Here is a 144,179-nt window from a genome sequence, read left to right as displayed (position 1 = left end):
CTAAACTGAATATTTTCATAAAGATGTTCACATTTTGTCTCTTATACCTCTCTCTTCGTTTGCTTTTTGTGTCCATTTTGAAAAATGTTTAAATCTATGTTAACGTATTCTTAACATAGTTAGGAAATGCAAAGAGATTAAATAGATAAAAAAGTGGAAGCGATATGTTTATTTTAGGCATAGATATTTGGACTTAGACTGATAGAAGATGCTGAAATTGTTACCAAAGAAGTCTTTGTAATCTGCAATGCATTAGTGTAAGAATTGTAAGCAAAGCACATAAATTTTTTAGAAATTTCTTTGCTGAAATAAAATCTTGCCCAAGGTGTTGAAAAACATTAGAAATGGGTTGAAATTTTCAGAATTACTGGATTGGTGGAATTTAGAAGCCTATTGACTGTAATCTTTGAGTTGATTTAAATACTTTCAAAATACTAGTGATAAACTCTATTTTATGCTTTATAACTGTACTATGTATTTCTGTTTTTCCTAGCAGACTTTTGATGAACTTAGAGGTTTGGGTTTACAAAGCTTGGCTTTTGTATTTATTTTAATAAATTTTTGGTCTATACATTTTGCAAATTAAATGTCTGGGGTTTGGGTTTTACTCCTCCTGAAAGTAAATATATATGTTTTTTGTATATACTCTAGACTTCATAATGTTCACATTCAGCTCAGTTAAGCTATTTATTAATTCTTCCTTTTGAGAATGTTCTTACCTTTACAGCCAAAATTCTAATCTTTAGCATTTCCCTTTGCTACGCCTTTCTTTGTCATAACATATATTCTGACTATTTTATCATTCTTCAGTGCTTTTTGCTTCTAGCACTGTAGCAAGAGAAGGAGGTTAGTCCATGAATCCATCAGCTAAGCAGAACAGCCAGTCAGAATTCCCATATACACCCTGAATGGTCATTTGTGCTACTGCAGCTTCTACAAAAAGTTTTGTAGGCCAAAATTCTCTTATCTGATGATTGCATATGTGTTCCACTTTTATGTAAGGTTTGAGAAAAAAAAATCAAAGAATGAATTTGGCTCATTTAATGTAATATTTAGAACACTTCAGATGAAAATTAGCTACTGAATATGCAGCAAACTTTGCAAAGTTTACTATCTCATCCATATTGTGTATTGCTTTGCTGCCAAATCTTGATCTTTAGCTAGAATATGAAACTATCAAAGAACCATCTGTAGATCTAAATATTTGGATACTTCTCAAACACATTCTGGATTCAGTGTTGCTAATGGCAGCGATGGTTTTGACAAAGTTGGCACTTAGCTAATAGGAGCAGTGGAACTGGAGCACAATCCCACATACATAAACCAATAGAGCTACAGCCCGTTTTCACAAATTTTCTGAAACCACATTTCACTACAGGTGTCAAGATTTTAACCATTTTACTCTTTAAGACAGCATATTATGAAATAATCTCAGCACATAGAAGTGACAAATGTTGTAAATTCAAGCTTTGGCTCAGTAAATAGACTCTTTCTTATCATATACTTCTCTACTTTGTGTAACCTGCTTTACAGACCTTTCTGAATGACATAATTTCATAAGGCATGATTATCACACTTATATCTATTGGAGACAATATAACTTTTCCCACTGGATTTCCATTAGACAAGAAGTCTATACAGTAATTTTTTTTTTCTCACCAGTTATATCTCAATGTTTTGCTGATTAGTCTTAAGAGAAAAAAAAATTTCGTACTATCTGGAAATAATGTAGCATTAAATATTGAAAGGCATGAGCCAAGGAAATAATTGTGTGATATCTCAGGGACAAGGAGGTGATTGCAAGCCATCAGCATGGATTATGAAGGAAAATCAAGCAATCTCATTGCCTTCTCTGAAGATATGACTGGCTTGGCAGATGAAGGAAGAGCAGTGGATTTTTTTTACCTTGACTTTACTAATGTTTGTGACCTGGCTCCCATAACTTCCTCCTCATTTCAACTTGATACTGGGCAATAAATATTGTGTCTGGTATAAACTGTACTAGTCTCTGAGGCACCATAGATGGTGAGGTGAATTGAAAGCCAGTCAAATTGAACATAAGAAAAATCTTTTTGTGGTGAGGTGGACCAGACCCTGGAACAGGCTGCCCAGAGAGGTCATGAAGTCTCCCTTTTGGAGACATCTAAAACCTGACTGGATGCAGCTCTGAGCAGCCTGTTCTACTTGCTCTTGCTTTCACAGAATTGGAATAGATCATCTCAGGTGTCCCTTCCAAACTCAGCTATCCTGTCATTCTGGGACTGTGTAAAGGACTTTTTTATCCATTGGTTTCTTACCTAATCTTGAATATAGACATCCATATAGTAATATTTATCTTCTAAGTTTTGCTGAACCTGCTGTTTTCTTGTCAGTAGTCATACTTAAAGCATGAGTGTTTGCTCTACTGCCTGATTGAAGTGCTTCCAAAGGCTGTGCAGGAGAGACTGGTGGAGGTTTCCATCAGAACATCATTACAGAGCAAAAAGACAGCCAAGTAGATACAACAGTGTTTTCCACATTTGTCTGGGATTAGAAGGAAATCCCTGATCCTGTGACTTTATATCACTGTCATGTAAGATATATTATGTGATAATGCTTCTGTTTCCTCATTGTTCGAGTACACAAATTATTCCAGCACAAATATTTTACAGTTTTCAAATTGCTTTCCCAAACATCCAGAGATCTGGAAATTGCTTTCTTACAACTGTTGAGCTGGTAAATCTGATCACAAGGCTCCTCAAGAAAAGTATATGCAAAAGTTTGTGAGTATATCTGAAATGCATTAACTTTGAGTGAATTTTGGCAATTAATCTGTGAATCATCCAGTATAGTCAAAACCTAAAGTTTTTGATAAAGAGCATTTTGAACAAAACTATCAGATTTACTGACAATTCATTGTCCTGGAATTTGGATGGCCAGCTGATGATTTTGAAACATCTACCCAATGAAAATCAACCATTTCATTTTCAAATATACCAAAGCTAGGCAGCGTCCAATTATGTCCTCAAATAAGTGTTACTCAGTGTACAAAACTTCTGCAATTTTGAGAACTACAAAATGGGTTGTGCTTCTCTTAATTTTCCTTATGAAAGGTGAAATGATGCTACATTGTACAGGTTTTTTTAATTTTTTTTTTTTTTTTTGTCAATTGCATAAGATTTATCATCTCAGCATGTAGTCAGAATCTGTAGAGTAAAGCAGTCTCATAGGAGAATAATAAGGAATATTATGAGGATAATGAAGACTCCAAAGAGGATAAACTTAAAGTTGGGAGGCTGCACCTTGTTTAGACTTCCAGAGTTATATTTACCAGATTCTTCATTTATTTCTGGATATTAACTCCAATTTCTAGACAGTTTGCTTGCTGAAAGAAACCCAGCTGACCCCCCTTCTATGCAAACTGTTTGTTTTCTTTCAGAGAAATAATTTAATTTAAAAGTTAATTTTCATATATGTTATATGAATCTCCTGATCATTATGAAGAGGAAAAGAGACAGGTATTTATTGTGTGAAAGCATACAAAAATACTCTATGGAAAGAATGGGCTCATTTAGTACCTTTTAAAAAAATTAATTCAGTGATGGAGTGATAAATATTAATTTTATCCTTTCCCAATGACATCAAAATGCAAATGACCTAGTTATGGTCTTATAAATGCAGCTATTAATCCGTTTTGTTGCCACATGTTCTTTATACCCATATTTATGCAAATATTCAGGTTTGTTTCCCAGATGGGTTTCATCCAGTTACAACAATCATACAAAGTGGACTAAGTACTGATCTGTGCTATCTTAAGCATATACAAATAAACAAACAACCCAGCAGGAAAAAAAAAGCAAACAAGCAAAGTAAACAGATGCATGCACATGAGTGTGTAGATACATACCACATATATGGTATAGACCAGGCAGACCAATAATGCTCTAGGACATTTTGATATTCTATTTGTTCCTTTTCTTCTATTTTGTTTCTTTAAGGAAAACTTAAGGTTTTTCAGTAAATTTCATTTTTGTGGGGGAGGCAGTATCTCTAGACACCATCACAATTGTTTCACTTTATTCTTCACAGACTACTTAGATTAGAATCCATGTACTCAGATAATATTTTAAAACATTGTTCTTTATTAAAATAATGCACTTCTGCCAGGCAATCAAGGAAATGCTCTACGTTAGTGAATTAAGGTATATTCAACATATCTCCAAATGCACCTAACATAATTTATACCCATGAAATTAAAGCATCTTAAACTTTTAAATTTCAAAATTTTCCTTCAGCTGTATCGAAGCAAGCCTGCTGACTATTGTATTATAACACAAGATTAAGGGTAAAACTTGGTCTGACATTTATATCATTTATTCTATTCTGAAAAGGTACTTGTGAATGCACTCCTTTTATATATTTCACTGCTTCCTTGACTCCAACCAATATAAAACTACCTACTGGAATTTGGCTCATTACACTCCAAAGCTATTTTAAAAAGTTCAACCACTGTGGTAGGTCAGAGACAGTTACTACCTCCTCTGGTAAGCTTCAGTAACAAGCTTTCAAGTTATTACCTCCTATAGGCTCCTGATTTCTATAGAATTATAGAACCAGCTGTCCACAGCATAAGGTTAGCACTGTCTTGAAACTCTCTGCATAAAGATGGCAATCTGTCAAAAGTTTTGCATTATTGTGATGATTGAAATCTCACTTAGAAAGAAATACTTTGAAGTTATTCAGTGCCTGCAGTCTTAAAGACCTTGCACTATACAACTATTTTAGGTGTTCAGTTCTTGTGCTTAACATAGCTGAAATGATTTGTAAAAAAAAAAAAAAAAGAAAGAAAAAGAAAAAAGAGTTCATAATTAGCTAAAGATAAAATAAGTATGGGTTCACTATCAGGAAAAAAATGACCATGGTATACTTGATGTCTTCTGCAAGCAAGAGACTTTCTGACAGAGTCAGTCATTCTATCAGTAACTATAAAAGAATTGATGGATATTTTGGCAAATGGTTCTTTAAATTTGCTTAGCCTCAAGGAATTATTTTTGTATTTAAAGTTTGTAGGAAATTGGACTCTAACCACGTACTTGAAGTGCTAAAAAAAGCATTTAAAATCCAATAGCTGACAAGGGATGACTAAGAACTTGTTGCCAGCTCTTGGTGCACAAAATATTTTTGCACAAGAGAAGAAATAAGTCAAAGGTTAGGAAAACGTATTACACTTCATAGAAACCCAACAGGTTTTTTACAACTTTTAATCAAAACTATAATAGTGGACCAGATATGAGTACAATGGAGCTGCTGTGACTATAGAAAGATCTGGTGAGTAATTTCTGCTGGGACTACATTCCTTAGGATGAATCTCAGCTACACTGGAATTCATAGTTAAGTATTGAAATTAATAATAGACTTTTTTTCTTCTTCTTTTAAGGAAAAGAAAAGAAAGAAAAGAAAAGAAAAGAAAAGAAAAGAAAAGAAAAGAAAAGAAAAGAAAAGAAAAGAAAAGAAAAGAAAAGAAAAGAAAAGAAAAGAAAAGAAGAGAAGAGAAGAGAAGAGAAGAGAAGAGAAGAGAAGAGAAGAGAAGAGAAGAGAAGAGAAGAGAAGAGAAGAGAAGAGAAGAGAAGAGAAGAGAAGAGAAGAGAAGAGAAAAGAAAAGAAGAGAAAAGAAAAAAAAGAAAAGAAAAGAAAAGAAAAGAAAAGAAAAGAAAAGAAAAGAAAAGAAAAGAAAAGAAAAGAAAAGAAAAGAAAAGAAAAGAAAAGAAAAGAAAAGAAAAGAAAAGAAAAGAAAAGAAAAGAAAAGAAAAGAAAAGAAAAGAAAAGACTTTCTGAAACACTTGGAAGCTAGTTCTGAGCAACGTAATGAAGAATTAAATGAGTTGAGGTTAGAATTTTGTCCAAGCCAAACCTTTCAGTAGTTGGCTACCTCAAATGGAATTTCAGACTTAACTCACAGTGACACCTCTGGAGCTGTGTCCAGATTTCTATTATGTCCTGCAGCCTGCTGCCCTGTGCACCCACTGGAATTTCTCAGTAACTTGTTCTTATTTCCCAGGAGATAACTGCACACATTTCTTGCACATTCAGGTTGTATGGTGGAAGGACCCACCTCTCACTCTGTGCCTGCATGTGCTGGTCCCTGTTCCTTTGGCACAGCCCATGCAGAAGGCAAGGCTCTGCACTTCAGTGAGAGATGTTCTTGCTCATAGGCACCCAGTTACCTGTGCCTGAATGTGGGGCTCACTCCCCTTGTTCTTTATCACTGGTATTTGTTGCCATTTAACTCATGCAATGAGAAAAATGAAGCTGGCAAAGCCTGTGGTTGGGCACATGTTGCCTTTGGCTGTTGGAGTCGATGCAAGGAATCAAGTATTCAAAGAGTTATGAGATTGTTAAGAAATGGCCTCAAGAGACAGTTGCTTTTTTCTTTTCTATTCTTTTTTCTTCTTAATAATAACTAAGCAGGGCTAGAACTGTAGAAGTAACCAAAAAGACAAAATATACTAATTTATACCTCCTTTGGCCTGCTCCATCTCTCAGGGAACCCAATGGGAACTTGAATATTTTAGAGCTGTAAGAAAACATCACTTCCTAGAAATGACCAGTTAGATTTGGACTTAGAAAAGAGCTTGAAGTGCAACTCCCATTTTTAATTTCTTAACCTTAAATTTCCAATATTTTCTATTTTAATGCAATCTTTTTTTTTTCCTCACATGCCATTTTTTATTATTGCAACAGAGCTGTTTTGAAACTCTTCATTTATCATCAACTGTAACATTAGTTCCATTTCCTAAGAAATTGTTGACATCTATTTAAACAGATACTTTTCCATATACATAGATATTTAACTCACGTTTGTTTTTGTCTCAGATGTACTAAGTCTTGAAATGATACTCATTTTAAAGGCTACATTATAACTTTTTAGACACTGATGTATTAGCATGAGATTGAAGCATTGGTCTCCATACCATTTCCACAGAGGAAGTAGGGCTGAAGTTCATTGAAACTGCCACAAAACCAGATGAGACTAACTAAAAGTCACAAGGTGCCCACCACCTCAAAGAAGGAATACATGGACTGAGTAGACTGAATGCTTCATTTTATCTGTAAATCAGTTAATTTTTTGTGGGGGGGACATTGCTGGAGACCTGCAATTATGAGACTGCGCTCATAATAGCTAATATGAATTAATATTATTATTTTAATGGATTTTTGATTAAGTATTAGGACAGCCAAAATATTAAAAATCCCAAAGGTAGCCTTTGACAAAGGAAAATGTTGTTTACCCCATGTTTTAGGCACTGTCTTCAGGCAGTAAGAAATGCCTAAGGCTATTTTAGGAATTACAAAGGTAGTGTATTTAAATGTGTCACCTTTTCTTACCTTCTCATGCTGTATTATTTAGAAGACAGAAAAAAGATAATAATTGTCAAACAAATAATGTGTTGTGAAAGCTGACAGTAAAAATGAACTTTATATATTTAATTTATTTTTTCTGACAAGACTTGAATAGGCTTCTTTTATATTCTGATATTTGCAGTTTCTGCTTATGTTTACATGAAATTACTGTATTTCTAAATTTTTAAAAAAAGAAGAAAAATACTGTTATTTTTTTTTGTAGAACTTCTCATTAACATTTCATATCGTACAAATGTGTTTGTTTGTGATCTGATAAAAAAGGAAAAATCAGAACAAAGTTTTACACACATGCTAAGTGAAGAATACACTAGTTTTAGGCTTCCTAACTAACCATAAATGAAGTTGTTGCCATACAAGTTAGACATTGTAATTAATGGTGTAAGCAGTACTTTGTACTAAACCAGAAGGTAATTAGAGTTTTACTCTGAAGACTGTTCCTTTAGTCAGAATTAAAACTCATAGGATGGATCTGTTGTAGGAGGCACCACTTTGGTTGCTACTGCTGGTCATGAAGGATCTATTTGGTCAGATAAAATTATTATCTCCATACCTAAGTAAGACCTGATGACTGAATCTTGAAAAGGTTTCAGTTTCTCTGTGTGAAATTAACTATCGTGTCAGCCAGAGGTCAGAGAACTTTTGCCCAAAGTTCTTTTTCATCATTGCTCTGTCCAAAATTGTGTTTTCATAACTCTTAGTGGCCTGAAATTACTACTACTGTGTTTATATTCAGTCTCAACATTGCTAAATTTCTTTTTCCTTACCAGAGAAGTGGAGTTACAGTGGTAGCAGCATTCCAGGTAATAAACTAGCTGGTGTCTGTGACCCTCCTCAGCATTTATGATTGGACTCTCCATTCAGTGTTCAAACATCATAATGTATCTGCTCTCTGTAAAATTAAATCTTGTCTGCCTCTGGTACATCCAGAAACATCTTCTACTGCTTTGGTACCTTAAGGAAGTCAGGTCTTATTTACTAAGCACAAGGCTACATATACCTAAAGGACATAACAATAAAGAAAAGAAATTTGACCAGTGGAATTTGACTAGAATTATTACTAAGATAATTAACTTTTAAATCTATGTCAAAAGTTTTCTTATCAGTAGTAATTTTTGGAAAGAAGACATAAGAAAAAGCTTTTCTTTCTGTTGTTGCTTTCTTGGAAACCACATATTCTTCTACATACTGTTTTGTTAATGTTTCTTTTATATTAACTACCACTCCTTCCTAAAAATCCTGTTGTTTGATATTATTTGGTGATTTAGTCTCCCTGGATTTCAAACCTGCTAGCCATCTTACTCTACTTGTAATGCTGAAATGACAATGTCTAGAAAAGAGGTTTCCCTCATCCTTTCCAGCATTTCTATTACAGAAGAGAGAAATAGCGCCAAATAAATTTATTTTAAAATTTTCAATAATTTTTACATTTGGATTAAAACATTACTAGGAATACTATTAATTGCCAACACACAGGCAAATGGGAAGAAAGCTTGCTTTTATTTTTTTTAAGGTTTGATGACATTTACACATCAATGCATTATTAGTATCTGGTCTGTAATTTTACTTTTTTCCCCACAACTTTCCAAAAGTTCTGAGTACAAACATAGCAATATAAATAATAAAATTCTTAAGTAACCAACATAATTTGGTGTATTTCTGTACAACTGTGGTTAGATGAGAGCTTTAACTCCCCAAGCTCTTTGGATATAAAACAGGCTTGGATAAAAACTTTACAGCTCTGTTATCACAAAGCCAAGCATTAATCAAAATCCCTACTACTGAGCCCTGAAATTAAAGATAAAGTACATAAAGTATAGTGCTATGTTAAAGCAGCTATCTGGGAAGAGATTAGTTTTATCTGTACATGTATGTAGTCAGTCAGATGCTCAGTAATGGTAAAGGATACAAGTTCAGAGCATTAATCTTTAAATTCTCAAATAATGTGCAGCTTCCACCTACAGATGGGTTTATGTTTTTCATCCAACTGCTGAGCAGTGTTAGATTTTGATTCCAGGATTAGGAAATTTACCTTAGAAACTATATAACACAGTTTGTTTTATGCAAAATGGTGAGGAAACATTTCATTGCAGAATAAAAAGAACTCTTAATTTTGGGAACTGGATGTATTTCTGTTCTTGCAGTATCTCAATTATAATAGCATTGCTTTAAAAGTTTTTTTTTTCTTTGATTATCTACAAAATACAATTAATGCACTGATAAAAAGCATAGTGCATTTTTATACTTCAGTGGCAGAATATTCTCATGGTAAAATTTACTCCAAAATCTTGCTATTTTCCTGGTTGCATTCTGCTTTAAATCACAGAAAATTGCCCACATTACTTGAAAGCACAGATGGACAGGAAATGATCAGTCTCCAGGCATAATAAGAAACTATGAAGAAAAAATCTATTTCCTTTGATTACTTTAATTCAAATGGTTTGACTATGTGGGCAAGAATTGTGAATCCATACCAAACAGATAGTTTACTTAGCAGCAATCATCCTTTCTAGCAGATTTCCCTCAAGTAAATGCTTTAAGTAAATGCTTTAAGTCTGATACAGAGCAATAGAAGACACCAGGTGCAAGAATTTCTGCAATTAGACCCAGATATCTTTGGATCAGTTTCTAATAGAGTTTCTTGGAAAACCAAAATATCTTCCAAGTAACTGCAAGTTCAACTTGTGAGATACCAAGAAAAACATCCATGCAAAAAAAAACCCAGATTCATGAAACCAATCTTCTTACAATTTACACCTCTACCAAAGATTCCCAGTTGCTTATGGGATGGCATTTCTAATGGTAAAAAATTTCTGTTATAAAGTCATCTTCACATGATAGATTTTTAATAGTTACAAGGTTATAAAATGGCTATTTCATTCTTTTCAGGAGTCCCTGAACAACAAAATGTCCAAACAACATTGTTTCCCAAACCCTTTACTTGTAGTACTACTAATCTACAGTGTAAAATTTAAGTAAGCATATCCTTATTTTCTCTTTTTTTCTTTTTTTTTATTTTTTTATTTTTTTTGTTTGGTTTTGGTTTTTTTTTATTTAATTATTTGTTTGGGGTTTTTTTTTTTGTTTGTTTGTTTGTTTTTTGTTTTTTAAAGAGAACAGCCTTGGCATTTTTGTTTAATGCATTTAGAGAAGATAAGAACACAATTCCCTTATTCATACATATGGAAAGAAAAGACAGAAAAGCATCAAATATAACTGCTTACTTCCTCATGAGCCAAATATAAGAACCTACATCTTCCAAGAACTGTCTTGGTTCAACTCTGTTCAGTTTATGAAATTTGAGAGAGCACAGCAGGTGTTAATTGCATCCCATTCTGGGATGTTTACTTTGCAATTACTATATGGAGTAAATGGAAGAAACATAACCATGCTAGAAATTTCCAGTCCAGCAAGCCAGAATTTCAGATCATTTACCTGAAGTTCTGTGGCTTCACAGCATATTTCAAGTCCTCTCTGAGATTAAATTTACATATAAAATTCTCATCTTTTATAAGGCATCGTAGCTGGTGTAAGAAAATTTAATGCTGTGAGATTTTTTGGTGAAATATCCTTCATATTCCTAAATTATAAACTATGACACTTCTTGTTTTTTCATTCTGTGATTCTAATATTTTCAAGACAATTTTATTGTATTGTATTCTGAGATAGTAATATCTTAAATGTGTTACATGCTGTCATTTGTTATTGGTGTCATATCCCATCACAGGAAAAATAAACAGAAATTTTGGTTTTATAGGAGATTTATCATTCCACTTCCATTAACTAGAAGCTCTTTGTTTTCATTTTAATTTAATTTATGATTTCCTATATTTTAGCAAAGTTTAATATTGTCTTTTTCCTTAGAAATAATAAAGTAGACATTAGATGTTCTCACATGTGCTTAATAGTACTCAAGGTTATACTGTCTGCCCAGAAAACTCAAAATTAAATTTAGCATGGAAATAAGAAATAACATAGCAATTTGAGATTTGTGCCTTTAAAGAGAGGACATACAGACCCTAAAGAATTTCAGAAGTATTTGAATATTTCCACAGTCCCTCTTCCTCTCCTGGGAACATGTGCTGCAAAGACTTTTCCATAAGGAATTCCTTACAGACCAGCTCTGTTAAACACACTCCAGAGGAGACACTGAAAGACAGGATGACTGTTTTCTATATTCCCCAATAAGGTTTGTCATTTAATTACTAAGCAATTCCTCTTCCCTTGCAGTGCTTTTATTCATGTCTTTAGTGCCCCACAAAAACAGAAGTTCGGAAGTGATGCAGCTTTGCCCTGTGGCCTTCCCAGATATACCAGACATTACTGCTGATAAAGTGCTCCACAACACAGATTAGCAAACTGTTTGGCTTAAAATCATCTTTTCTTTTTGCTGTCAGTGAACTTAAGGACTCAGTTCCTGAAAGATGTCCAGCAAATGCAGCTCCTGTGAAGTAAGAAATCTACATTTTTTTATAAGATGTACCAGTGGACAGTGGCTTCTTTTGCATGAACCTAACCTTGGTAACCAGAAAAAGCCTCACACATTGTGCTTAATTGCAAGGTGGATTATATTCTGGTTGTCTTACTTTGAGCTTCCTGTGTCATTTTTTCCATTTTACAACTAGAGTAATTTAACCTGGAAGCTCAGAAGATAAGGGGTGAGCAACATATTTCTGAATAAAATCTTATTATGGTAACCTTATGTTGCCTCCATATTTTTTGTATAAAATGTGAGCCTTTCAATTGCTAGTATTGTAGTCAGAATATGTATGTTTCAAGAGTGTGGAAAAAGCTCCCAGAAACACAGAAAAATTGAGACACAATTTCAGGAAGAGTAGACCTGTGGTTTTCTTACACTGGTGCTATCTATCCTAGATGTTTGTGTTAGCCCTTCAGAAATTTCCTCTGTCTGGAGTAAGGAAAACTTCTAAAACTTTGAGTCTAACCTGTCAGGAAGTCTGGATTTCCTGTACTTCTTAACACACAGCTTCACATTATTCTAAGGATACCTACTTGATGAAATGTGCTCCTAGGAAAGATAAAGGCATGTGTCTTGATTTGATCTCAGAGCCAGCAGGCTGTATCAGGCAAGAAAGAACAGCAGGAAGCTTCTCTTCCCAAAGCTGAAAGCAAATGGATTTGGTTGCTTAACAAAGCATCTGGGGTCCATTTGGAATGCCCTTGGAATTGTGCTTTTTTTCCCTCGTCAAGGAGACTGATGCTGCTGAAAAAGTTGTGCTGGTCCAAGGAAAAACACATCTTCCAATGACAAAATTTTACATGTTTCTTTTTGTTTTTTGAGCATCTAGAGTTTTATCTGTATTTCATACAACCAAGAATGATGTTGTACTTCAGTACCAACAGTATTTTAGAGTTTCAGTGATCTCCTTCCAGACAGTAATTTAGCAGAACAATATTTAAAGGCAAAGGTAACTTTAGCCTGTCTGTAAAGTACTGCATTTTACAGCCTCTCATATGAAGAGAATGATCTTTTTTCAAACAATATACATGTTTGAAAGGATATTTACAAAACACAAGGAACTAATTTACTCTTCAAGTAACTACAAGGGTTACATAAAGAGAAGAAAGGAGATTTTTAAGTTATCCTTATAAAGAGGTTTATTGAGTTTTAATTACATAATATCTCTTATCTGCTACCATGCGTTGTTCAAAAACATCTTAGAGATTCTAGCCCTACCCCAATTTTGCTTCTTTTTTCTTTGAATGGATAGTAAAATAACTAACAATTCAGAAATAAATGAAATTTTAAACATTATAATAGTTTTCTAATATACATCTTAAGACATTAAAATTAGTTTGTGGGGAAGGTCTAGAAAGATTTCAACCATGTCGCCTGAACTAAAATTTGACCCTTGTTCATCTCTTTTGATGAACATACATGATGATGCAAATTCCTCAAGTGCAGGCTATACAAAGAATAGAAGTTTAATAAGGCTTAAACTAATACAATATCTTTAAATTAAATAGTTCACTGGATAGATAGTGGTAAGATTTTTATGTGGAGATAGAAATGTTGTAGCAACTATATTGTTTGCTGTTTTGCAGAGACACTGAATGAAGATCCCTTTACTGGCAGAGGCTTTTATACAGATTTCTCAGATGACACTCATAACTTTTGTTCTGGAGATCAGGAAATAATTGTAGACAAAGTCTACCACTTCTTGCTCCTATCAGTTCACTAGGTTTAACCTTACATTACTTTTAATTTGCATTCACAATGTAAAGCAACATAAGTTATAAAAAAGCTCAATGACTTATAGAAATTAAAATAGGGGGAAAATCCAGGATGCTGCATGTGAGAGCATTTGTGTGGGTCCAATTAACATTCCTGAACATAAAAACAAAGTTAAAACATTAGGCAACATCAATACCTCCAATACTTCTTCCATATGCTCTTTCAGCTTTTAAACCTTGGATGTGACAATCTGTTCAGACACAGCATACGGTTCAGTGTAAACACAGCTCTTAAGGCAAAGCTTTAAACTCAAGATTTCTCTTTGAAGTGAACAATGTGTTCATAAGTGAATGAGATGCTTACATATTCTGTGTGAGTTTCTGAGCAGCCCTCCATGTTTAGATCCAAAGACAACATTCCCACAGGGCTTTCCTTGAGAGCATTCCACCCAGGAGGGAAACCATGTGCATTTCAGACATTCTGGGATCAAACCTCTGAATGAGCCTATCTGGATGGCACCTCAGAAGCATCTTAGACTGACTCTGCTAAAGTTAATGTGAAACTCAGAATGATGGCAATGCAGAATGGGCTTAACTGTAAATTTTGTAAAGACTTATTTGCTGAATTTTATACCCTGAAATTAAAGAGCTGTATTCATTCCTCCCCAGAAACATACTCCTCAGGGTCCTCCTGAGAGTGCACTATAGATAAACAAACAAATAAATACTTTGCTGCATTAACAATAGTGTATAATTATGTTTAAAAAGAAATAAACCAAAACAGGACAAAACAGAAAAAGCAGAAAAATACGCCTCTGCATTCTACTCTTTTCTTTGGTTTAATTTTAAAGAAGGAGGCCTTTGGGAAGGAGTTTTTTACTCATTCTCTTTACCACATCTAATATTATATTGCCCATGCATGTCTCCCATCAGAGATTCTTGAAATGAAACTAATAATAAATAAATTGCTAAAAATCTCTGGATATTAAAAGAAAAAGAGAAGTAATACATACTAAAAAAAAGGCAGCCTTTTTATTTTCTTTTTTTTAATGCACCAATAAAACCATGAATTGTTCAGGATTCTATATTTTTCTTTACTTTTTTCCACCATGGAAGGATAAAGTGTCCAGGATACAGATTAGTACTCATGTGGAAGCACTGAAATATAATTTATTTTTAAGGCAACTACCTTAGTTTTTGTAATTCACTTAGGAATCAGTGTAAAGGTTTTGCATGCATTAAATTATTTTTTCACATTTTATTCAACCCACAGAGGGACAATCAGCTTCAGGTTTCAGCTATGATTCAGTCTTGATCACAGCACGTTATTATACCCACACAACCATCATTTGCTTTTCTTTCTCCAGCTATAGATGATTGGGTTTCTTGCAGCTTTCTTAATTAAAAATCTGCTTATTTTTACTGGACTTAGGTTAAGAAGATTAAAGGATGTGATGAATACACAATTTGTGACTGAAATGGAAAGTTATCTGGGAAGTTAAATGGAAGTGATGTATAAGAATACATTCTGCAAATGTAGCTTTGTACAGAACAGGTCACATTTCCAATGGAAACTTTATTGCTGACTTTAGACATCTACCTTTGTGTTTGTACAACACGTTGACCAATCCAAGGTATTATATGTGCACATAGCCCAGAAAACAGCAGAGATACCAAGAGACTGATTGTACAATTCAGCAGCAGGTTTTGAAAAGCAGGGCCTGTATTCAACCTAGTTACAGAGTCAGCCCAACTTGATTTTCCCAGCAACTTACATTTTACAATTTCATCCTTCTGCTTTAATAAGAATTTAGTTGAGGTAGAAGGGGATTAAAACACAAATATTTGTTCCATTATGCCAGTTGAATGTGGTCAAGACAGCATACCTAATACGTAAAAAGAGGGAATACACTGTTGGTAATTAAAAAAAATAATTAAAAAAAAAAAGCAAAATAATGTAGGTAATGTATGGTTGTATCCATAAGAACAGAGGAAAAACTATAGCAAGTCACTAATAAGATTCTGAGTCCATAAATGCATGGGGCAGTGAGTATTGGTCCTCTCAAGCCACATGGAAAGACTGAATGAAGACAATGAAGAGATTAAGTCACAAATGAAGAGATTAAGTCACACTTCTCCTTGTTAAGTACTTGTGCTTTATGTGTGGGACATGTGAATGCATACCTCTCTTCTGGCAGAAAATATTGAATCTAGTGAGAGCACTCAACAAAACTTATCAATGTCCTGGAGCAACCCATTGTCTGCCCTTTCTGCTGGCAATGTTGTAGTTTATTTGAACCCTTAAATATTTCCTACAGAGAAAAACAGTTTTGGTCATTTTATTGTTTTCAACTCTATTCTCAGCTATAGCTAGGAATATCAGTTGGATTGAGGACAAAAAACTACTAAATGTCAAGATAGTAAAGATACCTGAAAGGAAGAAATGCCTCTACTTTATATGGGAAGTTACTTGCTGGTTTTCTTTTTTCCTGGGAATAAAAGCTAGGATAAGATATAAATATGTCATCAGATCTTTTTCATGCAGATATAAAATTTTTAAAGGGTTGGATAATTTTATATCACAAACAGATACCACCTTGATTAAATTGGGAAGACAGACAATTATGAGATAGGCATTTCAAATTTTGCTCTATTTATATAAAATAAATGGTGACTTAGACAAAAAGAGTGAATGGGCATTTGAAAAAAGATACTACATTTGATCAGAGGTTTTGGATAAGCAACAGATGTGAATCAGTTGTTTATTTAAACTGTTGGTAAAAAAGCTTCTGATCAGCAGGAAGAGGATGATCTTTTCAGCAGCAGATGCTCCTTCTTAGAATTCCATCACTGACTGCTGTTATGAAAACAGCTGCTAAAGTATGAGAAATAGGGACAACTGGGGAGGACTGGTTTCTTTTAGTGAAAAGAAACACTTTATTTCTGAATTTTATATGTCTTCTTCTTCTCCTGCCTCCCCTTGAATCTGAGTTATGATCCTGATAGAATTGTGCCATGAATCACTAGTGGGATTGCATTGACCTACATCTACAGCATTAAACAGAAAGTGCTAGAAATACTTGAAGATTCAAGCACACTTGATGTGCTGTAAAGACAGTGACATTATTAAAGAAAACTGCCAGGAACTAAGAGGAAAACCATGTATATTTAACTGAAATAAAGACATGCAAATGTAATGCTGAAACCTCTAAGCTAAATCTGCATAGTAAACAGAAATGTGTAGAAAGAGTTCAGTTGCAGAAAATAGGTCACTCGAGGTGGTTTCTTCTTCTTTCAATTTATTCATAGCACAGTTTTGTATTTATTTATGTTTTTTATTTTGGTCTCTGCTTACAGCAAATATTCATTATGCTGTGAAGACCCAGAGTATTCTCCCACAGAGAATTTTGCTGGCAACAACAGAAACATGCTGCAAGGCAGTTCAGATTTATACAATTTATACTTTTAAACTTTCATAAAAATCACGTGATCCCATTCTTCATACATACAGAGCAGCTTACTGCTGCTTCTTCACAGCTTCCTTGCTTATGCTAGAAAAGCTTTCACCACCTCTGGAAGGTGAATTAACTTGTGTTTAAAATGCCCTACAATGCCTGCAGTTCTTAGGAGCAGCACTGCAGCTTTGGTTGTTAAACTGCTGTAACAAGACTGATAAGACAACATCAGAGTCCATATGTGACACAACTCAAACCAGCACTCTAGGAATGTTTCCAAATGCCAGAATAACTTTTGTGGAGACCTGTGGGCTTCAACTCTCCCTAATCTTGGGTTGCAAGAAGGTTGGTATAGCTGATGTTCAGTTGTTTACTGTTGGCAGATTATTTTGACCTTTGGGATTATGTAGCTACTAAATGCTCCAGATAACTACATCAGTCAGCAACATTCTTCTTCTCATATTGGAGTTTTACTTAATTAAGGATCTCCCACGTGAGGAAATGCAATATTATCCATGGAAAATGAAACTACAATACGTTTAGCAGAAGAGCCTCCAGGACAAATAATTTGCAAATATCTTCTGATTTTTGTGGATTTTAGCCAGTAAAAGGATTGTGCTAGGTTGTACTCTGAACTAAATATGTTACAATTATGATGAATTTAAGTGTACCTCAGCATCACGCTTAATATTTTTAAAAATGTCAATATGAAGACTTGTAAGTTTGCTACTCTGAGGCTGGTGATAAATGAACTTGTGTAACACTGCTGGAAATGGTTCATCTCAGCTGTGGATGCAGGTATATAATGACATCTGGCTAACCCATCACTGTCGTACATGCAGAATATTAATCTAAGTGGAAGTTGCTTCTGAAAATTTTAAAAGCAAACAAATTGATTTTTTTACTTTATGAAGGACTAAAATAGTGAATGCTAATTTTTTACAAATATTTTAAAAACTCTAATTCCCGTCAGAGGGAAATCTAAATTTTAATTCTAATATTTTTCAGAGAATCACAGAATCACAGAAGCACAGAATTGGTTGGAAGGGTCCACAGTGGACCATCTGGCCCAACCTCCCTGCTCAAGCAAGGTCTTTGATATCTATCTTCCCAAAACTTAATAAGGGAAGACAATTTTTTTCACCAAAATTTCAGACTCCATATTAAAATTTAAATCCAAAGGATCTTCTCTAAAAATCTCTTAAAGCCACTACTGATAGGAGAGTGGCTTTATATCTATTCAGTTATTGAAAACCTGCTGTGGATCAGAACTGTAAATATTATGGTACTTTAAAAACTATTAAAAACTTAAAGCAATGTATTTCAAATTGTTTGCATCTAGCTGTCTTAATGAAACTCTGTTATGAAGTGAAGACTAATGTTGCAATTTTCACAATTGTTAAGGGACCTACAAAATTAAATTCCCGCAATTTAATTTTTTTTTTCCTGTGGATTTCACAGAACTGCAGTAAAAAGAATAGAAAATATATGGAGATTACAAGATGAGCTCAATTGGTGAGATTTTTTAAAAAAGTACCTAAACTACTGAGACATTTCATGTTTTCTTCAACTTTGGCTACCTAAGGGCCTCTCCATATCCCTTAGGCAGCTTTTAACATTTAATTCTCCACTTTCCATTTCACATTACAATTCCATCTTTTAAGAAATAGAAAATATGGAAAGCAATACTAACCCTTAAAAAAAATAAAAAAATTATCCTCCTAAAAGCCTTTGGAAAACTCTCCCCATAATTCAGACTAAACACAGCAATTTATATAATTCCTGTACTCACAACTTCATATATCCATATTATCAAACTTCTACCTCAGATTCAACTTCTATTTTGAAAATTTTTGTAATAAACTTAGTTCCTATGGAAATTAACAAGATTGGAATTATAGCTAGTATCTTCAATGTAATAGTTGAAATAATTTCTTTATTAATTTATAGACATATCTCAAAAAAATACTGCTGGTTATTTTGAATATATTTTAGGAATTATTATTATTATTATTATGACCAAAAAAAAAAAAAAGAAGAAAAAAAAAAAAATTTGAATGTATACCAGAAGTCAAATTACAGGTTATAGATCAAAAATACATAGATAAAGATGTTTTTGAAAGGGCTGTCCTACACAATTAAGAAATAATGTGTTATGTTTACTAGAAGCATATGTTTCTGTTTTCTTCTAGCACTTTAAGGAAAGGTTGGGAAATTCTGGTTACTGCTCTTTCTTTTCTTCAAATGTATGGTTGAATAACAATTTGATGTTCTGTTCCTTCTATGCCTGCTCACTCAGAAAATTTTACTGCTTGCAACAATATATGAGTAAGAGGTATTTTGTGGCTGATTGCCACAAATTCCTCTACTTTATCATAATATTAGCATGGGCAAAATTAATGGTCCTTTGTTTCATGCTCCAAGACAAACAACCTTGCAATGACAATTATTTAAATAAAAAAAATGATAGATTATACTTCTATTTGAATTCTTTGAAGGGTGTTAAAACTTTTTGTCAACTGCCTATAACCACTTATTCCTACAATATCACAAACTTCAATTTCATGGAAAAATGCTGTGCAAAGGATACTTATTTCACTGATCAATCTTTAATTTCTCTGGAAGTTTTACTGTGCTTAATATGGCTTTGATTGCATTGTAAAATATAAGATATTCTGTATCTATTGATAAAAAATAGCCATTGTTAATCACAGTAAAATATTTAGCCAACTTTTCATCTTTACTTGGTTACTTTGTGTTTTATTTATGCACTTGTTTTATGGGTGTTCTGGTATCAGGATAGAAGCTGCTGATGGAAGTAACACCTTAAACCACTGCAATTACCACAAAGTTAGTTGACAAGATGATTATAAGAAATACAAAGCTTACCAGGCTTCTGAGTAATAATGCTGGATATTCTTTTTCAGGTGGAATATCAGTCACACTGATGACACCTTTTTTTTTTTCCAGAATGCTAAATCCTTTTGATATGTATGGAACTTGGTTTCTCCTTTTTTTCCCTAAACAAACTTTGCATTATTTTTAAAAAATAAATCTCTTGTATTTATTATTGCTGAGATTCATTTTATGTAATTTTAAATATCTCAAAAATGTAATCAGAGTGTTGAGCTATTTTCTAGGTTGCTTTAGACCAGGAGGAGATAATAGGCACTCTGAAAGTGCTGTATCTGAGTCATAGAAAACTATCTGGATAGATATGACTTGCACATATGGGTGATAAATGTGTTTGTGGGAGGCACTTGAAAACTGTCAGATATCCAAGTTTATCTCAAATGACATTAGTCAAATATCTGGGTTGAAATATTTGAGTCCAGACTCCCTAGCTTAATGATTATGCAAGATCAAGAAAATTCTCCAGTTTTTGTTATCTCACTGTTTCACATTAATATTGTTAAAAAATCCATACGAAACCAACCAAACAAAAGAAAGCCAAAATAGATTAAACTAAATTTGCATAATGGTGTTCAAGGACAGTAAAAAGTTAAGTCTGGATCCAACAGCAGCTTGTTAACAGAACACAATACTTTTTCAGATAGAACCTAAGATATGATTTCTGTGTAGCTTTATGTGGGTAGATAGGCAGATAGACAGACAGACAGACATATGTATGCCTGCTTGTATATTTAGGTGAATTTTTGCAAAGAAACACCATTTATCTTGCCTGGCTCTGAGTACAATAGCTCCAAAATTATTGTATTGAGGAGAACTCTGAGCTTCCATGAAAAATTCTTCCTTTTTCAAAGATACATATTTTCTAATCCTTTTTATAATATATTTTGCCTAGTTATTGTCAGAAGCAAAGAATGAGCTAAAGCTCAAGTTAACAGGAAGAACAAGTTCTGCCTTGGCCTTGTACAGTTACTATATCCCCGTAGCAAATGAGTAATTATTCTTAGAAATTTATGCATTCAGATATTTCTTCAGGATAGTTTAGTGTATTCCTTATTTATAATACTTATCAAATATTTGTTGACAAATATTTTCACAATTTTTAGAGGAAAAATCACATTACATTGATTGTAGAAAAGAATAAAAAAAGTATAGAGATGTTGCAGTCACTTCTATTCATATGATTGCTATTATGAAGAAAATCTGTGAGGGTTTATACACTGCTAAAAACAAATAAGAAAATCCACCCTAACTCAAACATGCCCTTACAAATTTTAATTTTGTGGTTTTACTCTGTGAATACAGGAAAGATAATGTAAATGCAGAGGGGAACTGAAACTTTCTTGGAAGAGGAAACCAGTAGAAAAAGTATACAAGTGCACTAAGTTTGATTACATTTTACTTTTCCATTCAAAAAAACTTTTCCACTGCAAACTTAATTCTGTTTTTGTTTTATTTACCTAGTTTCTTGATAGATACTTACATTTTGCTAGGCCTAAAATATCCCTAATTTGATGTACTTTAATGCATGAAAATGAGATAATTTGTCAAATAGAAGTTTTTGCCAGAGCTGGCTGCTAGATGAAGTTGGGTTTTCACTTCTGTAAGTCTTGATGCAGAATATTCTTTCTTTTAACAGTAATATGGATATCCATCCCTCATAATAGGCAAGCTACAGGGTTTACATTCTTCCAGGTTTTATCCTCTTTGGTATCTTTATGATTCTGACAAACACTGTTTTTTGGCCTTCTCTTGTAGTTGCATTCTCAGGCTACCTGGTCTGGTCACAGAGTAGGTTTAAAATACAAGATAACAACAACATCTGATTTCTGGCATGATAGTCTGACCCTGCCAAAGTCAGTGAGGATTGTGCTGTGAGTGGAATAAAGAACTTCAAGGCTGATCTCTCACTCCTAGCCTAATTTTCAGGGACTCATACAAAATCACGATTAGCTTCAGAAGAGAATGACAACTTATCTGTAAAAACATCTGAAACTGAAGATTACTGCCTTTGAATTTGTTCAAATGCATCAGAGGATATTAAAGTAAGCTGGTAAGATGGATAAGTGTCCAAACACCTTCTCATTGACCACTGATGATGCTTTGCTTCCCCTTTTGTGAGTTATCCAGCTAAACTTTTGAGGATAGTCACTTATCCATCCCAGAATAGCAGGATGCACTTATGGTGTCTCTCTAGGAATGAGCTTGCAGTTTTCCCTTCCCTGAAAATATGAATGTAGGAAAAAAAGAAGCAAAGATCTATTTAAAATGCTTTTGCAAAGATAGTTGAGCTTTCAAGAGTCTGTTTTCCTCCCTCCTTTTTCTTTTAAATGATGGAAAAAAGCTTTAGGCTTTTTTCAGTTCAAAGTGGTATTTTCAAATGTTAGACTTTCACTGGGTACCTTCTTTGACACTATTATATTTTTATAATGAACTTTTTTCATTAGAGATGCAATTTTTCAATTATTTATTTAGGCATCTGCAGTTTAATTTGTTTTACATTTTATCCTGGCATGATTGCTTGTTTACTTACTATTATTCATCTATGTGTCTATATATACAAAGAAAGAACACTCATTTTTATAGAATTGAAAAGCAGCTTGCATTTATAAAATAACCATACAAAAACCCCTTGAAGTGTCATAGGTTTGCTGATGATTTCAGGTATTTTTAGGTATATGATTTAGGTAGGTTTTTCCTCAAGCCTAAGCTTACTGATTTGCACTTTATTTTTTAACTGAATAAGGAGAATCATATATGAAAAATATGAAGAGAGTGGATTATAATTTTTATGGAATATGTGTTTTATTAATGTGATCAAAAAACATGAGAGGAAATTAGAGTAAATTCCACTTGATGTATATTTAGGTCACTAGCACAGACAGAATGAACCCTTCTTTTCTACTTCATCAATCATTATTCATGTATCCCAGCCCCATTTTCTACATCTCAGATAGGAACAACTTACATAGGACTAGATGTCTCTGTACAGGGTACAAATCATGTCCCAGACATCTACAGCCTCAACTATTAATGAAAACTTTTCTGCTTGAGCAATCTGCTGAGCCTGACACTAAAAGAATGCTGCTTGTGTGGCTTCTATGAAACACTGTAGAACAATCCTTTACCATCTCTTACTGATGCCTGAGTTCTAGGTGTCAGAGAAATAAATAAAATAAATAAAACCTTACACAAGTTCATGCAGCTTAGTGCTCACCAGCTGGCAGGTTGTGATACCCTTGTTTTTGTCCATATTTCATAAGGTTTTTTCAGGCAGTTTCCAGATCTGCTTAGCTTCCAAGGTCAGACAAGAACAGTTGCATCATAGTAGTTTGAATTGGATTGAACAGATCAAAAGATATAGTGAATTTCTTGGCAAAACCAGTTTTGTTTTTCTGCTAGTTGTTCAAACTTCTCATGGGTAATATTTGTGTAGCTTGAGGCTTCAGTGCAAACTTTTTCCAGAGTACCATCAAAACTAACTTACTAAGAACCAAAAGGGTCAGTAATTCAGTTACAGAAAAAAAGGAGTTGCTTCAGAACAAGAATGTTTCTTTTCTTCTCTTTCTTTTTTCGCTTTTAACTTTTAATAATTATTAATTTGTTCCCAAATTCAAATCCTCCCTGGATTTTTCTTTGTTCGTATGCCTATGCATACACTTCTGTGCAAGAAAGGCATACACATTCCAAAAACTGAACTGGAAATGAAGAGATGGACTGCATGGAGAGTCTGCATTAATTACCCAATGTGTGGGCAGACAAGGAGACGACAGCGGGTTAGAGCCAACAACTTTAAAAGTACCTTATGGACTTAATTACCAAAGTTCAAAAAGTCTTCAAAAGCCAATTAGAACTGTTATTTGTAATAGCTAAAGCAATTAATATGGAAATATAACAAGAATGAGCCCTTTAGTTTGAGAACCCTGAGGAATACTTTGTTACAGGTCTTTCAAATCACTTTCAGAAATTTGGACAGAAAATTGAATGGGGATTTCCTGCTGTTGTGTAAGATAAACAGAACATTTTTCTGCATGAGTAACACTCTGTACTAGCAACACTGTAGTGAAATCTCATATCTGAGTGAAACAAAAAGTTACAGAAAAGGTATAACTGAAGACCACTAAGCTAATGGCACATTTGAGAATCATTTACACTGGGAGATTATTATTGTCTTCTAATAACATTATTAAGACTCTATCAGACAGACAAGGGCTCTGAAAGCGGGGAGAATAAAATTTTAATTTCATCTACTAGATTTAGTGGAGGTAATGATGGAAGGATATGTTTTTGCTGTATCTAAGCAGTAATGCAAAGCATTTATTACCTTTTCTACAGCATGATAATTTAAAAAAAAAGTCTTAGAAAGAATCTTATTACTGTCTTCATAGTTTTGAGTGTTTTCCAGACCATGTCTGTTACCCTGTTGGGTACAGCGGAAATAGAACTCTATTTACAGAAATGTATAAAAGTTAATTTTAGAAAAGGGCAGAGGTCTCTCCATACCTATTTCCAACAGGGATTTTTTCAAACTAAATTTATTAATTTCTTTAAAGAAGTCTGAGAAAGACCTTCCAGCATTCTAATGCAAAATGAAGGCATGGAACAGCATGCATTTTTCCAGGTATTTCCTTCAGTCAATCCATTAGAAGCATTGTCTCAATAAAATACATCAGATTCTGTCTTATCTATGAGAGGTCAGGTAAACTGTAGCTGTTTCTATGGTCAGCTAATATTTTCCAGTATGATCCATAGGTTTTATCATCTGCTGTCTGTGCATGAGACAATGGCACATGTGTGTATCTGAAGGAGCACTTATAAGAAAACATGGGAACAGAATTAAAGGCCATCCTTGCTGACAAAATTCAAGATAAAATACAGTTAATTTTATTTATTACATACCCTGGATTTCTGTTAAAAGAGTTCATTTGTGCAAAGGTCTCTGTTTTATCTAACTTAGCAAAATACTCTAGGATTTAAATGGTCCACATCATGATAATATTTTTAGGTGCTTATTGTACCTTGGAAAATCACATCTTTTAAACTTTCAGTATATTATTGGTTTTAAAGATGTACTTTTTACTTTAGACATTTGGACTATATTGAAAGTTTTCTGCCTTTGATCGATTTTCAATGTTAGTAGGTGACTAGCACCAAAACAGGGAAGACTGCCACTATACAGCACTAAAAAGCATGTACAAATATGCTTGTAAAATAAATAATAAATTATTTTCTATAAATATGTATCTGTACATGTTTTCATGGTGTCAGATCATGTTTGAGAACTAAAAAATAGTATTTGGATCCTAAAACAAATTTCCTTGGAAACTCTGTGTATTACAAATGCAGACAAAGCTTATATTTAGTATTTTCTCTTTTTTTTGGTGTACAGCCTGATGTACTCTTTGCCTTTTTTTCCTAAATAGACCAAGAAAATATGGCTGAAATATGTCTTGAGGCAGATCTGAGCTGGCCAATATAGCTACTATCCCAGGGTTTATATCAGCTGAATACTTGGCCTATTCTTCTGCATAGTGCTGTGTTTCATTGATTGCTTCAGCAATGTTCCCTTGTACTCTACTGACCACCTCTGTGTAACCATCACGATTTAAAATATACAGATGGCAATATATAACTCCTTTAACAACAACAACCTGAAAATTTTTTGCTTCATACGTACACCTAGGATAAGAATCCTCATTATGGTGCTTTTTTTTTTTTTCAACCTATGCTAAATACAGGGATTAAAAGTTCCAATAAATCGCATTCTGGAGAGGATGCTGTTTTCATTGGAGATGTGCATTTGAATGGCTCAAACCTGAGGAAGTAAACCCATAGGAGAAAATGATTAAGCATTAAATTGTGAGGTAAAAACAAGGAACATCATATTTCATTTAGAAATTTCCTGTGAAGGGAAAGAACTTACTCCCTCCTCAGTTCTTAAAGGAGTGAGCTTAGAAGCTTAATGAAAAGGGTTCAGTAGATTTTATGCTATATGAATAGAAGCTTCAAATTAGGTACTGAGATCTTTCATATCCCTCTCTCAGCATTTTTATTGGTTTCCTTGAGATATTTACCCAGAATACTGGAACTAATATATTTCATTAATTTCAGTTTAACTCTCTTCATCTACTATATGGTTAGTTTAGCTGTCTTTGCAAGGGTTATGAATTCATCCAACTATTCATGTCAGTCTGTTTTCAATATGGATCCCATGTTTACTTTTCTAATACTGATGGGAGCAGGAAAAAATCTCAGGATGTTTAAAGGTATAGAGATTTCTGACAGTGAAAAATGTTCATTTCTCAGTTTTTCTGTGCTATCTCTGTATTAACATTCAATGGTCGTACACATCTGTTACAAATATAAACCAGCTGCTGAACTGATTCAGATTAAAGACAAATCTCAGAAAAGGATTATTTTTTTAGTAGAATTATTCCATTTGAACTAAAACTCCATGAAATGCTATAGTGGTGTGTAAGTGATGGCAAAATACAGTCCAAAATAAGAATGAAAAACCAAGGGGAAGGAAAGAGGTGGGAACATTTCACCTGGAATTGCAGCCAAAGTAAATTATTTGACAGAAATTTGGCATCATTTTTTTTTTTCCTGCAATGGGTGGGTGTTAAAGAAAAATGTCCATCTAAAAGAAATTCAGTCTAGAATCCTTGTCCTTCTCTAGTGATGATTTAATACACATCTGCAGAAGATCTTAATGTAGTTAAGTCTCCTAATTGTCCTGTGGTGCACCAAGTCCAATTCCTTTTTGGATGAATTGGCACTTCTTTTGTAAACATTTCAGATATATAGTGTAGCCCTTTCTGTCATCCCTGAGGATATACATGATTCAGCTGGTAGCATATGTAAATAAAAGATTGAGCAGTGGAGGACATTTTTAATGACTTTTCCAATGACTTTTATAAACATGAAATCTTGTAATTCTGGCTAAATTCCATGAGATGCTCGGGTAGTTTTCAAAACTGAAACATTTCTTTTTTTCCTCAAAATTACATAACTCATTGTATTGTCCCAAACTGGTGCAGCAAATAGTTTTCTGAATCATTGCACACACATAATTAAACATGAAAAATAAGCAAAAAAGGTTTTTGAAGCTTTGTATGTTCTGAAATTGTTATGTCTAAAGGAGCATCAATAACAAGCCATAAAATCCAAACAGGATGCAAATCCTCTCAACAGAGATCTCAAATGGGCATTTTGAGAGGCAATGATCTGCCTACAGTTAAAGGGAAAGACTACCCTGAAGTTCTATATTATACTGCTCTCAGTAAAAGAACATCTGCATCATCCCACCTTGTATCCTATCATTGTAGGGTTTATTTGTCCTGTATTTGACTCAACATTGATTCCTGGCACTTCTGTTCTTGATTATGCTATAAAGTTTGTTTTCATAATGTGGTAAGACCTTACAAGAAAAGTTGCACTTGGGGTTTGAAGAAAGCTCAGTAGTGGGTATTGTAACATAGTTTTATGTTTATAAGCTGTAACTCAATCTAATGTTTCTAGATGAGAAAAACTAGAATATGACAAATTTTATTGAAGGAATGGAAACAGTTTAAACTGATTGCTTTCCAGACCAATGTCACATTACAGATTTTCTCAACATATTTGTTTATCTTCTTTGCCAAATTAACCCTGCCTTCTTTGAACCATCTCTAATTCTCTGAAGGCCATGTCCTTCACTGATGAGATGATGGATGGGTTTACCCATAATGACCCTGTGGAAGAATATAGCAAAAAACTCATTTTGGTAGCATGTAAACATTTTCACATTTTGAAGCCAATGTGAAAAATCTGCATCTGGCACACCTCACAGTAAATGGCATTCTGAAGAAAGAAGTTTCTGCCTGTATTTATTGCACAATTTGAAAAGCAAAAGCTTAATCAAGCTGCCAGAATCTATATGCAGCAGAGGGATAAGCCAATTTTTTGAAAATTTATTGTTCCAATTTTACAGTGATTTTGTGCTGTGATATTAAAACTAAAATTCCATGTTTCATTCATAGCCTTAGACTGATGAATAAGACCAAGTTCCCCAAAGCCCCATACAGCCTGGCCTTGAGCTTCTACAGGGATGGGCATCCAATCCTTCTGTGGATAACCTGCTCCAGTAGCTCACTACTCCTACAGTCACAAAGTGTTCCACATACCTAATCTGCTCTTTCCACTTAAGAGAATTCTCCCTTGTTCTATCACCATCTACCTGTGTGAAAAGTCACACTCCCTATTTATATAATTTATAACTTTTACACTATCCATATTTTCTGTAAAAAAAATATTTATAACAAATTATAAATTCATACTACCCAGTTCTATTGCATTTTGAAAATTTATTAATTTATAATTTTAATAGGTCATATCCTGATCATAGCTTTTTAAGTAATATGGAAATACTTGATCCAACTGGTTTTTTCAACAATGTTGTGAACATTTACAAATTTTTTCAAAGTTCTGGTAACTGTGTCTTCCCTCATTTAAAAATATCTGTTTTGTTAATTGTCTTCTGGAAGAGAAGATAGCACTAACTGTGGATTTAAAAAAATATCAGACAAGAAGATAAGTTCTAATAAGGTATTGTTCAGTCTCCATGACAAAAAAGAGATCTGTATGTGATTTGATAAAGTCATTCATCAATGCAATAAACTCCCAACCTGCAATCTTTAGATGAGGATATGTGTAATTGAAAACCAAAACAAAGCATGTGGACTACTGAGGTGGCTTTCTTTTATATTGTTTCTGTGACTTAGTGACCACTACATTGTATTTTGAAATAAATCAATTGTTCTCTTTCAGAGAGCACTTAAATAAATTTGGAGTACTGTGAAATGAGAAGATGGATTAGTCTCTAACTCTCATGAGCAATCAGCTTAAACCCTGAAGCCTGAAATGTGATTACTCACATCATTGTCTAAGCTTGCATAGCAACAAATTTTAATAATGATTGTAAAACTATCCATTCATTTGTTAAATCTAGCATCCTAGATGACCTTCCATGGAAAATTTTCTCCACATGTTGATTATACTCTGGGTTAGGAAAAGTCTCATTTTTTTCATATTAAATTTGCAGTTTAATTTTGTTACATGTCCCCTTCTTTCATAGGATACACTCAAATTTGCTCTCATTAAGCTAACTGAAACCTTTGCCTCTGACAGTTCCCTTTTTTAAGTATTATGCATCTATTTTCCTCTGCTTATTCTGAAATCACATATAAACCTGTCTAGCACAAAGAAAACTCATTTCTCTGAGTTTGAGCCACAGACTATTGAAATTATTCATTTCAGTGGAGTCTGAATTATATTCTTTTTCAGGGAATAATCAACAAAATTTCACATAAACATACTTAGCTATCCTTTTCCTATCTCAGCTAAGAAGATATTATGTGGAGTTACACATTTAAAACTGACTGACAAAGAGCAGTTTCAAAATTCAGGTACTCAGATACAGCAAAAATATGCTTTTTTGTTCTGAAAACAGTCCAAAATAAAGAAAATATGGAAAAGTTGCTGAATTAGTTCATGGATGTGATGGAGATAAAAAAGTCAAAGATGATTGTGAGGTCATTTGATGTCGCAGCTCTTTTCTTCCCAGAATAAATTGTAATATTTTATCCTTCTTATTATGCTCAGTAACTTCAACCATGTGAACTCTATTTCTGCTTTACTTGAGGGAAACAGTCAGATCCTATTAGTCACCCAACTAACACCAGGCTGAGCATGGCTCTGTGTCTCCACACTGCACCAGAGAATGATGTGAGCATAGTCAAATCATTGATATACTCTTTATGTCTTAATGAATAACACTTATCTCAATGACATGGGGAATAAAATATTTTTTCTGGTTAAAAAAGGGCTGACATGAACTTGAATCAAAATCTAGACAGACTGCAGGATAGAGAGTAGAGCCATGAATGAGAATTCCCATCAAATTTGGTAGGGTCCTGCCGGTGTAAATGAAGTACAATTTACAGAATAAGACTTTTGTGTTGGCCATTGGTTGATTTTTCATGGAGATTTGCAGAAATATTGTTGAAGTGAGAGCTTTATTCCTAACAGTTCCATCACTGTCTAGAATGACTGTACCAATGCATAAGCTGAATTGCAATGTTTAACTCTCTTTCACTAAAGAAAACTATTTTCTATTATCTTGAACCTGCTGACTTCTAGGCTGTAAAGTCCTAGCAGCATGTAGTTGCATTCTTTTTCTCTTCCTTTTTTTTTTTTTTTTTTTTTTTTTTTTTTTTTTTTTTTTTTTGTATCAGCACATTTATTTATCTAGCTTATTTAAATATGGCTACACCTGGACTGAGCAGTGGGTGACTGATGCAGTTGACAGTATCTTGGGCTTTTGGTTGAGAGATGAGGTCCCTCTGAAACTTCCTCTGTGATAATTCAATGGACTGCAAGACAATCTCCTCCTGCTGGACACATCTGAGACACATGCCTCAATTAATGAACTTGAAATTAAGAAACTCATTTATTATATCAGTTTACTTAAGAAGACTTCAACTATCTAGACATAAAGTAATGATAACATAATGTGTGAATATTACCTACATATGTTTGAAATGCTTAATATAATATTAAAATGACAACATTTTATTATTTAAAATACCCTAATTGGCTTTAAGGCTAATGTTACTTTAGTAGGAAAACCTTGATAATTTAAAGACTATTTCTTGGTACAGAATTCAGATTGTGGAGGCACAGAGTATCTGTTGCTTGTTTATATGAAGAGCTGGCCCACTATGGGGTACTAAAAATGTGCAAATGTCCTAAATGATTATGAAAATGAAACTATTACCTGTGAAATAGTTTGTGAAGGTGATTTTTACCTTCCATGCAACAAATTAGTACTATAGTTTACTGCACCCATACACATTCCTGAATTTTTTTATAACCAGGCTAGGGAGACTAGGGAATTCTGAGATGTGTAGTAAAGAAACCTAGTTGTTTCCACCCAATGGTCCAGCACTCTGTGGATTTAATCCATGTCCTCTGTAGACACTGGGAACTGACATTATCTGAGTATGACCCTTAGGATGATCAAAGGTCCAATACATTATTTTCTATGTTATTAAATGTATTTATGTATTATATATTATTTGGTCTTTAAGTTAAGATTGTACCTTTCAGGAAGAACTTAATATATTTTCTGTATTTTAAGTTGTCTGTTTATTTCTATTGAAAATTGTAATACTAATGCTATACAATATATAATCATTAAGTATAAAACTGGAAGATTGGATAAATGCAGTTATTTAAAAAATATCATCCATATTCTTGCTTTGAATAATCAGATAATTTTTCTTTCATATTATTGGCAACCTATCATAATGTGAGGCAATAGAGTCTGTGAGTAGTTGAAGAAATTGTTGTTGAAAAAATTGCTCTTGAAAATTATTCACTTCTGGGAAGTCATGAGTGCTCAAATACCATAACATTAGTTTTAGCTAGCCCAAATTCAATATTGAGCACCCATTTGTTTTCCAGTATATTTGACTGAATCCTTTATATATCTTTTAAACTAAGGTCTGCATGTTTTTTTTACCTATTCCAAGGGCTTAAAACCCTGAGGGACTGCTTGAAAAAATAGTATTCTACTGATATCTGACTAAATAGATCAAGCTGTCTACCACCCTCCTGAGTCTGGAAGCACACTTTATACTTCCATAACCTCATGAGTCCACAGTTCAATAAAAGCTGGATATATGATACTGTGGCACACACATTAGTCAGGGAAGCCTGAGCAGGACATAAATTGAGAAGGGTAAAGAAGTACATTCATAGGCAGGCAGTGCACATTCACAGACAACAGCTAGTACATTCATAAACACTGAAGTGCTATTTGACCCCTAAGAGTCCATGTAAGCAGCTTCATGGGGTTACATGCTTACTGCCTCTGAATGATTTCCAGATTTTTATTAATATGGTGTAGATGGAATATAAAGTCCTGCTACATTCAGTTTTGTTTTACCTTGGATGCTTCTAGAATTCTGCATAGCAATATGATACACTTAAATTCTAGCTGAGAGATTTATAATCTGTAAGAATTTATGTTTACAGCAGGAGATAGATGACTGATAAGAATAATGGTCACAAGTTTAATATTTAAGTTTAAAAAGAATGGAAAAACACTGCTTCTTGAATTGAAATTTTGTTCAGAAAAAAGCAAATCTGCAAAGACTAGAGCCAGTGTTGAAATTTTATTAGAATGAATTGTTGCAATTTTTCCACAGAAAACACCAACCACACTGAAAAATCAATTTTATTGTATTTTGTTAAGCATCATATAGTGCTAGGAAGCTTATCAATCTATTGTTAAACATCTTGTGAACATACTCTATGATTTTCAGGGGAAATCCCTCTCCCTCGCCCCCAATATCTTGAATGAATTAAACTGCTTAACTCTAACCTAGGCTGCAAACTGATTGATTAATCAAATGATAATGTGATAAATTCCACCCTTTTAATTATTCATATTGGACTGACATAAGCCCTTGTAATTTTATTTCATATCAGGAAAAGGAGTTTTGTTTTCCAGTACAAAGAGTTTAAATTCTGAGGCAGAATGGATAGGTCAGAGCACAGTAATTATCCTTACAACATTCAATCTACCTAAAGAATACCCAATACAGGAATATCGACATGCTCTAATACTTGATCCTGTTGAGATCCTTGAAAGACCATATCTTAGTAATATATCTATATATTTGAAGCAAGGAAAATGACAGGCAACCTCTTGACAGCAAACTTTGGCCTCAAAAAAGATTACCCTTTCAAAAATGATATTCCCAGGCTTGAAATACATTCCTTACAAACAGGCTGGTAAGTAATGGATTGTTATTCATGAAAAGGAGCATACAAAATCTGCACCTTGGGAGGAAAACCACCAGATACTGGTACATTAAAGAGCAAATTGACAGAAAAGGACCTGAGACTCTTGGTAAATGCTAAGCTGAACATGAACCAGAAATGTGCCTTGTGGCAAAAAAAAACAAATGGGCTAACAGGGTGCCAAACTGCACTAGACTAAAAATGGCCAGCAGATCAAGGGCAGATGATTCACCTCTTCTGAGCACTGGGGAGGCCACCACTGGAGCACTGTGCCCAGCTCTGGGCTCCCCAGAACAAGGAAGATACAGACATAGAGGATGGGGTCCAGCAAAGGGTCACAGAGGTGGAATATTTCTCCTATGAAGAAAGGCTGAGACAGATAGGAAGTGTTTCTTCATCTAGAGGGGGCCCAGAATGGATCTTATCAATGTGTACAAATAGCTGTTGGAGGGCTAGAAGAAGTTGGAGTCAGGCTTTTTGCAAGACATCTCCCAGCCTGATGCACAGACTTTCCACTGCCCTGTCTATAATTACTGCCAGTTTGGAAAAATAGATAATACTTTTTTTTTTAAACACCTAGCTGGAGCAAAGAAAGAATTATTTGCTTAAGCAAGATGTGAAAATAATGGCTGAATTACTTCCAGGTTGTCACATTTGGAAACCACAAAGGTAAAAACTCATTCTGTTATAAATATATAAACCCTAAATATTAAGCAGCAGAAGAAATGCTTACAATAACCAAAATTTGGGTTATGTTCTGGCTTTTCCAAAATTCCAGATATAGAGTATCTTTTTTTTTCCTCATATTATGTTCAAATGGATTTGAAGTTCCTTTTTTTCCCTCTCTCCTTATATTGTCCACTTTCAGTCTGTGAAACATTGCTATATATTTAAAATGCAGTAACTATTCTTGGCTTTAAGCCGGGATTTTTAATACCTAGTAGCTGGCAAAGAGCTGCTCTTAAGACTAAATTGTTTGAGACTGTGCTGTTCAAACCCTTTCTGTATATGATGGAAATCTGTCTTTTTAATTATACCTATTTACTTTCAGGATAGTTCTGTACATTTCCTATCATTAAGTCCTTCCGATTTCACACTTTTTTTATTTACAAAGGAAGCTGGAATAACATAAAACCATAAAATTCTAGGGATGATAGCATTTAGACATGGATCTTTTTGTCTTGATTTTATTTTTCTGCTTCCCTCACCATCAATTTATTCAATGCATCTTTTAGTTGAATCCACTGACTGCCACCAGCTAATTAACGAGTGTATTTCATTATTCCATATATGAAAATTGACATTATATACTTTGCAAAGATTGCAGCCACACCTGCTCCATTTGACTAGAAATAAAATCTTCATCTTCTAAATGGACTGAAAAATGTCTTTATTACCATTAATACACAGTTTTGCCTCTGTCAAAATAAAATGTTAATGTTAATGCCCCATTTCTTTGTGATGTTCCCTATCTTTCCATTTCAGAAGATCCATGAATCCATATTGTATTTATTGTATCTACCCCCAAAAGGAAAGCCTCCTTTAAAATCAAGAAGAAGGGTAACTCTCTTTTTACTTTAAAAAGAAATTTAGATCCTGATGAGCACAAAGTAATTTCCTGAAAGATTATGATTCCATATTTACTGAATGTGAAATGTCCTTGTTTTGGTTTTTGAGGTAATTTCTGTAGGATTTATCTACCAATTAAATATGCTGATGCATATGTGCTTCTCTTATCATATAATACAGTTTTTATCACACAATTTTTTATATTTAGCTAATTGAATAAGATTTTGGAGGTCTGAAGTGTTAATAATGGTTTTTTTATTCATAGAGCAGTCTCACACATTTTGGAAGTTTTTGCATGTTTGATCACTGTCAGGCTAGAGGAAGATGGAATTCTGACATATAGATCTGAATTAAGCAGAGGTTTTTTCATATAAGGAGGGGAAATTTTCTTATAGATCTGTGCCAAGTGACTCAGAAAACAAAACTTGGACTTAGAATTTGCAGCATTATTTAAAGGTATTTAATTTTCCACATGGTAGGTGTGTAGATGCTCTTTGCCATGTGCAGAAGCAAAGAGGAAGAGTCAAGATTTTATAGGAATCTACTGGGACTCTGAAAATATACTCTACTGAAATCTAAAGTCCCAAGTGTTACACCCAGTAACACCACAGGTTAATTGAATAAGCACAGTGACTCATATCATTTAAGGACATGACCTGTGCAATGAAATGCTTGCATTTGGATTAAGACATTTATTGAATTGCACAAGGACCACAGACCTGAAAAAACCCCATGAATATTGGCACATATGTTGGAGAGAAACAGAAATATTATACCTGCACATGGAATTGTCTTGAGTATTCACTGTTCTTATAAATGAAACCTGTGTGCTAGATATCTGTTGTGTAAGACCCAAAAATGAGCAGGTTTGTAACCATATTTGAGCTAACACAAATCACATTGTATTCTCATATTTGTGCCTGAGGTGCGAAGCATAACCTGTTTAAGAAGCTGAAATTCCTTCTTCTTTAATTAGGTTTTTGTTTATTTTGTCTTCCTGTGTATTGCATACCAGTTTTTTGCTTGTTACTTTTTTATTTAAACCATCCATACCTCTTTCATTCTAGAATTCTTCTAGAATTAAGATGTTTTATTTGTCATTCTTATCTTCACACCAAGATGTGTCTAAAGTTTTCATAGAATACCTCTCTTCTTATAAATTCAGTTGCTCTATGATGTTGAGAGTTTAAAATTAATATTGACATATTTTCCTTTTTTATAGAAAGTCAATGCAATGTATAGAGACATATTTCTTGCTTTCTTAATTTTCTCCTGTATTTACTTAACTGGAGATTGCAATGATCTGGTTTTCAGTTTAAGCCATTTTGTCTCATAATTGGAGTAAGAAGTTTTCCTATCTAGATATACACTAGGATTAGATTTCCTCTGACTAGGTAGAGTAAACAAATTTACCTCAATACTTTAAAAACAATGCACATTTTCTAGTCTTTTAATCAATCTCATGCTTCTGCTTTGAACTGTCTCAAACTGATCAACATCTTTCTAGACCTCTAAAAAGGGCATAAAGCTCTTTAATTGCAATTGTGTGATTGCCAGATTCAAAGGGAATGTATCCTTCCTAATTGATAGTCAGTCCTCTGTTTAAACTTCCAAGGTTCTCCTTAGACCTTTCAGCTGTAGATCTGTAGTGAGAGCTCATGTTTGGCTTCTTATCTGCCATGACTTTTCTAATCCCTGACAGAACCCTTGCCTCCCTGGACAGATTTCTTACTTTACAGCTCATTATATAAAGACAGAAGTTGTATATTTATATCTGCTTTATCAAGCTATTCAGATTAGTCTGGTTTAGGGGGTTGTTTCCCCTCCCCTTTACTCGTGTTTCCAGTCATCTATTTTTCATCTACTAACTTTAGCAGCAAGTATATATCAGATCTTCCTGATATAATTTAAAAGAATTAACCAAAAGGGTATATAAATGGATCCACAGGAAGTGCACCTGTTTCAGGGTTATTCCTTATTAACAATTAATTTTGGAAACATATCAGCCAGTTTTATAATGTTTTTAATGTACACCATGTTTGTTTTGTATCAAATGACATAGTTATGGGAAAGCACATGACATGAGTGCTATAGGAAGAAGAATGAGATTTTTTTTCTTTTTTGCCACACAGAGCATTTGTTACTCTTTTTCAATTAGTAAAAGAAGCACCTGGGAAAAATTACCAAAAGTCACACCATATGTGGCGGACAGATTTCTGCTTCTAGTTCATTTGTGGCTTAAAGATTTGTGATAGCAGTTTTACATGACCCAGGGTGAACCTCCATTAACTGATTTCCTGGAGGAGTAATTAAAAGGAAATGATTTGCTTTTCTGGTCTCTGCTTGGAGTTTACCTTAAGTCTCAAAGGTGAAATGAATAAAAGTGGAGGAAAAATACACAAAGCTAAAAATAACACAGAATCACACATTTTCTTTAGTATTTGATGTGTGTGTAATTTTATAGGATGGAATTAGGCAGTACTATAATTAAACTCATTCAAACCCCATTGGAATATTTGGCAAAGAGAACAAAACAGTTTCTAAGCCTAGTACTATTTTTTTTTTTGTGATCTCGACCTTCCAACTTAACAAGAGGAGTGCCTTAGTTTCAAAGTAAAATACTATTATGACTTTAAAGATTGCCTCTCTTAACAGCCACTACACTCTTACTCCAGAAACAGTACAACTACGTTTGTGCTCTGTAGACTGTTTACTAGATCCTGAAAAATTATCTTTATTTTTTTTTTTTTTTTAACCAGTGCACCTCACTTGCTCTGTATGCCCCTGTGTGAGAGCAGTACTCTGAGTGTATGTGGTGATGCACGTGTGTGTTTCCCTTCTCCCACCTTCTGAGCTCTGACTGTGCTCTATTAGCTGGAGGGAAACTTTAGAAGCTGTATCATAGTTCAGGAAGCAGGAACTGGCTTTTGATAAAAGGCTTCCTTTTTCTCCTCCACAATACATTTGGGGCCCTTCACAGTTGATTACTGGAATATCAGCTTAATGCAGCATTGACATACAACTGAGAACTTTAACGTTTTAACACTGGAAAGAAAAATTTGCTAACGGCAGGGATATTAATCAGAAAAAGGTGGCCTGCTTTGGTTAATCACTAGTCCTAAAGTTCCCTAAGCTTGTCACCCTCTTTCGACTTTTTTTTGGGAGGTTTGCTTAGAAAATGGTTTAAAAGTCAACGAAGCAGCTTGACATGTCTTTCATGCTGCTGTGGCTGCTGCTGTGGCTGCTGCAGAACAGTTTCTGCCTGAAACTTCAGATGGATCATATGGGCACAAATTCCGCCAGACTGAAGAGTTCTTTCATACTTATTTTTCTGCACAGACATTAATATATTTAAAAGTGAAGGTTCAAGCTGCTGATTTTAGTTACTTGATTTCAGCAAGAATATTTTTCATTCACATAGATATAGTTCCTTAATGTAAATTAAGACTGGGAAAGTATGATGTCTAGAAAAGAGGAAAAAAAAAAAAGCAACTTTTGCCTTAAGTTCTCACAATGTTTTTGCACTTTCCTGTTTTCCTATAGAGCTATAAATATACTTGAAGTATAATACTCTAGTAGTTTTTTTATTTAATAGGCATCCTTATCTATTTTGGCAAAATAACAGAAAGTGTTCCTATTACTAATAAAACAAAATTTATGTTTAAAATATTATGAAATGGATATAATACAATTTGGGATCAAGTAATCAGCCTTCCTCTTGCTTTCTAAAACATCTGCAAAATGTGGAGATTTGGTGCATCACCCTCAAGCAGGATTAACAATTTTATTCTGAGTCATGCAATTCAGTTACAAGTCCCTGAGATTAGGAACTAATATGTTTGATTTTTTTCCTTAATTGGATATTTTAGCATAAGTATGTTTTGAAAGCTGGGAAAGAGAAAAAAATCACTGAATTAATCACCAAATAAATGTATCTATGTAAGTTTTGCTACATAATAAATAAAGAGTTAGTTGATGTTAGAACTAATTTGCAGTATATAAAATCAAGTGTTAGCAAAAGGAAAAAGGGCTTGATTCTATAATGCAGTAATCCCAGGCATAGTACCAGAAATATTACTTAGTATGTAGAAATGGTCTGGAGAATCAGACAAAGAAAAATTCTTCTGTTAGAAAATATACATTGTAAAATATTGAGCTGGCTTCATATTGGAGAATTAGATGTATCAAATTAAACTCCATGCCTACTTGTGTATTCAAGAGTATATTGAAGTGCTTTGTGGAATCAGGTCAGAGTGCTCAGTCCATGCAGGCTTACATCTTGCCTCATTAAAAAGGACATGACTTGATAATTTGTAAAGAGCTACTGGATGTCGACAGGGAGAATATCATTCTGCCATGGCTGCACCTCTAGAATGGACAGGGAATAGAGGAAGAGCTTTCTAATTCCCTAGAATAGCCAGAGAGATTAATTAATAATGATATTATCTTGCATCTTGCTGTTTAGGCAGAATTTCTGAACTGGTGAAGTTTGTTGGAAAATCAGGCTTTCTGCTTCAAAAAATAAATACACATATTCAAAATTTTACTATATCATAAGTTAACTCAAATATATTGGAACTCCTTTTAAACTAGAATTTCTGTTTTAAAAACAAAAAATACTTTGAAAACTGCAATTACTTAATTGCAGCCTGAATTATGCATTCAAGTTGATTTTGCATTCTTTTCTGTTGGCAGAGCTGTATCTGACAAGAGCCTGCATTGCTTCCAGAGCTCATATCAATGGATCAAGGAAGAGCTTTAACACAGTGTGCTGGTTTCAGCTGGGGTAAGAGTTAATTTTTATATCAGTGGCTGGTATGGAGCTGTGTTTTGGGTTTGTGCTGAACACAATATTGATAACACAGAGATATTTTTGTTTTTACTGAGCAGTGCTTACACAGAGCCAAGGCTTTTTCTGCTTTTTGTACTGACATGTTGGCAAGAAAGTTTAGGGTGCATGGGAGGTTGGGAGGAGACACAGGTGATCCCAGTTGACCAAAGGGATATTCCATCCAGTATGACACAATGGTCAGTATATAAAGCTGGGATGAGGAAGGAAGAAGAGGGAGGTTTGGAGTGATGATCTTTGTCTCCAAGCCACTGCTACGTGTGATGGGGCCCTGCTCTCCTGGAGATGGCTGAAAACATCTGTCTGCTCATGGGAAATAGTGACTGAATTCTTTGTTTTGCTTTCCTTTTGTGTGTGGCTTTTGCTTTCCCTACGGAACTGTCTTTATCTCAACCCTGGAGTTTTCCAGCTTTTATCCTTCCCATGCTCTCCCCAGTCTGTCTGGTGGGAGCACGAGTGAGCAGCTGTGTGCAGCTTGGCTGCTGGCAGGGGTTAAACCACAACACACAAATTGCCTCAATTTTTCTGAAACAGCTCTCTGTCTCGTGTACTCACAGACACACCAGTAAAAAGAAAATGTCACTATAAACTCCAAAGTCTTGTGTGTTGCACAAAAACATGGATGTATTGGTGCTGTAGTGCCTAGATTCATTGCTAGGGCAAAAACTTTTGCATGACTGTGCAGAAAATTGTTAGGAATTTTAAAAATAAGCTGAGATTCCCTGCAAACTGTTGATATTTCTTTCAAAATTTTTATCTTGGATAATTAAATGGAAAAGCTCATGTCACAACTTTATCCTGTCACAACTTTATAAACACTTGCATTTTATAATATATTTAACCATGAAAAATATAGCCTTTATTAGTGTCAGGATGAAATACTAAAAGATCAGTCAGACTTGTAAGCTGTGGATCATACATTTACTCTGTACTATATTTTTTGGTTTATTGCAGGATTACCACTGGTTGATAAAAGCATATGAAAGCAGACTGATTTTCTTCCTTATTTTAGATTATGTGTCAGGTCTTACTGGGTGCAGGATTCCTATTTCTTTAAGGTCTTTCTTCTAGTGTGTTATAACCAGTTTGTGCAGCTGAATGTGAAAATTTGATTTTCAGATATTTGGGAACATATGCAATAACATGCTTCATGTACTTCAGCTTCTCTTTCTCCCTTTGTAAAAATCAATAGAGAGTTATACCTGCTACAGAAAGAAAGGCTGGATGTATTAAGGAAAGGGACAGTTAAGCTGTTTGTTGGAAATTTCTTTGTCTGTCTAAGGAAAACAAGTATGTAACACACTAGGAAGGTCTTTCATGCTAGGTTTGTAAACTCTGAGTCTTGTTTCCTGGCTTCTTTTACAGTATAATCTTCAAGTTTCTTTTGAATGTCATGGTTGTGTCTTATGCCAAGAAACTAATCACTCAAAGAAAGGAACTTAATAAACATGAAAAGAAATTTCACAAAAGTTACACGAACTTTAAAAATGCAAGAATTATATTTCTTCCTCCAAGTCTTGTTGCCTAAGTGTATAAAATTTAAAGTTTTTCTTATCTCAGACTTTGGTTGGTATCACTGAGGCACAATTTTTGGTTTACAGTCAGTCTCTAAAGAATTTTATTTCACATCTGTGGTTGAGAAAAAAACAGAATTTAGCTAAACTGCTAGTGATAGAGAAAGTGATCATTCTATATTAGGTCAAGATTGTTGGAGGGTTATTCATTAAGTTCTCAGATGAGCAAAAATTTAAGCACAAATATCTGTGCATCACTGTTCTGCAAGGAACTCACTGTGGCATTTACACCTATGTCTAAAGTTGAGAAGCTTAAGGACTTTGCTGAATATGGTGTACCTGCTAAATTTATGGCTCTGTTGTCTGAAATGGTTTCCACATCAAATACTTTTGAAAGGTAATGCCAACCATTCTAGTTTGTTATCCAACAATTTTGTGGATAACAAAATCTCTAAAATTACTAATGCAGCAATCTTTATTCTCTAAAAAGCCTCTTTCTTCCTTCACCAACTGGAAAATAAAAATACTGCCAGACTTTAGAACCTCTGACTTGTTCTTCTTTTTATCTTAAATGAAATTCTGATTTTATTTCTATGTATCTCTCAGAGTTACTAAACTGGTATGAAATCCTGAAATTGAAGGATATCATTAAATCCCTTAGGATTTAATATAGGCTGCTTCTCCAATACATAAATAAATATAGCACAGGTCTGCAAAGATACATTTCTGATCTTTCTGACAGAAAAACAAGGCTATCACTTAAAATGAATCACAAAGAATTTTTGTGATAACTTTTCTCCACTTTTAAAAAAATTATACTTGAACAAGCCACCCAATTATTGCAAATTGCTATAATTCATGAAGGCAGCTTCATCAGACCCCTTATATTGTTAAGTAATATGTTAGCTAAGTTAAAAGAATGTGAAAGTCTTGAAATTTGAGGTCCATGATTTGTAAGGGTTCATGTGAGAAAAAATTTTCTTCAAGCTTTTCTATTATTTTCTTGAAGTAGCAGTCACAGAACACTGTCTTTAAATTTTATGTCCTTTCATGAATTGTTTTTGGTCATATTTTAAGGATATTGATCCATAAAAAATTGTTATATCATGTTTCTCTGATTTATCTGTCAAGTTTTTTATATAGAAGTCAAACAACGTAGGAAGATTAGTAACCTAACTAAAGTTTATCTGGTAGAAAGGTTATATGTGATCCATGTGTTTGCATATGAGATAAATAAATTGATAGGAATTCAGTGTTAATGCAGGCTTTGCACATAATGGGAAAAAGTCAATGGAGTGGCTCCTTTAATAGCAGTCTAAACTTGGCACAAGAACATTACTTTCAGTAAGTCATATCTGAATAAAAGCCTTGGAGGAGAAGAATATCCCAAATCTGCTGTATGTATCTTCCTTTCCATAGTATTCTCCTTTTCCCATATGACTTAATGACTATAGCAACCATGTCCAGGCACTGCCCTTCTTCACACTTACCAGTGAAAAGACTCTCATGTTCAGCATCAGGTTCAACATGAGGGAGTTTATCAGATAGAGGTGCTTACAGTATTTGTAGAACTGTAAAACATTGTACATGCATTATATCTGTATCATCTGAAATATTTTGAACTTAAGCCAAATTCATGAAACTGGGTGAATTTTACCTAAAATAAATGAAATTGTTTTCTTGGGGTATTTTCTAAATTATTTATCTATATCTATAATTGTTTTGGAAACACACACTTCTGTTTCCACATATTCACCTATCAGCATGATGAATTATTCTGAATTTCAAGAAGCATTTCATTAGGCCTGAAATGTACATTGGGAAAGGAGCATGCTTCTTCCTCTCCTGGAAAACACAATCCCTGATGCTAAACATAAGAGCATAACAAAGTCCTACACAGTATATTCTGAAACACAACTACTGTCTGGATGTTTCTCCTATCATTAATTTATTATTAACCATTACATTTCATGCTCTGATTACTCAGAGTTAATATTAAATTCAGTGGAATATATTTATCCTTTTAATGGCTTTGTCTTGGCATCAGAAGGACAAAAAAATCTCCATCTGAAGTACAGTTTTACAGATGTAATCATTCTTTAATACAACCATCATAACCAATTATATTTATATTGAATCACACAATTAGCAATAAAACATAAGATTTAAAGCAAAGTATTTAAAATTGATGACAACTGAAATTGCTTAATAACTGCAAAGACCTAATTATGCTGACAAAACAATTACAATCAGGTACCAATCCTAATATCTGCACCAGATGCTCTTAAGCCTTGATTTTCCTTTGGGAATGAAATTGAACCAGGCAAACATTTGAAAACCAAAGACCACTCTCTGCTGAAATAGAGCTTCCTAGACACAAAATTTATTTTAAAGAATAACATTACTCAAAATATAATAGATATAAAAATTAATAATGAAAAGGTTATGAAAAAACATAATCATGACAGAATAAACTAAGTGGACAATTTGTAGCACTAAGTGAAAACCAGATGTGATAGATGGCATCTTTCTGTATGTATAATTTTCTCATTTTTTTCTAATTACCTCCTTTAACTATATTTCTTTTTCTGTTAGAAGTTTGGGCATAGTAGACAGAAATGTGTTGCACAGAAACAGCATGTGTTTTTTATGAGGAGACTCATCCCAATGTGGGATGAGTATTTGGGTCTTACCTACAAAGCTATCCTACAGACTGTAGGTGACTCCTATAGAAATTTTTAAATATGCAATGTTTTGGGTGTGTTCACAATAGAGATTTTCTGAAATTGATCAGAGACCTTCAAATGGGACAAAACCCTCTGAAACTTCAGAGTTAGATTTGACTTTCTGTTCCTTCACATTGTATCAAGTAAATAACCTCAAATAATCAGCCTTATGTTGTAAGAGTAGACAGTGATATTGCTTGCATTTAATGGAAGATTTAATAATTATTATTTCTTAGGCACTGAGATATAAATAATGTGATTAGTGCACTTGCTGGCTGACATTCTGAATTTTTGGCTGGAAGCACATAATAAAGATGGTTTTACTAACGGATATCACCAAGTTTTATTTTTAAATCTACCTATCTGCTTGACACTTATTGTGACTTCTTTGACTTTTTCATTTGTCTTTATTCTTTCCATGGAAAAAAAGAGAAGCAGCTAAAATATGCTGTGAAGTAATTTCCCTAAACATCACAATGTGATTTAGCCATTAAACCACCTTCTTTTTCTATATATACTTCTTTTCACTAACAGTCCAAGGCATTTGAAAACCTGTGTGAAATCCTGGAAAGAATCCAAGTAATTTCTTCATTCAGGCTGCTGGCCAATGTTCTCCTTGAGTTCAGCAAAAACAGAAAAAGTGAAAGTTTGCTCCACAAATTTTCTTTTCTTAGGTCACATGTGTACTCCTTAAAAAGAAAGAATGCATTTGTGACAAAGAAATTAATAGGTCAGATTTTTTTCTTGCTCTGGTAGTGGCTTTCCTTAAGGCACCAGTTAAATTACTTAAGGTGAGATTAAAAAAAAACAAACCACTGAACTCATAAAACAAAATACCAGTGTATTTTCCTAGCAGGGAAACCCAGATATTTTTTCTTGCCCTCTTAGACAATTTAAGTATGGCAAGCACCTAGAGCTAACTTCAGTGTCAGAAGTTGTTCAATGAGCAATGAGCATTCCAGAAGTATTGCCACCAGTCTTGTACCAGCTGTGTAATGAGATAATATAGAGTTAAACAGGAATAAAAACATTCCCTTTTCCATTTTCTGATTAGACCCCTGTTAGTATCACTGTATGGTTGGTATGACTGAAAAGCAAAAAAGATGCAGACACAGCAGGTGAAATGACTGGTCAAATGCAGAACCCCACAGTGCATTGCTAGACACCATAACAGGGAATATAAAACTTCTTTCTCCTTCTAGTATAGTGATTCTGAAATTGTTTGTTCTTGGTTTGGCAGCCCAATAAAACGCTATATTTTACTTTGTTAAGTATTAAGTACTTTATTATTTTTGAGAGTATTTGCAAGTAAATGAAAGGCTCATATATCAGTTTTATACAGCAAATCTGTCTACAGGAGTGTCTGCACTAGGCAAAAACCATTACAGGCAGAAAGCACAAAGAAATGTTCCAGTACAAACTCTTCTGTTCAAGTCAATTCAAATAATTTTGTCAGTTAACTTTATATTAGAAAGCTTTACTCTGGGTCAAGTGCAACTTGACAGGCCACTCTATACAAGGTTATTTGCTGTCCTCCCACAGACAGCAAAAACACCAGTGCAAGCTCTCTAGTAAGTACTGTGACTAACAGCAGACTTGTCATCTTGTGCTTTACTCCTTATCAGGTTGTCTCTACGTGGTTCCTATTACATTGAATAGTATAATGTGGGCTCATAAAATCTCCCAGTCTAGTTTAAAGAAATACAGTCTCTGCATTCCCGGGTTTCTTTACAATGCAAACCCAGAATTCAGGGGCCTGAAGAGCTAAGAAACCCATGAGTTATCAGGATACTTCAGATGAAGGATGCTGCTTCTTGTTGTGCCAAACTGTTGTGCAGTATGAAGACTATTTTTTTACTCTGACAAACTTACATGAACCCATGCTTTTATAGACCCTTCAAAGGCACAGGAACATATTTAAACCAGTTACTCTTGTGAGCATCTGGAGAATTTCCAGATTCTTATTTTTTTTTTTTTAGACTTACATTGGCTTATTTGAGAGAACATTTCTGCCTTTTATTCCTTGCCTGAGGGAACCTGTAATCAAATTCACACAAATATGTTTGATGAGGCAAAGAAAGAAAGGCAGGAGAAGAGGAAGGTTTCTCTAGCTGATCTTCATTGAAGTTCTATGTATTCTATGTCTATGGATTTGAAATTAGCATTTTACTAGACAAAGAAGAAGAAAACTGCTCCAAAAATATGTAGATATGACCATGCATTCATAATCATATAATTAGTTGTAATGTATTGGACTCAGCTGTTGGTTTCTTGGGTTTTTTTCATTCCTTTTGATGAAAAGACAAAATGAAAGAGAAGCAAAGTTTGAAGAAAGAAGTTTCTCTTGTTGATAATGCATGATGGACTAGTAAGCATGTTCACTGTGTACCAAAGGTAATGTTCAAATTTCTGTACCTGTTTGGCTACTACCTTTGGATATGATCCTAATTGTTGGTATTTTGTCTTCAGCAATAACTGAATTGGTTATCTTCCTTGCCAGATAAGTTGACTCTGACTAAAATCTCAAATACAGCTAGAAAGAAAAATGCAAGTGACCAGCAGGACAATATTCGCAAATGTCTGTCCTTAAAAAAAAACAAAGAAAAATTAATGTATCTAAATGAAGAAGTTACAGTTGTCTAAAAATTTATTTCAAGTGTCATTACCTTTTGGGCAAGAAGACAGGATTCCTCCCTTTTTCTAGGTAATGGAAAAAATGGATAAAAGATAAAACTGCAATAAAATGTAGGGAAAGATGAAAACAAATTATGATAACATAGAGCCTAAATTAACCATAAATATTTCACAAGAGCAGTATCTGTCCTTCACCCCTTTAAGAATGGAAAGCACAGGGTTTTCAGCATGAATTCTTTTTACACTGGAGTTTAAGAGTACAGTGTGACCCATCCTCACATAAAACATGTGTTTAGGTCTATGCTGGAATACTTCTGGTAAGTAGGCTGTAGGGAAGGGTTTGTACAAGTGCTTAAAAAGGGAACACAGAGCTTGCTTTGGAACTTTGAAGAAATAAATCATCATAATTATATATTTATATAAGCAGACACCAAATCTTAATTCTGAAACAAAATCTATGGAGCACAAACACCCTTTATATTGAAATTTTAATATGGAACAGGAAGAAAGAAATTATTTCACATCCAATTTGCATCAAAGATTATGTTATGGAAGCACATTGGACTTGATTATGATATTATTACATTGTCTGAAAAAATCAGTACATAATAATCTGCTCTTGATAAACCAGTAGCATTTTATTTTTACTAACATCATCAATGCAAATACCATCATGTTGCAAAGACTACATGTTTATGCATGGATTTGTTATGTCACAGGCAGATTTGACATCAGAATAATAATCTGTTGTCTTTAAATTTCTGAGAACCATACTCAAAGTTGGCACAGGGAAAACCTGCCTGTGTATCTAGGACATTTTTTTGTATTATGAGTCCCATGACTGTTACTGTTTACAATTGTTTCAGCTGTCCTTGCATGATAATATTTTTTAGAAAAAAACCCAAATTTTCACCTTCTTAGATATTTCTGCTATAGCCTGCTGAAATCATCTACCTACTTTGAACATGACCTTGGCAAATACTTCTAAAAAGTCAGGTAGAGAGTGCCTAATATTAGCATTATTGTAACAGGTGTACAGTAGATACCACTTTTGAACTCTATTTTTGGTTCTATCACTGACTTTTTGAGTGAAGATGAGCAAGCTCTACATCCTCTGATTGAATAAGTAGTATGTGATGCACTCATTTCCCTTTCTCTTTTAATTCCCATCTGTATCCCCTTTTTAATTGATATCTACCAAGGGTTGTTTATCTACTTCTATAGCAACATTGTAAGAAATGATGATGAATTCACAGTAATTCTACAGCTACAGTAAAGAATATTCAATTATTGTGGTATCAGTATCACCAAACCTGTGAAACTATATAAATTATTCAATATATTGTAAATTAATCAGAATTATAATATTTTCTGAAATCCATAGTCATTTAAAAATATCAGTGAATATTATGCAAAATTATCAGATATGTTCTTAAAATTTCTTTTGTTCTGTGACTCTGTGCTATGAGTTTTGTCTTTACTATTACAACAGTGCCAAACTTTCTCACCAAATTTTCATTCTAGACACCAGATTAGCAGATTACAAAATCTTTCTCTGATTTTCAACTGCTCTCCCAAACCAACTAATTTCCTTAAAATTCTATTTAACAGCTTACTTTGAGTTTTCAAAGCAAAACAAGAGAAAGGGTTACAGGAAGATGTCTGGATGCTTTCACTAATTTTTTTTCTTCCATAGGAATGGAGTGAGATTGTAACTGAAGTTTCAGCCTCAGAGTTAGATTTTGCATTCGAAATTCACTTTTAAAACATTCATGAATTCCTTGTTTTTAAATATCCCTATAGCTTCACAGAGATTCATGATGCTCCACATGGTGATGGTCAGTTATGAATTGTTGAAGAAACTTGAGAGCTTAATCTACCTGCCCATTTGTTCTTGATTCCTAATTCTTTGCAGAACTGCTGTAAACTCACATGCTAAAAAATTAAAATCACTGTATTCAGTACCCCAGCAGTTTCCCAGGTCCTTGAAACTAAAAGCCAAGCCCAGACAACTGGTGCCCCAAATGAGCCAAAGAAGCATTTATGTCTAGTTTGTGACTGAGCACTCAACCTAAGGCTGAGTGTTCAGGCTGAATTTCCTGTGTTAGGACCACAAAGGACAGGACTAGAAGGTGGATGTAGTGGAGAACACAGGTTTTTTTTATGGACACATAGTGCATTTAATGAGTGAATCAGGTAACACTGTCCCAACAGACAGCATTTCCTGAAACAGGAGGGAGATTGCAGTGCTGCTCACCAGACTGTCCTCAAGAGTAGTGCTGTGGCACTTTGCAATAGCATTCCCTCTTCACATGAACATTTCTAAACAACCTGTACTGTGTTCTGACATTATACCTGAAAACCTTCAATATAAAATCAGCATGTTCCAGTTTAAGCTATTAATTACCTAGAATCTGCTTCTTTTAGTCTCATGACTCTGGGTTTTGTTTAATTATGGAAATCCAAGCAGAGCTTTCCCAAAACTGATTTCATTTGATTCCCAAATCCATTTAAAAGTCCATTAAAATATATATTCTGAAGTTCAGAGATTATGTGTTGTTCCTGCAAGATGGTGAAAATTAAAACTAAAACTAAAACTAATCTTAGTTCACTAAAACACCTAAGCTTGAATGCCATAACACAACACAAAACATTAAGCATGAATAATAACTTTGAAGATCTTGATAAATTAGATATGTATTTAGGGGGTTTATTGGGTCATGTGCACAATACTCAATCTAGACTTAAGCTTCATACTATATGTATATACACACATGCAAACATAAGAATATACATTGAGCATTTTAAAAAGTCAGTACTGAAATTTGGTTTCTATTTACTGGTAAGACATCCTTGGTATGATTGCACTGAGTGCAAAAATTACTGTTCTGCTTACACTAGTGTAGGTGTACACATAACAAAGTCCAGAAATGGTTGAAAGAGTTTGCCAGCAGTCATTCACTTTTCATGCAATAACTCCAGCTGAATTTAAACAAAATGAATACTACACTTGAGAGTCTGAATTCAATAAATTTTCCATTTCTGGGACTAGGAAATGAAGTGAAATGACGTTTCTATCAAATGAAGACAATGTGTTGTATAAAGCTATCCTGAGAAACAAGTGAAACCAACTGTAAGAGTTTGTACATTATGCTGGCATCATACTAGGCTGCAGTTTACATTTGGCAATGGCACACTGAGGTTTTGCAAGTACATCAAACAATATATTGCAATATTTTTCTAAATCATTTTAGCTATGCATGTTTTCTACTTCCTGCAATCCCAGCCTCGCAGCTCAGATGCAATATTTTTCAGTTTTTAAAACATCCCTTATGCCCTTCATCACTGCCTTTTGCTTACATGCTTTACTTGGCAAATGTGATTTATTTAAGAAAAAAAACAAGTGAAAGAAATTGTCGTATTCCAAGGAGTTTTGACATCTAATTTTATTCAACTAATTTTCTATTTCTAACAGTGTTCTCTTCAGCTTACAAAATCTTTCTGTTGATGATTTATCATAATTTATTAATTATCCATATTGAATCATATTTTTAGAAATCTACACACTCTCTTCAAAAAAATATGAGCCCATCTGACATTTGACAGTAGTTTGATCTTTCTCATATTGCAATTTAAACATTTTCAGAGATAGCAGATGGAGATTGTATGTGAGATTTACACGATTTTCAGTTAACCGAATTTGTTGTCAAAATTTTTTGTCAAATTATCCCACAAATTTAACCTGCTGTCTTCTGAATTATTCATGACCCAATCATAATTTCTGTAAACACTACATATTTTTAATCAAATTATTACTACAAATAAATTTTAGCCTTCTTGTTATTTAAGTAATTTTGCAAACCTACTTTCATCTTAGTCAAGTGTCTGTCTCTGGAGACAGGGACAGAGTTGGTCCCTGAGAATGGCACCTGGTGATGGCACAGTGCCACTTGTTGGAGGTTCCTCTGGTCCTGAGGCATGGCACTGGAAGTTCAGGTGGTCTCAGAGCATAGAATGCACTGTTAGGGGTTTAGGCAGAAAAACAGGCACCCCAGATTGCATCCATTTCAACACAGCAAAGCTCACTGCTCATGTGGACTGCCCTCTTTTAGAAATGTCTTGCTTTTCTCCAGTGTGTAAACAGAGAATTAGGATTACATAGAGATCAGGAAGCATGAACAAGTAATTTCACTCCCCACGTAAAAGAAAGCTGACAAGGATAAATTTTTGCTTTTCAAAAATGGGCTGGATATCTATCCATTCAGATTCTATGTCTAAAACTCTTGTTTTAGTGTTGCATTTTTAGAGAGCCCCAAAAGAAAATATTTTTATTTTCCTTAGTACTTAAAATGCAGTCAGAAATCAAACTGAGTTTTTGTTAAAAACATGAATTTAGGGAGACAGAATAATGAAATGAAATTACACCAGGAACCTTTTAAATAATACCATCCTTCTATTTTAGATAACCCCTTAGGATTTAGTTAACAATCTGAAGAAATTACTAATTTGGCAGATATTTCAGTGTATCTAAAAATGGAATTGAACTTTTGCCTAAATACAAGAACTTCAATACTGCTTCACATCTTTAGAAACAGCAGTAAATTGAGTGCTTTATAAATAATTTTATAATTTTGTTTTTCATTTACTTTTAAGAGCCCTTTAAGATGTTTGATTAGTTTTGTTTATTTGTTGGGGCAGTGGGCCTTTCTTTCAAATGCCACTTTAGAGAGCTTTCCACTATAAAAAAACTTCATGGATGGCAGCTAACAAAGCTGATAACTTAGTCTAACACATGGTTCTGCTTCCATTTAGCTTAGTGGAATTTTTTCTCTAGCCTTAAATTCCTCAGTAACAAGACCTCAAATATTAGGCAGGGTTTAGTTTTAAGGTGATTTCTGTGATATGATAAGTTACATCACTACTGATCCTAATTATTCCAGAGGCTACAAATGTCTTTAATTTGATGCCTTGCCATGGTACACCAGAGTATCTGAAATCCATGAGTTTTTCTGACTTAAATTTTGAAAATCTTGTGAATCAGAGTTAAAAGCAACTGCTCAACACAGTTTCTATTTTTTTCACTATTCCTAAGGAAGAACTTTATGAAAATACTTGTCATAATTTAGAGTTCCTGATATCAATTTACTGCTTTAACAGTATACTTAGGTTTTTTGAGTGTGACTCTGAATAAAACTAATCCTTGTACTTCTAGGGAACTCTTCTTTGTAAATTGTTTTTTCATTCTGAAATGTGAAAAGAAAGAGAAAGAGTTAATTTTAGAACTTTTCAGACTACAAAAGAGTGGGAGAATTTTTGAGGGAAAGTTCCTTTTCATTTACAGTGTATTACATCCAGGCATAAGAACTAAAATGGATCCATTTTCTTGTTTGCTTGGTTGGTTTTCTGTTTGATTTTTTTTTCACCTAGATATATAAAAAGAAAAAAAATACCATCTGAAACTGTTGCCTCAGAATGGAAAATCATCTGGAGAAAATGATTTAGTTTCTTCTAAGTGCAGGCATATTAGAGCACAATTATCCTATAAAACTGTGTGTGTTGATGAGATTAAATAGTTTTGAGCTTAGTCACCATTGATTTGGAAAAATTTCTGGGGTTGAAGAAGACTTATAAACACTTTTCAAGCAAGCAAGCAGCGAAGAACAAATTTTTTTTTTTTGAGGTAAGGTGAAGGAGTTCATGGGTGTAGAGTAGCAAGGAGAGTACTGGACTACTTCATTTTTGACCCCACACTTTTATGCAGGGTAACACTGAAATTCTCTTCTATGGACCTGTTTTCTTTGAAGCCCTTTGCCTGCTTAGAGTAGCAAGAATGAAAACAGCATAATTTTAATATATACCGTATAGTTGACATCATCTCCATCAGAAAAAGTGGTAATTTCACCTTTCTACCCATAAATTAAAAGGAGAACCAAACTTAACTTCATATATTACATGCTCAGCTTATGGCCTCTTAATGTGGTGAATTCTGCCCTGAAAGGGTATTTTACTGAGGTCAGAGCTGTACATTCTGAAGACAGAATTTCCAAGTGGACAGAGGTGGATTTAGCTCCCAGAAAAACCAGGTTTTCTGCTGAAGTTGCAATTGAGACACACCAGGTTCAATTCCCCATTATTCAGCTTAGGGGCAGCCAAGATATACAGGCTCTGCAAAGAACATTCACATGCATTTCTGATATGTGGGCCTCTGATCCTATCTGATCTTTGGGATCCACTGAAGCTATTAAACTACCTGGGTTTTTTTTCTTCCTTATAAGAGTGAGGAAGACAGGGACAATATCTGCATGGAGCAAAAGACTTTGGAAGAAATAGAGAGTGGACACAATTCTAAACTGTGATTGGATATTAGGAAAATGGTTTTTATGGAAAGAGTGACAAAGTACTAGAGTGGTCTGCCTGGGGAGTTGGTGGAGTCACCATCCCTGGAGGTGTTTAAAAAACAGGTTGGATGTGACACTTGGTGCCATGGTTTAGTTGAGGTGTTAGAGCATGGGTTGGACTCGATGATCTTAAAGGTCTCTTCCAATCTAGTGCTTCTGTGATAATACAATTAAAAGGGATAAGTCAGGAAGAGTGAAAGTGAAAAAGGGATCAAATATGGAAGGGAAAAATTACAGCAGAAACAAAGAGAAAGATGATTGCTCTGAAAAATCTGCTGAATAAATAGAAATGGTAATACAAAATACATGACTAACCTACAGAGCTGGGACTAAACTATTCACACAAATTAAAGTTCAGTATGATGCAGATATTCACATTCCCCAGAGGGGTTCTCAACAGTCCTATCTAAGCCTGGAAAAAGAAATTCAGCTGAAATAATAATTATACAACAAGTTTTGGAATAAATATATCAGACCATATTGAATGACCTCTCTTTCCCTGAGAAGGATCCCCTTGGGAAAACATGTAGTACTATAACCTTGAAAATGCTTACTTCATCTTTTCACGATTTCACTGACTGTCCAAAGGATATTGTGCAGTGCACTTGCACCTGCCAGCACAGCCCTGGGTGTGGCAAGGTGGACTGTCAGATGCCCTGTTCTGCACAGCTTCACAGAGCAGGAAACAAGGTTTAACTTCCTCAAAATGGTGTGGTGATCTTTCCTTTACTGACTGACCTTTGCCTCTTTTACCTTATTGTTCCTAAATATCCTATGCTCCTCAGGGATTGGTGATGCTGAGATGGTTCTTGTTAGCTGACTTCCCTGTCTCAAAACTTTCAAAGTTCTACCCTGGAACAGTTTTACAAGCTGAGTTCATTGCCACATACAATGAATGACATATATTGGAAAACATTTTTAATTAAAATCTAGTTTAATGTTTCCATTTAATTTAAGCAGCAGCTGGCATTATTTTTTACATTGACAGTGTGAGAGAATGACGTCAGGAAAAGAAAAATGGTTGCTATTCCTTCTTCTTAATTTGCCAGTTGAAATATTGACAGCATGAACATTTTAAATCTCCTTCTCCAGCTTTTATGAACAAGGTAAAGAAACATCCTGTGAATAGTGGTTTTCACCACTGACATGGGCATTTATGCCAATATCACAAGACAAGCTTCTAATTAAAATGGTGGTAACAAAACTATAGATTCTCTGTGCTGAGATGTACTTATTTGGAAGAAGATTTCATAGCATTCTTTATGACTGCTGCTTGAGAGAAGTGACTGTAGTTTCCACTGGCATCTCTCTCAATTTCTATTCAACATATAAAAAACTATGAATACTGCTGAGCACAGCATGACTTCATCTAGATACAGTCCTTGATCTGGTTGCCTTACTACAATTTAAAAATAACCTTGGCATTCAGAAAAAAAATATTCAAACTCTGTTTGAATTCCTCTTATATACGTAAATGCCTGCTTCTATTATTGTTTCCACATCATCCTCTTAAAAGAGCTAAGCACATGGGAAGTGGATTCATCTCATTTAGTTGAAAGCATCTATATCATGTACAGCTACACCTGGGATAAAACTCTCTTTGTAATTAGCAGAAAGAGAGAGATACCTTTGAAAGCTGCTCATCTGCCCTGCTTTCATGGGAGCATTAAGAATTGAGTACACTGTGCAGTGGCAGAGAGGACAAGGCAAAAAGTGTGATGAGTCTTGGTATAGGTTATGGGCTGACAAGGAACAGGAGGAAAATAGCTGAAACTGCTGAAAAGCTGTGTCATGTTATCCTTTGGGCTGATTTCATTGGCACCTCTCCCAGCACCTTCAGGGGTGAAGCATAGTTGTATGGATATCCTACATCAAGCACCATCTGCAAAAAGAACCCAAGGTTAATTTTAAAAACAAGAATTAGACATTCTGAAAGATCTAGCATCTGAAAGAAATATTATTATGAAAATTCCTGAAATGGGTTCATGCATCAGTCAGACTCCTGGGGCCACTCTCAGGGGTGTGTGCTTGTGAGATGCCTGAAGAGCAGCAAGAACCCCCACAGGGAAAGAAGTGGTATCAGAAACACTAAAAAATACAACATGATTGACCTCTGATTCCACTGAAAATGTGAGGTAGGCAAGGATGCAGATAAGGGGGAAAAGGAGTGGCACTGTGTAGTTACAGCTTGGGTTACACTGCCATTTTACCATACTTACATAAATGAAGTGATTGAAGAAATTCAGTTTTCATTGGGATTTCTTTATATTTTGCAACATGAAAGCAGTAATTTGGGATACTAAGATTAACTGAAATGCTTTTTTGTTGTATAACGTGTATTTCAGTCATTGTCTATTTAAGTAAATAATTCAGAATTATATTGAATTGCCTTTTAGGAGAAGATCAGCCATGCCAAGCTGCTTGAAGTTTAAATCCAAACTCCACTTAGATCAGAGGATATAATTTGGATTGCATTACAGTTTTCATAGTAGCTGAAAAGATTGTAAAGAAATCATCAATGAGGATGCTAATTGCAATAAAAGTAAATGAGTGAATTGGTTAAAATTAGGTTGCAGAACCCTGGGAGAATGCATGCTCTTATACATCCTGCTGGGGAAAGGCTTCATTTCTGTGTATCAGACAAACACTTTTTGTACATTTTCATTATGATTAATAGTGTGAAATTTACAGTGACCCAGGCATGGACTAAAGAAGAAAAAAATAGGTCTTTCCAGTTGTTAAGGCTGTAGTTTAACCTAAGAATAAGTTATAAAATAAGTTATGCAAAATCATGTGTATGTGGATTCTGAAATATATATATATATATATATATATAACCCATTTTACCAGTACTGGAAAAAATGAAAAAACAATTTTCTTTTTTCTTGAATAGATTTATGAAGTAAGAAGGAATTTTAAATACAGCCTTGGTGCTGTCATGCAAATAAGCACTTCAAATAATTATTCTCAATTTGTATTGAAAGCCAGAACTGTGGAATTAATTAGTATGTTCTTCATGGTAGATTTTTCTATAAAAACATTGAATGTTCTTATAAGGAAGGTTTTTCTTTTTTAATTTACTCTTTTATTAAATTTTCATAGACATCCAAGTGAACATTATACTAAATTAAATGAATGAATGCAAAGGAAGCTTAACTCAAACCAAAATTGAAAACTGTTTCTGGGCAGTTTTAGAGGAAAACAGATGTATATCCAACAAGATTTCAGTAAATGTTAAAAACAAGAAAAAAAATCTTAAGTGTGGACCCCAAATAAAAAATCTTCATCCTTTTAGATTTTTTTCCAAAATTTGGGGAACACTTTGGGGAACACGTGTAAAAGTTTGTTACATGTAACAAACTTCAGATAATTTTTAATATATTTAGAATCATAAGACATTTATAAATGACATTAATAAACACATCATGTAAATTATAGACCACATACAAAGATCTGTTAAGAATCTACAGAGCATGATGGCAACAGGTAACATTTATATTGACAAGATAAATTTATCTCTTTTTTTCAAACTTAACCAAGACATTTTTAGTAAGTTGAAACATCAGCCACAGGAGGCTCTTCTTTTCTCAGTCCAAGTCTACATTTGCAATAGGCAGATATTTGATTTTCTTATAAACATCTTATGAAATTAAATTCTTCTTTAGTACCCCTGCTATTAATTTTGCAATTTAAATGAACAGTGAACATTAGATATTTTTCATAATTCAATCTCCTCTTTAAAAATTTATTTACAGTATTTATTTACAGAGTTTCCATAAAATGTTTTCAAAACTGTTGCTTGGGGTAAGCATGAACTTGTAACCTCTCACAAGTTTCATGGAGTTATTTTTTATCTTAAAAAAAAATAAATTAATATTACACAGGTCTGAAAAGAGGTAAAGAAAAGAAATTGAAAAAAGACAAATTTCTACTCATATGTAGTTCTGCAGAACGAGGAATCAGATTATATTCCTAGTAGTTCAAAAGTAATTTTTTACTGTGATCTGTCACATCACATAAGCATTATGCTGAAATACTTTTTAAGCAAAATTTATCTATTAATTGCAAATGCTGGCTTATTTATACAATTTTTTTTCTTTAAAAACATTGATTTTTCAGAATTGGTCATTAAAGAAATAAGAACAAGAATCCATTTCAGAGAGAGAAAAGCAAAAAAAAACTTAGTATTAATAATTACATAAACTTTGTAGAAAGACATGAGAAATGATTGGAGAAACAGGAATTTGTTCCATCAACATTGAATGTCTCCTTAGTTTTATGACAATCTCCTAAAAGTCTATTCTTCATGGAAATCTTATTTTTGTCATATACAGAGCTGAGGTAGAAAAAGAAATTATAAATTATCCTTTATATTTGAGAAATAAATTCCCAGATATATCTCCAAAAGACTTAATTTCTCACAAGTCTCCATAGCTGGGATGGCAGAAGAGGTTCCCTTTATGTTTTTAGCTACCAGGACAAGAAGGTGGAACCCAACCAGGTACTTACACATCTCTCTATGTATTCATTTATCATCACCTTACAATGAGACTACAAATAATTTGGGGACAGGTAATAAATTTTCTTCTGTTTTTTTAATGACTATTTCAATAATATTCTTGCCTCTAAGTTGCCATATTCCATTAAAAAAAAAACCAAAAATCAACAAATCAGAACAATAGTAAGGGATGTTTTTTAATGATGTTAAATACAAAAGGAATTTTGGGATAGTGGTGTGTCACTAGATCCCACCACAGCTTCCAGCTCCCCTCTATTTGTATTTTTATATTCTCTGTAGGGTTGCATGGAGACTCAGTTATTCAGAATCTGAAGCACTCTGCTTTTGATGGTTTAAAGAAGGAGGTTGTGTTTTTGTGAGATCCCCCAAAAAGATGTATTTCCATGTATTTTCTGGGATACACTAAGATGGGTGGTTGGTTTCACACCCACATCCTCTAAGCTCTGCCCATGATTTTTGTCCTATTTGTTATTCAGATTACCATTAAGCACAGATTTGAAAAGCATTTCTGCACATGAAGCTGTGATTGGTGAAAAGGATCTAGGTGTGTTAACAAATGTGGAAGTGTCTACACTTACCTCTGAGAAAAAGCCTGAACTCTAATTCTAAGGGATCACTGAAGTCTCCACAAATTCTGAGAAACAACAGAGAATGGCAGTTTTGTCCTGTGTCCTGCACATTTTTATTGTGTTATTGTGCATTTATATGTAAAGGTAAGGCACTGAAACATGGGATAGACAACTACTTTAAATACATTTCAATAAATCAGTATAACACTAAATTTTTCTTTGCTTATTGCTGTTTTCCAAAATCTCTTAGGAAAAATTGTTCTATTGGGAGACTAACCAAAGTAAAAGAAATTAAATAGAATAGTTCAAGAAAATTGATTTAATCTCTCAAAAATCCCTTTGGAGACTATTGGACTGTAATGATTTATGAAAAACTCTGTCCATATACATATGCCACACCCTAGATATGATGACATATTTAAAAGAATAGTATGATATTCTTGATTACAGAGGCTTGCCAGCTCTCTGTGTGTGTTACAGTTATGGATCTGGTTTGACCATTATTCAGCAAATACTAACATCTGGAAACTTGGAGTTCAAAGGTTATTTTTCTCATAAAACAGAACCAGTATGATTCATAAAAATGTGATATTGACTTTCAGTTTAACAAATTCGCACTGTTAATACTGCGTTATAAAACATGGAGTGTCCCTTTCCTTGACTTGGTTTCATTTTGATTTTCCTGAACTTTTTAATTGATTACCATAGAAAGAGGCATTGCAAAATAACCTGTCCTTGAGGTTATAATGCAGAAATTTGAATAGATGGATTTGTAATGTTTAATATATTTGTATATGTTAACTTTTATCATAAAAAAGCAAAATCTGTTATGATTGCCTATGAAACTCCTGATTTGTTAGATAACTCCTCCAAATTTATTTTTTCTCTCTGTTGTTACTGTTGTTTTTATCATTTTCATATTCCTCTTCCCACTATACTACAGTTCCATTCCTCCTGGGTTTATAGTGCCTGAAGGAAGACACTATTAAAAAGTACATTAACACAAATTAATTTTGTATTCTAGATCATGCCTTCAGGCTATGGGGATGTGCTGTAGATAAAATTATTTCCTTCACACTCCTGCACAGCTGTCCATTTTGTAGCTCTGGATTATGTCTGTGTGTGCTCATATTTCCTCTGCTCTGACAAGCAGGTGTGGTGGGCATTGCATGTGCACTTCTCCTCAATTCTCGAGGCAGCCACTTAGTTCTGCACATTTCCCCTCTACATACCTGTTATAGTAACTACATGCACCTGGGATGTGGCAAAGACCAGCAGCTACTGCTGGCACTAAATACACTGGCAGGTCATCTGGGAATGCCTAGATTAAAATATGTCCTGATCATAATTTTCATCCTTTTCCTATCCTTCTTTTCAACAGTAAATACTTGACTGAAGTCTGATTTTATTTGTACCACTCCTCTCCTTTCCTGTGTTTGTGTCCTTCTTAAATGAGGAACCTGAGTAAGCAAACCTTCTCACTATTTAACAATGGGAATAGAAAATATAGGAAAATATCCACAAACACAGGACTAAGCTAGAAAAGTATTCCTTACATAATGTCTGGTTTGAGAGGTAATAATGAGCTTTGGGATGATCAGCTGGGAATGACCAGTAAGCTTGGTTTCTCATTTCTACATGTTCTCTTGCCTGTAGATTATAAATAAGCATGAAATCATATAGTCAAGTGGGAATTATGTGGAAATGAAAACTATCATATACTCCATTTAATCCTCATTTTAATGAGGCATACATATAATTGTGTTGACATTAGAACATTACATTTGCTGCATGGAGAAATGATTGATCACTAGGTCATGCTAAACTTGCCTGAAAACAATTATAATAAAAGGAAATAAAACCAGAGGAGTTCACTAGTTAATATCTATATTTATTTCTTTTGAGTAGCAAAACAGTTTTGCATAAGTACTTTCAAAGAAGAAATATTTTGGAATGTCAAAGTGTTAAATATAAATCTACATGAGAAACGAACACTGTTACTTTTTTTAGGATGTGAACTTGAAATTCAATTCAAAAAGCTGAACAAAATAAAAAAAAAACCCCAGCACTAAAGAGTGCCTGTTGGATTGAAAGAATGATTAGCTTTAACCTGTCTTTGACTCCTGTTTTACATTGCTGAATGGCAACTCCCTTGGAGAGAAGAGCTTAGAAGAGAAGTGCTGACTTAAACTTCATTACATCTCTGCCATAACAGAGACAGCCTCATTTAGTAAGTTTGACAGTATCTCACTATGTTTTGAAACCTTCTTCTTTTGACATGTACTTCCCCTAGCTGAAAAGATGTGCTAAGGCTAATGAACAGCTGCATATTTTTTTCAAACTTGTACCAGGTGTCTGTCGCTTAACATTTGTCAATCTTCCATCATTATCTGTGAACAAATGTTCCTAATTAACTAGAGCAGAAGCTGCTGGGACGATACAAGGGTGAGCTGTATCTGGGGTGCTGTCAGCTTCATTTCTTACAAAGCCAAATATACCATGTATTTAAGATGTGAAATTTTATATTCTCTCGTGGTATCTTCTGATGGTCATCCTTTGTGGCCTGATCTTGTTCTAACTAAATGCACAGGAATACTGCAAGTGCTCCATAGACATGGCAATTGTCTGTGTTTTAATTTAACCCCTTCTTACCTCAGCTTGCAACATGTTGATATTTGATGCTGCATAAAAGTTGTCTCTGTGCAAAAGAATGTAATGCCAAAATTATATTACATGTAAACTGTTTCCATTGTTAAGCAGACCTCTTTATGCAGATCTGCACACATCAGTACTTTAAGGCAGGCAAGTGTTTGTCACATATAATGGATTTCTTTTTTCATAATTTTAAAATATTTGTGTTATGAATAAAACAATGCTCATTTGATTTGTTATACCTCTGCAATCAAGGTGCAGTATGTATTTTCCAAGCTTGAATTTTATAACTTTAAACAACTACTTATTTACTGAATTTCTTCAATTTTTCTATCTCTCATGCTCAATTTTACCTAAGAATTAATTGTATTGTATTCTCTCAAAATATTTTCATTTTATTTTTGTACTTGTTTCCCAAATCTATATTTACTAATACAGAAAAGTGCAAAATTATGACCTCCAGAGGTCCTTTCCAACCATAACTGTTCTGTGATTTTGTGATTTATTCTCTTTGCAGTGATCTTAACATATTGGGCTAATAATAGAATTTAATATCTTATTTTGACAGTAGCCCTGAAAAAAAAAATTAAGTTAAATAGTCATTCTTTTCCTAAATAACATAACTTTAGTGGCAGTAAGTATATGTCTTGCTTTTATATGGCATACTATTGAGACTATATGACAGAAAGAATGGTTGAAGAAGACTTGAATTATCTTTGAACATAGAAAATGTATTTAAGAGCCAAATCAAGCAGTATCCTCTATGGTAAAAATGTGAATATGTCCTGATTTCCTTCAAAACTATTTTTATGTTCACAAAATCTATCTTTAGTATATCTAATATTGGAATCCTGATATCAGACAGGGATAACTTGTCACAATTGTGCTGTAAACTACATCAGTTCCTTTTCATCATTGCCTCTGATGAGAATCATATTTTTCTGAGAAATATTTTTATGTTGATTCCCACTTTTTATGAGAGCTTCACACTACCCTTCACAAAGCCAGTTAAATCTTGTCTTTTCAATAATTCTACAAAGCTAAACATTTATATTCTACCCTGTGTTGCCAATGACCCCTGTTTTTATTTTCAATCATTGTCAAATACTGCCAATGTGGCTACAGCATGAATTTTAATATTGTTCTGTTGCAGGGTTCTTAGTGCCTTATCCTTGGCCCAATCCACTTACCTACTTGATTTCTAGGGCATTTCCCAAACTGACCTTCTAAGATAGTTCAAGATCTTCAAAACACCTTGAGGATGCAAATGATAATGCTAATAAATAACTTTATTATGAGCTACTGAGTCTGATCTTTTCTTCAAACAAAAGCACTTATTAAAGTAAAAATGTAATTACTTCCATTCCCTAACTTAGATTAATAAAAGAACTGTATTTTTTCTCAATGAAAGAATGTTCTAGGATACCTGTCAAAAAGGAAGTTTAATTTCTTTAGGTCTTTTTTAAAGAACAAATTTATCAGAATATTTTCATTCTCTGTCATCAGATCATTGTTATTTGCATTAACCTTTTGTTACAGAAATATTTCATATATGTATAAAAATATAATTTAGCTCCAATTTGGGGTGTTTTTTTCCTTCCTCCTCCACCCTTTCAAAGGAAGGTGACTGCAAGTTGTCCATCACTTGAAAATTTCAAAGAAATTTGATGAAAAGATTGAGGTATCAGAGATTATTTGGTTTCTACAACCTTTTGGAAAATCACTACTGAGTAAAAGTAAATGAAAGGCTGAATTCAGTCTTCAGGAATTCTGTTTGGCAGTGCTTGGAGAAGCAATCAGCAACTGAGTTTGGACAGTGCACACATAACTCCAATTATCTGGAGTGTACAGTGTTTGCTATCTGTACTCAGGTCCTTGGGGGAACTGTAGCATTCACCTGGATTAGAGATTATAACTACTCTGACACTGAGCTTTTCAAAACAGTTTGAATGTTTTCAAGAAACTCTGTGTACTTTTCTTCCCCAAGCTTGCAAGCTCACTCAAAATCATAATGCTTGCAATCAAGAATGAATAAAAAATGCTTTCAATTAAGCCACCCAGGTATCAATCTGCTAACAAAACCTATGAGCTCCAAGCACGACAGGAAAGGCTGTTGAAATTGTCAAGGCAAAGCTAAGAAGAAAAGCATTGCTTCATAGCATGTGGTATGAGAAAACTGAGGGAATGACTGAGAAGACAAATTAGGAATATGATGTGTAAAAGCATATTGTGATAAGATACATCTTTTTTTGTGTGTATATAAATATATATACATTCTAATTTATTATTTTGTAGCTCAGAAAAGCTGTCTTGATGCTACACATTGTGAAAGTATTTAACACCATAGAAAATGGGAATATCAGAAACAAAAATCTGATTTTTCAGGGTTTGAAATTGATGTATAATATATAATATGCTGCCATTCTAGATATAGTGATGGATTGATTCAATTTGTTGAACTAGAAATACATGAGTCATCATACACAATGCAAAATGTCTTTGAAAATCCCCTAGGAGTTTGTGAACTACTACAGACTGCAGGGAAATGACTGATGGATCTGTAAGTAAAAATGAGTTATTGTTTTGGATCCTATGAAAAGACAACACTGGGATTCTAAAAAACATATTTTCAAAGTTCAAGTTCTGTTTTTCTGTTCATTATAACTTGATAGAAAGAAAAAAAGGACAGTGAACTTGTTCACAGTTGTCCACCCATTTGTGAGTGGTAGAATAAATATGTTTATTCACTTCTTTCTTCTGTTTTCTTGTTAAAGTAAAATATAAGCAAGACTCTTCATTAGAAACAAATATTGCTAAAATTTTAAATGAAGTAAAGCTTAAGCTTGAAAAAGTCCTAGAACTCTAATGAATTTGATGAAATTATATTGAGTTTGAATGAATGACTTGGATATTCACTTCTCTTTTTTCCTTATTCTGATATTGTCTTGAAATCACTTTTAAATCAGTCACATTTTGCCTACATTAGATTTGTTTAGCTTTGGTCAGCTTCAACTGAAACATCCCTAAAATATTAAATCTTAACTTTTCCTTTTAGATAAATATTTTAACAGTACATTTTTCCAGTTCATCAGCTGCTACTTTAAATCCAAGACTATTTCATTCCTTTCAATTAAAAAAAAAAAAAACAACAATTTAGCAATTTCTTAGGTGATTACATAGCACAAACTTTTCATCATGTACTTTGCAAAGTGGTTTTAAAATTTATCAGAAAAAATCTCCCTGAATAAAACACAATGAAAATAGCACATCAGTAATAACAATGGATCCTGTCAGTTGGTTTTACATAAACAATGAACCTCAGAAGAGGAATATAGTATTACGGAGCACATACATTTTGCAGAAAGAACACACTGTGTGATGTTACCTGACAGTGTAAAGAGATTTACAATGAAAAATATGACTAGAAATGTGTAAGGTAATCCACTGAGAGAATACTGAATGTAAAAACTACATAAAAATGCTATTAAGATATAAAGAAGTCTGCCACTCTAACTTAGTATGAGCTAGCTGGACCTAAATATTGTTTCTATTTTCCAAATATATTGCTAAATATCAGCTGTGTTGGGGACTAATTTAAAAATTCTTATCCTGGGTTGGTAAATGATTCTCTCATTTAGACTTGGACTATGTGTAAAACCAAACATGTAAAGTTTAGGACAAAGTGGAACTTGATATACATAGTTCAGGATTTGGTCTTATTACAATGCAGGATCCAAAATATACCCAAAACTTAAATGAACATTTGCCTTACTGTGATAGAGGGTAGAATCTACCCACACTGCCTTTTAATTTCAATTATTCTAAAGTGTAGAAGGTGTAGAACTACCTATACACTAGTATGAAAATTCCTGTAATGTAAATTATTCCTTCTATAGGCAATATTTTAATACTACCTAATGTATGGGTCCATTATATTTGTTTCCAACTAAATAATTAACTAATACTAATATTTGTAAGCAAACACTTGAATGTTATTCTTATGGATTTTTGCTTTTTGTAGTATTTCACTGTAATTATTACAGGTTTCCATTACAACAAATAGTATGATTTTAATTTTTTGCAGTAACTTTTAAAGTTATTTTGATTTTCCCATGTTGTACTTTTTCTTCATATTTTTTATTACCTTTTGAAATTCCTATAATATTGCCTAGACAGTTAAAATGACATCAGCACAAAACCTGAATGTTCCAAGTCCTTCAATAATACAAGTGTTTCAGTTTTCACCTTGCATGTGAATCACAGCCTTTTACAGGACCTCTACAGAGAATCATTACACTTACAGCACTTGTTGCACATTGTGAATTTTATGAATGTTCTAGAGTGGCTTTGGTGATTTTAAATGGTTTGTTTTGAATTAAACTAAGTTATTTTCATATTTTATAGATGGTCTCAGACTGTCTCTGTAATATCCAGGAGATTTGTTATTCAGGTTTGTGTTACTTTGAATTGAATCTTTTGGTTTTAGCAATCAATTTTGTCTTCCAACTTAAAAAAATAAACCTGATAAGCATGCACATCCGTCTGTACTTCTTGGAAGACTTTATTACTTTATATTACTTAGTAATTCCATTGCATCTCTGGGAATCTGCAGAGAGAACTAGAAAGGCCCCAAATTAGTTCCAGCCCTTTTCTCTTCCTTCCCTAGATTAAATGAGTCAGCAAAACAACAACTTTCAAAAGAATTGTTGGTTTCTACTTTTGACCATTATTCAACATCTTTTCAGATGTACTGAAGAAAGAATGGAAACAAGATGGCATGAGTTACCCACATGACTCCTTTGCATGAGTCACAGAAACATCAGCTGTGATTTCCCATTGCTGGTAAATGCCCAAAGAGGGTCTGAGCATAGCAAGAATTCATAGATATTAGATCCTGGTAAGAAGAGAAGAACACTTTACCTCACTTTCACAGTTCTGATTGTTGAAAATTAATGCCATGAATCTAGGGAGTACCCTTTCCTAGACACTTTTCACTCTTTCACAGACACAGCAGTTCCCATGGAAGTGTGAAATTCCCTCACATTGTAGATAGAGGAACACAATAATGACTTGATTTTATACATGTTTATCCCTTGCTCTTTGTATACCTGTAATATAAACAAGTCACCAGATATAGATGATTATCTGTTTGGTGAGGTATTTCCAAATGTTGGTACTTTGACATATATATAAGTATGTACTTTATTTTTAAAGAATACACACACAGTCTTGGAGACATAATATAAGACGAATCCTGCTTCTAAAAGATACCTCAAACACTGAAAGTAAAATCTTTTCTGAGGAACAGCTCAAAACCTATTTTTCATTTAAGGTGTAACTACCTCTAGAATGAACTTTCATCATGTTATAAGCTGGTTGGCATTACACAGGAATTATCTGACCAAAATGTTTTGACATTTTTTCTTAATGTCATTGTGGTGGCATGCCTTTGATCTACTGTATCCCAAATTTATCTAAAATTGTCTATAGAAGAGATTATTCTGCACACAACTATTGCAATCTATACATAATATAGCCTATTTTATGCTGATTGCCTGTATTACTATAACAAGAATAAACAGTTTGAATTAGTATTCTCCAGCACTGTCATTGTACAAATATTTTTACTTAACCCTCTAACAAAAATCACAAACCCAAAATAACCAAAGTAAGGAAAAAAAGAATAAAATATAGGATTTAAGTAAAACTTAGAGAAGAAAGTACTACAACTTTGCAGCTGTAATGAGGAAAAACAGATGACAAATTCTTGTGGCAGCTGTGCAGTTCAGATAATATACTACAGAGATGGATGAATTAGTTCAGAATCATCGGTCTAGGGAGAAAAATATGTGCTCACCCCAGGGACATTTATGTCATAAAATTCCATAAAACAGGAAAGAGTCTAGACAGGTGTGTATGAAGGGTGTACATTCAGAAAATTTACATGGAAGTCATTACTAGAAAACAAAGGCATCTGATACTTTTCATGTAGATCTGGCTCATATCATGTTATTAGCAATAATAATGTTCTATATGTTGCACATACAAAGTCTCATCTTTTTGCTATGCATAGAATTTTGAGGCTGAGCCATTATCACCCAGGAAATTCACATCATCCGGTACTGTATGAAATGCAAAAGTCTATATGAGTAGCTAATATTTTTTCAACATTTGCATTTTCAAAGCTATAGAGATGATAACGTGCAGCTTCAGTTCTTCAGGCTCTATGGGAAAAAAAAAAAAAGTCTCCCATGTGGTAAAACTAAAAAAACCAGGGAATAGTGAGGCTGCCACCTTAATTCTCTGGAAAGATCCTACTTACAAAAGTTGCACCAGATTTATTCCTCAGGGGAAGTTCTTGGAATTATTGTGTATTTGATCTGTTGATTGTTCAGTCAAGGAATAAACACACCCCATAGGCAAATGAAGTTGATCTACTATGACATTTTTTCCAAGGGGATCTCAAAACATGACTTCAGTGGGTAAAATTGAAGGTAACCTGTCATGGATTGACTGCATGGATCAACTGCAGCTGCCACAGATTAACTGCAGTTGAAGCTGGTGAGTATTTATTTGGATGAGGTAGCTGTTTTACAAAACTGCTAACTCATGAAAGCACACCTTTCCACAGGGGTCAGGGTTTATGGTGGTGCTAGGGTACTTCTCTCAGCCTTAGGATGGAGTGTCCAATTTGATAGCAGACTGCAAGGAAGGGGACAGACTATATCAGTGGGTCTTGATTTTGGATACCACTTTTAGTGCCATGCTTTTGCTTTTTCTGTTTCTGGTCGGAGGTTTGGATTTGTTCCTACTTCACATGCTATCTGAGGAAACTTGAGATATAGCTTATTTTGGGGCAGGTTTCAAACCTCTTCTTCTGCTAAGTGCATTTATTTTTTGCATTAAAAAATGAAATAATTTAAGGAGAATTATGTCTCTATTATGTCTTAAATCACTTTCATAAGGAAGTAGTTGACTTCAGTTTTATTAGTCATACTCTTGTGCCACTCTATACCTCATTGCCTCCGAAATACACTCTCCCAAAGAAAGCCTTGTCACAAAGAGTTTTACATCCAGATAAGCTCAACAGTGACTGGAATGTTTTCACATTATGAAAAAAGCGTTTCTGAAAAAGGAGTTCTACCTTTGACACCAGGCTTCAATGGAAAGAAAGGAAATCCTCAAAAGATTTCTCAGAAGCCTTTCTGTTCTCAGCTGAGCTGTAACAAAGCTTTTGCAAGTTCATCTTGCATCAGAGCTTTTTAATATTTTTATTTGATATTGTAGGTAATATTACCAAAATAAAATTGTTCTCCCAATAGGTAATAGAAATCCCTAATCTAAGATTCTTCTGTCTCATGGCTGCTTCAATTGATTTCATATTGTATATTTAGATTTATATTATATCCAGAATATATATATAGTTTTATATGGTATTTAAAATTTTAAAAATTAGTAGATATTCTGGTTTTGCAATAGAATCAGAAAATAGATGTCAAAACCTCTGAAATTCTCAGTTAAGCACAGTTAAGTGACTAGACTAAGAAATAAATTCAAGCTAACAGTTCTGTTTGGAAACAGTAAGACCATAAACACCATGTCAAACACTTCAAATTTGCCAGCTCAAGGAAGACAGCCTTTGCTATCTGTAAGGTTAAAATTTTATTTCTAATATAATAAATAATTAAGATATTTAGACCTAGAAAAACTCTGGGGAAAATTTTAGCACTTCTGTAAATAAGGGCATTTAATTTGCCCATTATTTTTATCAATATTGATGATAGAAATGAGACATAAATTTAATACTCTCCATTTAATATATCTTTCCACTCAAAATATAAATAAATAAATTCTAGCTTGGCCATTAAGCAGTTTCAGAGAACTGAAAGGTTAATGGCAGCATGAGGTAATTTGCTGTGACCTAATCTGTATTACATCTGTATCTGTTACTTTTTCCAGGCATCAATATCTGGTGGTTGGCATAACTGTCAAAAAGCCCCATAGCTTTAAACATTTTACAGGCTTTACCAGAAATGCATGATTCAGGTTGTCAAGGCAATTTGGAGTTCAATGTGTAAAATTAATTGAGAACAATTTCTTCTCCTACCAACTTAGCAAAAGAAAACCAATACTTTATGTTTGAAATTTTAGGTCCAAATTATTGAAAAACTTCTGGTAAGCCATAGTCAGAAAATACAGATTGAGGTGCATGTTTTCAGAAGCTTATTTGTTTAATAAAGACTTTTGTTTAGTGTCCTACTACTTCCACCAATGAACTTAGCTTCTCAGTGTCTGGAGGTATTAGATAATAGTTTACCAGAAATATAATGAAAGTTTAGATGACTTTGGGAATTCCGTCCTTGTTGAAAACAACTTCATTCTTCTAGTCAAATATCTAAAAATCTAGCAGTACAAATATTTTTCTGAGATAAAACATAGTTTCATGGAAATTTTATTTTCATTAGTTAGTAGTCCTTTTCTATCCATTGACACAAGATGCTTATGCTATTCTACTCAGGCACCTTGTAATTTAGTACAGTAAGAATGGATTAATTTTGGAATATCTCAAAAATTAATATCCTAAATCCAATTAGGTAAATTGAATTTTTTTTTTTTAATGTATCTTTCCTTTGTGTTTTTTTCTTTTGATTTGTTTGCTGAAGGGGCGTTGTGGTTTTTTGGTTTGCCTTTGTTTTAAATTTGTCATTCTTTTTTTCTCGAAGATCAACATTTTCCTCAGAACTTGTCAATTTTGTTGAAAAATTCTAATTAAATTTGATATTTACTGAGAATAAGATATACAGATCACTAGGTATTGATAAATTTGGAAATACCAAAAATAACTAATTAAACTATAAGTTTATCTGTGGAGCAAGGATATCTTTGCTCTGATAATATTTATAGAACCTGACATAGTGAAGCAGGATAAAGGTAGGTAAAAATGCCACAGACCCTCCCCAATAGAAGTTAAATAGATAATTTGCTATGGGGAAAGCTACTGGTTCTGAGTGCTTTGGTTAAGTTCACTGATGAACATCTGGTGCTGATCTTTGCCTGAATGATGGAGAGAAAACAGACACAGCAGAGTAAAGACAGGACTTTCTCTATGACAAGGTGTTAGCAAAGAAAATTATTACAGAACAAAAGTTGGCTTAATTTACTACGACAGGATAAGATTTCAAGAAAGACACAGTTAACTTGGTTTTAAAAACACAGTAAATTACCTTGCTCTATCCTCAAAATAAGTGGTACTTTGACATTAAGCAGGGTTACTGATCACAGGCCATGAGCATTCATATAAAAAAACGTGTCCAGTCAATAAAGTCTGTGGTTAAATATTCTGGCAAGCAGAATTTGGTAATGACAAACCTACTGAAAGCATGAGTTGAAGTCTTATTACCAGAATGTCAATGGGAAAAGACACATCCTGAAAGAGCCTCCATAAAGATACAATAATTCTGAAATATAAAATAATGCTAAAGATATTATATATATATTTTTTTTATGCACTGGCTTTAAGTGTGTAACTGTATACCTGTATACTCTTGTTAGATTTATTGGTTAAAATAGTATTATCTGGCAGATTAAAAATAACTTTAATCCAAACTCTCCATTATCTGTCCCAGCTAATCTTGTATTTTACTCAAAGACTTGGAAATGAAAACTTGATAAATATTTGATTACATGAAATATATGAAGACTGAGCATTGAAATAACTGAGTGAGAATGAATTGATCATTTAATGAATAAATAGGATTGTACCAATTTCTAGCAGTGCAACTTGCAGAGATCTTAATAAATGAATGTTTGTTGAATTATTAAAACAACTAGTGTATGTGGCTTCCTAAGGAAAAAAAATACATTGTTTATAACCTGTAGATAACAAAGGTTTTGGTGTTGGTTTGGGTTTATTTTCTGGGTTTTTTTGGAGGGCAGAGGTTTGGTTTATAGATGGCTCTTTTATTTCTTGCAGTTCTTGGAATCAGCCTTCAATTAAATTTGGAATTTAGATGCACTGCAGATTGAAATTTAATTCCACATCATGTAATTTTCATGTAAAAAAGGTTGATTGCTCAAATTGCTCAGTAAGCAGAGGGAAGTAAAACATCTGTTATTTATTTAAATTAATATGCATTTACCAGATAACACTGCCAGTATGTTTGACATCATTCACTATGCAACAGATCTGAGAGTCAGACTGGTGCTATGCAATTCAACAAGAAAAATTTTCAATCTGTTTGCGAAAATGAATTTAAAGAATGATGCTTCAGCTGAGTGAAAAATTTACATTAAGAATATTTAATTAGTATCTCTTTATTCATTCATTCTGAGAGTACTAGAATTTAGCTTAAAGGACACATGAACAAAATTGAAGAGCCTTCCTAAATGAATTTGAGTTTAAAAATCAAAATTTTACAGCAGTCAAATCCTACTTGATAATGGAGATGCTCTTGTTTTCTGCCCACTCGTATTTTTTGAACTGAGTTACTTAATTTTAAGGGTATACTCAGTCTTATTTCTTCTTGAGAAAGTTGTTTTAAATAGAAAAAACTTATGAATGGCAGAATGGACTGTAATTGTAATTGTTCTTTCCTTGATGTGAGGTGTAAAAGAAAAGCATATTCTTTTGCAGATGATACTCAAAATAAGGAAATGTTGAAATTATCTTGGAATTGTTAAAGAAGTGCTAAGAGAAGGAGATAAAAAAGCTTGTTCCAGTTACATCTTCCAGCTATACTTCCTTTCTGACTCATAATTAAAAGTAGAGTATAACAACTCAGTTAAAACATAATAAACTTAAAACCTTCAAGGGATTAAAGTATTAAAAAAGAGTAAATACAAACAGCTACTACAGCCCACTCTTATGATTTTACTGGAGTGTTTATAAAAAGAGCATACCACCTACATCATACATGGCCATAAACAATTCGTGTTTGGGTCAGGCACCATGTCTCCAGAACAGCTCCCTCTCTATTAATATTAAAAGAAGAGACAGCTGTGACTGCTCAGTCTAAACTACTATGGAAAACAGAAACAGCACTATATAGAGAGAGACAGTTGAGTGAATAACTTGCTGTAAATTATGTATATGATTAAGTTAGTCCTTTATTCTCCTTGTGGCTTCTCTAAAAATGGATTGTGATTGCCTCCCATTTATTTTTCATTAGATTTCACTCTGTAAATATCATCAAAAAGTCTTATTTAATGTATTTGCACAGATTATTGAAAATGCAATCAGTGTTGCTTCTATATTTTCCTCATGACTCAAGAGGATTTTATTCCTTTCATTCTTCTTGTCTTCATGTCAGGAATAACAACTGGTAGATGATGCAGCTCTCCATACAATTCTCTCAATCTGTGCTTCCCTAAAAGGAAAGTTGAGTGGAAATACATTTCCATTTTTAGTGAACTTAAGCTTACTGTCTGTGGGCTTGTTTTTTTCAGTCACTCAGGGTAGAAAACCACCAATCATCCAGAGGCCCATATATGATAGAATGCAAGTTCCTCTTATTTTCCCCTTACTGTCAGTATTTGGTGGTCCTGCATGGTTGGCCTTCATATTTATCCACTTTCCCATTTCTTCCCTAAAGAGAAGATGAATCAGAGACCTTGAAACACTTGGTTCCAAGTATTTTAAGGAGCTGGCTAAAAATACATAAGACACATTGTTCTCATTTTTCTGTAGTTCTGGGTGACTCCCAAATACTGCTGGACAAGTGTATGGCTTGTTAAGAAACAGGAAGGCTTGAGCATAAATAAAACAAGATGATGATATTCACAAATTTTAAAAGAAAAGAATAGCTATAGTAAAACACAATAAAGAAAAAAGTTGATTGAGTTGATTAAGGATGGCTTGCTGATGGTTTCAAGCATACATGTTGATGAAGTGTCTTCATTTAACTGTACATCTTATAGCTGTCTCCCTAGAAAAATGCACCAGATTATTACTAAAATTTTCATAACTACTTAGAGTGCCAAAAAGGATAAAAAAACCCCATTAAAATAGGCAGAACAATATCAGGCATATATATACAATGCTGCAGGTGAAACATGAACAAGGTAAGTAGGGATAGAGAGATGAAAACAAGACCATGCAGATCTGAATAGCACAATGACTTTACTCTAACCTCCTAAAAGTATTTGAGTTTTTAAAAAAGCTTTTCACATACTGTATTGAGTTTACACTCTAGGTTTTTTGTAGGGGCAGAGGATGGGGTGCTATAAAGGTGCCTTCTGTGAGAAGCTGGTAGAAGCTTCCTCCATATCCAGCAGAGCCAATGACAGATGGCTCTGGGATGGACCCACTGCTGGCCAAGGCCAAGCCTATTAGCTATGGTAGTATTGCCTCTCTGATGATATACTTAAAGAGGGGAAAAAAGCCCATAATTGTGGCCAGAGAAGTGAGGAATTTGAATATACAAGAGGAACAGCTCTTCAGACAAGCGCCAGTTCACGAGAAGAAGAGGAGGGACAGTCACTTCTTCTTATTCTCTTCTCTGTGGTGAACAGTGACAAGACCGAAAGGATGGGCCAGAAATTGTGTCAGTTGAGGTTTAGGTAGGATATTAGGAAAGGATTCTTCCCCTGGAAGTGATCACTGCACCAAGCCTGCCAGAGTTCGAGAAACATTTGAACAAGAGTCTCAGCCCCACGGTGGGTTTCTTGGGCTTGTCTTGTGCAGGGCCAGGAGTTGGACTTTGATGATTTTTGTGGGTACCTTCCAACTCAGGATATCCTGTGATGTTATGATTCTAACTGATTTCTCCAAGTCTGTTCTGCATCTAACAGTATTAGGTGAGTGACCTATCCCTCTCATTATCTCAGCTTATGAGCTGTTCCTCATATTTTATCTCCCCTGCCTAGCTGGAGGGGAGTTATAGAGCACCTTTGGTGGGTATCTGGCCTCCAAAACCAAAACCCAAACCAAATAAAAACCCCACAAACTTGCAGATCAGGTCAGGCCAGAAGACTAGAGCCCGGAAACTTAAGATTTGAAGGTTTTAAAGGATCAACAGCTGATCTTGGACTCTTAATGTAATGTTATGGGGAGAAAAAGAAAGCTATTGTGGCAGTTAATTATATAAACAGGAATACAGCTAATAAAGGGAGAAAGTGCAAGGAAATTAAGGTTTAAAAACGATTGATTTAAGGTCTCTTTGAAAAAGAAGGGTGTAATTTTGTAAACAAGTTCTCTGGTCCTCAAATAATAGGTTCAGCATAAAGGGTTGAACTCATACTGTTGACTAATGAGAGATCGAGGGTTGGCATTGTAAGCATTTCCAGTTTTTGGAGAATGATCAAACTCAAGAGGTAGCGAGTAAAGATAAGTGATAATAGTGCAAAAAAAATCTGATCAGAGCAGATATCATGCAATATTGGATGCAAAACAGGAAGTAAGAGAAAGCTTTCCCATCACTTCAATGGCTTCTGAAATATTTACTTAAGAGACATAAATGGATAACTACATATCTCTTGTACACCCAAGCTGTGTATTCATTTATTTGAACCTATATGGTTTTTAATCCAAATTGAAAAATCTTGTTCTGCATCAATAAGAACTTTGGTTTGCATTATTCAGAGAGCTGTAAGGGGAAAACAGTGTTCAGTGGGTAACAAGGATGAATATAATTAAATGCAATAGTTTGAAGTTCAATGACTCTAATAAAATAATGAACAATGTCAACGTTGTGTGCCACGCTTTAAATAATTGATTGTTTAATAGCATTTTGATGGGAATGCAGTGCCCAAGGATCCTTGATTGCATTTTAGTGCTGATAAGTAATAGCAAGGGACATACCTCCATAGACTTATGTATTCATTTCATCTCAGATATGTGTGAATACTTGGCTAAGAAAAATAAAAAAGACATTTTGAAAATCCAGTTTTATATGTTACCTTATTGCATAATTTCTGCTTTCAAAAATTATTAACATGTACTAAATGCAAGAATAGATAATTTTAATGAATATCTGTACTTAAGATCGTTAACTCTACTTCCTTTTTCCTCTTTCAGTGTTGTGTTTTCAAGAAAAAAATAGGTGAAAAGAAAAAAAGAAGCTCAAGAATAGGCTGTAATTTTTTTAGCTTTAGTAGAGATACTTTTTTTTCTAATTTCTTGAGTAGTACTGTGTTTTTTATATGTAAATTTAAAGACATGACACTCAATTTAATACACTTTCATAAGAAATTAATATTTCAGTTATTTCAATATACTACATTTATTTGACTGTACAGTAAATTTTCATTTAACACCTCTTTTTTCCTCTAATTTTTCTTCTTCTCTCATGCCACAATTAATCTAATATATTAGCTTTCCATATCAACAAAACACTTCTGAAATTTCTCTTCTTAACAGATTTTTCATACCCTCATAATTCAAAACTGCTCTTCACAAAAGAGTGGGAGGTTATGAACCTGCATTTATTAAATTGTGTAACAGGCCTCTAGAATATAATTTATAAAAAAACTCTACAGAAGGGGTCTACTTTGTGAAAGGAACTAAAATTTTAAAATGTGATGCAAGTCATTTGAAGGAAGAAGGAAGCAAAAAGAAGACCAAAAAGGCATATATTTTCTGGGTTTTTCTGCATCAAGTAATATTAATTAAACAAGTTTGAAACTCAGTGATAAAGATACTGAACTGCTATTATTTTGTATTATTTTAAATTATTACGTTTTCTATGCTGTTTTTAAGATGTATTCCCTGCATCATTTGAGGCAAATCCTACATATACAAATGTAGAGGAGATATTCAGACAGAAGCCTGGAATATAAATGTTCTCAGAAATATGCTCCAAATAACTTTGCAGTGTGATTTTCTTAATCTGCATTTTTAATCTTAGTTCATTGTATTTATTTCTTGGTGGCAACACATTTTACCATGATGCCCAGAGTTTTGTATTTGAAATCAGTCATAAGTTTCAAAATATAGCCAAAAGAACTTGAAAATTACCCTAGGATACCTGTGGGAGGAAAGTGAAGGAGGAAAAATTTTCATGTGTCACCCCTTGCAGTGGTCCTTGAGGAAACTGCCTCTGTAGAGAGAGGAAATGACCATTAACAATAGCACTGGATGTTTGGATAGGATCATCTGGGGGAAATCTGCAGGCCTTAAGTAGCCATAAAAGATTGCTGTTCTCATTAGAAATAGATGTGAAAGTACAGAAATGATTCATTGCTACCAGGATACCACAGGTAAGATTTGCCAGTGAAATTTTGCTAGTGAAATTCTGCACAGATACTGGACTCCAAACTGAAATAGAATTTTTCTGCATCATTAAAGTTGGACTTGTTTATTTTTTCCCCCTTCTCATACATTTTGTTTCAATAATTTGTCAATAATTTTGTCATACAGTGAGAACTATTGTGAATTTGAAGATTCAGTGGAGTTTTTTTTTGTCAAGGGTTTTTCCTTGTCTTCCAAGAGCTGGAGTTTAAAAAGTAGAAATGGAAGTAAATAGAAATAAAATGGATGCCAGTTCAACTGAAAACTGTAGATATTGAAAGCAATAGCTATAAGGTCATTAAACTCTATAGAAATCAAGATAGAGCTAAGTTTCTCATAATTTATTTTGAAAGACCATTATTTATCTAAAAATAAGTCATATATTCAGACAACATTGGCAAGCCTTTCACCATGGATCCTGAGTTTTCCTCTAACTTTATTTTTGTGTGGAAAGTGAAATGCAGTATATTTGCTGACGTAAGATCAAATCGAGATATCCCTGAGGGGAAAGGTGTTATTTTTTCAGTGGCCATTCCTAAGGCTTCAGAATATCCTAATTCAAAACCATTTACAATGCAACCCAATGTCTGTAAAAAATGACTACTCTTTTTCAAAGTGATTCATGTATAAGTTTGGGGGAAAAAAAAAAAACCACACCAAAAACCCAACACACAGCCAAACCAAATTATACTTTAAAACTTCATAATGGTGCTTTCAGTACCTCTATTTCAATGAGCTGTTTCCAGGAAGAGAGAAAAAAACCACATTTTTTCTATGCTCTAGATGTGTGATGTACTTCTGAATCATAAATTTGTATTCACTTCTCAGTTAGCAATTGTTTGATTATTCATTCCTTACAATGAATGAAGACTACATCACCCCATGATGCATTCAGCTAGAAAATACAACTTTTCAATAAAGATGTGTGAAGCTAGGTTTAAAAATATATTTTTAGACAGTGACATATGGGTTTTAATACTTACAAGTACCAGGAATTCAGCAACATCCTGCAAGAATTTATGGCAGCTGTTAAATGCTCAGTATTTTGGAAAATCTGGCTTACCAATTACATGTCTACATTTAGTTCTGGAGCTTGTTTTAAGTGATTCAGAAAAAGGTGAGTACTGATATGTTGCATTGCATAGTTAAGTATTTCATCCCTATTTCCCCCAAACTAATATTTTTTCAGATTTTTTATTCTCTTTCCTGATGTTGTTGTGATGAGAAGTTTTACCACTACCCTTGAAGCTTGAAATACTTGAAAGGAAAGCAAAAAATAGGTTGAGCTTCCAAACTAGAGAATGTCCATTCATTTTTAAAGGAATTTCAGATGCCAGATTAGTAGTCATATTCCATTTTACCATCATACTTTATATCATTGGCTTAATCTTATAAGAGCTAACAACTTTCAGAAGGTGTTAATTAATTTTTGATTTTGTGATATCAATAGAAGTTGGCATAAGTAAGATGGTTATTTAAATATACCTTAAAAATGAAAACTGTACCTAGATATTTCCATGGAAGTCTCATGCTTTACTTCAAATTTTAAGATTTTGGCTGGATTGCCTTCCTGAAAAATCATAGGTGTGTCTATATCATATTCACAATTCATGCTGGCGAGCTTCCTAATATATATCAGGGCACTGGACCACTGCCCATGATTTATTAATTGTTATTCAGTTTGATTTTGTGAGAACAAACACTGGAGGGACATGCTCTAAAGAAAATATTGAGGGATAACGGCAAGAAATTACACTGGGCAGTGCTTTGGGAAATGAGGAAGAAGCAAGGAAAGAGCTTCATGTGCTGATCCTTGAGATGCAGAAGCCAGTAATGCAAATTTCAAAGATGCTAAACCTAAACTGGACGGAAAGAAATTTCATTCTTAGCAAGACATTGCCCTCTACTTGTAGGATTAATAGCACTAGTAGCATAATACCACAATTAGTTTAAGAATTATCTTTCTATTGACTGGCAGCATGAAAGCAGGAATTCTAGAGAGACCTAACACTGCCTGAACTGCACCACGACTGAGTCTGCTAGGAATGACTCAGTGAGGACTGGTCACACCTTTCTCCTCTAAATGTCTTCAAACATAAGTCTTTTAATACAGTTATATTAATTTTGTGTAATGGGAAAACCTTTAGGAGATTAGAGAGATTAGAGTGGAAATTCTTTTTGCACCTCTTGCAGACAGACCTTTCTCATCACTAGACCATCTTCATAACCATGAAGGTGGAGAAGAAAGTTTTCATATCTAAACTCAAATCTTCCTTATGTCCCTGTGTACTCAGTTGAAAATCATAACTTTATGATTGGTAGTTCTTGTTAAATATGAGAAATGAGTTTAAAAGGGACCTGTATGCCAGGGCTGTTGTACATGATTGTCAGCTGTGCTACATTTGCACAAAGGTTTCTTTAACGTATGAGAGGGCTCCAGTTCAAAATTTCAGCATTGTTTCAAAGCAAATCTGCTGACCATCTCCATTTACTGTGCTTTGGTTTACACTTCTGGGTTAATTGGTTCTCCTTCTGAGGCAAATGAGGACATGTGGTCCATAAAGCACATGTAAGAATGTGGACAGGCTGTCCATAGGAATCAATCAGAGACAGCTGTGTGTGTCTGTGTTTTTGTGCTTACATATGTGGGTGGCTTATCTAGAATTATAATATTCCTGCTGTGAAAAATTGATCCCACTAAAGAATTGTAAGCTGTTGGAAATTATGGTCTTTAAGGAAATAATAAAGTTTGTAATTCCTGTTTTCAATATACATTATTTAAATGTACATACTACACCCACTTCAGTACAAAGTAGACATTTTCTGATTTTAAATAAGGAATATAGCATCCTCAGAAGACTAGTTAATAAATACAAAAGGAAGAAAAGAATCCTCATTATTTGCCTCAGTCTGTATTCATAGAGACTGTTAATTATTTTAGACAAAACCCTCAACATTTTTCTATATTATACAGCTCTCATCACACTGCCAGCAAAAAAACCCACGCACAACAAAGCAAAAAATCTACACAAGAAAATAAAATATTTATGGATAACCAATCTGAAGGAAATTTTGTAATCTTAAATTGTCCTCGGTCTAAGTATTCTCTGGGAAAAATAAATAACTCTTATTGGAAAAAGACTTGAACACTTAAGAGCATTACAAAAATTCTGAAAATTATTAAAGTTCAGGATTTAGACATGTCTAAGAGTAGAATAAGAGCAAGGTACAGCCTTATGGTTTTTAATAAATGAGGCTGGAGGGCAATAAAGTCGGTACAATATTCATGTGAATTCTGACTCATACTGGGACTGAGTCTATAGGGAATGTCAGTTATTGTAACCAAAATGATTTTCATTTTCTATGTTATATAGATTTTAATGCATTGTTAGTCCAAAATAACCCACCTAGAAAAAAAATCAGTAAGACTTCTTAGCAGTACAACTTATCAAATTCTACACAGTGAGGGGACAAACAACAACAAGCAACCCTTGGTTCATGTTAGCTGGTGCTAATCAGTGAAACATGGGGAGGAAAAAAAAAGAACCATATCACCCAATCTTCAAAAACAGTATGCCAAATAATTTGGTTGGTTGGTTTGTTGGTTGGTTGGGTTGTTTGAGGAAACACTTCCTCTGTAATTAATGCATCCACCAGTGCTCTCACTGTATTTTCCAAAAGGACAGTGTGCTTCCATTGTCATTTAAATTTGGAAATGAATATGCAAATATGTGAAGTGTCTTGCAGCAAAACTCTACTGAAACAAAGCACCAACTAGATTTCTGAAGAGTTTTTCATGGGAACCACCTGGAGTTGCACCATATTTTAGGAATATAGCAAATCTTTCCTTTGCACAGAAATAGAGAGAGTCCTACAGTAGGTAAATGTCAGTCCTTGTAGTAATAGGCAGAACATACACAAAATGACTTACTTAGCTCACAAGTTCAGCAAGCCAAGCACTCCAGAGCAGACAGAGAGAAAAAGCAGGAATCTTTACCCAGAAATCCCCCACTTTCTCCTTAGCAGGACTGAAAAAAAAATTTCCAGTGGAAAGGGTGTTAACAACAAAAATATTTGGTACTTGTTCTGTTCATTTCTTAAATATAGGTTTTTCCAAAGACACCAGAATCTTCAATGGGAGGATTAATATTATCATAACAGTTTTTAAAAGGCTGAACCAAAAGTAGAATTGGAAAGAATATTCTCAACTGTGCACTCCAAGATGAAAGACACTTTGAAATCAATTATGGAAGAGTATCCAAAAATTCCCACCCCCATTTTTTTTATGAATAGGCCTTTGTATGTCATTATATTAATACTAATAGTTTTACTGAATCAGAGGATGCTTCAGTTCTCCAGTTATTGGTAAGGAAGTCACAAGGAGTTACTGCTGCTGTGATGAAAAAGGAACAAAAAATACCTTGGATAAGATGATAGCACAACAAGATCTAACTGAACTATAGCCTGCACAGGTTTGTGAGGAGGCACAGAGCTGTGTCTTTATAGGGAGACATTACATTCTGTAACTGAATCAGAGCACAGAATATTTCTTCAGCCCTTTGGATTCTGAGGAAATTAATTGGACAATTTCCAAATTCTTTTTTTATGTTTTTAAAACTAGCAGCAATGGGCTGCTGTTTTGGCACTCTGACATAGTACATGAGCTCATTGATTCAGGATTAGATGATATTGTTGATTTTGTTCCTTTCCAAGAATCACCTGTTTTGTAAAGGTTTTAATAAGCTACAAGGGATATTCACTGAAAATTGCATAATATTGCTTGTTAAAGGAGGCTGCCAGTGACATAGCTACACTGTAAACATGGAAAAAGTAAATGTAGGATAACATAGATGAATCTTTGAAAAAAAATTCCATCAGTGTAGCCAAGAGTATTTTTGATTCTTAGCAGTTTATAGTGCAGGTTGCAACAATGGGAGTCGTGACTGGTTAACTCTTCCTACCAGAATGGAAGTTATTACCTTCAATATATTATCTTTATAACAAAAAAAGGGAACTTTTTTACATTTCAATGTACAGAATAAATTTTCCAGAATAAAATACCCTGTGCAAAGTGACTGAAATTTTCTCATAAAATGAGATTCTTAACATAAGTATTTAACATTCTGCATTATATTGATCTGCTTGCTATCCATTTGAAGCATTTTCATTGCCTCTATTTAGTATTTACATACTATAAACTTCCATGTTTTTCCCTGCATCATGGCCTATTTCACAGCTGGTAGATCCATGCTGGATCACAGACTGGGTGACAAGGTCCCTCACCCTTCATCTGACACTGACACTGCCTCTTTGAATTTCAGCAATCCTCTTTCCATTTTGTGTCTTAAAGAAGAGAGTATAACCAAGCTGCAAAAAGGAGCATGTTGTTGCTTCATAGATAACATGGAAATTGCAAAACAGAGCCTGAACCACAGCTGCTTTATTAGGTCATTTCTGATTGCAACCACAGGAAGCCAAACAGCAAGCAATCTCCCTGCCAGCCTTCAGTTTCAAATTTTCTTTATTACTGTACTTAGAAATTTACATTAGCAGCCAAAATTTGCCAAAACCTCTGGAAACACTCCCACTCAAGCTGCTTCTATGGGAAAGAAATTTCAGGCTTCAGACTAAACATCAGGATTTGATTTTCTATTTGCATCATTTGTCATTTTGCCAGAAATATATAGTAGAAAGGTATCCAAGGTAATGCTTACTGAATGCTGTGTGTAAATTAAAAAGCAGGAAAACAGAGTTTATTTATTGCATCCTAGTTTTACACAATGCAAAGTCATATAGGGCAGCCTTCCAAAACAAGTGGATGTCAGCTATAGGTGCTAAAGTGAGTTTGGCAAACAGAAGTGCAGCAGAGTCAGAATGCTCTTTGCTTAGTCTTTGCACAAGGCTGATGATGTCTGTTCCTATGAGCCTGCTGCTTGCTGGCTCCTGGAAACAAATGATCTGAAAAGGAGCAGGTAGAATCAAGAGCAATTCCATCTGCTACTGCTACATCTTTATTGAATGCACGTTGCATAGTTTTGGATAAGCCTGATGTCCTTGGGCTTCAGGAAAATATCAGACTACTGCTTCACATTTCTAACTACATCAGAGCTCCAGTGCAACATGCTTGCATGTGAAACTGCATCTTACAAGATGAAGGAACATGTTTATTCAATCATTTTAAAACTCAGAAAATGTTTTATAATAATGAGGTACGAGAATAGTGGTTTTGGGTAATACAACTTTTATTTTTAATTTCCTTTTTATAATGCACTTGATGAGGTGACAGATTTATGTTACCTCATCTAATGCTTTATTCTTTCTTTTAAGGCCTCTGAACATCACAGGACGCTGCTGCTGTTCTTGCAGACTCTCATGTATGAACTTCATTGTATAGACAGCATGCAAAAAATAATTTATCTGTATATGAGTAAAAAGAAACAATATCACCTTAAACAATTTTTCATTTTCTTGTCTGCTTCCAAAGCATGACATTCACTTTTGTGCCAGAATATGATCATGCGTACTGCATTAGATTTGCATAAATCAGATTTTGGATTTCACAGATCATGGGTAAGGCTCCTAAATACCAGGAGAATATCTGAATTATCAGAGCACTTCTCAGGTTCTTACTCTGACCCAGCTGAGGTGATGCATTGCTTCATAGTCCCCACCCCTAAGCATCCTGTATCCCAGCCCTGCAATGCCTGCCAACCACTGGCACACCAGACACAATGCTCCACATCCTAACCCTGGAGCCCCTAACCCAGCTCTGAGTGGCCAAATGACTGAAAGTCCCACCTGGGGGAAGGGCCCAGGACAGCCAAAGGTGAGCACATCTTGACCCTACCTTCCCTTGGATTTTATATCAGCTGGAATAACACTGGTCCTGCCAGGAGACTACCAGCACAAGTTTCTCATGAGACCACAGCTTCTTTTCAGCATCCCTCACTGTGGCAGGTATCTCCTCCATGGAATTTAGGTGGATCTCTGCACTCCTACTGACTTCCATGGACTGCAGAGGTGCAGCTGCTTCACCATGGTTTTCACCATAGGCTGCAGGGAATCTCAGCTCTGGTGCCTGGAGTGCCTCCTCTGCCTCTTTCTTCACTGCCTTGGTGTCCAAAGAGCTTTTCCTTTCACATATTCTTTGTCCGAAACTACATCTGCACATTCACTTTTTTTTTTCCTTTTTCACATATGTTGTCACAGAAGTGTTACTATCATTCCTGCTTGGCTCAGTCTTGGCCAGCAGTGTGTCCATTCTAGAGCCAGATGGCATTGGCTATGCAGACATGGGGGAAGCTTCTGGCAGCTTCTTACATCACCCCTACATCCCCCAGTTACCAAAATCTGGTCGTGGGAACACAATTAAAGCTCTTCCCAGAAGTAACATTATTTGGTTGTTAGCTCCTAGTCTGTAAAAATGTGTATGATTTTCCATCATAGTTTCTGACTTTGAACTTTGTCTTAACACAAATCAGCAAGGGTTTGTTGACCCCACTCCTCAAATTGTTTCTAAGTCACTCTGGTCTGAAATTTTGTGCCAACAACACCCCTCAGTTTATAGTCATCTACAAATTTGCTTGTGGGTACACTTTATGCCATTACCCAAGTGACTGATGAAGATGTTGAATACAAATGGACAAAAATTGGCCTCTGGAAGCCTCTGATGGCTGCAGGCTGCTGGCCAAAATTAAGCCAATAATCACTACTATGTGCGCCTGGTGGAACAGCCAATTTTCAATTTATCTAATAGTTCATTTTCCAAAGCCAGGTTTGTGCTTTCTCTATTTTCAAATGGGAATTCTGTTAAAACTTACTAATAACAAGACTGAACACGTCCAGCAATATTTCCACATAACCCTAATAATTTGTTTCATAGCAGAAAGTTTTTGTTTTGTCAAGCTCTTTGTAAATCTGTGCCAGCTACTCCAGAAACACTTATCCTTCATATGTTTGCAACAGAATCTAAGACTAAATGTTCCGTGAGCTTTTTAGGGTCTGACATGATGCTGATTTCTTGGACTCATAATGGGCTACTTTGCCCTTTCTAAAGGCAAAATTGTCATAAAATTAGACTGTTTTTCCCTAATTTTTACTAATCAGGCACTTCCCCATCATCACCACAGCTCTTTGCAGATGACAGATAGTTTAATTCAAAAATCACAGTAGCCAGCTCTTTCAGCCCTTTTGTATGAAACCCATTTTGCTCCAGGGATTTGAGTGTATCCAGCGTGCCTGAGTCTGTTGTGCCCCTGCTGTTTATTGTCCCATGCCTTCCCATCTTTTCCCAGCTCACTCCTCTGTAAAAAGGATTGTCCATAATCTCAGAATCTTGAATAGCTGCTGTTTCATTACTGCCTTCTGTGAACCTCTCATGGCTTTTGAGACTCTTGAATCAGAAAATGTCAGGTAAATGTCTCCAAAGAGAGTACTTAACTGGAACCAAGTATATCAGACGTGCTACTACCTGCTACAATCACATTTTCTGCTAGTCTCACTCAAAAAAAAGGAAACAGTAGATCTCCAATGAGATATAGGCAAGAGACAAAAGAACAGGAAGGTGCCAAAATTCATTTTCTTAGGATAACAGCTGTTTTTCATCCAAGGAATTTGTTAGTGGTGCACAGGGGAGTGATATATCTGAATATACAACAAAAGTCAGTAGCTGTTTTGATATGAGAAGGACTCCTCTTATTTTCAGAAAGTATTTAAGTTTGGACTAATTTTGGGCTAAAATTAATGTATTTATTTTAAGTTTGGTATCAATGAAATTTAATAAGGGAAAAAAGCCAGAAAAGACCTTTGCAGGGTTGAATCTGTATCACTGATTAGAATGACCTGGGTAATAAAGAGAATTAGGAATGGTCTTTTCTGAAATGGGACTGTTGTCTTTAGCAAAACTTCTGATAGGCATAACACACCACATAATAGCTGTAAGCATACTGTAAGTGACTCTTCTGGTTCTCTACATACATTAACACATGGAAGACACTTCAAGATGGATGTATATTTGCTGATTCAATGAACTGAATTATATGGAATGTCATATAATATATAATCATTAGTGATTGCTTTGCATGACTATTGAAAATTAGAAAATGACCTTTTCGTTTCTTGTCATACTTAAAATTGCCATTAGAGCTGTAGACTTTAATTCAGAAAATATATTACATACAGTTTCCAAGAAATAAAATGCTCATTACTAGGTTCTCCTTATTGTTATCTCAGATATCTTTCTGTCTTTCATAACTAAGCCTCATTGATTCATATGACAAAGAAAATTATTGTAAAATGTAAATTCAGAATATAGGACATACTTTGAGTGGAAATAGAGAGTAGTGCAATAACATTGTGGCAAATTAGAAATTATTTCAGTGACTCCTCTCTGGTCCTCCTATTAAAATTTGTGGGGTTTGCTAACAAATTAGATTACTTCTACCCAAATCTTCTCCCCCTCCTTCCTACTCAATCCATGTACAGGCAATAGAACTTAATTTAATGCATTTGTAAAGAGGGGAAAATAATTTAGAAATTTAACTTGGTGGTAATTTGGCTTCAACCTAGAGAATATGCATCAGAAAATTATATTTTTTCTGGATTTTGTTTTCTGTGACTGATCTTAAATAGTGAGTGTTCATTTCAAATCCTGGAAATTTTCTAGAAATAAGTTGAAAGGCTTCTTAGAAGTTATAAATAAATAAAGGTAGCTGAGTAATTTATAAAATCATGGTATCTGCTTACTTCTGAAAGAACATGATTTTCTCCCACTTATTGGAAGTTGATTATAAAAGAAAATTTTATTGTATTTGTTATTTAATTGATAATTTTGAACACAATATTTAAAATACATTAACTCAGTTTTAGATCACTGTTAAAAATGATTGTTAATGTCATAAAAGACATTACATATTAAAACTGTTCAAGTTTAGTGAAGAACAAGATCACTAAATGTGGCAAAACTTCCACTGCCTTCAATAGGGCCATGGCTTTGTGATACATGCTACAGTATATAAAGTAATGTGAAATAGAGACAGTTGCACTTTTTGCATTGTCATGCCACTTGATACTAAGAGAAGACCTTGCAATACTCATTTTAGCACTGAATCTCTCACAGAGTGAAGAAAATTGATGAGAGATACCATGAGAGAGTGGCAAAAAAAATGTATTAATTGCTATAGGTTTACCTTTCAGGTGACATAGGCCTTTCCAAAGGCAATATTAATGGAAAAAAATAGTTTTCTATGGGCTTTTTTTTCTTAGTACAGAGTTTAAATGTAATATGTCAAGGTGCTGTGAAGTAATTGTCTGTGCATGCCTGGCTGTAGTTGTGAAGGATGCAGACTCTTGCCCATCTTGCTTAATTGCCTCTGTCAAAAATTTGGGAGATTTGGGATTCTTGCTATCCCATATCTTATGTCATTTCACATAAATTATAATTTCTCTGATGTGAGCCTTCAAGTGTGCAAGCTTAAAATTCATTTTCTAGGAGTGTTGGTGAAACTGTTCATCCAACCCTAGAAATTATTCAACTCTATAATGGTAGGCATTTGGAGTAGACTTAAAATACTTCTTGCTTTTTTGGGAAACAAATCTATTTCAGTTCAAGGATGAATGTTATACAATAATTTCAATACTGTGCTTCCTAGCTGAAATACTAATTTGTAAGAAGATTAAAATATTTAGCATATTAAATATAATGCATCTGTATAAATGGAATGCCAAGACCTGAATCATAGGTTTGTGCAATGTAAACCTTGTGTGTTAGCAATGAAGAGAAATTAGTTTAAATATAATGATTCCAGCTGAGGACAAATCTATATTATGTAGCATTCATGTACATTGTAAGCAGTTGTTTTGAGGCATATTTGTCACAAAGCTGCTTTGTTATTTGTACCTACCAGGAGGTATATATAAAATCAGATTTGGCTTAGTTCAAATTAATGCTTTCAAAAGTGGTTTTAAAATGTCCCAGTCAGAGGTCCTTTCTGCATTAGAAAAATTATGCACTTCAGATTGGAGTAAAGAAATGTTGATGAAATGTTAAAAGCAAATCGAGTTTTTCAGTCTGTGTACCAAGGAGAGTTTGTGTTGACACAAAACTTACAAGAACACTCAAAAATTTATCTAGTCCAGTATTCAATGTTAGGAAAAAAAGATACTGAATACAGACAGTATAATCCCTAGTGATACTTCTCCAAATAATCCTTTCATAAATCAGCAGTTAATCTACACTTTTAGTATTTTCTGAGCTGAAGACCATATCTTTGTGTTTAACTGTTTTTGACAGAATTTTATTCCATGAATATTCCTAATCCTTCCTAAATCTATGTTTTGGCATTTACAATATTCTATTAAAAAGACTTCCATAGTTTTATAATATATTGCATTTCCTTTTGTATATTTTAAAACTGCTATTTAATAATGTTCAGCCTAATTTATATTTATAGAAGATTATGATGAGTATCAAGTCATCCAATCCAAATTACTTCATAGTCAAGAACAATGAATAGCTCTTGCATTAATTTTGTAGTAATAGATCTTGCACAGTAAGTGCCAATTTCTGACAAGATAAAATGATGCCCTTTGTTGCTGAGAATTGTTATTCATATAGCTGCCATTTTAAAACATTTCACTGAAACTGCTAGACAAGTAAGGGCAGGGGGGCATCTGTCCCTTAAAATCTCACAACAGGCTATAACATGCTAAATAAATGGGAATTAAATTTTGAAGTCAAGAAGATTTCCCAAGAAACACATTCAACATTTGCTGATGTTTCTATTTATATATATTATCCCAAATCTCTTAAAAGGAAAAGAAAACAAAAAGCAAACCCAAACAGTTCTTTGAGGTGGGTGCAAAAATTTTTCCTTTAACACTGAGTGACCATTTGCCACTGTGTTGCAGGGAGGTCCTTCTTTCTTGCCATTTTTCAGTTGCAAAACAGAGGATGTGTATTTGTAAAAATTATACAGCTTAAGTTAATTAGCAAAATTAATCTAAACCAGATTTCACAGTCACAGAGTGGGAAAGGTTGGAAGGGACCACAGTGGGTCATGGGGTCCGACCTCCCTGCTCAAGCAGGGTCACCCTAGAGCACATAGCACAGGATTGCATCCAGATGCTTCTTGAATATCTCCATTGAGAGAGACATCACAAGCTCTCTGGGCAGCCTGTGCCAGTACTTGCTCACCCATGCAGTAAACAAATCCCTTTTCATTGCCAGGTGGAACTTCCTCTGCTTCAGTTTCTGTCTGTTGCCTCTTGTCCTATTGCTTGGAATCACCAGGTAAAGCCTGACTCCATTCCTAGGACAGTCTGGGTCCAACAATTTGTAGAAGAGGAGCATACCAAGAGAAGATATTACTCAGCAGTCAGCAGCTGGTGCTGAGAGAATAGGATATGCAGGACACCCAGAAGTGTGTGAAAATCACCACATGGGACTAGTGGAGCTGGTCCCACAACAGCAAAAGTATACCAGAGAGTGTAGTTTCCAACAGAACATGCATTGATTTCCCTTCCCCACCCCAGGATGACCTGGCTTCTTCCAAGACAGAGCTCCTGAGGAAGGACAAGGTTTATCAAGTACCAGGATGACAGAGGTGTCTGTAGTTTGTCCTGCCTCAGGGATGACAGCTGTGGGCTGTACACCCCAAGAGTCACAGGGCTGTAAAGAGAAAGAGCTGCGGGAGAAATTGAGTACATGGTGTAACGAGAAATTGAGTACATGGTGTAACATCAGGGAGGAGAAGAAGGATACAGAAAGGATCTTTGCAGAGACCTTGAAGGTGCAAAAAAAAAATCCCAAATCCATATTATATGAAAATACAGATGGCTTAAGGTTATATTGAAATGACAAGACATAGATTCACCAGATGTTGGAGGCCTTAAATGGAGATTCAGAAGGGAAGAGTACATAAAGTACGTGGAAAAGTGAAAGAATGGTATGAAACATAGGAGGGACAGCATGATGTGGGAAGCTATCACACTTGCCCAAATAATGTCTGTGTGCTTGTCCTAAGCACCTGTTCATGAATATCTGCATCACTGAAAACAAAGAAGTAAAATTCGATGTTCTTGGGCATTCAGAAATGTATAACCTTACTGTGATCACAGAGACATAGGAATACATTGGTAGACATGGACTTTTTGGGAAAGGCAGGCCAGGAAGACAGGATGGAGATTTTGGCAAAGCACTTGACCGTGTGGAATTTTGCTTTGAGAAGAGTAACAAGACAGCTGGAATCAGACAGGTTAAAAAATGGAAACCAGCAAGAGAGAAACAGTTCCCTAGAACATTCCCTACAGAGGACCTGAACAAGAGGAGGAAACAGATGAAGACCTCTTTATAGATCATAAAGCAAGAAGCCTCATGGTTAAAGGATGTGGTACTCATGACAAATTTTATCTTGGTATCTGCTCCACATGCAGGGCGCAAGCAAGGGCACAGGACTTTGGCAAGGTTACATGCTCTGCAGGACCTGCTGTTCATAAACCAGGAAAAATAGTCAGGCTTTTGGAGACTAATGGAAGTCTCCATTGTGTTTATGATGTTAAAATTTAAAATCCTGAGAGACTGGGGTAAGGGTGTCCTAGGCAACCTGACCTAGTTGACCATGCTTCAGCAAGAGAGGTTAGACTTGACAATGTAAAGATGTCACAGCAAAGCTCAGATAGTCTGTGATTCTGTGAAAATGAATAGCAGCCCTTGTCTTCAGCAGAGCTGACCTATGCCTTTTGTGGAAATACTTGGAGACTCTCCCAGGAGGTAGCTCTGAACAACAAGAGGGCTCAGCAGATTTGGATGATCCTCAAGAATCATCTCTTCAGGGCTCAAGGATGCTCCACCCTTTTGTGCAGCAAGGCAAACAAGTGTGGTAGAAGAGCAGCATGGATGAAGACAGAATTCTGAACTGAAGCAATATAACACTATTTTTGAAAATGCAGTTAGTGAGACAGCTACAGAACAATGGGACCCTAATGGGGCAATACAGCAAGACAAGACTTCTGAAGAGGTGGCCTTATATTACCAGAGGTGTTCTTCATGGGAAAATAGGTCATGCTATTTAATGTCTTTCACTAACAGGTAAAATGACTAGATGAAAAATACCTTCAGTAAGTCTAGGAATGACACCAAATGGGGAGCAGTACTTGATGTGCTGGGGGAAAAAGTGACCATCCAAAAGGATTTCAGTGTGCTAACAGTGACCTCGTGAAATGTAGCAATTTTTGGAGTGGATCAAGCCCCTGCAAGAGAAAGGGTCTGTCTGGAAAGCAGCTTGGAGGGAGAGGCTCTGGCAGCCCTGGTGGCCAGGGGCTGGTGCTGAGTCAGCAGCGCACCCGCGCGGCTGTGAGCGGGAACTGCTCTGGGAGCAGCGCCAGGGAGAGCGCGGACAGCCGGGTGGGAGAGGGGATCAATCCCAGAGGAGTGAGTTATCCCAATATGTTTGGCATCTGAAACCAGGGTTTGAGTGCTGCATTGAAAAATAGGCTCCCTAGTACAAGGAAGGTATCCACAAACTGGAGAACTACTGGTAGAGCTACAAAGGTGGCAGGAGTATGGAATCAGAATGGTTAAGGTTGGAAAAGACCTTTATGATAATCAAGTTCAACCACTAACTCAGCACTAAATCCATCACTGAACCATGTCCCTCGATGCTACATCCACATTTCTGTTAAATATCTCCAGGAAAGGTAACCCAACCACTCCCCTTGACAGCCTGTTCCAGTGCCTGACAATTCTCCTGAGAAGAGTTTGAGAAAACAGGTGAATTTTTCTTTCTTCTTTTCAGTCTGAGAAAGTAAAATTGGTGCAGTCTTGCTGCTACATTCAACTACCTAATAGATTGTTATAAAGAAGATCAATACATGTTCCTCTCAGAAGTACACAGAGAAAATACAATGTTGGGCAAGATCCACAGCAACCTGATCAAACATCAAACTTCACCCTGATGTCAGTGGGGATCACATGGGCTCCAGGGACACCTCCCAACCTAATTTATTCAGTGATTTTAAATTCTAGAAAACAATATCTATTGAATAGATCTTAAGTTTCATGATTCCTGTTATGTCAATAAAGGCAGAAATTTAACTTTTAAGAACAGAAGGAATGTCAGCTATTTTTACTTTCTTTATTGGTGGTTTTGCTTCTAGACTTTTCCAGCTGTGATTTTATGTGCTTATCTAAAGGTTTCAGTTCTCTTAAACCATACTATGCATAAAATTCTGAGAGTTAAATTTCTCTTTCGTAATGGAAATTGTGTTCCTCGGAGGGTCAGTTCTACTGAATATCTCTAAACTCACATAAAATACATTTCTGCAAGATGGAGCCTTTTAAAGCTTTATATCTGTATGCATTGTCTAGCTGAACTTGGCACAACTTGCACCTCATAAACCCATAACAGTGTTATTTCATTTTTTTCCTATGCAGTATGTGTGAATGTGTTCTATTTCTTGCTAAAATTCTGGTTTTCCATTCTGCTCTGTGGGACATACCTGTGGAATAAATATTAGTTTAATTCTACAATATAAAGGAGAAAACTATAAAAACAGACCAACAATAAGCTATAATAATCACTGTTATGTGTTTTATGCTTTCAAATTGCTTCTGGTTTATCAGCCAGTGAAGTTATGGGTAGAAGAGTATCTGCTGGTTTTGGTGTTGAACTCTATCTGCAGGTACTGCTCAGATGAAGAACACTAAAGAACAGACAGTTAATTGAATGAGAAGCTGCACATAAAAGCATCTCAGAATACCACTTGCCATTTAACCAAATAGCAACTAACAATTAATCAATATTCAGAGTATTGGTAAAAACCAAAACCAGACACTTTTCCAGTGAACACTGTCAGTTCATTAAAAATATGGAATTAAGAGAATGTATTAAATACTCTCTGTAATGGCAACGTATGCAATTATGCCAAAGTATGCCAATTCTCAGGCATAAAATTGCCTAAACCCTACTTTTGTGCTATCAGAACTTGAGAAAGACAGTTATGGCAAGAGAAAAATCTTCATGTATTCAGGTTTTGCAACTATTCTGAGTCCTGCTTCTACACACAGCCCTCTCAGGCAATGATTATTTTGAATTTTGTCATAACAGAAAAGACCTTTGGTTCGTTCTCATTTATTTTGCCTTTTATTTACTTTCTACTTCTGCTATTATGTTCACTTCCCTCCCTGTTTTTTTTTTTTTCCTGGTATCATATTATCTCTCTCAAGTTTGTTTTGTTTTTGTTTTTAAGAGGAAAGCATACAATAAAACATGCTTTCATTCCTTTAATCTTTATTGGACTGAAAGAGAGGAGAAGGGGATGTGTGAACAATCACTTAGTATCCAGGTCATTGTTACTAAATGAGTTTTAAAAAGACAAAGACCAAGGCCTTAAGCACTTACAATTAAAATGGAGAAACAGCATAATAATATATACCACTGTCAGGTTAAAAAGATAATAAAATGATTTCTATATTGTCATCAAAAAATGGAACTAGGATTTTACTCTATTCTTTTGCAAGACTAATGTAGGTAAAGGTTATTATACTTGGATCTTGCAAAAAGATAACAGCTGTGATTGTATAGCATAAATTTCACCTTCATTCAGAGAACACTGTAATAAGATACATTTCACATGACACCCAATGACCATATTCTAAAATCTAGACAGCATCACTGGATAAGGAAAATTTGTTTGGTACTTAGTAGATGGGAACAAAATACTCATTAGGGATTCTGCCAGATGTGTCTGTGATCACTTCATTGTGAATTGCTTGGAAAAGAAATCTTGTCATAATTTATGAATTTATTGATCCAGAAAATTTTATTTCAGGGCTATTGTCATGGCTGTTTTAATAATTGGAATTAACTCCATGTCAATGTTTTCACAGCCTGGATGAGATTTAATTTGCATTATACTAAACTTTATAAGATTACATTGACCAAATATGTATTTTCTATCCATATCCTCAGAAGTAGCAAAAGTGCAGCCCTAGAGTTTTTTTTCTTGTTGTAGGCTTCCATAAAAACAAAAACTATGATTGGAAAATATGGTAGGAATAAGAAAAATGAAGTGAGAGAAATGTGATTGAGTACAAAACAGTGAAGGAGAGGAAAGGTTGTGGGGTTAGGGGAAAGCAGCATTCAGCTGAACAGAAAAGGGATATAATTTATAATATATAATTAACCTCTGGAATTCCTTCCTTCAGGAGGAATGGCACAGCCTATTAGAGAGGTTGTGACTGTAGCTGACTTTAAATGAATCAGACATTTACATGAGCCATGGGACCATCCACAAAATTAACCATAGGCTATTCTTTTCTTTTTAGTATTATTCTGACAAAGACAGAGTTTCAGTGATTCTGAGCATAAGCAGTCATCTGAGAGTGAAAAAAATGCATTTTTTCTAAGGAAAGGTTGTTCTTTTTCAATTTTTCTTAGAGTTTCCCTTAAAGTATGTGGTAGTGGCCACTTGCAGACAAGGGATATTGAAATTTTCAGACTCATTGAATGTCTCAGGTTTGATAGTTTTCTTGTTATATGACATATTTTCCATAAATCACTCAAGAGTAGTTTATATTTTCATGGTGAAAACACCATGCAAACCCCTGCCACCTCAGTCACTGCATTTGTAAAAACAGTCTGCATATCTGATAGCTAAAAGGAACTCTGCAGGGCTAATAGTTCACTTACCAATACCCTGGGGATGTGCTTTGCTGTGACTGGTTCCTCTAGGTGAGAAGTCACATTGTGCAGGGTGAAAGGGTCACCTGGGTCTGGAAATAGCTGAGTGAATTACTTCATGAACAGTCTCCTGGTATGAGAAAATGAAAGACTCCAGGAGCTCCCTGTAACAGATAGGAAACCAATTTGAGTAAAAGTGCAAGTGGATCTGAACTCTGACAGTGCATGTTTTGTTACAGACTGCCTTCTGTAGTTGTTTTTGTACAGCATAGTAGCAGCAGGAACAGAAAAAGAAAGAACAAAAAATACTTAAGATGTGTAGCATGCAGGCTTTAAGTGATGCCCTTGGAATTTTTTTAATTGTCAGCCTGGAAGTAAATGAAGAGAGATGGAAGTTTTTGAAGCCTAAAAATTGTGCTAGAATGTCATTGCTAGGTCAAATCACATTTAGCAAACATTAAAATTATTTGCCCAACCCGTGCTCCATCATCCTTAGTGGCCAGATGTGTCCTTAGAGCACTTGGTGCAGAGTGCAGAGCCTCTCCACCCCACTGAACCTCTGCAAGAAAAAGGGAAAGCAAAGACTGGTGTGGAGTGGTAAAGAGGTGCTAGTGTCAGTGTGTCAGGGTGCAACCCCAAGCCAGATTCCAGACTGCACTCCACAGCTTCTGCCCACTGAGAGAGGGTCCTTGCCTTGTGCCCAGTCCTACCACTGCTCACTCCAACACCCAGCTCACTGAGGATGGGCACACATGAGATATGCATATCTGCACAATTAGATGGGCTGTGTGACAACTTTTAAATTGAAGTTACTGTGCTTTAGAGTCAATGACTAACCTTAGCTCAGCTGGCACTTTAAGAGTGTAATAACTTTGGTTTTATTTCAGCAAAGGAGTAATTTACTGGCCACTTGCTCTGCCCCTGCAAATTATTCTTGACTGAGTTTTCAGATAGCAATGTATAAAATTTCACCCACCTAAATCACACATTTTTGTCTGAGTAAGACATTTGACTTCTGTTATTATCAATGGAAGGAAAGTAACTGTTAGAGTGATATCTATTTCTGTTAAAAATCCTAGATCTAAAGCAGGTCAGGTGATTCACAATGCAGAAAACCTTACTTTTCCTCCATTGACTGTAAAAGTATTTTAGATATCTAACACAGTCACCTTAAGGTACTGGAAGGTTGCAATTAGGTTTCCTCAAAGCCTTCACTTCTCCAGAATAGGAGAAATGTAACAAATTGAACTGGACAAATGAGAGGGATGGAGTGGGGTCTTTTTTCTTTCTGAGAAAGTACTCTACAAGATGCTAGACTTATTAGAGCCCAAGTATGTTTTTTGAGACCAGGCCTTTGTATATGTAGTGAAGCTAGTTATTATCATTAGTATTCTGCTGATGAGTGGTCCAGTGAGAAAACTCCTCTATCCATTTACATGGGAGAAGGCATTTTTCTGAAATATTGTGTCATAAGAACTGGTAAATTTTCTCTTGCTTATCTATTTCAGAGAATTTCTTTACCAGTCCTATGATAAAGTTTTGATTTTGTCACAAATAAAATAGGGATATCAATGCTTGCTTTCTTAAAAGACTTAGTTATTGTGTCAGATTGAAATGCTACACTAGCCTAATGTGGGGATTATAAACTTGATGTTTAAAAGATTCATCAATATGATCTATCCATCTAATTCATACTAGTGCTCCTCAAGATTAAATACTCTGTATATGGAAAACAATTAGTACAGAACATCAAATAATTGCATCTAGGTCTTGATTACATGGTTTAACAGAGCAAATTATGAACAGGAAAAATTTCTAAGAGGGCTTAAAGGTCTAGCTTGAAATAATGTACCACAGTGCAAGTTCTCTGAAAAACATATTAATCAAAGAGGTACCTTCCTTACCTTAAATTAACTGATATGAAAATGAATTCAAGAAATAAAAGTAACAATAACGACAATGAAATCAGAAAGCTCTTTGCTATTGCAAATAATTTTGGTAATTTCATCATATATTTTCAGTATTTTCGTATTTTGTTTATCTCTGAATGGCCTCATGACAACAGTCATGAACAATGATCACTGTCAATTTGGAAGAATATAGGGGAATGAACCCATCACCAATTCATTAGGAAGTTACTGACTTGGGCTGCCTTTCCTACTGTCTTCTTGATAGATATCAACACATTGTTTTCTAGTCCACTGCAGAATAGAATGACCCAGTCCCATTTAGAAACTCCTTCTTCATCACAATTCTTAGAAGAAATGTGATAAAACCTCATAAACTCTCCAAAGAACCCATACAATGGAGCCTGATTTTTGTTAATAATCCTGTTACTGCTGTGCTGCAAGCTAACCTGTTTCAGAAATGATGACGTAAGACTAAATCTAACAATCTTTTTAGGAATTAAACCACAGTTGTCCAACTACCTGTTGCTAAGAATGTTACCCACTCCACAATAGCTGCTCCTCTCATTTTAGCCCTGCAGCATGAAATTCTGAATTTCCATGTTGTAATGATCTGTTTCAGTCTAAAATATCTTAAACCATAGGATCCCAATATCTTACATTTTAAGATAATGTGTACACCAATATTATTTCATGTAATCTTTTAAGTGCAAGGAAAATCATCTCCAAAAAACTAGTGAAATTACCTTTTTATTTTCTTATCACTGAAGAGATAGTATGACTATTAATACTGACATATGCAAGCGACGTTTCTTGGATTTATGTGATTTTGAAAGAATTCATTAATGTTCATGGGCACAGTCTGATTTAAAACTCATCCAGACATAATGTAACTTCTGTGACATAATGTGATATGTGACTGTAATAACAGCTGTGTGACATGAATCTGTTCATTATGCAGTTGCCATATCACCCTTTTCACAGACAAAAGCTTCTGCAGTGGTATTTGGCTGTGGTGCTAATAGGAATCCCTCCAATATTGTAATAGTTCTGCATTCTCACAGATTTGATATAATACTAATAGTCTCATTTATAAGTTCTTTTCTTCCTTTGCCCTTTCAAAACACTAAGGCACAACCAGCATGACAAAACAATAACTAAATCAAAATTTTCTAAATTTGGGAGAAAGGAGATATCTGTGTGCATATCAGGTAAATAGAATGAAAAGATAACCCTGAAAATAATGGAAGGCAGAACAGAGAGATAAAAGACCATGTAAATTAAAACAGGAGCAGGATAAATTACAGTCTTTGACCCAAAGGGTCAAGTATCACAGAGAAGATTTTGTTCTTGCACTTCTACTATGTTCTTCATAATTTTGACTTTGTTGTTCAACTATTTTTATTTATAATGAAATTTTATCTTACTATATTTCAATTCTTGGATGAGGAAGCGTAAAAATATATAGTCGAAGAATCAATATTCTCATTAATTTTATGTATGTTGAGATATGATAAGAAGACCCATTCTCTAATTTCTTCAGTTTGAAAAATACTAGTAAAAGGGTATTTATTCACATGTAAGTGGCTTTCCAAGTGATAGAGCGGGCTGTAATTTCAAGTTTGGCATATCTATCAGACACTGTAGACCAAAATAATACCCCATACTCTCTGTGATGATTGCCTTAATTTCTGTCATCCATTTCAAGAACGTTTCATATGAGCCCATGGCCAGCTGAACTTTTTCTTTGAAAAAATTATCCAGCCAATAAACCTTGCCTTGTTCTTGATACTCCCTAATTTCCTTCCTTTGATGGAAACAGGTCCTAGTTTAATGGAAACCACCACACCACAGTGGGACTTTCACATGCATGGCATCTGAATATGTGAAAGTGATGGGAGACCAGACACCTTTTTGTTCTCTTTCCCTGCCTGTGTCCAAGATGCTGAAAGAATCAAGTGAGAGGTAGGAGCAACCTACCAGGTGTGGTCTTTTTGTGTTCAAGTAATTGTTATCATGGTGAAGGTACTATAACAGTCTCAAGAAATTAAATATCTTACAGCAAAATAAACAGACAAATTTAAATCACTTTCAGGAATGGTCTAGACATCAGGATATTCAGAGCATGTATGGAATTAGTTGCTTAGACAGAGCTTGATCATAGCTGTATGCAAAAGGTCATATTTTAAGACAGTCTGAGATAGTTAATAGAGAACGAAAGCACAGGATTTTTGCCTTACTATGACTTGTAATTCTTTCTTTTCTTTCAGCTTATGCTATTCCTTAACTACAGCAACAGACTCTCTATTGACCTGCACACTATAGTTATACCATACTATGACAGGGAACAAAAGGTTTTTTCTGAATACCTGTGAAGTATCTACAATATTAATTAGAGTCAACTGACAGTAATATTATTCTTTTTATGAAATCAACATGACTGTTCTGTGCAGGAATCTTCAGGAAAATACATCTATCCATTAAGTTTTGCAATAATTCATAGGGTTTAATTAATACAAACCTTATTTTGTTCAATAAAAATAATGAAAAATAGTCTAAAACCCCAACCATTAAAGAATATATTCTTGAGGAAGTAACAAATGGTTCAGCTCATTAACTGACTTCTCATGCATTTTTTCCATAGTAAATCATTGTCAGAAGATTGTTTTTCTTTTGCTGACAAATAGATTAAAGTTACAAAGTTTACCTTAAAATTTACCTTTAAGCAGAACTCTATTAGCAGCTACATTTAGCTTGTTACAAATAGTGGGTTTTAGAAACAGAATACAGGAAAATACTGAACAGTTTAATCCCTCTTTGGCTTTCTTCAGCAAGGGCTTGCATCAATTGAAAAGACCATCTCTGTTTACACATAATTTAATTGAACTATATGTGACATTAAGTGGTTAGCACTATATGAAACCTTATATTCAATTATTTCATTTTCAAAAGAGAACTTTTATGGTTTTACAAAAAATGACTATGAAATATTTATTCTAAAATGGGGTTATAAAGTCAGAGTATCTTAGTTTGGGAATGTATAATTATCACTAGAATATAGTGTTACAAACAGGATTCAATAAACTATGAAGTCAGCAATGTAATGTCTTGTTCTAATGAACACTTAGTTTAAATTGTTAATGTATTAATAGGGCATGTTGTATCTTCAGTGTCATTTATAATTTAACAATCTAATGGCACCTTGCAGATGTAGTCATAAAGGGCAAATTATTTTCTTGTTTACATGTTTCTTCTGGAATTCAGCATAAAACAAAGCTGCTTAAAAATGTGATAAAAGTACCTTTTCCTGGTGCTAGAATAAGAGGTTAAGACATAAAACAATAATATGCATAATATAAATTTAAAAATGTTCCAAGATTTGGAATTTTTACATTGCACTATGCAATGAGGGAAATTTACTGAGCAGAATAGTTTGCCAGAACTAGCCAGCAAGTAGACAAAACCTGTCCTCATCTGTGTAGGGGTGTGGGTTTCTACATTTTTAAAATTATATTTGTGATAAGCTGGAGTTCTTTACTTTTTATATGTGTCTGTCTGAAGTATTTTTTCTTTGGAGAGCCAGTCTCAAGGGAAGAGCACGTTGCAGCAAGTGAATAGTTTTTCTCTTAAAGTAACACATTGGTAGTTATCTTTGCACTGGATTTTCCAAACACACTGAATTAGATCCTTATGTTCTGTTTCTCTAGCAGTGTCAGTAATCAAAAGCTGATGGGCCAAGGCACTGGGTATACATGCACAATAATATGTGTATACACACACACATATTTATTTATATGCATGTATGTAGGTGCCTTTGACCTGGGCAGGGCAATGTGAGGAGAAATTCTGGCTGCTTTGGGTCCATCACAGACAGTTCCAGACAATTCCAATGCACCCATCACAGCTCAGCTCACAGCTGATGTGGAGGCACCTCTAAAAAATGTCTTGAAAAAAGCTGTGAAAAATGAAGAGCAAGGCAGAAAGGAAAGGAAGTGCTCCAAAACAGGGCAGTGTACACCTCAGTAGAATTGCTGACCATGGAGAACATTGATGTGATTGATGTAAGAGTGGCCTGACAAGAAGCAGAGAATTGCTAAAAGAATGAAGAAGAAAATGCCTGCTGAAAGTACTGACAGAAACACTGGGAACTGGGAACCTGACAACCAGGCCTTGGAGACAGAAACACCCTTGAAAATTTCAGCTGTCCTCTTCAAACTGCACACAGGGTGTGTAGAAATCTGTGATATCCTGAGGTACAACTGACGAGGGGAAACACAACTGTAATGGCAACTTACTGCCTGAGAAGATGGGAAACAGTCTAGCAAAACAAAATGGGATTGAACGCGCAGAAAATAGCACATCCTACATCCTTGTATGACTCCATGTTATAAATGGGATATTTTTTTCAAAATGCAGCCTTTCTCTCCCTCTCTCTCTCTCTCTCTCATTTCCCTTCCTTGCAGGCTGAGTCCTGCAAAACCACTATATGAGACCTTGGATTCCCATGGGGGTCACCTGGTTAATTTGACTGTTGCAGGTATCACATCTGAGTTGAGAATCTGCCTGTTATATTATTGATCCTTTTTTGGGCTCACTGCTGAGTCACTTTGTTCTTCCACTTCTGGGATGGGTAGATTGTCACTTGCAATCTGTTTGTACCCTTTGGTAAGGTTTGGCCCCTTCTGAAATCTGTCTAAACAAACCCCAAACCCCCAAACTCAGAACTGAAAACTAAAAAACTATGTCATCCAATTTGGTCACTCAGGAAGAGCTTGACATTTGAAAGGTTTAACCAAGTAAAGTAGCTTCTGTATAAATGATTTAATAAATGTTATCTAAGCCTACAATATTGCCTAGATTGTTAAAAGTATGCTGGAGAAAGGAAATTAAGGCAGAACATAGGCTGGGGATTTTATATATGTGTATATATATGTGGTCAAGGAACTTAATTTCCAGTCAGTTGAATGAACTAAAAATGGGAAAAAACGTCACCACAGTACTTTGTTGCATAACATTCAATATTCTATGTGAAGTTAAAGTGCCAGCATTTTTAGGGATGTAAGAAAGAGTAAAAACATTTGCTTTCATCTGCATATCAGTATTTAGGTAACAGCTTAGAAGTTTTGATGACCTGTATTCAATTAAACTCTGCTGTGTATGAATGGTATCAAATCACAGCTGGGACCCTCTGAGGGAAAAGAAATGTTAAAATCAAGTACTGCAGTTAAAAGCCTGTAATAGGCTTCCAAGCATACCTGAGCATATCTGAGAAACTTCAGACTTTTGCTTATTTATTCAAGATGAGAATCTGAGACACTTAACTGATTGCAGAAGAAAATTTTAGAAGTATTAGGTCAAAAGTTAAATGTCTTGAATGTTAAATTGCTTCATAGATCTTTGGTAATGTTACAAATAATTAGGATTCATTGTAAGATAGTGAAACATCCTAGTGTTAGGTTTTGCTTGAACCTAATATAAATTCCTCTACATCTAAGCATAAACTGGGAATGCAGACTCACAGAAACAAATGTGGGGTTTTTTGCTTTGTTGTTTTTTTTTTTTTTTTTTTTTTTTTTTTTTGTTTTTTTTTTTTTTTTTTGTTTTCATTAAGAATGTCACTGCTTTTTGTATTGACCAGATTCTAAAATAAAAAAGTCAGTGCACAAGCTGGTTAGACAACAATAGTAAAATTTCTTTTTAATTAAGAAAAGAAACGCCAAGATGTGAATACCAAAAAAAAAAAAACAAAAAAACAAAGAAAGGGTATGAAAGGACTAAACGTTATACAATAGTAATGACTGAGACATCCTTACTCAAAAGTGAAAAGATTTATGTAGTAAAGCCTGTTTGTTTTGTATTTTTAATACATGTACTTTTAAGTACATCTCCCATATGCTGTGTTAAAAAATGCCTGGGAAAATTGTGATTTAGTTGGATGAAAGCTGAGATAGAGATGAGCATGTAAATGAACAAGCTTCAATCTCAGCTTAGGTGGAACTTAATGCTTTCACTAAAAAATACTATTCTGCGAAGAATTTCTTTTAGAAACCTGTAAAATACATCCATATCATTACTTCACTGTGCCTACTATTTTCTTTCCAGCTCCCAAGATATAGTTTTCCCTAGATTTTTATGCCATTCCTCCTTTAATCTCATTCTTTCCCTAGAAAAGCCCAAGCCAAATCACTGAAGCCTGACCTGAAATATCAAGCAAAGAATTTTCAAGTGGGTTAAAAATTTAAAATTATTTTGACTGACTTTATCTAACAGAAGCATTTTTCAGTATTCCATTAGTTATTTCCATTCAGTCCCAAATTTATTCTATTTTCAGTACTGTAGTAATTACTGACAGCAATTAGAATCTTATTAATACTGGCTGTGTGTTTGAGTGAGTCAACAACAGGCCTTGCCTTTTCTCTAAAAGCCTTTAATAACAAATTGGCCAAATTTCTATTTGGATGAAAAGTTTTAATATGATAATGAAAGATTACAATTTTGGCTGAAATAAGACTTGCAATTTCCAGAATTTTTGCTTTGTAGAGTAACTTTTAGATCCTTTCAGTCTGCACTATTCTCTCTGATTTAAATAAGAGAGTGAATTATGTTGACTGGACCAAATACTTCAGTATTTTGGGTCTTCTTTGCATCATAAGAGAATTGGTCAATGTCTTTCTTCCTGAAGCTGAAATGTTTTGTAACTGAGCTGGTAGAAGAACCTAAGAGAACTGATCCAGCCACAAAAATGGAAGATAATAATAGACCTAGTTTATGTCAATTTGCATCCAAATGTATTTAATACATACAGCACAAAACACAATATTTTGCAACAACCAAACAGTATATTCCTGTTTCTAAACTCAAGGATTAATTTCTTTCTATCCCTGTTTCTGATTATAAACAGAGACATTTTTTATATACACAAATGTATAAAACCCACAAAATCATTTAAACCATTATAAACTGGAGATATAGGAGTGTTTTGAGATACATCTGTTGAGACAGTTTATCTGAGCTGCCAGCTATCAAATTTCTGGAAAAGAGTAACAGGCCTATGAAGATATGGCTCTATAAAAAGAACACAAATCACTACTATTTTGATGCTAACAGTTAAATAAACATTCTAGGTATTATTACCAGACTATTTACCTACTTTTCTATGGAAACAATGCTTATGCACCCATGTTATTCTTAAAATGTGTATTCAGTAAAGTGTGTATTCAGTAAACTTTTGCCAGTTTGAGTTCCCATGGGGGGAGAGGTGGGAAATTCAATCATAAAAAAATTTTTCAAGTTTTGGGCAACTAAATAACTAAATAAAGGGAATAAACCGTTTTAAGGCTCTCAAAGTGAGGAAAAAAATTATCAGGAGCTGACACTGGGGAGTTCAGATAAATTACAGCTAGAGAACTATGTGGGAAAAGTGTAAACTGAAATTCATACTGTGCTAAAATGTCACCAAATAAATTCATCTGAAGATAATTTACTTATTTAAGGAAATATTTTTAAACTCATTGGTAGAATGATATTTAAGGCAAGGTTTGAACTCAGACACTATTACTTTGATTTGTACTTATGGCTTGTATTAGTTTATTATGTAAAAATATTTAATTTTCAGCTTTTATTTTTCCTTTCATTATTCTTCACTTCTATTTCATTTCTCTACTTGTTTCCTCTGAAAATGCCTGAGACAGCTTTATCTGCTCTAGGTGGGAAAATGCCCTGCCACACCTAGGCTAGGAGGAGATATTTTTAGGTTGAGTGGCCATGTAACTGGGTTGAAACTGCCATGACCTATTCAGTGATTGTCTGTAGAATCAAACAACTGGAGAGACAGCAGGAGTAAGCTTATCAAGTTTGTGTTACTGGGGACTGAGCAGAGTCAGAAAATCTTTTCAGAAGTGCTTAGCTTCCCTTTCTGCCCAGTATGGTACCTCACATATTACCCTTCTCCAACTCTGAAAAAACGACACCACTGAGATACTTTTCCATGGTGTTCAATGTGACCTTCTTCTTATTCAGTGTGTTGCAATGAAAATTGCCAGGTCCCAGGGGACACTAGAAGGCCACATGTGCTGACTCTCACTTGGGAGACCTCCTGTGGATTTGTGGGCTGTGTTTAAGCTAAGGTCTTGACATTCTCACCTCCTCAAGTAATGTTCTGCTACCTGCAGTTCTTCTGTCCTGGCTAGATTTGTAGGATGGGCTTTATGTGTAACCTTATCTCTATTCCTGCCTCCAGTCCAATCTCCTGCCATTTTTGACTGGTCTTCCTGGACAGGCTGCCTAATTGCCTTGTTTTATCTGGATTTGTCACTTGGATCTGTTGATACCACCACTCCTGACCAGAACCATTGGATGGCACCCTGTGAAAGCATCACTGCCCTGCCTGAAGGGCTGGGGTAATCACAGCTCCTGGCTCATCTCTGTCTGAGAGCAGCCCTGCTCCTGCTGCTCCCTGACAGCTGGAATAGTTTTTCTGAAAAAAAAAGAGATGTTTTTAAAGTAAACATATATAAATTAAATAACCAAATATACTTTTTTGTTAATCTATTAATGCTGAGAGCATTTTTGCTAAGATATTTAGTATAAGAGCTTAGGGATTAAAATAAATAATTAGTGGGTATGTATTATGGGATTTTAGTTTTTTATGTTATTGAAATACTCTAATTGATGGCATTGGAGCAAAAAAGCAGCTGTTCTAACGATGAACTTTTCCTATATCTGTAATGAAGCTTTAAAGCAGACAGCCAGATTGCTTGTGTGTTTTGAATAAAATCATCAGTATCTGCTAGGATAAGCCTCTCCTAACATCTGTCTAAGAAACAGTACAATATCATTTAGAAATAAAGTGCTAATCTAGTGCAATATTACTTTCACATGGCATCTGATACATAGTTCTGTCATGAAGAAAAATGGATATTAAAATATCGACTCAGATATGACTCAGATATGACTTTGCTTATTTAAACTTCAAGTTGATTAATATGTGAATGAGAAAATGAGAGATTCAAAGTGGTTCATAGAGCAGGTTCCATGAAAAATTCAACAAAACTTCCTCCAGGAACCATATTATTTTCCAGTATCTAGAAGAATATAGTCCTTAACAAGAAAGGTGAATAAAGTTTCCACTTTATTCTGTTTTATTTTCAGGGGAACTGAGATAAAATTGAGGCTGGGTCTTATTTCTGCCATGATTACAGCATCATTAGGAGTCTGTCTGCTCATTAATAACTGACTCTGACATCCTGCTGTCTGGATCAGGCCAAATTATTTGAGATTTAAATCTGCAAACTAGGTTAGAAATGAATATTCTACAGGTTATGTAAGCAAGACAACAAAGTGTCTCCTGGTCTGGGGCCAGAGCCACTGGGATACCCACATTAAGAACGTGCAAATACTTGAAAACCAAGTTAGTATATAATGCTTGCCATGGTCATGTTCTCGACTCTCCCCCTTCCCCACCTCCTCCTTTTCAAATTTAAACTGTCTTCACTTGGCCAGGATGGGAAGCAGAAGTGCTAAATGTCTAATCTTGTAAATCTTCCAGCCCAGCTGTGGAGAATCAAGTGGCTTTAGACAGTTGGAATACAGTTCAAAAGAGCATCCACAGTTTTTGGTGTTTTTCCAAGTGTGAGTGACTTTCTGGTTTACCCATCACTTCTTGTAATGTATTAGAAAGTAAACACACTCTGTCAATGCATAAAAATTTCATGAAAGTAAGTCTGCTTCTACCTGCTGTCCACTTGTAGGCTTGACTCTGCCTGCCTTCAATGGGAGTCTCACAGAGGGAATGACTTCGTGATCAGACATCTGTACTGCAAACGAGATAATATGTATTAATGTGTGTGTTTTCTCTCTGGAATCAATTACAAGTGAGAAAAGAAAACTGTGAATTTAATAACTTTCCCATGGACTGAAACTGTGCAACTTCTTCATCCATCTATGCAATGCAATTCTGGAAGTAAGCATAGTAGAAGAAATGCAAAATTAAAAGGTTTGGTCAAATAAACCACAAACCTTTGTCATATGATGCTTTAAACCAGAGGAGGGAGAAAAGGGTGTAAAATGCTGCTACATCCTTCTTTACAGATCCTAGTAGAGGATCTGAGAACAATACTCTTAAACTGTCCTAAAAACAAGGTGTAAGAATGGCTACCAAATTTGTGAAAAATAGTCAGACAAACTTTCCTGCCCAGTGCAGTGGGAGAACAATAACTTCTTTCATCCTGATGTTATGCATATATTGAGAACCCAACACCAGGAAAGGTGATTGTTATAGGTGCTTTGGCTCTATGAGGCTGTGCAAAAGTGAGTTACTCTCTTGCACCTTTTCTCCAGTTTAATCTATGATGTCTCATCTTAATCATATCGTTTTGCCTCAGGCTTGTATTCTGAAAGCAGACTTGAGCCTCTTTGTGTTCCATGATTTGCCTGCACATGGAAATTGAAGAAGGAATTACAAGTAGATTGTAGTGATTCAGAGTTTCTGTTCTTAAGTGTTTCTGTTCAAGGCTAACTCCAGGTTTCATCACCAAATCTTACTAAATATGGAAGTTTGACAAGTCACACCACTGACGTTTTGAACAAAATAATAGGTTTTAATATCAAATATAATTAAACAGAACAGTTTAAAAATAGCTTGATCTGCTCAATAAGGTACAGGATGATTCACATATGGAAACACTTTTTTCCGCCTTAAGCATAAAGTAGAATTCTAGAAATAAATATTTTCTTGCTTTGAAATTTACTTCTATTTCTTTTCAAAACGTGTTCATATTTGATAAATTTCTTATCTATGAGGGAATTGAATGAAACTTCCTTTGCTAGACCTGAAACATAGCTGAGGTCTGAATTTAAATTTAGATAACTCTTTGCAGGAGTTTATACTGAAACTAAACTCCAGTGCAGTAACAAAGGGCACTTCTCCTTAAAACTGAAATCATAATTGCACATGAGATAGCTGATGCTTGGATCAAAGGGTGCAAAAATGTTTAGTCCTGTTCACAAATTTATGAAGTGCAAAATTAGATGTTATTTCAATTTTTTTGTCCTCAGATCCTTACATTACAGCTTACTGCTAAAGACAAGTCAGTAAGTAAAAAGTAATATAAAATATGTTTTACAAAGATGCTTGGATTGCCAGGCTTTCATAGTGTATTACTGAGTAATTGAAACAAATCATTAAATGGATCAGGAGCTAGGACTGTGGGAAGGGAGAGATGTTGGCACAATTGTTACTTTAATTTAATTTAATTTAATTTTGTTAAAGTATTTTATAGAACCTGCAAGTGACATTTATAATCAATCATAAACTTACAGACTGAGATTCTTATTTTTGAGTGTATTGATTAACTTTCAGTAAAGTATATATGAAATATTTACAGTTTGAACAAGATCTATTAACCTGGAATATTGGTTAAAATGATGGGACACTTCAAACTGATTTATTTCCATAGTTGATAGATTTATAGAACAAAGATTTATAATACAAAGGCATACCTTGAAACTCCATTATGCTATTTTAAAGATGTTTTTCACATTTAAATTGAGATTTTAGACCTGAATGTATTTATCAAAAAAAAAAAAAAAAAAAAAAAAAAAAAAAATTACATAGATTAATGCTCATTTCATAAGATAACCTAATATTCTAACAAAAAAGAGACAACGTGTCTATTTTTAAAGTAGTCAGTTTTAAAATGTATTTTGTTGATTTTGGTAAATAACTGAGTGTTGCATGCAATGAACAGCAACAAATAGCTAGGGAAGGCAGTCTATGAACTTCTCATATCTGTAGTGTCTAATGACCCCAATTTTTATTTCATAATAGCCTTTGAACTAGACCAATATTCTTTTTTTTCAGGACAAGATTAAGGTACATTGATCTGGCACAATAATCTAAATGAAGCGAGACAGAATCTTCCTCCTTTTAGAATCGAAACAAAGCCAACTATCTTTCCACTTGTGTAAGATATAAAACAGTTTGAGCAGTTCTCAGGACAGCCTTATGAATTTGAAAGTAAATGAATCAAGCCACAAAAATATTGCTAGGCATATATTTTTCAAGAACCAGTTGAAATGACAAAATAATACAGACATCAGTGGAGGTAAATAACTTACAGGTCACTTCCCAGAAGAAATAAATCCAGATAGTTGTTACTCTTCAATGAAAATTATCAGTCCATTATTGTTGAACAATTACCTGGAAACCTGGCTGTCATGTTTATACTTTTACTTAAAAGAGCTAAATTCAAGTGTGGGGGAGGCACCACAGCACAGTTATTAATTGACTGCTCAGGTTACTGTCTGGAGATGTGCAGAAAAATATCTTGAACCTGCATTTCAGGCCCTTTGTATGTTCCTGTATCTCCTACATTTTCCACTGGCTGTTGGGATTCCAGGATGAACTTTCATGAGTGCCTCCTTTTGAATCCCTTTTGTTGACATTTGTAATTAAATGTTCAGTAGACCTCAGTGATTTGGGTTGACTTTGGGTTGGGGTACAGAGTATTCTGTTATATTCATTCTAAACAGTACACAAAAAAAAAAAAAAAAAAAATTATAAGGCTCAGGAATATTGTGCCTGATAAGGAGATGATTTCCCATACCCATTCAGAATTAGAATAATTTAAAATTATGAATAATTTCTTAAAGTTTATGTTTGTACATATGTTCTTACGAACAGATAAAATATAAGTATTTCTCATTAAAGGGAAATATTGCTGTGCATAACCTGCTGTATATTAACAAAATACCTCTTTTTTTTTACCTCCTGACCTTTTCTTCACCTCTGGATTTTTCTGCACTGTTTTCTAGTTTCCACTTGAGTAAACCTCTAGGTTTTTCTGCCTTTAAAGCATTCTTCTCAAACTTGCAAGCAGGAGGTTAATCTCAGAGTGAGATGTGTTTTCAGCTTCTTTACACAAAGTAAGATTCAGCTCTTTTTAGTAGTCTTACAGGATTAAAAGCTCACAGCTTTGGAAACTGCTCCAAAAGTGAGCTAAATGAGAAAACAGCACAAGGTAACTCAGTGGATTTATCTAAACAGCTTTCCTCCTTTGAAAGGATTTAATTTTACTTCAAGCATAAACGAGAAGTGTTTGAAACATCCAAGGTCCCAGAGGAGCAGAAAAACTAAAGACTAAAACTAATATATCTTTTGATACTGTTGGCACTGTCTGCAAGAACAATGCCAGGAGTGATTGTGTTTGGAGACTGAATCAACCTTTCACCACAAGAAAGACTTGCAGTTTATTGGTATTATGCTTCTAGGGAGCCACAGCTAAAAACTATAACATCATGTTGTAATTAGCCAAGGAATCCGAAAAAGATTGTCAGATTATCTTGCTCCACGTGTTTCCATCGAAAAAAAATTATCATTCATTGAATTTAAACTAATAAATTAGGTAATGGTCTGCTACAAGAATTAATTGTTTTCATTTCAAAGCAGGACAGGTACACACTACCTTCCTGTTAAAAGTAAGAATCATATTATATAATAAACTGGTTTTGATGTATCTTTTATAAGTAGATTAGCAGGCTTCTGCTGCATTCAGTTCCCAGCAGACAAGTTTTTTTTGCTTTTGGAATCTAATTTTCTTATAATCACAAATTAATTTAAGAAAGGTCTCTAACAGAGGAAGAATCTGAAAGCGTTCATTTATCTTGCTCTGAATTCTATCACAGAGATTGAATATGTCTTAAGAAGGCCAGACTCAACAAGATGATAGTGTGTTTCTGTAGCTCAGGCTTTTGACATAGTGTTGACAGTATGCAGAGTAAGCAGTCCCCAGGAGTCCACTTTTCAATAGGAACTGCAGAGAGCTCTGATGGGGAGATAAGACACAGAAGCGTTCTTGCTTCCTAATTTGAAATTATTTCTCTTTGGAAGCCTGTGAAATGAGAGGCAAAGTTTTATCTTTTGTAACAGTCAGAATCTTCCATCTATCAGTTTGAACATTTTAGTGGTGCCTTTCATTTTCCTTATATGCAGTAGAATGAGCATCTCACAGATGCTCACAGATCTTGCCTTTCCACAAACAAAATGTTATTCATAATTCATTCCAGCAGCCCTGCTTCTTTTCCCCCTCCCCCTTGAAATTGTATTATACAAGTATAATAGTAGAAAAGTTAGAAATAAAAAACAGAAGAAAAAGGGCCAATGCAACAGATTCTGACATGGAAATTTGATTATTTATGACAAATGTCTACGGCCCAATATTTTGCACAAGTTCAAATGCAGGTGAATATCTAAATAATTTAGAAAGTTTTTCCTAGGTTATTTTTCTAGTAGTGACATCAATGAAATCAAGTCTAAGAGCCATGACACAAGCATGTAATTTTATTTTTGTCAGGACAGAAGATATATATGTTAATTAGACAAAACAATTGAAGATGATTAAGCTGAGTAACCAAAGAATCAGTCTAACTTAAGACTTTCCAATTCAAGCAAGTAGGACTTCGAGTTTTTGCCTTCAAAAGACCAGCCCTCTAGAAAGTAAGGGAGGTTTTCTACTAACTCAAGGGATACAATTGGTTTGAGAAGATTAGAGAATGAAACTAGGATATAAATTTATTTGAAACCTTAATGGTACAAGAATAGTTAGAGTTGGTATCTCATACAAAGGGGACATACTGTAGAACGGGACTTCAAAAACCAAAGCCAGCAAGGAGGGGTCTGTCTGAGAGGTCAAGAAATTTAGAGCAGAAAAATTAAAATCAAACCTTCTTTAACTATAGAAATTGATAAAACAACAAGAAAACTCATAGTGAAACAGCAGTGCATTACAGGAAAAGGTGGATAAGAATGATAATCTCTCAGTGTTCCTAAAAATAGAGTAACAATTTGCAAAATATTTGTATGGAAATGTCCACCATTACTGCAGACAAAAGTGAAGAATTGAAAGCTACATGTAACAGTGAGAACTCAAAGAAAATAGTGTGCTCATGCTATAGAAGTCAAGTAATCTGCACCACAAAATTTCCAAGAACTGTGAGATAAAGCTGCAGATATGGAAAATCTAGAAAATTGAGATTGTCCATGTCTCAACATAAATCTTTCTCTCTGACTATGAAAGAGAAATGATGGGGAAAGTGGAGTAAAAAGAATAGATTTGCCTGATATCAATATGACACAATATTTCTTAATAATGAAAAAAGTAAGTCAATTGAGATAAAAATGCAAGTTTAATTTACAAAAGCAAATTAAGCCACAGAAAACACTTTCCATTGAAGAAAAGGAGCACACTAGAAGAAAATACTTTTCCAAATTAGGTTTTTATTGCAGAATCTGGTCTTTTTAGCAAAGTACCAAAAAGGAGTGGGCAATTGACATTGGCAAAAGTTTATCAGCAATTTTTACAAAACAAGTCACAGTAGAAGATTAAATAAGGATGGGAAACACCCACCACTGAATTTATTTTACTTTATTGTAAATAAACTATTGTAAAGTAAAATATTGTAAATTATTGTAGGTAAAATATTGTAAAATAAAAAATTGTATTAAGTGAGTAAGACATCAACAGGAGAGTTTTTAGGTACCTTGCATAGAAGGTCTGTATTTTAAGTCTCTCTTTCTCTTTATTCGAACTTGATTTCTTTCACTTGTCATCCTAAGTGGAATCCATCAGGCTGTTGGCTCTTGAAGCTAATTATACAGCTCTCTGTATGTACAGATATTGGAATTGGACTGAAAAAGCATAAAAAGATAAAAGAAAAAAGATAGAAAATTTTAATTTTGCCTCTACTCAGAAGAGAAAAAAAAAGCTTTTGACTAGATTATTAGATCTTACTACAGTCTTTTCTATCATTTGCTCTTCTTAAAGACTATAGTATGGCTCATTTCCTACATTCCTCTTTCAGTATAAGCTTAAGTTCTTCCTAAAGGATAGAATATGATGTTTAGTTTTTTTATTCACACAGCATATTTGTAGCAGTATGTCTAATAAAGACATATCCTCTCCTGGTCATCTGGTCTATTTAGATAGTGGTAGTTCATTAAATTGATGCTGGGAAAACCTGTGCCATTGGGACTCTTTACTATTCCTGGGCAGGGATTTAGTGCCTTCTCACAATTTTTCTGTTAATTAAGATCCATATCTAAGCCCAAATGAATTGTTAATAGAGAACTGCTTACTCAGGATGAGGAGGGAAAACAGAAAGAAAATAAAGAAGAGAGAAAAAAAAAAAAGAATACTATTGCACCAAAGCAAACTGTAAATATAAGAAAAGGATTTAAACAGTTTTGTCATTGGATGGCTTTACCTTGATTAGAACTGCAGTTTTGGTTAAATAAGAAAAAGAAGAAATAAGAAAATGATCTTATATTAAGCATGCTCTGACAGAAATATTTGTCTTCCAGAACCCAGATAAGTAAGTCTGAATGCTTAAAAGCTGATCTCTTTTCTTTTCTCACATCTAATAGAAACTTGGTGCCCTAGGATTAAAAAAAAATTAAAATACAACTATTTATTAACATTTCAGAGGGATTATATGAAATCAGCCTATCTGGACCTCTTGTTTGTCTCATTGTTAAAATTCTGTTAAAATCTTAATTTGAATATTTTTGTGATTAATTTATAAGTCAAAAAGTTTGAAAAAATATAATTGAGCTTTTGGATAGCTTTTCAGAAAGTGCCGAGACTTTCAGCTGTTGTGGGAAGTCTGATTTGATGAAACAATTTCTGTCTAATGGCTTCTAGAGATAGGTGTTACCACCAGGGGAAGATTAATTTAACAAAATTATTTGTTTTATTTGTACTGTGGAGCACCTGTCTTCAGGTCTTGGATCAGGACTTGTCTGCTCTTGAGCATCTGTGCTCAAGTGTTCAGCTTGAGCACAGAGTTTATTTCTAACCCTGTGCTTGAGTGCTCAGCTTCAAGATTCAGATGGATCCTCTTGCAGATCAGGGGCAGAGCATGATGAAACATGGAAGGAAGGAGTTTATGTTCAAGTGCAGGTTTGAACCTCCCAATCCAGCACTACAGAGTTCTGCACTGCACCCAGGGACCTGACACACTGAAATCAATACTCAGTAGTGTCTCTGAAGAAGTATTTCAAATCTGTCAGGTGTTGTCTCTTGCAAGAAGTCTGAAACAAATTGAGGAGTGAAAAAAAAAAAAAAAAAAAAGGAGCAGCCTGAACCAGCAACCATCTAGAAAAAAAGAATAAATATCTTGAAAACAAGGACAAACGTCTCAAAAGAGTAAATATTTTATAATTAGTTCCTATGAAAATTTGCAAGAAAATTTGTTTTTCTTTTCTCATTCATTCTCCCACAGTGACCATTTTCTCTTGCAGCAAAGCTCTATTGATATTTTTTAGAGATTTTTACTTTTCATATTCTTGTCCTTTAATGACCTTGCAGTATTCTTCTAGGATTTCATTATCATGAATACCATATTTTGTTTCCCTTGTTCCTGTTCTGATTATTTGTCTGAACATCCCCCTGTGTGTGAAATTCTCAGATTACCTCAATTCTATACGTTGCAATTTTTAAATTAGCTGATGGAAAGATTTCACTGACTACACATGAACTGTTCAGTATTGGATATGGTGATTTTTTTTAAGTGCAACCTCATGCAGGACATTTAGCAAATACATTTTCTCATCTGGAATAAAGTTAATGTGATTACTAACATCTGTACTGGCTCAGGTGAGTGCCATAATTTATTTATTTTTTTATGAAGGTGGATCTCTTTTCCAAATATCACCTCAGCCCAAGTCATGTCTTTGTGATCTTTTAAGCAGCTGTTAAGGTAATGAAAACCTGCTTTCTATGCTCCCAGCTCTGCACAGATGCTGTGGACAACTACTTGGGGAGTAGAAAAAAAAGTCCTTCAAATTACTGAAAAATCACATCTATAGTGCAGTGAGGAGTTGAAACTTCACAGGATAATTGCTGAAATAGCACGTATAAGAGATTCAGGGAACACAGACAGAGAGACTATTCTATTATTTTTTTCTATTGACTTCTAAAATCTTTCTTCTGATCCCTTTTCTCTGAAGCAGCAAATGGATGAGGTTTTTTTAGTGGGCAGCAAACTAAATACCAAGTTGCAAACCCATGGAAACTCTGTATGTACTTGTTTATTTTTTTTTCCCCTCCCACATCCATGGCCTATTTCATGAAAGAGCTGTGAGTTTGTAGTCTTTGATATTTATAGCTGTCACCCATAAAACTTCATTTCAGGCAACACATTGCTTCTTGAACAAGGCCATTCCACTTCAGCTAGTGCAGACTGCATTCTCTGCAATCAAAGACAATGTACTGCTGTACCACACTCAAATGTTTCATATTTGACAGGAGCAAAGAAGCATGAACCATAGATTTAGTATACGTGATCAGTGTCCTACAGAATTTCTGAATACAATTTAAAATTATTCTTTAGAAAACACAGATATTTTGCATCAAGAGAAGGAAACGATGAGCAAAACAGCACAGAAGGAAAAGAAGAGGCCAGTTCAACTTTCTAAGAATACATATTGAATTTTATAAATATTTTTAGATTATTTTTAGGAAGTGGATGAAAAGACAGTCACAAAACAGTCCTTAGGAAAAGATGTCATCTTCCTTAAACTATTTACAAATCCCACGTGGGCTTTACATATCATCTATCAAGAGAGCTTGTAAACTGCAGGATGAAGCAGATGCCACTTGTGGCACCAGGTGTACACAGAGGGAATTCTTGGTGCCAACAGCCTTACCTCAGCCCAGCTGGAGTTAAGTGTGGCAGAAATGGACAGCTCAGGGGCTGCCTGAATCCATGAACTGAGTGAGGGCACTTTGCCAGGTAAAGATCCAGCACACAGAGTAGCTGAGCACCTCCCACTTTGGCTGCTATGGCTCAAGCTGGTATCACAGATGTGTCCCCAGGACCAGGAGTGACCATGTCACACAGACACCATGATAGTCACAGCTCCCTCTCATGCACTGTGTTAGAAACATGTATGGACTGCAAGGTTCATGGGGAATGTGGTCCATGGCTTTGTCAGGCTGAATAGAAGGCACATTATGACTTTTATTTGTCCACTAAAAACACAGAAGACCCACATACTTGTAATAGAGATGATGTTTGCCTTAAAAATATAGATTTTATTCAGAAATCCAAAAAACCCAAGGTTTTTAATCAGATCAGAGTTATGGTATACTTATACCAATAATTCAGTTTTATGCATTATCCTCTCTGCTGCTCGGTGGCAAAAATCATGTTCTGAAGCAGTTAAAAATTGGTAACACTGCAAACTTTTGACCTTAATTCACAAGTAAGCCACTGGGGCACAGCCTAATCAGTTGCAAGTTTCACAGCACTTTTGTGTCTATATTAAATACAACTTGCTATGAGGAAGAGGAAGGAAAAGGGAGGTCATAACTGGTAGTTTGGGTGGAGCTTTTTTAAAATGTCTGTGGTGGCTGTGATAACACAAAATATTGTTTCAGGTAACTGTTCAAAGAAATTTAAATTTAGGTAGATGGAACATCCTTATCCCACTGCAGAGTACTGTATTTCTGTCAGAGCATAGTGATGGATAGACTTATTGCTGAGCACAATCAGCCTTGAAATGGTTTTATATTGAAGAAAGGTTCCAAATTTTCAGCTGCTGGCCTCATTTCCTGTGAGGAGAAAATGTTAGCACTTTCTGTCACCTCCTGTATAACTTTAAGCGCAGGGAGCTGGTAGAAGCATTTCCATGACTGACAGCTACTTTTGGATTCAAGGTTCTGTCTCCAAATCCAGACAGGTTATAACCTCTATAATGATATCCAATTAGTCATTGCAGCTCTTCCATGTGTTGAAGCTGATGGAGGCTTGTTTACACTGTCCTGGAATGGCATGTATTTCAAGCATGTACTGTGCTGGAACTGTTTTCTGCTTTCAGCTGTGGAGATTCTGCACTTGTTAGAACAGGAGATATGCTGTAATTAGGGGTCCTCCCTTTTACTGAGTAAAAAAAAATGTATACATTAACATTCTAACCAAGAGACATTCTTGCTTTTACTCCAAATCTAGAGCAGATGCGTGTGAAGCATGAAATTCCCTGCTCAGAATAATTCTCTTGAAACCTCATCAGGAGTAATGTAAGGTACTTGAATATATTATACTTGGAGCTCCATCATCCTAAGATTACAATACAGAGCATGTAATACATGTCTAGATAGGCACTGGAGATAATCTATTCCACATTCAAGAGTTTTGTTATGTTTATAAAGGCAAAGATTTCAGGTCAAGACTGAGAAAAAAAATCCTAGGAATTTTTGTCCAGCTTGAAACAATTTAAAGGTGCTGATTTTTCAAAGTTGCCAGCTTGAAAGGCCCCAGTATATATCCTATAAAAATGAGCACCTAAAGGTATTTGAAAAAACCTTGACATTGGTGACTAAAGTGAAAAATTTTGTTTAAGTCAGATGAAAAACTGAAAAAAAATATAAACACACAGGCTATAATGACTGTCTTAAGAAATATTTACTTTTCCACATATTTCACAGCCATATCTGAATATTGATTCTTCTGTTTTGTAAAATACCTTGGATGGTGTCCTAAAGATACAGCAACATTATGATCAACTTTGATATGTATAAATGATATTCTAATATTAGTATTTTATTTTAGCTCCCTATTTTCTCATAGAATGTGCCTCATTGCAGATTTTTGGCCTCACTTTCATGGACTTTTGATAATTTTTAAAAGGTAAGGAGTTAGAAAAGAGGAAAATTCTAAGGGAAAAAACCAGCAAATAGGCAAGCCCATTCTTGAAATATTAAGAATTATTAAAGACATTCTGAAGGGATTTGGAAAAAAGTTTTTAGGTCCAATTAAATAATTAAATAATTGAAACAACATTCCAGAAACTGGTATAAATCTCTTTTTAGCTCCTTCCCATTTAGAATAAAATAATATTTAATGTAATTTAATGTCTTGTACTCAAGCCTATCCTGCTAATTGTGAAGGTCTCAGCCACAAGTAGAAGCCCCTCTATGCCTCCTACTACAAATAAAATATATCAAAGTATATACTTGTAGATCCTCATTAGAAGTGAATTATGTTAAATTCCTTTTAGGTAACTTTAAAACTGAATAAGAATATTGACTTAATTGACTTAACTTAGCCACTCTGGAATTCATTAATTTTTGTAAGTAATTCTGTTAAAACAATCATCATGAAAAGTGTCCAGATGCAACTAACACTGCTATTGTTTCTCAATGTTCGTGATTTTAGCTATTACATGGAGAAAAATGCAAATTCTTGTCAGAACAAAGCTGTGCAGTGGATAGCTCTGCAGTCATAAAACATATGGTACATACTGAAAAGTGGATAAAGTGTAATTTGACTTTGAAGAATGTAATACATTCTTTATAATGTAGTAATTATACATATATATATTTTTTAGTTTGAATATCATTAAATATCATTGTATTAAGGTAATAGAATACATGCATATGGACACAGCAATTCTTTTCAGAGAACTGAGGCTGACATCAGTGGTGACAACATGATGATTCCCTAGGAATGTGATTTATGAGCCTGTGGTACATGAATTCTAAGGGCAGTTGATTCAGCTGTTGTCTGAAAAGATTTACTCCCACAGAAGGACAGGTGGCCTCTGAGCTCCCATCCTTTAACAGCTTGTGCTTGAAAAGGATATTTTTCAAGTGCACCTGCACATGAGCCCTAATTCAAAAGGCATGCTGAGCTGCTGCATTACTTGATAGATGCTGTTCATGTTTCCTCCTTTGTTCCTTTTGACTTGACAAGGGTTTGGTGCTGCAGGTATTTGCAGACACATTTTGCTGATTACTTTCTTCCTTCAAGAGGAAGTGTCTTTCTACAATGACCAGACACAGAGCATATAATCTTCACAGCAGCTCAACCTATGCTAAAACAACAGGTAACACATCAAAGGGAAACCACAGAAGGGATTGAGTATTTTACTAAAACTGTCTGAAAAGGACACTGCCAACCACTAAACCAAATAAAAGCCGAACATTATTACTCCAAGCAATCCCAGAACCAGGGGAGAGCAGTGAAGAAGGGGAAACACTTCTCCCAACCCCAGAGCTGATTGTCCCTGGAGAACACTCTGCATGTGGTATTAGGCTGCAAGTGATATCCCTGGGCTATGCTCCTCTGTGACCAGTTTAGCTCAGAGCTACAGGTAGAATTCTGTATCTCTGAGAGAGAGACATGTTAAAATGACAGCTCAATACCATGCAAGCTATTTTTCTAGTTGGAAAACATACTGAGCATAACAACTATATTGCTGAGGAAGAAAACGAGAAATAAACAGAATAGGGGAGGCAAAATACATAAAGCAAGAACTTCTACTTCATGCTCCCTTGAATGAATTCTTTCCTTTACAGAACAGATGAGATTTCTGTTCAATGAACTAAATATGAAATGTTTGATGTTATATATGCAGATTTTCTATCTGATTTCTTTTCTATCAAACACAAAAAGTCACAACAAACTCATATTTTTTTAACATTATATAATAATTCAAATGGTATTATAGGGCATAGGACAGAAAGGGTGAATTAAAGTAATTTTCTTTTTCAAAACCAACATAAAAATCCATAAAAGACATTACGGTTTTTATTAGAGTGGATCTTCTTTGTTGATGTCTGAAGTCTGTGAAGAGAAACAAATAGGCAGCTGGCTTGATAGACATCTTTGGCTCATTTTCAGAAGAAAATATATTTGCAAAATAAGATCATGTATTGAGTCCTGTGAACCTGTGACAGTATGGAGAGCAGAACCAAGCTCCTATCTAGATTTCCCCATATATAGGTAATTGCTGTGATTTTTCTTCAATGACTTTATAGCTTTAACAAACAGTGTTTCAATTTGCTTTTCAAGTAGATGCTGTGTACAGAGGTGAAAAAAACAATTATTCCAAACAGAGAGAAGGCTTTACCAGAATAAATATATTTAACAAGATAAGACTCTGTGAAAACAACTCAGTGTGTTGTGGTCAAAACTAAAATCCTTCTTTTTGCCCTAATGAATGGCAGTGTAAACCACTGATGGTTATTTAACTGATGAAGAGACACATGGTGCACTATTGATGGTTGACCAAAGGATCAGAAAGGATTTCACCTTGGGCAATGAGGCCATGCCTGTGACAGGAGGCACCAGGTGTGCCCAGGAGTGCTCAGCTGGCTCTGAGCAGCCCATCGTGGTACAAATAAACCACCCTGGCCCTCGCAGCAGTGTGAGTGCACTCATCTGCCTGCTGGGAATGACCTTTGCAATGCAGCTCTTCCTGGCAGCTGCTGGGAGAATGGTGCCTGACAGGGACCAGAAGTCTGCTAAGAACCAGGATATTAATTTTAAAGTACAGATGGTCATATTCCAGTGCTAGATGACATTTCTAGTTGCCATTTTTATTACAAATGCGGCCTCTAGGTAGAGACCTAGAGACCCTAGGCAGAGACCCATAATCCACTACTCAATATCCAAATTCTCCATCAGAGAATTTAGCTACACAGAAGTGATGCTGGGTTCCTAAAGCTATTTCAATAAAACAGTGTGTTTGTCTTAGAAAACCAAAAGAACATGCAGTTGTCAATCACTCAGAATCTAATTTGCAGTGAGGAATATATGCAGATATTCCACTCTATCATCAAAGATTCTTATATCTTTGTTTTCCCAGTTATTGGTTCTTTTCTAAAAAATCAAATATAATGATACATAAATATTCTCCTTATGAAATTATTTTACTTTAAAATTACTGAAAGATTTTCTTTTCTTCATTCTTAGAAGTGGTTAGATTCTTCGTTTCCATCACAAGTGCTCTTAACATCTCCAAAGCCTGAATTTTATGATGTTATTCTGGTTCATGTGAATAGTAATGCTTGTTTTTCTGTTTGTGTCACGGTTTTAAGGACAACAAAATTAATCGAGTTCCAACTACCTGAAACAACAATGTTGTAGATCTTACTCATGTATTTCAGTAGGTGAGAACAGGATAATTTGGATAATTACCACAGCTTTCTGGTTTTTTATCTACACAAATAATGTAAAACAGTACTTGAGGTATATTAGTATTTGGAATTCTTTCTTAGCTTTAAAATCTGTTAGGTAATTCTGACTCTGTGATGTGTTTTGCATTGGCTAATCAAATTAATTCATAATTAAATAAACACTGTAGAGATTTTTCAACAGTTTTAAATAGTCCTATGTTAGAAAAGCAATTTTTTTTCAAATTTTAATATATATTGTTTTTCAAAACGTCTAAGCATGCAAGCTGAAATGTGAATGTATCATCCAGATAAATTATACAGAGTGGAGAACTAATACTAAGGAATGAATGGAACATTTTTCTGAGTGTATTAAAATACAGACTTATATGAAGGCAGTGAATAAGTGTCAGTGTGCCATTTCCAAATATTTTTGTGTTTTATTTAACCTAAATTTAATTAAATGCAAGAGGTATTTTGCTTCTTATTCTTCAAACAGTTAAAATACTTTAAACCAAAAAGCCCAGCATAACTGTCTTAATCATTATTTACTGTTTTACTCTAGTTGACATTATAGTTCAAGTGTTAGAACTTTACACAATGGAAATACGTCAGAATAAAAAAAACAGAAGGTCAGAGAACAAAAGCACTATGTAAAATAAGCAAGCTCCAAGTTAAACATCTCTTGATAGTTAGCATAAAAGTTCTTAACCTTTGGAGTTTGAAATTATGACAGTTAACATTTGGGGGTGCTTTTTAATATATGTTTGGCAACATTATGGCCTATTTTCATATCATCCCTAGTGCAAAATATATGCCTGTGGTGTTTTTGGTCTGAATCCAGACTGCAGATTTCATGATTCAACTTTCAACACCTCTCAATGTAATAAATCATAATAGGCAGTGAGGAATTTACTTATAATGCAAGAAACCAAAACCCTAACCCATGGAGACACTACAGAAATCTGAAGTTTCCACATCTGAGAAACAAAACAAATATTTTTTAGATTGCAAATTCATGTTAGCAAATGGTGTGTTAGTAACACAAAAGCAAAAAAGCCCTATTGTACCATGAAGACCATTTCACCTCTTTTCACCATAGCTAAATTTGGCAGGCTAAAATGAAACAGTGAAGATTCAATGTGAAAAAGTCTAAAATTACTCAAAATCTCAAAATTACTACAAACGTGCACCACAGGACTGTTTAGGGAAACTAAAAAAAGCTTTTAAAGACTAGACTTTCTGAAGCTATAATCTGGAAAAATATTAAAATTATAATTTTTATCATCAAAAGTAAAGATATTTTTTTCTCTCAAAAATGTTGGCTTGAAGAGGGGGAAAATCAAGACAAGAAAACAGCTTTTTGTTGCAGAAGATGAGAATCCATACAAAGGATGCAGTGTGTAGTGTCTTCTTGTCTAGTTCAGTGTGTGAAGTGCTGGAAGCCACTGTTAGAAAAGTAACTTTTACTGTTTTGACTGCACAAATCATTTGGGAGACTGACGGGGAGAAGTCACTTTGAAAATCGTTGTCCTTGACCAGCATTAAAGACTTACTCATCAGAGGACATTTTCAATAGCAGTAAAGAAGGGAAATAGTAAGTACAGAAGAGATGCTGCATGTGGGTTCATGATCCAGATGCAAACTATTAAATATTTTAGTTTGAAGGTCTTTTTGGGGTGATGTCTGAAAATACAAAATAACCAGGAAGCTGCAACTTAACATTTAATATTTTGAGATAAACGTCTTTTAGGCCATAAAGAGGTAGTAAGCAATTATTTATATAACTATAAATTATATTTTATTTTATTCTAGTTCATTTTTATTATAGTTTAGAAAATAGAAAATAACTTTTCACTCACAATAAAAGGCAAACTAAACAACAATAATTACACAGTATTGAGCAGACAAACCTCTCTATTTAAATCTTGCTTTGAAATGACATTTGAAAACATTTTGACAGTAGCATATTGTTTAGTCTTAGTCATAATTATAACTCACATTTATATAAGACAATAGGCATCAGAAATATGCCTGTGTTGGGGTGACATTTACAAGCAGAAAGAAAGACATCTATAACTGAAATGGGATGGGTATTTTCATAAGGAACCTCCTTTGAAAAACCAAGTAAGGTGACACATTTGCTTCTTCTTCCTTACCTTCCCCATAGCTGCAAGAGGGGAAATGACAAAGCTGTCAGGTGAAAGTACCACACGGTTGTTCTTCCTCTCCCAATAAAATTCTATCCCAAATAAACCCCTCACCCTGAATAAACCCTTTTTATGTGAGATCAAAATAAATCTCTGAAAGGACCCAAGTGGGAACTTGAGATAAGAAGAAGGTGGTACTATTGTCTGAGTGTTACTCTGTCACGGTGTGACTTGGGTTTGCCAATTTTAATATATCCAGTTTCCTTTAGAGATAGGATTCAGAAGCAGAGGCAAGGCAGGCTTAAAACTTAAAAGGGTATAAAAAGAAATTTATTAATAACACAAAAAGAATTCAGAATAAGATTTCTAGATTATTTCCTCCTCCCCCTCCCTCATTCCGCATTTCTTAACAACAACATACAGAGAACACTTCAGTCAGTTATCTACTTAAATAATCATTTCAGATATATTTTCAAGCCACAGCCATGTAACCTGAAATCTAAGTAAACACTGACTGCAGTGACAGAATTATGTTCAGCAATAAGAGATTAAAACTAAAACCGAGTCCACCAGCATGACCAAATTTTATATGGTTTGGGTAATTTAGGAGCAATAGTAAGCCAGTCCTAGTACAGTATCAATGCCTTCCACTCTAAATCTAATAACTTGAGACAAGCTTTGGGAAAAGTGAACACAGGTCTTTATCTGGATCTCCTGTTGAGGACTTTACCCTCCTCTCTGGATAGAATGTGCTGTAGAAGCTTTTTTCCACAACACTCTTGGGTTCTGCCTGAGCCTCCCTCTACATATTTCCTTCACACAGGCTGCTCCCTTCAACTTTCTTGCCCTCAAGGCCTGGAATAACTCCCCCCAGTCTCAGAGGCAGCAAAAGGATGCTGTGTGACCATAGAAAGCCTGTGATTATTGCCAGTAATGACAAAGTAACATTTGCTGGGACTACAGATAAGTTATCCCATTTTAAAATTAATTTATTGTAACTTTGGTTGATTCACTTTGAATAAAGACATAGAAGTTCATAACAGTCCATATTTTGATACAGTTTAAATTACAATTTAAGTCATATGGGAACATCACAATTAGAAGTAGAGACTTGAAACCCAAGAAATAAAATTAAAGCATGCTTTCATGCTTCAAGGAACCATGAAGAGATTTAAAACCATTTCTGTAGCAACTTTTCATTAAAATCCTTATTTAATAGCATTAAAAGTCTTCCTGTCCCTCCAGAACACGTCTAATAGTTAATATTCTCAACTGTCCTGAATGTTATTTGGAGGGAAGGACACCTAAGTATTCAAATTGCTTTTCTGGGAGAAAAGTTTTACCAAATTTACCATTCCACTGAGGCTTAGTGGAAGCCTACCATAATTGACTGTGTTCTTGTCAAGTGGATACTAGCTCCCCAGAAGGCAGTAGATTTAGAAAGCTGGAGAGGAACAGCTACGTTTCAGTGGAGAGATTAAAGATAAAAGAATTACAAGAGAATCAGAATCTGAAATTGATTGCTACCACTGATGCAAAACATCTAATATACAAGGTCAAAAAAACCCACTTCTGAAAAGAACTAAGATGCACTAATTGTAGAAAGTGATTAATTAAAATGGCAGTATTAACAACTCATTTGTATTCTCCTCTAAGAAAATTAAATACATTATAGATTCCATCTCAGCCAACATAAATTTACACTTTGAAAAACAAAAAGATGCTACATTTCAGTATGTTACATTTTAAATGCCAAAATGCCTATTTTGATTCCTCATTTTTGATTCACCTGTTGAAAAGGAAGATACTACTCATTTAAATATAAAACCATGGAAAAGATCAGACAAGAAATCTCTTTTGGAGGTCCTAAATGTTTCCATGCTTGGAATCTAGGAAGCAAATATCAGGTACCTAAGCAAATTTTCAATAGCCATTTTAGACACAATATGGCACCCAATCTGTTCTTCAGCTCTTGCTGCAAAAAGACATATCTTTGTGTAATGCACCCTTATGCAGAAAACTCAGAGACTCTTCAGGTGCCTAAATTGGCTCAAGAGAACTACTTTTAAGTAGATGAATTGTCATCTATGTGTTCAGGCCAGACACAGAGTAAGTCAAATATAGTTGTGTCTGAAAACATGCATTTACTTCCGTGTGTTTTAAAAGGTCCCTGGGCTACTATTCTTGATGTAAATGTGTACACTGAAACTTTTCATTGATGTCCTTTAGCAGACTGAGGTCTTATGTCCTATAGATCATTCTGAAGAGATGCAGTTTTAGTGACCATTCAAGGACTCCTGTAGGGTATTGAAGCTTATATCTAATGGGGATGGTATATTTTCAGTCTATGAAAGATTCATTATGGGTCCTATGAAAAATTAATTATGTCTTATGTGCTTTACGCATTTGTAAAAGTGGGACACAAAAAAACCCCAAACCAACCTAAAACAAGAAAAAAACAAACCAAAACAAAACAAAAGTTGAAGCCTCCCCAACCTTATTACCATAAGATTATTAGAACCCACATTATAATTGAAATATAATTGGTCCAAGATGAGAGAAATTCAGGTTTTTGAGAAATTTCTTTGGCTAGCAAAACCTTTTTAACAAGGAATGTGAAAAGTTATTCCCTCTTTTTTAAAAGTAAAAGTACTTCCATTGTTAATGTGTTGAATCAGAGGTAACTTACATATATAATTTATTATAACCTAATTAGGTAAGCATTTGAAGTATTCAAAGCAAATTTGGAATACTACTAAAGTCAATAATAGATACATCTCTTGAAATGTAATATAATTATTATATTGTTCTTAACAACAAAGGAGCATGTAAAGTGATTTTTCATTAAAAAAATCTTCAGATCTCACTGATGAGAATAAATCTATAAACTACAGTCTACTTGAAGTTTGAAGGGTTTTATGCTTTTTTTTTTAATGCAAACACTATTTTTTTCATCTTAGACTGAGTCAAGGTAAACAGGACACAGGAAACCATATCAGCCTGTTGAGCCACTATTGCTGAAACAGCAAATACAAAGGAGAAAGACAGCATTTCAGAAACCCAGCAAGATAATTTAGAAAGAAACTTGCCCAAAAAATTACCTGGGGACCCTGTAATAATGCTTACAGCTGTAGCTTGGGTGTAAAATCTTTTCCTGTGTGTTTAAATGTAAACTCTAAGAGAATCCAAGAATAGTCTTCTTCTGTATTTTCTGCTTAAGTAAATAGAAAAGAATACAGATGTGCATAATATAAAACCCAATTTCTCTGAGCACTGCCAGCCCTGCTCATGGTCCCAGGAGCCCCATCCCAGCTCAGCTCTGAGCAGAGGCATTGCTGTCTCCAGCCCAGGGGTGATCTGCATTGCACCAGCCACACTCCTGTCTCCAGCTCTGCCCACTGGGCTCCCAGTTTGGACCCTGGAGGAATGATGGGCTTGATTTATCCCTTCACCCTTTCTGGGGCTGTCATGACACACTCCTGCCAGCCCCCAGCTCTGCTGGCAGTGCTCAGGCCCTGTGGGACCCCATTCTGATTAAGGAGGCACAGCCTGTGCATCCATGTTTTCTGCCTCATGCCCCTCTGGAAGCAGACTTGCACACAAGGATTAGGAGAAAACTGTATAAATAGTTCAACATTTCGTTCTCATGTTTGGCTGATGCAACTCTTTGCCAGTAATTATATATATATGCAGCAGAATCAAGGGTGATCTTTGGAAAACCCTCACACATTTTTATCCCCTTTCTGCTGTGATCCCCAAGGATGTCATTATAACCAGTGTAAGAGGCAGAGGGGGTCACTGTATGGAGAAGTAGAACCAGAACCTTAAATGTGCAAGCCTATGACACCAGCTGAAGCACAATGTGCAGATGTCAGACATTCCAGTTTATGCACAGGATCATGATCCTAAATTTCAAAGAAAAGCAATTCTATTGTGTCAGTCAGAAGCAGAAACACACAATTAACTCAACAATTCAATCAAAGCAGAAAACTTGGACAACTGTAGCATTTAAATGAGCCAATGTAACTCACCAGTTTATCTTAGACCTGATGAAAACTTGCTTGCATAAGGTCTTTCACTGAAATTTTAATTAACAACAGGTTGTTGTTAGATGTATGGAACATTGAATTAGTGGAAAGTAAGATTTCTAAAATATCAAGTTAGTGATGAAAACATAATTTCTACAGATAAAAATATACATGAACAATTTAACCTTGGTTGTTGGAAACCTATTATCTTTTATTTTGATCCTTAGACCTGATTCACATATTTCAGTCATATTCAGATTTTTATACTGTAACAAAGTGTAATGGGCTCTTTCAAAATGTGGATGATTTGCTTATGCCTTTTTGATGAGAATAAAGTTCAAATGTATAATGTGACCAGTGGGAGGTATTTAGAAATTCATAAAGTCTTACAACTAGCAGGGAGGGTGTCTCCATTTGAATCTTGACAATAAATAGGAAATAATAGGAAAAATGTTTTGCACATCTTTACTATATATATATATATCTACTTATCTTTGTGACCCACTCCTGTGGCATAAAATTAATAGGGTTAGAAACAGCACTTAGAAACATTCACTGGTAAAACCTATGCATATCAATAGTAAATTACTGAACCCTCAAGGTTAAAGGCCCTCCAAAAACCATCTGGTCTGATCATCCACTCTCCACTGTCAATGTCTTGGTTTTTATCCTATTTCTAAATTTTAATTTAAATAAAACTATCAGGGAGTGTAGTGTATTCCACAGGGTCTGCATCCAAACAGCCTTTTATGAATATATGATCAAGACTCCTCTGTCCTAGTAAGTTCTATACCTAATGTAAGATTCCTAGTTGTATTTGGAAAGGTGTTTCATTCTGAGAACCCAATTAAACATGTTATCTTAAGACATTTCAACCCTAAAACTCAGGAAAAAAGAAAAATGTTTGATGGTGCTTTGGGTCTATCATTGATTTTTTGGTGATTTATACATTACTCCTATGTTGGCAAGTGTTCTGAACAGTAATGAAAGATTGGGAATAACATGCAAATTTCAAATACCTTGGGACAGGCCTGGAGTAGATGCTTTGCTTATGGTTCCTGAGCAATTGCCAAAGATAATATGTCACAGGTTTCTCAAGCCAAAAAAAGAAAGAGGACAGCGGGAAGTGACATACACAGAGTAAATTAGTGTGAGAGATGGTTTCTGCTTGAGTGCTAGTTTCAGGGACACCTTGAGTCCCTGAACTCTGGGCACAGCATGAATACAAACAGAAGTGTGATTGTTGAAAAACACTTAAGTAGAATTTTTAATTCCATGGAAAAACAAGCTATGTGGTTATAGAGAAAAGCAGAGAATTTAACTTTCGGGTATTTTGCCTAACTGTACTCGCAATTTACTAAGCCAGATAGTATTCTTTAGGAAAGAATCAGACATATTATTTTGTTCTTCATTTTCTTCTAAAAAAAGGAGGCAGAAAGATTTCTAGTCATGCATGTCCAATGGGCTGTTTTCTTTAACCATCTGTTGTAAAATGGCATTTTGCACTTCCTCAGTATGTGGGAATTTGTGGCAAATCCTCCTTGCCATGTTCCTTTATGAATGAATTAGAAGCATTTTAAGAGTAGGCTGATGATCCACAAACCTCCAGAGTGGCAACAGCTATATATCTACATCTATATATCTAATTCCCATCACTGGGGTGCTTACCTGTATCCAAGATCAAATAAGTTCAGACTGATAGAGAGTAGATGTATATATACTTCTTATGACAGTAAACTAGAGCACAGTAAAATGTGTACATAAGGAAAAAATTCAATTTTTTGAATCTAATTCCACTGCCCATATATATCAAGGATCCTACTTTTTTTCAGTAAGTTTGTAGTATCTGTACTGAACCAATGACAAGTTATTTTTATATTGAAAACTGAGCAGCTTTTCTTTTGATCATACAAATATTCCTATTTCAAGGGAATATTTTCAGGGGAGCAGTTTGGGACACTGCTACAAAATTTAGTGATGTCAGTTAAAGTCCCACCATTGATGATGATGATAGACTTTGGAGCAGGTTCTTATCATCTTAATCTATAAAATGCTAAAAAATTGGGGAAAATTAATATTGTTTTTTGAAGAATTTGGACTAAAAGAAAGATTTTTAAAGTTTTGAATTTCCATGGTGTTGGATTTGGCTTCCCCTCCCCCCTCCTCCTGAAATTAGGCTGGACCAAAATTTGGAGCTCCTGGCAATCTTGAAACATACAATTTGTCATTGAGATACCTCCTCCTGGCCACTTTAGTGACAATGAAAAGGCAATTTATATATATTTTTGTGAAGATAATTTTTTTTCAGTGGAGAGAGAGAGGCAGATACACAGTCAGTTTTTGCTCTTTGAGCAGACCTTTTAAAAACCCAAGTGCTTGTGATTCTTTAAATGTCATGAAAAATTCTTCCCTGCACAAGCTGTCAAAACCAAATGACCCTCCAAACAAACCAATCTACTACATGTTTTAAACAAAGGCCCCAAAATTAACACATTTGCCTGAAAGGGTTTCACTAGAACATTTTCAAACAACCCCACTCAGAATGAATAAGACTGTCACGTCAAGAAAATTGTCAGAAAATGAGAAGTGTATCTATGTGTAAATACAGTTATTATTTCTCAAAAAGCACCCATAGTACATATGATTTTATGTGCCTTTTTGTCTTTACTGATTTTAGCTGTGTTTGGAGGCTATCTTTCAAAATGTAACTGTAATTGTACTTACCACAAAAGCAAAGAATTTTTTCTTAGATTGTAATTGACCTTTTTGGCCAAAATAATTAGATCATCAGCATTAAAAACATCTTGATAAAAGTCTAGGAGCATATAGAAATACTAGATATTGCTTACAGTTCCAGATCCTTTGTTAACCAACAGAAATTACTTTATGTTTCCTGAAATGCTATTAAAGTAAAACACACAGTTGACTTTTCTGAATAAAATTTTCAGAATTCTAATATTTAAGTTTCTCTAATCAGGCCCTAGGGTGACTAATAATTGGAATGACCATCTGTCTTCAGGCTGTTATCTTACAGGCTCTTGTCTCTCACAAAAATATCAGTATTAAAGATGCCCCCCAATTGAAAAATTGGAAAAATAATTTAAATTTAAATAAACATTCCCATTTTAGTACTTATTTTAAATACAATGAAATAATTATTCATTAAATAGTTAGTGAAGTAATGCTTAAAAATTATTTTAAAAATAGGGAATGTGCTGGAAGCATTTTAGCAAAACAGTCTTTCATAGTAACAGACATTAATATATGGAGCTTACAAGTTTCATTTAATTCTATTTTATCCACTTGTCTTTTACACTATCTTTAAAAAGTATTTCATCAAAATATATAGTGACATTATTTTGTTAAAATTATGTACCTATCAAAATCCATTATTTTTTCCTATCCTTTCTGACCTCCCATGCTTTTCTGAGCTTCCAATTTTGACTGGGTTGTTAGTTGTAACCCTAACATTAACTTTTACTTTGGAAAGTTTAATTGTTTTATGCAAAGAAAATAATCTCCACTGGGAGAGCCAATACTGCAATGCAATGAAGACCTGGATTTTCATTTCAATAATTTAATTGCATCTATAGATCTAGCCAAAAGTGAATGCTCAGTGGAATAAATGAATCTGGTTTTTTTATTAGGCCTACTTATACTAGACCTACTTACTTGGTGTTCAGGGGTGGACATATTTTCATTGGACTTTTGATCTGGATTTAGAAAGTTTTGAAAACATTTGTAGTGCCAGATAACAGGTTCAATTTATCAGCTTATTAATACAATATGGGAAGCACTTTAGAAAATTGTTATATCTCTTTTTTTGCAGTGCAGTGCCATTGCTTATGTCAAATTGCATATCGCTTGTATAAAAGGTGATTTAAAACATCTAAATTAATATTAATCTGACTGAAGTATAGGGGAACCTTCTCAAGCTTAATAAAATGGCTCTGATCTCAAATAAGTCTGTGGAACAAACTGATTTTTGTATAGTTTTTGTTTTTTTTTAAATTTTCAGGCAACAGGCTTTAGTGAGTGGCATGTCACAACACGAAGAGTAGCTAACTGCAAATAAAAAAAAGTTGCAGCAAAATACCACCCAAGAATACAATTTTGATCTCATAAAAAGCCCTCACGTGGGTGAAGATCAACATATTTGTTTAATATGACTAAGGAAAGCATAGAGATAAAATGGTTCAACTGGTGAGAATAATATTGTCTTTAATCATTAAGTGAAATATATTTTATTCATTTTTACACAAATCAAAGAGGATATTTTGCAAATGGTATGTGCAGAGCAGCCCATATTTAGGAAAGAAGCCCTGCTTGAAGGCAGCTCTATATTTATCTCATTATTAGCTACATGTTGAGATAGCTGGTGGAAAAGGCAGCTGTGAAGTAGCTCTGGAGGTCATAGAGCTCTGAACATTTTGCCTCAGGGTGTATGAACACTGCAGGACAAAGGACATGAGCTGGATCCAGCTGAAGTTGCTTAGGAACTGGAGAAAGTGTAAGAGAGCAATACAGTTCAGCATATTGCTGGGAATCAGATGATTAGTGCTGCCTTCAGATGGAGTCAATTAGCCTGGCCACTAACTACCAGGCTCATCCAGTTTCAGTGTGGTCCACAGTTGTACCCATATCCTTGACTTCCCTGGGTAAATATGCTGGTTGAGCAGGTAATCTTTTCTATAACACTGAATTTGTGCAGTACAGACATGGCCAAAAGAGTGATTTTAAGAAAAACTTATAAACTGTGTTTTATAGCTAAAAGTGAATTAAAGAGCTAATTAAATGTCCTGGGATTAAGAAATGCAAATATTTCCTTTTCAAGGAAATATTACTAGTATAAAGTAGCTCATGCCACCAAAGTCTCAGCAGCGAGACAGTTCAGGAGAGTGAATTTCTTTTAAAGATATAGGTACCAGTTATTATATCAAATGCTTATTTTCACTAAAATGAAGTGAAAAAACTGAGACATTTGAGATAAAGAAATAAATCTGAGCTGAGTTTGCACTAAAACATCTCCAGTAATCATGTAAATGAAGGGAAATAGACCCATGCAGTAACATTACTCAAAAAAGCAGAGGATATTAATGTCCTTTTAATATTGTGAGATCCCACCTGGAGTTCTGTGTGCAGTTCTGCTGCCCCTAAGATCAGAAGGACATGGAACTATTGGAACAAGTCCAGAGGAGACCCATAAAGTTGAAAAGAGGGCTGAAGCACCTTCTCTAAGAAGACAGGCTGAGGAAGCTGGGGCTGTTCAGCCTAGAGAAGAGAAGGTTGCATGGATACCTCACAACCACATTCCAGTACCTGAAGGGAGACTGCAGGGAACCCACAGAGGGACTCTTTGTCAGGAAATGTAGTCATAGGACAAAGAGTAATGGGCTCAAATAGGAAGAGGGGAAATTTAGGTTAGATATCAGGAAAAATTCTTGACTGTGTGAGTGGTGAGGCACTGGAACAGGCTGCCCAGGAAAGCTGTGGATGCCCCAGCCCTGTGAGTATTCAAAGTGAGCTTGGATAAGACCTGGTCTAGTGGGAGTTTCACTGCCCATGGAAGGGGATTGGAACTTCAATGATCTTTAGGGTCCTTTTCAACCCCCAGCCTTCTATATTCCATGATCCCACAGATCTGTGCTCAGTTCTGTACTAAAGAAATACTATTGATAATTGTTTTAAACAATACTTCAAAATGACTGATACTCATTGTAAAGTCCCTTGAAATTTTTAATCTTTCTGGTTTTGTCTGGTGTGGACACTTTTGTTTTTAATTGAAAAGCACTCCTTCTCTATTAGAGCACTTTTCTCATACTTGTCTTTTTCTTGATGTTTCTATAATCCCCATAAACTAAAAAAAGGTAAAATAATCAAAATCAAACCCCTCCCAGACTCCATTTCTCCTCTGACCTCTAAGTAGGTAAATAATAATTTTTTTTTAATCTTGTTTACATGATATCTGCTATAAGTTTGCATCTTTACATAGATGTTGAGGTCCTTTTGGCATTTGTCTGCTAGTGACACTAATTAGGATGAAATATCCAACTCTTTGAAATATCTCCCTGAGCATCCCAATCCATCTTGTATTAATAGGGTTTCAAACTTTATGGTTGATACTGTTTTCTTAGATTTCCTTAGGAGCTTTCAGGTAAATCTTACTGGCAGCAGATTGTTGCATAAACTGTAGATAAGCACTGTAGAAACTGTGCTCATAAACCTAAGGTAGTTGTTTAGATCTTGTGTCAACATACACTATTTGACCTTTTACATTTTAAGAGGAAAATTGTAAGTAAAGCCCATTAAAAAAAAAAAAAAATCCATTTCTATCAGCTACTTTGTTAACAGAGGTGGAGTAGGATAATTTGCACTTGCACTACTAAAAAATATGGAAGATGTAAGTTCTGACACATTTGAAACTGCACAAATCTGATGAGGTCAACAAGCTTGATTTTTGCCATGAGGGAGAGTCTTCAATCATCTTGTTAGACACCAATGATGATTTAAGTGAGAACAGCCATTTTGCCATTGTTTAAGACTAATTGTATTATTTTGATCCATGTGTAACTCTCAGTAATGAAATTGTTCCATGTGTGGCTCAAAGAGAATAAAATGTGTCCTGGACACCTTTGCAGTATATCTACATTATGTATCTTTACCACAGAAGGAAGTGATCTGCAGAAAGACTGATTTGATCAGGACTTTCCCATTTATCGATGTGCAATAGTTCACAAGTTTAAAAGCTCCCAATATTTAAAAAAGTAAGGATAGCCACCATTTTCAATTCTTCAGAAGGATACAGTAATAAATAACTATATGTCCAAATAGCACAATTCATGGTCAAATTTGATTGCTTGGCTTACTTTCCTTTTTATGATTTTCAACTGATTTACTTGATGATCAGTATTAAATTTAAAAAATCCATTCCTCGAAGGATGGATTGGTGATTTTGAAATTCTAGTCTGTTATCTATTAATTTTAAAATTAAGCCTTTTCTCTGTTTATCCTGAATTTGCTTTAGATCATAAAACACTTGATAAATGTTTGCAGTTATGCCTAAAAAATTTGGAAAATCCCCTCCCAAAGCAAGAGCATTCTCATTACAACAAATTGATAACAGTGGTCAAGCATGTAATATGTTAACTATAATGTCTACTTGGATGTTAATATGGAATCTGTTTAGGGTGTCTCAATCTTTGCTTACAAAATTTTACAAGCTTTTGCTACTGTAAACAACTGTAAAGACAATGAAAGCCTCTGTGAAAGTAATAGATATTCTTTAAAAATAAGTAAACTGTACAATATATTTCTTAGTTATGAAATTACTGGCTTCACTGGGCTGCACTGTAATAAAAGATTGCTTAAAAGGCTGTTAGTAAGGAAATTATGTTTATGCAACCTATGTCCAGTATTTAGAATATTCTGGGTACTAGGATACTTGCCTGTATTGATAAAGACAATTTTTCTGATTTTTTATCTGTCAGATTAATATGTCAGAATTTTTTACATTTAACATTATATAAAACTTTTGAGTTCAATGAAACTGAAAACACCATTCCATATGCCCGTGGGCTGATGAAACAAATGCCTTCCTTTATGGAAACTCTGGCCAAGTGTATAGCATTTCAAGAAGATAAGCACAGATCATATTTTTTGCTGTATTTGTGTTCAGTCATGCTGGAGTGAGGGACAAGAGACTTAATTGGTACAGAATATTTCAAAATAATATTTGTTAATGTTATACTCAGTCTGGCCAGTTTACAATGAACTGCTGCCTATGGATGGTGCCTAATCATATAAGGAGATTATTGATGGTGAAAAGGGTTTATCAGCATATCTGTACATAAAATATGTGATTATAACAATTCAGTTATATTTCATTTAAAAAATGAAAATTTTAGTTCACCTTCATTCTAAAATAATGCCTGTTTAAATAATAAAATGCAAACATGGTTTTAGAAATATAGACTACCATAGAGTTTCTATAATGATAAATGCCATTGGTAATTAATAATTATAAATGCAATTCTCAATTTTCCTTCTATCTGCACCAAAATGGACAAATACAGGCCAAATGGGGATGGGCTGAATAGGTTCAGAACAGTATTTCAAATAAGCTCATTAAATTATCAGTTCTGTGGGATGTCTTATTCACTTTTCTGTTTGGGAAGGGAAGGGTAGGGAAGCTGTGTTAAAATGGTGCTAATCAGGGTGTAAGCAGGGCTTCTTAATGCAGTCTTTGACTTTGAAAAATCTGCATGGAATCCCAGTGGGTCCTCTAAAGCAAGGCACATTTGTCTAGAAAAATTTGAACTGGAGAGTTCTGGCAAGGAGGGAGAAATTAATGCTCCCAGTGACATATGTAGTTACCTTTTGACATGGTTTTTATCCCTACAGTTCTGTCATTCTTATAAGAATAAAAATTTGCCTCCTTTCTTGGATTTCCAGCATTACAGTCTAAAATAAGTGTTGCAATTTCTGTTGTATACATTCTTTGTTTCACAGAGAATGCCACAGAGGAATCATCTGGCAGTCAGTAGAGTATGCCTTGTCTTTTTTTTTGCTGAATTAAGAAAAAGCCCTACTGTGTACCTCAACCTCATCACCCTTTACTGATATAACATTTCCTGTACTCAGATAAGAACACTTTTGTTGCACAGAAGAATAACAGTTAAGCTCACCATCCTCATTTCTGTTCTGCTGCAACCACACAGCAATCTGGGATAAATGATGAAAAAAAAATAAAAGGAACACCCAAGCAGATCTCAGCTGCTAAGGAGATCTGAGGAGTTCATTCAGTTTTAATAGCAGCTTTGTAGAAGTGAGTGATACTCAGAATATCTGCTGTGCTCATGCTGATATAATTATGAGAGTCTGACACTGATTCCTCACTCCATAAAGTGCAGTGTGGCTGGGTATTGTCTGCATTTCCCATTGTGAAAATCCATGTGTTTGAATGAGAATTTTTTTCCCACATCAAAAAGTTACAGAATACTTCATGTGGTTTATTGATATAAGCCACAGTCTCTGAGGTTTCATTTTACAAATTTGTAGTAAAAAGACATTAATCAAATATAAATAATGAAATCTGCATCGGTAGTTTAACAAAGATATTTATTTATGCCCTCTCCATTAAGAACAAAACTCACAATTTAAGGATTTTTCCTTATTCTCTCTGGGTAAAATTAACATAATTTTACAATATAATGAAAATCATGATCTTATTAAGAATAAACTCATTACTATGAAGATGCTGGTTGACCCCACAAGTTTTGATCCACTACCAAACAATCCCGAATATTCAGTTCATTATTATCCTTTTAAAAGAAAAAATCTTCCTCTGTTAATTAGTGTACTTTTTAAGTATAGTGACTTCTTTTGAAAACAAGAAGCAAATAAAATAAATTATTTAGCAAACAAATTATTTATCTATTAGTCAGATAAATAATAGAAATGAAGTTAAGATTTTATTATCTTGAGTGACACAAACATACAATTTTAAAGGCATGTCCATGGATTCTGGATGCCAGCTGCTTAAAATCTCTGTTGAACATTGTATGATGGTGATAGGCCCCTAAAGGTGGTCTTTTATCTTTTAATAAATTCTATCTGGTGATTTCTTTCTTTCTTTCTTTCTTTCTTTCTTTCTTTCTTTCTTTCTTTCTTTCTTTCTTTCTTTTCTTTCTTTTCTTTCTTTCTTGTTGGTTCTTCCACATACTTATTCATAATACTTTATTTTCCCTCATGTGATAAAATTGTCATTTTTGGGGACAACAAGGCAGAGAATATATGAATTATACTTTTGTTTTTACAGAAGGATCATGTTACTAGACCCTCCCCCCCAATACCATCTCCCTGGCCAACAATACAAAACAAAACAAAACTGAAAACACAGCCTCTTCTGAATTTTGCTCTCCAGCTTTGTCAATAGTCACTAGCTGGCCATGATTGTGTTATTCTTACAGAGGTTCCTTGTTTCTGTAATTCTAGATTTGTTATTGCTTTACTTTTTCTATTGAAAGATCTTTCCAAAAATTATACAGTGTTCATTCATTAGTCTTCAACCTCTCTTTGGGGAAGTTTTCTGTTGGTGTTGGCCCTACATGCACCTTTATAAAATTTTCCTCCAGTGTCGTGAGTACCTTCACTGCTCACAGCCCAGTGACTGGCTGTGCCTTTTCCTGCATGCAAAAAGTTATTCAGCCTTTCAACATCTGACAAATGGCACAAGCACTTGGAGAGATCAAGTTTTACACTGTGACACACTGCCAATTATTCTAAAAAATAGCCTATCCAAAGCATAGAGTCCTGTAAGCCATTTATATTTTTCAAGGAACATTTCTTTTTCCTTGGCTTATTCAGAAACTTGCTGATGAGTTTGCTGCACTATTGAACATAGAACTTCTTCTGGGACCATCTTGAGGACAGGTGGTTGTGAGGCTGCTGATGCATCTTTATATCATCCTGAATGATTTTATCTTTCAGGTAATATCATTTTCTGAGGAGTTTTTACATGGTTTTTTGTGGGCAATTAAGGCCCTACACAAATTCCACTGTTGAGATAGCATCCACTTTAAAGTGTGGATCTGACATGTTACAGATAAACTATTCCTTGATCTTTGGTTTGTTTTTTTCAGGTTTTTTTTTTCTCCCACTATGATACAAGAACTTAATCCATATAGTCAGCAAATAAGACTAGAGCAGAAAAACTTCTCTTTCTTTGTAGTTTTAAATGGACTTGGAGAAAACCCATGAAAACATATCCACAAACAAAATATTGACCACACGGGTGCTTAAATTTTAGCTTGGGTGGAAAGCATGTTTGTGTTTCCTTTCTAGGTTTAACTCTGACCACCTTTTAAAGCACAGCAAGATTAAGGTAACTGAATTGGCATCTGGTAAAAGGTTTAGTCAGTTGTAAATAAACAGCAGTAAGATACTTGAACATATACCAACCAAAAACTCCAACTAATCAAAAGAAACACACTCCCCCTAAAGTCTGCAAGTATTTATTTACAACCAAAGAATAAAAAAATATTATTTCCAACAGAAAAGGATATAGCTGAACTCTATGGATTGCATATGATTTATATTTCAATACTGTCAACATTACTGATCATGACTGAAAGCTGAAAACAAACTATGACAGAATTAACTGCAAGCTGTTCCAACCCAAAGAGGAGCAATAAGACTAAGATTTTCTTTTCTTGCAAATAGTAACTCATAAAAATTACACTGACCTGACACAGAGCAAAGAGTAATTGATATAAGAAACAGAAAGAAAAGCAATTGAGAGAATGGAACATTCTGTGACTTGCTTCCAGAACATTTGGCATCATTTTTTGGTATTATTAACAAGCAGTAATGCAACTTGAAATGCTGCATACAATGACAGGTATGTAACTATTAACAACAAATATATCCTCACATATGTCTTATGGTGGTTATATTTATATTTAGTATTTACATTAATGACAATGTTTTCCACTGAAAATATTAATAAAATATAATCAACAAATATCAAACTGTTGTTCAGAAACAGCATTTTGGCAATACATTAAAAGATGCTTTAAAGGACAAAATTTCTGTACTTATCACATTGCGTTCTGTATGGGTTGTCTGTCATAGAGTTACCTCCCAAATTATGTAGTAGTGAAAGATTACTGTGTTAGCAAGTTAGGGTAGCAGGCTTTTAATTTTTTTTTCCTTTTGACAACTCTGTGACATCATGGGTCAGACAAAGTTTAAGGATTGCTTGAATTGCTACTAGAAACAAAAATGTTCTAACTTTCCAAAGTAAGTATGGCTGGCTGCAAGTCCTATATGCATTCTGCTCCCTGATGTAAAGTTTTCCCCATATTTATACTTTCCAGCTGTAAATAAGCAATATATTAAACTATTATTTTTAATGGAAGCTATAATAGCTTTGGAAAGTAAGGGAAATTAAATGCATAATTTCACTGTACAGATAACAGTAGCAAATAATCTGCCTCTCTGAAAAAGCAGTTAAAAAGTATTACCAATTTAGGGCAGGTGAAAGAGCTACTTAATGTAGACTTCTGTTGTTTCTAAAAGCCAACAAAATATTTCAAGTTTATAGGGGGTTATTATTAATCACTGTTTGTATTAAAAATTCAAGTCTTTAATTTTAAATTTCTGACACAATTGTTCCACAATCTGTAACTCAGTTTTATTTACTCTGATCCACCCCTAACAGCTGCTGACACTATCCTCAATATAATGTAAATTAAGCTAACCTCTCACAGACTTATTTCTCTAACTAGTCCTAGGGGGAATGGGAGGGTGGGGCAGAAATCTTATTTCAGATATACTTGAAATTCCAGAATGTGGCATTTGCTGATAATTTATCCATGGTATATATGTTTGCCTATGTATACTGCCAGATTCCTTATTGAATTGCTTAATTTTTTTCCAGATTAGCAAAAAAAAAAAAAAAAAAAAAAAGAAATAAAAAAACCCCAAGCAATAATAACAAACCCAAACAATATCAGTTTGATATAGTAATATCAGCCTAAGATATCTAGGCAAAAGCAGGTTATAAGTGGGCCAGCATAAATCCAGACCATGAGTACTGTCCTCTCTGTTTCATTGAAAATCTGCATTATTTATTTTTATTTATACTTATTTGACTCTGGCAACTTTACCTGAGGAAAACTGTTCTCAAAACTGGTTAGGAGACAGCACCTAAGTGTACCAGCCTTACTGCATAGACACTCCAGGAGACCAGTAAAGAAAACCGAAACCCAAGCATTCCAATTTGATGGAATTCTTTGCATAAAGGTGAAGATTCTGCACAGAACTGAATCTTTGAACAGAGTGGTGTGCCACTGTCTGTGTGTTGAAGGCCACTCACACAGTTTTCTCCCGAATGAAAAGTAAGTTTATTGTTCAATTGTTCAATATTGTTATTTATTAGTCAAGCATATAATAATGTAAACATAAACACAAATCTCTGCTTTTGTCTCTTTCCCTCCAAAGGCCCTATTTGTGTCATTCATTAAATAACAATCACTGAAAATTAGTTTCCTATCAGCATGCATTTGTATGGGAAGCTCTTTATTATCTGATCCTAAATAAGGTTATTAAGGCATCAAATGCAGCTGACTCTCTTCCTGCTTTTTGGTGAACAGATGCACAGAACAAGGGAAGTACATAAATGAGCACATCAGATGTGAATGTTTTTTTTTGTAGCCTAAAACTCTTTAGATAAGTGTTTCATGCAAGTACTGGGATTTTGGGGGGAGGTGGAGAGGATATGGGTTTTTTTCAAGTCTAGATAATTACACTAATCCAAAAACTTATAATGCCTCTATGATCCTTGCAAAATTTGGAATTACGCATAGAGGAAATGAACAAATGTGATATCAAATTAATTTTGATATGCAAGGCAAAGCAAATTTCTTAAGTATTTCCTTGTTTTTGATAAACTTAATTACACAAAAGGAAACCCAGTCTCCATAGGGAAATATTTTCAGCACATTCCTATTGATATAAATGAGGCTAGAAGAAGCAGAAGTAGAATATTATTCAATAGTACAAGGGCCATACACTTGGGGACTAAGAACAGTTTCTATTAGAAACTGAGATCTTATAATTTGGAAAGAGAGGAAGACAAAAAAGTCAGATTATTAGTTCACCACCAGCTACCAGTCCACCATGTCTGGAACAAATGTAAATTAGATATCTCAAAGTGCATCAAACATTGGGGTTTTTTAGCAGAAATAAGATTTTCATGTTGAAAAATATTGATAAAGCATATACAGGACTAATCAGAGGAATAAAGATGAGGTAATAGAGAATGATTTTGTATAAAGTTGCTTAAATTTTTGCTCTCCTGTGGGGAACATGAGTGACAAGGAAGAATCTGGAAGTTTTTCCTGAGAGCTTACCTTCACACATTTAAAAGGATCATGTGAGTGTGATCTTGGATGGAATGAGATTGTAAGCACACTGAATGTCTGCTACTGTGGTTGTCTTTGTTTCTGCCCAAAACTAAGAAGCACAGAAACAGAGTAAGATGAATAGTATTCCTGCCTAACTTAGATATCATACAGACTTCTTTATCCCTGACAGAATTTAATGTGAGAGTTATGAAAGAAACAGACGTTCTGAGGATTAACAAGGTCCACTGGAAACAATCCCTTCATAATAATTCCTGTGGCAGAACATGTACACAGACTTATCACTAAAGGACCCGGAAAATTATGCATGCTGACTCCAAAACTGAGACACTATTTCCCAGTTCATATGTTATTAGGGGTACTAATTTTCCTGTGGAGAAAAAAATTCTGGAAGGTAGAAAAAGAAGTACAGAATACAGACAGGTAGAAATAGTGGTACAGAAGAGAAGGAATGGAATAAATATTTTTCTTCAAATTAGGTAAAAAATTTGGGAGTAGCATAACATATAGGGAACTTATCGGAAATAAGGGAATCAGTACATTTTCTTTCAGTACATTTTCTTTCAGTGAACAAAATTTTAAGCCAAGACTGCCCTGTTTCCAGAGCTCTCAAAAATCTTTAAAAAGCTGTAGTATATCCATGCAATATTCATATAACAAACTAGGGATATAAATGGTTAAGATGCTCTGGGGTGTGCCCAAATGCAAAAGACATTCCTTTTCCGCTTCTTTTAAATATAAAACTCGTGTGAAAACAGTAGAACATCACTTTCTTCTTATATGAGGGAAAAAGTTACAGCTCACCACTTCTGCCCAGAGCTGTGGGTGTCCCATCCTCAGGAGTGTTCAAAGCCACGTTGGATGGAGCTCTGGGTGACCTGATCTAGAGAAAGGTGTCTCTGCCCATAGCAGGGGAGTTCATCTTTAAGGTCCCTGTCAACACAAGACACTCTGTGATTCTATGATTGCTTTGAATTTATTGCAAACTCTCTAAAAGTGTAAATTAATGTCAAAAAGTGGTTTGTTGTTGGGTTTTTTAATCCCGTCTTGAAAATATTTCTTTCTTCCACTGGAAAAAAACCCATAACAATGGAAATGTTTCTAGTTGTGCATATTCTAGACTGAAATATAGTTTTGACATCTTGGTTTTGTTACTAATACATAAACTTAGAAACTAAAAATGTCAGAAGCTGAGGAGAGGACAAAGCAAATAAAAACAAACTGAAGCATCTATTGTCTCAGACTGAATGTCCAATATGAAACATATTCTGGAAAGAACTACAAAGAGAATACTTAGCTGTTTAGTTATGGAAAAAAATTGCAGCCTTATGGAATATAAATACTGTGCTGAAAAAGTATAATCTGGTTCACATCTAATACTAGGAGCTAAAGAGACACAGTACATGACTATATGAGTTCAAGGAACTGGGGCTACTGAGAGGCCTGGGAGGGGGTTGCCCCAGATGAGATCCAAATGCCCACCAAAGCCACTCTATCCCTCCCCTCCTTGGTGGGACAGAGGACAGAAAATGCAAGAAAAGGCTCCTTGGTTAAGGACAGTGAGATATCTCTCCCTATCTTGGTCAACACAGATTGAGTGAGGGGACATTAAATGAATTTATTAGCAACCAAATCACAGTAGGATTATGAAAAGTAAAACTGAATCTAGAAGTAGCTTCACTGATCCAGCATGGGTTCTCCAGAGGATTGCAGGTCCTGCCCAGCAAACCTGAAGGCTCCTCAAGGGCTCACAGCCTCATTTGGACCTCCAGCTGCCCTGGCATGGAGTCCTTCACGGGCTGCAGATGGATATTTTCTTCCCCATTAACCTCCATGGGTTAGAGGGGGGCAATGGTCTCACTCATGCATCACAGGCTGCTGGGGGGTCTCTGTCCTCATGCCTGGACCACCTCATCCTTCTCCTTCACTGACCTTGGTGTCTGCTCTCACATATTCTCACTCCTCTCTTCTCTGCTACAACTGTTTCTATAGCAGCTTTCCTCTAAATACATTATCCCATAGGTGTTACCAGTGTCTCTGATGGGCTTGGCCTTGGCCAGCAGGTCCAACTTGGGGCTGGCTGGCACAGCCTCTGTGAGATATGGGGGAAGCTTCCAAGAGTCAGAGAAGGGCCCCTGAAGCCCCACTCGAAGATGCTCCACTACCAAAACCTTGCCATGCAAAACCATATAAGGCCAAACATGAAAACAGGCAATGAAAAATGTACTGAGAAGGATATATTTTCAGATGATGTTTCTAGAGAATATGTTTAGTTGCCACAAGTGCTGAACAAAAAAGACTCACGATTGTGGGGGAATCTGAGCACAGTATTTGGGAATATCTCTGGCAGTCCCTGAAGAGGTGACAAGGCTGAGTTGTCAATAGAGATGATCAAAAGACTGACTTTCTTCTGGCACTGTCAGTTCAGCTCAATAAAACTTGCAGTGCTTTACAGATGATGGTGTGGACATTGAGAGTGGTTTGCCAGGAAGAGTACAAGGCTGCAGTGGAAAAAAGAAGGGCAGACAACACAGAAATAAAGTAAGCAGTTATCTGAGAGAACAACAAGCTCTCTAAAAAGGAGTCATGGATCTGCTGCCTACCTAATGAGGGCAGAGCAGAAGAGGAGAGGTCACTTCCAGCTCCTGGATTCATAAAGCCACATAAAGACCTTCTAGCAGGAAAGTACCTCTAGTGATAACAAGGTTATCACTGGCTCTTCTCCTGTCTCTTCTCCTGTCTTTCATGTGTGTGAGCATCCTTCCATCTTTAAACTCTGTGCAATGCAGTGAGAGTTGGTATAGCAACCAAAAAGTTTTCCCTTCACTCTGCACTTTGCCCTGTTTTTTTGTAGAATACATTTTCCCCTCTGAAAGGAGGTATACATGGTTTCAAAATCCTTTAGTTAAGAAAGTGGTTTTCAGAATTTCAGAAATCCACATCTAATTAGAAAGGTTAGAATTGTTTTCCATTTATTACAATAACTTGCTTCTGAATAACAGGATATCCAATTAAGCTGCCAAAAAGATATCCCCTTTATAAATAATTTATTCTACTTGGTAAGATTTTTGTTCCTCTATGGTAATTATATTTTTTGGCCAGGTTATAAGCAGTACCTCTAGTCTTTCCATGTGCTGCAAGATTTGGCTGAGAGAAGGAAAGCTAATTACAATTGTAGACAAGGGCTAATGATAAGAAAATCTGTCCAGCTGCATGAATGCACTTATGTCATAATATGTAGGAGTGCATGTTTCAGTGACTAGTTGTAAAGCAACACTTCTTTCCTCTGATAAGGTCAACCTAGTCCATTATGTTAACCTTGTGTATGCATTGCTGTCGTCTCTGCTACTGATAATGTTATTTTAAGATTCTTGAGTGAAAGGGTCTTTGTGGAGTGCTTTACAGATAGATTAAGAGTCAATTAAATCCACATTTTAGATTAATAAATCATGTTAAAATACTCTGTTATGCCCTGCCCCACTGGTGTAGTTCAGAACAAAACAAAAAAAAATCCTCAGTTGGTAGTTATTTCTAGCAGCTAAACAGCTTTGTTTTCATCTCACACTCTGCTTATAATCACTGCTCAAAAGACAATGGGAAAAACTGTCTGAATGCCAGAAATTATCATTTATATTGAAGTGCTCTCTGGTCTGTTGCCAGACTCTTGGAAAAGCAAATAAAAACATTAATACTATACTCTACTGGAAAAGTGTAACAATAAAGTTTAACGGAGAGTTGAAAATAAAAATTTATAATCTGACAAGGAAGAAGAATTTATTGGGTTGAATTTGATAAAAAACCTGCAGTTTTGTCTTCATAGATAGACTGTAAAACAAGAATTCTGGTCATATAAAATAGAATAAAATGTAAACCAAGAGAAACTAAGATTCTGTATGGCATTTACAAATGCTCTTCAACACTTAGTGATATTTTATATCTACTTGATACCTGCAGGGAGTGTTTTTAGGATCATTTGAATCATAAATGGAAGAGTTCCACCAAGAAATAATGCAGTTCATCTTACTACTAATGAAACATTATTCCCTAAAAACAATTTGAAATGCTTTGTCCTCTCCAATTTTGGGTTTCCAAAGATACTGGTGTTCCTGCAGTGTGCATCAAGAGTCTACACACAGGGGAATCCAACTGTCAATAAATATGTTCCACAATTCAACTTCATTATTTCCCTTTCTATGGGTTAAAATATGTTTCCTAATCCTAAGTGTTTCTTCAGGTGTCTTAGATGTCAAATGTTAGTAAGAAATAGAGAATTTCCTTTACACAGCTGATACACTGTTTAGGTTTGTGCTTTGAAGACTACATTATATTTATTATTGCTTAATAGAAGACTTCTGTGATTCTTCAGTATCTTGTGCAGTTCTTTTCATTAAAACTACTGACTCCTCCTGGGTTTGACTTTTTTTGTAGGGAAAAGACTGGTTTACAGTTCCTTCATGTTGTCCTAAAATAAACCAATTACTTTGAAGAATTTTTCTCAAGTAGTGAGAAGCCATACAGTATGGCCTAGAGAACACAATACTATAAAGTGTGCACACATATAGCTGTTCTTGCTAAAATTACACTTCTTGGAGTATAGACTTTCCTCTTTATTAATGATTGTGACCTAAAAAAATATCATTTCTCTTTGAGGCCACCCAATTTTCTACACACCATAACACAGGGGCTAAATATTTTTTTAATTGCTGCAATTTGACACTGTTCAATAGAGTTTAGTTGTTTTAATCTGAGGAGCAAGTAGTGCTCAGATGAGCTAGCATGTACATATATCACATGTAAGTTAGAGCAGTAAATCTGAGAAGCACTCTTTTGAGGAGCTTTTCCCTCAGGACAAACAGGGAAAGAGGGAAATCCAAGCAGAATACAGTGATATGAAAGGAATTTCTCCATCACCCTCCTCCCAGAGAGAAGAGGGAGAAGTCATCACCATGAGATGCCAGCAAATATCTTAGCATACTAATTGCTTTCAGTAACTTCCTCTTCTTTCTCTTTGAACCAAACTGAAGTGACAGAATTAGGACCAGACAGTTTTTGGGAGAGTGACTTTGACACCAGA

The sequence above is a fragment of the Oenanthe melanoleuca genome, chromosome 1A, assembly GCF_029582105.1.
Source record: "Oenanthe melanoleuca isolate GR-GAL-2019-014 chromosome 1A, OMel1.0, whole genome shotgun sequence".
NCBI classification, from domain to species: domain Eukaryota; kingdom Metazoa; phylum Chordata; class Aves; order Passeriformes; family Muscicapidae; genus Oenanthe; species Oenanthe melanoleuca.
This window is presented reverse-complemented; position numbering follows the sequence as displayed.